This window comes from Enoplosus armatus, chromosome 10 (genome assembly GCF_043641665.1).
Source record: "Enoplosus armatus isolate fEnoArm2 chromosome 10, fEnoArm2.hap1, whole genome shotgun sequence".
In the NCBI taxonomy this organism is placed as follows: Eukaryota; Metazoa; Chordata; class Actinopteri; order Centrarchiformes; family Enoplosidae; genus Enoplosus; species Enoplosus armatus.
In genome coordinates, this window is record NC_092189.1 from 18,671,461 (window position 1) to 18,797,858 (window position 126,398).

At 40.1% G+C, this 126,398-nt stretch overlaps 9 protein-coding genes across 16 annotated transcripts in view; 5 read left to right on the forward strand and 4 right to left on the reverse strand.

Moving 5' to 3' along the window:
- fgfrl1a (fibroblast growth factor receptor like 1a) overlaps window positions 1-10,244 on the forward strand; it is a 57,940-nt gene extending 47,696 nt beyond the window's left edge. The window contains exons 3-7 of the mRNA XM_070913508.1: window positions 2,203-2,280; window positions 6,042-6,332; window positions 8,876-9,048; window positions 9,177-9,357; window positions 9,820-10,244. Of these exons, the coding sequence (XP_070769609.1) occupies window positions 2,203-2,280; window positions 6,042-6,332; window positions 8,876-9,048; window positions 9,177-9,357; window positions 9,820-10,244 (1,148 nt within the window). The remainder of the gene's footprint in view (window positions 1-2,202; window positions 2,281-6,041; window positions 6,333-8,875; window positions 9,049-9,176; window positions 9,358-9,819) is intronic.
- A 12,284-nt stretch (window positions 10,245-22,528) lies between these two features.
- rnf212 (ring finger protein 212) lies at window positions 22,529-31,209 on the reverse strand. Its single transcript, XM_070913974.1, has 12 exons — window positions 31,101-31,209; window positions 30,251-30,312; window positions 30,045-30,119; window positions 29,813-29,869; window positions 29,510-29,568; window positions 29,367-29,426; window positions 26,820-26,884; window positions 26,059-26,119; window positions 25,009-25,051; window positions 24,802-24,856; window positions 23,694-23,763; window positions 22,529-22,658 (listed from the first exon to the last, which is right to left on the reverse strand). The coding sequence occupies exons 1-12, from the start codon at window positions 31,207-31,209 to the stop codon at window positions 22,529-22,531; spliced, it is 846 nt and encodes a 281-aa protein (XP_070770075.1).
- Window positions 31,210-32,301: 1,092 nt separating this feature from the next.
- LOC139291562 (transmembrane emp24 domain-containing protein 11) lies at window positions 32,302-33,964 on the reverse strand. Its single transcript, XM_070913629.1, has 5 exons — window positions 33,835-33,964; window positions 33,240-33,331; window positions 32,867-32,992; window positions 32,560-32,706; window positions 32,302-32,451 (listed from the first exon to the last, which is right to left on the reverse strand). The coding sequence occupies exons 1-5, from the start codon at window positions 33,962-33,964 to the stop codon at window positions 32,302-32,304; spliced, it is 645 nt and encodes a 214-aa protein (XP_070769730.1).
- Window positions 33,965-36,865: 2,901 nt separating this feature from the next.
- spon2b (spondin 2b, extracellular matrix protein) lies at window positions 36,866-41,886 on the reverse strand. The gene is made up of 5 exons (XM_070913645.1): window positions 41,652-41,886; window positions 41,128-41,351; window positions 39,858-40,049; window positions 39,224-39,410; window positions 36,866-37,225 (listed from the first exon to the last, which is right to left on the reverse strand). Exons 1-5 carry the CDS (start codon window positions 41,884-41,886, stop codon window positions 37,047-37,049), a joined length of 1,017 nt encoding a protein of 338 aa, XP_070769746.1. The 3' UTR covers window positions 36,866-37,046.
- A 26,704-nt stretch (window positions 41,887-68,590) lies between these two features.
- On the reverse strand, window positions 68,591-90,189 carry LOC139291157 (C-terminal binding protein 1). Of its 2 annotated transcripts, none has more exons than XM_070913095.1 (11): window positions 90,024-90,189; window positions 79,257-79,411; window positions 77,371-77,515; window positions 75,982-76,085; window positions 75,476-75,578; window positions 74,345-74,469; window positions 73,316-73,405; window positions 72,606-72,736; window positions 72,150-72,277; window positions 71,256-71,370; window positions 68,591-69,644 (listed from the first exon to the last, which is right to left on the reverse strand). In XM_070913095.1, exons 1-11 carry the CDS (start codon window positions 90,061-90,063, stop codon window positions 69,449-69,451), a joined length of 1,332 nt encoding a protein of 443 aa, XP_070769196.1. In that variant the 5' UTR covers window positions 90,064-90,189; the 3' UTR covers window positions 68,591-69,448. The 2 variants fall into 2 exon arrangements, with proteins under 2 accessions (XP_070769196.1, XP_070769197.1); XM_070913096.1 differs by having other exon boundaries at window positions 69,511-69,644; window positions 71,220-71,370.
- Window positions 90,190-97,955: 7,766 nt separating this feature from the next.
- On the forward strand, window positions 97,956-108,325 carry maea (macrophage erythroblast attacher, E3 ubiquitin ligase). 3 transcript variants are annotated; one of them, XM_070913286.1, is made up of 9 exons: window positions 97,956-98,048; window positions 102,126-102,308; window positions 103,809-104,012; window positions 104,268-104,390; window positions 105,155-105,231; window positions 105,342-105,450; window positions 106,971-107,104; window positions 107,476-107,671; window positions 107,823-108,325. In XM_070913286.1, exons 1-9 carry the CDS (start codon window positions 97,980-97,982, stop codon window positions 107,916-107,918), a joined length of 1,191 nt encoding a protein of 396 aa, XP_070769387.1. In that variant the 5' UTR covers window positions 97,956-97,979; the 3' UTR covers window positions 107,919-108,325. The 3 variants fall into 3 exon arrangements, with proteins under 3 accessions (XP_070769387.1, XP_070769385.1, XP_070769386.1); XM_070913284.1 differs by lacking the exon at window positions 104,268-104,390 and having other exon boundaries at window positions 97,980-98,048; XM_070913285.1 differs by lacking the exon at window positions 103,809-104,012 and having other exon boundaries at window positions 97,980-98,048.
- Window positions 108,326-111,440: 3,115 nt separating this feature from the next.
- Window positions 111,441-116,354, forward strand: LOC139290976 (heterogeneous nuclear ribonucleoprotein A0-like). 5 transcript variants are annotated; one of them, XM_070912827.1, is made up of 4 exons: window positions 111,441-113,301; window positions 113,509-113,659; window positions 113,988-114,090; window positions 116,245-116,354. In XM_070912827.1, exon 1 carries the CDS (start codon window positions 111,489-111,491, stop codon window positions 112,395-112,397), a length of 909 nt encoding a protein of 302 aa, XP_070768928.1. In that variant the 5' UTR covers window positions 111,441-111,488; the 3' UTR covers window positions 112,398-113,301; window positions 113,509-113,659; window positions 113,988-114,090; window positions 116,245-116,354. The 5 variants fall into 5 exon arrangements, with proteins under 5 accessions (XP_070768928.1, XP_070768929.1, XP_070768930.1 ...); XM_070912828.1 differs by having other exon boundaries at window positions 111,441-112,578; XM_070912829.1 differs by having other exon boundaries at window positions 111,441-112,578; window positions 113,530-113,659.
- A 2,309-nt stretch (window positions 116,355-118,663) lies between these two features.
- On the forward strand, window positions 118,664-120,249 carry LOC139291254 (heterogeneous nuclear ribonucleoprotein A0-like). Its single transcript, XM_070913224.1, has one exon. The coding sequence runs from the start codon at window positions 118,704-118,706 to the stop codon at window positions 119,598-119,600; it is 897 nt and encodes a 298-aa protein (XP_070769325.1). The 5' UTR covers window positions 118,664-118,703; the 3' UTR covers window positions 119,601-120,249.
- A 4,449-nt stretch (window positions 120,250-124,698) lies between these two features.
- klhl3 (kelch-like family member 3) overlaps window positions 124,699-126,398 on the forward strand; it is an 11,182-nt gene continuing 9,482 nt past the window's right edge. Inside the window, exons 1-3 of the mRNA XM_070912800.1 lie at window positions 124,699-124,825; window positions 125,623-125,729; window positions 125,826-125,947. Of these exons, the coding sequence (XP_070768901.1) occupies window positions 124,764-124,825; window positions 125,623-125,729; window positions 125,826-125,947 (291 nt within the window). The 5' untranslated portion in view covers window positions 124,699-124,763. The remainder of the gene's footprint in view (window positions 124,826-125,622; window positions 125,730-125,825; window positions 125,948-126,398) is intronic.

The window sequence follows — 126,398 nt, forward strand, 5'->3', positions numbered from 1 at the left end:
CTCCACTGTTGGGCCAACTCTATATGATGTGTTTTATGTATTGTAATCTTTTTAAATACAGACACTTTATTTTACACAAGATAAATCACCACTAAACCGCTTCTGCCAGTACTGGTATCTAGAACATGTAACTTTTCATACTGTATGCATACTGCATGTTACTTCTATCTCAAATCTATTAGTGTACGTATAGTTTATATTGTTAATCAAAACACGTGTTTGTAGATTTTCTGTATATGTACTCTGTTTGTATATGTTTTGAATTTGGGAAAATACTTTGGTTGTATGGCTGCACAGTGTGGACAGTGGAAGCGGTCCGGCCCCCCTCTGTGAGTGGGTCTGTAGGAGGTCTGCCGAGTAAGGTTTACAGGCTCGCACCAGGGCTGGGGGAGGGTTTGCTAGCTGTTAAGAGTGCTAAACCATGTCCCCTCTTCAGACCCGACCCACATGCCGCTTGGCTTCAAACACGCTGCCCTTTCTCAGAACACGTCGTGCATGCAGCAGGAGGGAGGGATGAAGGGGGAGTCAGAGGGAAGGAGGAGTGAGGTGCAACGGGAATACCAGCACCTCAAGTTACCACTTAGTTAAATAACGCACGCCCCCACACATGCACTGACACACCCATATAGGAATCCATATCACACACACAAAGATACACACAAACAAACACATACAGGGTCTGCACCACACACCCTGCCAGTATGCTATTAATACCAGTCCCGAGGATGCCTAGATTTGCATTTTAAATGCGTTTTTCATTCCATCATCCAAATAGTGATTTAAAGACATTTGGCGCTGCATTTAAGACTCTGAGCTTTCAGGTGGTCTCCTAAAACCTACGCACAGATGCGTATATGTACCAACATGCACGATAAACATATCCATTTACAATTATACACACACACTCACGCAATTCCTACAGGTGGTCCAAGGCTGTTTGGTTCCTTTTTTTTCTTTCTTTCCATAACTACCATCAGGTTTATGTTGAAGTTTTAGGTTCAAGCCAAGTTAACCCCCCCCCCCGCGTGTATTTTGACAGACCTGATATTGCACTGTATCAGCCCTCCCCACCTCCTTGTTAAGGGGCCCCTCGGATACATTGGTTCCATCTTGAAGCGGTTCCTAGCGTGAAGGTCCAGACAGATGTTTGTATCTTTTTGATAATCAATGTGGGAAGACAAGCTGAGAGAGGGAATCTGATACACCAGCGTGAGAGTAAAAGCAATATGATACTGTAGAGTATGATACAGGCACATACAGCAAAAAATGCAATTTTCTTCCCTGAAAGGAAATTTTGGGAAAACTATTTTTCCCCATCAAATTAATGATTATGACTCAGATTATGGCATCAGTCAAGAATTAATCATTGTAGGGTTAAGGGCAGAGGCATGTTAGAGGATTTGTAGCATTAATTTCACAGCTTTCATCACCAATGAGTTGCAGAAGCAACAAGTCTCTGGCACAGTCACACTGATGGAATATCATATTATTTGTCATTTGGTTTTCTGGTTTGACAAGAAACGTGATGCTGGACCATTGCTGTGCAATTTGAAATGCATGGTGTGGTGTTGAGGGCAGAGTACTGGATGGAAAGTAAATGTTTTAAAGCTAGAAGTCTATATGTGGCTTCAGTCCTCTGAGCTGTAACACTTTCGGGGAATCGAATCGAACTAGTGTCCCTGTCATCAGCCTGCTTTTCTAACCACCTACGTTTTCCTACTTTTACTGTTTTACTGTGTGAGTTTTTATCTAAAAAATAACCTGTGCACTCAAGGTCTAAATATTTTAAAATGTTAAAGCGATAACAGTGATGCTTCTGCCTTCCACCTCCCTAACCTGTAACAATCTGCATCCAATTTGTGAGAGCAGACCAATGAATCACTTACATCTTGAATTCATGTTGAAGAAACAAAATCATACATCACGACGGCTGCATCATATAAAACAACTGTCAGATGCTGATAGAGAACAGAAAAAAACCTCTTTACTCCCTTACACTCACAAGGCTTCATGTCATAAATAATGTTTGACTGCAGTAACAAGTGGGTATTGAAATCCTGACTTCATCAGCTCTAGCAATTGAATATTCATTTGTCTGATGGTTGGAGTTTGCTGCATCATGTGTCTTTATAAAGTAAATTACTCATTCAGAAGTTGTCAAGTAACTAATGATGCTTCTCGTCTTTCTCTCTCACTCACCAGATGACTCCAGCTCAAGAGGTGGAGCAGGGACGGCCAACGGTGACTCCGAACATGCCCCAGAGCTGGCTGGGAAACTGGGTAACCACTCATAACTTCTCTGATCTTATCGCTACGGGCATATAAACATTTTGAAATGAGAAGGAAGCCTAGAGGTGACACTTAAAATAGCTGAGAGTGTGTAACATTTTTAAAAGTACAGTAGCAGAATGTAAAATAAACATCTTGCACCCTGTCAGAGGGGAGAAGGTGAGGCTATATGCCCACACACAGACACACTAATACACACAGGCACACATCAGGGTGGTTGTTTGCTCAGATAATTGGCTCTGACAGAGTGGAGAGCAGTCTATTTGTGTGAGGTGTGATTTGGTGGGACACATTCCTCCCTCCCTCCCTCCCAAGTCTTCCTGGTCCCCCTGTCATGTAACGTAACCCTTCTTTCTTTGCATGTTGTTATCCTTCTATCCAGCTCTCTCTCGTTCCCCGTCTCCCTCTCTTTCTCTCAGTCATAAACGTCCAACACTGAAATGTCGACAAACATTTACTCTTTTGCTGCTCTTTTTTTCACACACATTCTTTCTCTTTATCTATTTGCCTCGCACACAACCAAACATCCACACTCTCTGCTTTGGCTAAGGTCGCATTCAAACCGTCTTTTAGCCCTGCGTGAAAAACAGCCCCCTTACATATCTGAATGATGCCAGTCGGGCGACACAGCAGGGTTGCCAACGCTTGGTGCTCTGACAAAATAAATGCAGTTGCAAGTTCTAGAGAAGTAAAATCCTGGAAGTATTACATCGTACGGTGTTTGGGTGTTTGATAAGTCTTTAAACGCATTCATCAATTTGTCCAATCCTAATTCTAATGTTAATCCTAAACCCAAGTCACCCTCACCTAAACTACTCAAATCAAGATTAACAAAAATGACCTCCTCAATCTCAGAATACAAGTTCACTCCTCTCTCTCTCTCTCTCTCTCTCTGTCTCTCTCTCTCTCTCTCTCTCTGTCTGTCTGTCTGTCTGTCTCTGGCACACTGTCAGATCAAAGGCGGTCAGTCAGAGGGTCAGTTGTATTTTTACACTGTGAAGTGTGGCGTTGAAGTGGCCCCGGAGACCCAGAACAAGCCTGCCCTTTCTGCCCGTTCTGGCTCTCACCTTCTCCCCTCTTCCCCCTCTCTATCACCGCTTTCTCAGGTCGCCCTCGCTTCTCCTCTCTCTCTGTTTTTCTTTCTTTCTACCTCTTCGTGTGCCCTCTCTCTTACCTTTGCATTTTTATTGTTTTAACTCTCTCTCGTTCTCTTTGTTCTCAATTTATCTGCCGTCACCCCTGTTTTACTCATCTGTTTTTAGCAACCTGTCAGTCGCCTGTATGCGCTAACCTTAATTTGAACTTCACTCTCTCTCTTTCCATCTGTTTTCTCCTTAACTTCTGTTTGATTTGGTCCAGCTCAGACAATATAAATCAGTTCATTTGAATTGCACTTTGCTGTATTTTGTTCATTCTCTAGTTTCATCTTCATCCAGTTCAGCTGCACTGCTTTGGCTCTTCCCCCGCTGTTCAATTAATTTCAGTCTTTAGCCAGCGCAGTTGAATGTGTGGAATCATCAAAGAAGGTCTTTGCCAAAACATTAAACTATTAATCATTGTCTTCTACTTCTCCTCCGCTCTACTTTCCCCACTCTCTGTCAGATCTATTGACTCGGTCTGGTCACAGTTGAGCTGTAGTCCAGTAGCTTTTCTTAGACACAGAAGGGGGGGGGACAAAGGCGAGACTTAAAAGCCTTTCGAGTATGTTTGTTTTGTCACCCTGCCCAGCTTCCTGTCGGTCAGCAGAGAACTATATTCCGCTGAGTAATGCAGCCGTAGTGAAATCGCCGCATTTGAGCGCGCAAACCCGTCACATAACTCTCCCCCCTGTTTGTTTACCCAGAGCTAGAATAATAACTGTGTCCAAAGAAAGAGACACAACTGCAGTAGTTTGAGGGTGATTTATCGCCCCGGTTGATGGCTATCTGCTGTGGCTGGAACATGAGGGCTGTAAAATCAAGCGCTCCTGTGAATGATTTCCTCTACTCCCTCCCTACTGGATAGTGATTTTTCCTCTTTGATCTGTTCTCACTGCTCGCTGATTGTTGTGTTTTTAAAGAGGGATATGTGTGTGTGAATAGATGCATGGGTTTGGGTTAGGTTGGGTGACCGTCATAAGGAGGAATATGTATCTTTGAATGGCTGGATGGGGTTAAGTCATGCAACTGCATGGAGGAAGGGGATGTTTGAATAGGTGTATGGGGTTAACTGGCCATTTTATGTTTTGTAAGAAAGGATTTGCATGAATGAATGGATGTTTGATGTGATGCTAAGTCATTGTCTGGCTTTTTATGACTTGTGATTCATAACCTTATATTTACAGTGATGTTACATAGCTGTCTAGCGGGTTTCTGGGTTTTACGATGGGATGTCATGGATGCGTGATTTGAGGTAAAAACAAAACAAAAGTGGCTTTTTTAAGAGCCGCAGAGAGGTACAAACCTGGTGTGTGCATGTCAGTTTGTGTGTATGCATGTGTTGGTGTGTGTAGGTTCCCGGTCATATGAGTAAGTCTTTAGTTTCAGGGGAGAAGAGGAAGTGATTCAAGCATTTTTCTCAAACAAAACAATTAGGTTATTACAACAAATTGGGTTGTATATACCAAGAGGTATGCTGCCATATGTTTTTACAGCAGAGCATGGTAATCTTGGCGCTGCCTGTGGCGATGACTTCAGCCTGACGCTCCTTACACTGCAAAAAATGTCCATCTTAACAAGTTACCAAGTCCCAGGTTCAGTCCTTAAAAATCACTCAATCTAAAAAAGAAATTTCCGAGATGATTCAATTTGTTCCTAATTCCATTTTCTTGTTTTCTTGTATGTGGAAACACATGTCAGTGAGTTGTAATAATGAAAAACAGCCTTTTCACACCAGGCATGAATGTACTTGTGTGTAGTTATTATTGACTCCAAAGAAATTGATTTCACGGTGTGTGGTGGAAGGTTACGCACCAGTGCAGAATATTCATGGGGCACAAAAATGAATTTGCAATCATATTAGTTGCTGCAGATGTCTGTATGCATGAACAAGGGTTCAACCAACAAACATCGAACAGCTACAGAGACCCCTTTGGAGATTGTCGTCTCCATTCTGACATCTTGAATTTTTCTTAAATTCTTTTGCAGCTGCCTAATCTACTGCATACCCAAAGACTTATAATGGAGGAGGACAGTAGGTTAGCTATGAGGTTTTTAGAGCAAAAAAAACAAAGAAGAATACAGTAAAATCTTTAAATAAAATCAACGAAAGTTTGTCTTCAAAATTCTAATGTTTTTATTTCTTTAATAGCAAAAATAGTTACTTTTCTAGAGCTAATAAAAACTGTAGCTCATGAGGCTTAAAACATTTCTGAACCCTCCATCTGTGTCATAGCCTCTAACGTGGCTTTGATCGCCCTTTACGTCCTATAAAAGTTTTATATAAGACTGATGAATTCCACGATCTTTCCCAATCTGTTCTCTTTCCACTGGTCTGAAGAACAGAACACTGCTTGTAAATATAAAACTGCTCTGTAAACCGTTTATCTCTGCTAATAACTTCTTCTGTTCTCTCCTTTCCTTTCCTGCTTGTCTTTTTTCCCATCTGTAGCTGACTGAGAGGGAGAAAGAGAGTTTCTGTGTGTCATTTATCATAGAGTAACTCTACATTAAGGCCCGATGTTCTACAGGGAGCCAATAGCAATACAACTTGTTTTCCAATACTAGATCTCTTTCTAATCACTTTAAATTCTCCCTTTCACCCTCCCCTCGCAGTACGTCCACGATTCACCCAGCCGTCAAAGATGAGGAAGCGTGTCATCGCTCGTCCAGTGGGCAGCTCAGTGCGTCTGAAGTGTACAGCAAGCGGGAACCCTCGCCCCGACATTGTCTGGCTGAAGGACAGTCTGCCGCTGGTGGACGAGGACGGTGGAGGAGGGGAAGGGAAGAAGAAAAAGTGGACTCTGAGTCTGAAGAACCTGACGCCGGAGCACAGCGGGAAGTACACCTGCCACGTGTCCAACAGAGCAGGAGAGATCAATGCCACCTACAAAGTGGAAGTCATACGTGAGTCACCATCTAGAGAGAGAAACTGGATATAGATTAGTTATCAAAGCAGAAAAAGGTGATTTAGGTTATTCCACTTTTTTCAGCTTCGATACCATTAAGCATCTTTAGTGGTCGGAAGAATCTGCAACAGAGCAGGAGAGACTTTCAAAATGTACCAGCATCCTCCATAAAATAATTTCCACACAGAGATCAAATAAGTGGTAATATTATATAAAAAGGGCAAGGAAATAACTATTCACAAGACCTTTTCTTACTGTAATTAATTTCATCAATTCATCAGCTAATTGTTACTGTATTGCTACTTTTAAGAGATGTAGCATCCTAATAATGTGCCTGTAAAATGTTTAATCTATGTAAAAATATTGCTGCATTTCATGCCGAGAGAAATCAGAGAGCACATTTTTATAATTGTGATGTGTGAGTTGTTGAGCACTCCTGCTGGAATATGATACACTAGCAGGAATGTCTCTCACCAAAAACAATAATATACATTATGCTGTACAGTATGCGTATTATTGTTCGACTGAGAGGCCTGTCTAACTAAATAGTAGGGTTTGAAATGTGTTTCGTTTCCATTCTGACTCACAATACAGTGATTATATAGAACATCAAAGATCATATGATCAAGAACACCATAGTTAACTTTTCAACTATTTCAATGATTTGCTGGCAAAGAGTCTGATGCTTATTCTGCAGTGTAAAGGAGTACAGATTTCCATCTTGTTTTAAGAGAGAAAGACGTGAAGATGATCTGTCATCAGCAGGTTTCTGTTGTACCATTTAACATAGTATGTTGAAAGTATTAACCTACAGTCATAAGAATAAATTGAATGACATTGAATAAGATGTCGTTTTCATGGCAGATGTCTCATTCAGGTTGTTGTTACATAACACGTATAAACACTTACAACATAACAAATGTGTACCAGAGGGAGAGTTTCAGCCAAAATCTGAATGTCCAGTGTTGTGTTAATTAATTAAATGTAAGTTTTAGATATTGTGGTTGGTTGCAAAGTAGAGCCACAGTGCCCACATGCACCAGTGTGCTGGCTAATAAGTCGCACCACGAATATAAGTTTAAAATAGCTTCAGTGGCATTTATTGATCACCAGTCAAGCGAGCGAGGAATGCTCAGCAGGTTTGAGTGAGTCAGCTGCAGTTTTAGTCTAAAAAAAGGTCAAGTTTTACTGTTGAGAGCAGAATGTGTGTTATGATGAGTTGTGAGTGTTTTTTGATGTATTAGGTTGCGTGGGAAGGCTGCAAAAGCTGTTTTGGTGCTGGATGATTTAATGTTAAGCTGTTTGGTGGAGTTGTTTATGTGTGTGTCTGTGCACTGAACTGTATGTTACTGAATGTGATAGCTCTGTCGAGAGCCTCAGACGAGCTCCTCTCACTTCACTCGCCACATCTGTTGCACATTAAAGTACAGCTGTAGTCTTTCCTGAGAGACACTTGCACTCTCACACATGTGCGCGCACACACACAAGAGCAGAAAGGAAGTAAATCAAACTGCCGCTTGCTTATGTCAAATGTGACATTTTCTGAGATCCACTCAGCTGTCAGTCATTCACAGCTGTTAGAAAGAAAACTAGAAAAAAGGAGTTCAAGACGTACCCGCAAAGCTCTCACAAAACACATATAATCCATAAATAGAAATACTTGAGTTAATTCCTTATTGTGATATTAAATGTATCCATTTCAAGCATTACCTGATCACCTAAAAGAAAAATGAATTCACACAAAGCCTTTTTGTTTTTACTTTTCTTTTCATGTCAGCTGAATGAGTTCTGGCAGAGTTGTTTGCTTGTGTGGTTTCTTTGCATTTCATTGTAGGTAGCCAAGCTGACCAGATGCCTTTGGGACGTGCCTTGACTACATTAACACATTTAAAGTTTAAATAATTTAAGTTATAACCCCCCGAGCTCTTAATAAATCCTGTGCAGCACTGTCTGTAACTCTACACATGCACTGAAAACAACAAAGAAAATGAAGTTAGTACTGCAAGGTTAAACCTAAAGTAAAACTTGAGCCTCCCTGGAAGTCAGTGGAAGTTTGGAAACTATAGTACTTTCCAACTTCATGAATTAATCCAAAAACTGAGGATGCCTTTTAAATTCTGCTGAAGAATGGTTTCAAAACAGCTGATAAAAAAATCTAACTCATTTTCTCAGATTACATTCTCGTGAGATTACATTAACAGATACTAAAAAGGAGACTACTGAATGTCTCTGGCAGGTGTGTTTATTCTGCTGTATAAAAAGACAGGAGCTGAAGATAAGGGATCTGTTTGTGTATCTTCAACAGAGAGGGAGGATGTGAATACAGCAGATTCTGTGCAAATAATGCTTGCAAACCATATAATGTTCTCTCAGGGCTAATAAAAAGAGTACATACTCTTTCCTCACTGCTTTTCCCCTGATGTTAATTCTGATTACAGTTGAATTTGACAAGTTTACAAAATACAATTTCTTCTATTCACACTTTGTCAACTGAAAAGGAATTTAATATTAAATATACTTTCTCTTCCTATGTGTCTTCAGAGCGTACCAACTCGAAACCCATTCTGACTGGTACTCACCCTGTCAACACCACTGTGGACTACGGAGGAACCACGTCTTTCCAGTGTAAAGTCCGCAGTGATGTCAAGCCGGTTATTCAGTGGCTTAAAAGAGTTGAACCTGGTGACGAGAACAAATTTAACTCCACCATCGAGGTACAAACACACGTGCTGCCAAAACCATTTCTGTATATAAACACAATTCTCTGAGGAACATTATGGTGAATTAGTAATATTTGACAGAGTTGACCAATAAATTTGTACATTGTTGATTTTGTTCAAAGGTTGGAGACCACCGCTTTGTGGTCCTGCCTACAGGGGAGGTTTGGTCACGTCCTGACGGATCCTACCTCAACAAGCTGCTGATAACCAGAGCCAAGGAGGAGGATGCCGGCATGTACATCTGCCTGGGAGCCAATACTATGGGCTACAGCTTCAGGAGTGCCTACCTGACGGTGCTACCAGGTCAGAGGAAGAAAGAGAGAGAAACTGACATGCACACACAGAGAATTGTTTATGATCATGTGTAATTATCTCTCTGGTTTAACATACTGCAGAGGAAGATACTTGGCTGCTGATATCTACATTGTATCTACTTAGGCCAACCTACATTGCCTAGCCCCAGTGGCTTGACGAAGCATACACTTCTGTCTACAACATTACCAGCTAACAGCAGCCAGTTAACAGCACGTTAAGCTAACTAGCATGCTGCCTGAGCCCCCAAACAAACCAAACAATCTTCCTCAGCTACGTCGTCTTAGCAGGCAACAAAGTTAACGGCTCTGTCATTAATATCACCAGCTAACAACTGGCAGCCTGCTGCTCAACCCACCATACAAACCAACCAAGTGTGTTATTTTCACATCTAGACAGATGATTCTGGCATATTTTCTGTCCTTAATTTCCTCATTTGTTGCTCCTTTGCAGATCTGAAGCCCCAAGGCAACCCTGTCCCCACGGCAACGTCCCCGAGCCTCCCCTGGCCCGTCATTATTGGAATACCAGCAGGTGTAGCCTTCATCTTAGGCACAGCCCTCCTTTGGTTCTGCCAATCAAAGCGCACCTGCTCCTCTTCTTCTTCCTCCTCCTCTGCTCTTCCCACTCCCCAGCGCCTACCTGGGGCCAATCGTGACCGAGCCTGCCCAGCGCTGCCTCCTCAACCGGCCAACGGGGATAAAGATTGTCTTTCATATGAGGACTATATTGCCCATCAGCAGCTGCTCCTGGCTCAAGGAGGCGCTGGATTGGCTCCCAAGGTCTACCCGAAGATCTACACGGATATACACACACACACGCATTCACACGTGGACGGCAAAGTGCACCAGCACCAGCACATTCACTATCAGTGTTAGCAGCGAGGCTAACAGCAAGCTTTGGTGTTTCACATTCAACTCTTACATGAACACGTTCCTGTGCATGCAGATTCATTCACAACTGTCCATACTAACTGCTGACGTACAGAGCAAAGAACAAGGAAAGCCACATGCAAGAGACCATGCGGACTCATATACAGAAACGTGGGATCACGCACCTCTTCCTCATTCTGCTGCAGCCATGTTATTGTGTAAACACGGACTTATTCAAGACACAAACAATGAAGAATGTAAAGAAGATCCTTATTTTTAGCCAATCTGGAGGCGAATCCAGTACAATCTATGAGAGAAAAATCCCCAAATGTTTTATTCAAGCTTTTTTATACATGAAATATTTTCCGTAGATGTTTAAATCTCTCTTCTGAACTCTGCAGCTTCAAGGGAACTTTGGACCCAACTACAACCTCCTCAGTAACAATAGTAATACAGCTCGCCTACACTACAAGGCTCCAACGATAGCTACTCATGTATATAGTGGAATACAATTATATGGCATTTAGCATGCTAATTCATCCTGGGTAATCAATAAAGAACAATATAGCATGTATGTACTGTAATAGCTTAATTTCAGAGTATATCTCAGGCCTCAGCCCGAACTGAGCCATAAGAAACACAAATCAAGACAAACTCCCACTATAGGATGTAAGGATGAGGGCTGCTGGTTTTTGCTTCTGACAGCCGTTCTGATAAATGTCCAGCTGCTATCTGGGTACTGTGTGAAAAAGAGCTGATGTCAAACTAGTTTACTGAGTCCAGACAGCATGGATTTCTCTTAGTAGATTGATTTTAGCAGCAGCAACAGTGTGATTTACAACCAAGGAGCTTCTCCAGACGGCGAAGATGAAGCTGTCCCGACTCTGATAAGTACATCATCTACTGACAGTTTCTGCCTCTTTACTTCCTGGAGAAAGGTGGCATTTCGTGTTTCTCGTCTTCTCTTTTTCAGCTCTGTTTGACGCTCGCTGACTTTAGAAGAGAGTGATGAAGGATATCAGCTCACTTCATGTCATACGCTCAACCTCTTTAGCCGACAGCACAAAGGGATCATCAGCGATGCCTCCGTGTAAAATGGTGCCTTCTGACAGTTGTTTCCAGATTTCGTGGATCACTGCTGGATCATTGGATGTGTCACAGATTCTTGTTCATCTGTTATGAGATTTAGAGGGCTTTAAAGAGAGGAACTCTTCTTCTTAAAGCGCCTCACAATATGACCTAGAGTATAGTGGAGCAGGGTTTTCATGCGCTCTGTTCTCCGCACATGGTTCATTACAACGCAGAGGGTCTCATCTGTTGTCTCTTGTTTTCATCTAAAGAGGAAAGATTTTTGATAGAGGGCTTCCTTCTCACCTGCTTCAGAAAATGGAAGATAATAAGTTAAAACAATGGGATGCAGCTTAAAACTAAATCAAATATCAGTATGTTCATCACTAAAATTTTGAGCCATATATTCTGCAGAAAGTCATGTTAATTGCTATAGCAGTACCCACTGACTAGCTTCAAGTACATTAACTGCTCTTGGTGCTGTACAATGGAAATAAAATATATACTGACCACCTTAAAATAATGAGATCTACAAATGTGTTTTAAATGCATTTATGTGGGTTTTATGGATTTTCACGCTATTTGATTACAACTTGGTCTCATGTTAATGCCATTTGAAAGCCCCCACATACCCGTGGTGCACCTCCACAGATGTTTTCAATCCTTTTGGCTGTTTAGACCTGCTCTCGGGACAGTGTGGGTGTGTGCATTGATGCGTTGATTAATCTTTCCCTCACTCTCATGTAGTTTTGTTGCATCTTTTAGGGTGGGACAACTGAAACCTTTATCATTCTCATTCATACTCTGAGTTTGGTAAACGTAGGTCATTCCCAACATTGCTCCCCTGTGGCTTCATCCTGAGCGGAGGCCTAATCAGCCGGATTAACTGGAAACACCTGTGTTGGTGTTCGGGGGCCTTTAATTTGTAAACGAGGTCACCAACAGCTGTTATGAGTAAAGGAATTAGTACACTATATAAATGATCCTAGAATAAGCTGTTTTCAAAGCCAATGTAAGCTCAAGTTGGAGACCTTGGATATAAAGTTAAGGTCATAGTTTCCAGGTGATGATATTTTGTTTGGGATTATAAAACCCCATGAATCCCAATGATCATAATGAAAAAAGGTCCATAACATTTCTAAAAATCTAAAGATTACTTTTAAAACTGCAACTATTAAAGCATCAAAATCATCTGCAAAACTAGTAGCAGTAGATTATTGTTTTTTCACAGTGTTGGATTTCTTTCTTAGAGTTGAGACAAACTGTTACTTGGTTTGTTCATGTATTTGAATGACTGTTAGTTGTTCTTTTACTCTTATTGCATTTTTGCTTTCACTGCTCCTGGCAGCTGTTGGGAAGACAGCGTGATAAAAATCATTTAGATTGACCCCAAACCTCATTGGAAACCAGCCCCAACAAACTTTCTTCCTTTCTCTCTTTCTCAGGTGTCCATCTTGTTGTTCCTATGTGCGCTGATGAATCTGACCACTATGTAAAATCTTGTGTAAAATGATATACTGAGATAAGATTAAGATTTCAGCCGTTTTACATTACAGCACTCTGTGAAAGACACACTCAGCCATGTGTATGTGAGTGTAACAGTGGGGTGACTCTGTCCAGAGATGTTTAAACATAGAAAAATGCAGAAGTGTATATGCGAAATATGAAAGAGACTGTAGGCTTGCCATGTAGTTGATTGCATTTGCATTGAGTCAGTGTTTCTCTCTGCAGACATTCTTCAGGACAAAATCAAACAGTGAGAACTTTACAAGGGCGTGTCTAAACAGCCATGTGACAGGAAGTGATACATTGAAATCACCTGGTAACTTTAGTTACACATGTGGTCGTTGTTCAGCATGTATTTTTGCACATAAATCTTTAAACTCAAGTAGGAAAATGTCCAAATATATTCATATGGATAATTCATATATGCCCATTTTTGTGATACTCATTGGCCTGCAGACCAGAGCTTTGAAACCAACTACTTGTCAGGCCCCAGTTCTTTGTATATTTTGAATCCCTTTTAGAGATTCAGTTTTTTGGTATTGTTGTTGTATTGTAATTATAAGACTTTTAAGAAGGTGTTGCAGCCTTCAGATAAGATGCCACACCTGTATACCTGCACCAAGACGTGTTTAACGAAATTTATTAACAAAATGTGCATCTCATACCGCCAACAGAGACAGCTGGTGGTCATATTGTGCCCTCTCTCTTTTCCTGTACAAAACTTATAATACATCCAAAATTACAAAGTACAAATCAGAATTAAGTTGAAATTAAAGCACATCAGAACAGCAAGAATAAGCGTATATCAAAATGATTATGGTACAGTTCCAAATGGAGACACATGTTCATTTATTTTCCTCTAGAAACGGCTTTAACTGAAAAAAAATTATTGAAACATTGCATTAGTAGCTCTCCCTTTGACATGTTTTGAAACATCTGTTGATAGAGTCACCCTGAACAGCTGGAGTGTGTTCTTTTATTTTTAAATACTTCTTCCAATGTTGGAGGGATGGAAAAGTAAGTAACGGTAAAAGTTTCCTCAATCAGTGCTATGTTTTTCTGTGAAGACCGTCAACCCATTTACCTTTTTTCACTCATTTCACACGTTAAAAGTTTGGGGGGTTTTTGTCAAAGCTAATGGACTGCCAATAGAAATACTGTGTATATGTGCACTTACCACTAGCATGTACATGGAATGATATTAGTGTTGAAAGTATAGTAACTTTTAGATGATTTAGTGAGAATGCTTTGGACCGCACAGTAGCTCTAGCAACACATTGGCCCACTAAACATTGTAAATGCTAAATTGTCTCAAGATTCAAAAAGAAAGTGTGTTTCTAATTTATTTTGTTTTTTTTCTTCATATAATTGGGCATTATACTGCATGAGTGGATTTTGTGTTATAGTAGTAATGTAAGCTATGTAGCAAATACCATGCTCATGTCATTGTAAGATACTGTATTTATACACGCTGATGGAATATACAAAATTTTATTGATAATCTTTGAATCGACAATCTTGTACAGTCTATTGTCATTTAGGTTAAAAATGTGTTTTGTCTCATTGTAATCATTTTATTGGTGCCATTAAAAAAAGTGAAGTCTATGTATAATTGTCTTTGTTCTTAAATATTCAATCTAAGCATCTTACACCTGAGCAGTGCATTTGACAGTAGGAACAAGATACTTATTATCTATGAGTATCTATTAATTATCGATCAGATATTCTTTTTCGTTATTCTACCATGTCCATTCTGTCTCTCACTCCCTCCATTCTGCCTCTCTCCGTCACATCACAGGAAGAGATTCCAGTACAATACCTCACTGTACCATGGGACTGTCTTTAAGTGAATGTCCTTCTCTAAATAGTTGTAGCCCTTCAATTGTGAGAGCTGCAGCCGGCATTTCATCTGTCAACATGTCTGTCTGCAGAGATGACAGATGGACAAGCGGTGCGTGCGGATGGAGGGTGTGAAGGCCCAACATCTCTCTGACTCATTTAGGTGAAGATGATGATGAAAGAAAACACTGTTGAAAGGATGGGGCACTGCAACAGGATGGGACATGGGAACAGAATAATAATAATGAACAACTTTTTAGGTTTTTAGCTGCATGTTTGTGTTTTTGCGCTGCACTTCTGAGAGGCTGCTTGACTGTGAGACATGCTTTGACTTTGTGCTGATGAAGTTGAGTATCTGTAGGTGGCGCTCCTTAATTGGTCTGTTTAGTATCACCATCTTTTTTTTTGGTGTTGAGCAGGTAGTGTACAGCGGGTTTAGAGCCTTTTTGTTATAAACAGGGTTAATGAGAGCCGTGAGAGTGAACCAAAACAATAAAGTTACAGGAAGTAAAATCAAAACAATGAGCTGAAGGTGGCTAAAACGCTCCGTAGAGCTGAGGGTTACTGTTAGGAGCATAAAGCACATCACTTCCTGTGTGGCAGCCTATCAGACACCACATGTTTATAACAATATAGTTTCAATGAACTGGCTTTAACTTCAGTCAGTATCTTTAAGTTCAATGTATCAGTAAATTATGGTGAGTTAACAGGCATTTATTTTTATGACAATGTCATTATTACTTTGCTAGATTCCAAAGTTGAATTTGAACATAACGTTTCAACTATTAAACTATAGATAAACAATAAATAAGACACATTAAAATACATTCTGATAGACAGTCATACAGGAAAGGACAGCAAACATGTTCTGTAACTGCTTTGCTGTCCTTCTTTCCCCAAATGTCCTTTAAATTGGATCAGACGTCGCATATAAAATGGCCATGACTCATATGTATAGTTTCCTCTCATGTATTGGAGGTTTTGACCAAAATAGGATCATTAATACACATATACTGTTTCACAACTGATTGGATAGTGAGGTTGAAGATTGAGTAAGGGGTAGAGGGGCTCTGGAAAAGAAAAGAAGTTTGAGAAAATTAACAGTGAAAATATACAAAGAAGCAAAAGGAATCTGTGGTTTTGAAATTTTTTGCAAAGTCAACAGTTACTCATGACCATATGACCTAACCCAGGGATTTACAAATCCTGGCTCCCATGGATTTCAATACATCTGGTAGGCTTCACTGGTAATACATAAATAACAGAGGTAGTGATATGTAAGATTTAGAGCTATGGAAGACGTGTTACATTCTACATTTTTCTAAGTGTGAGATAAGAGCAACGGAAAACTAGCCTGATAAAAGATACTGTACAAGGCAAATATGTGACTTTCCCAGGTTGTTTTCATCCTTGACATTTTTCTTATCTCAGAGATTAGCCTTTTCCTGCTTTTTTTTGTGTTCCTGGTTATCTCCTGTGAATTTGATTGACTTGAAGAGTTGGGGGGAGGAAGACGGGGAGGACAGACAGAGGAGATAAAGAGAAGCGGGGAGGACGAGGATGACACGGAGCTGAGCTGCTGACAGATGTGTTGAGCTCACTGCTGCTCTGCACTGATGAGAGGAGATGAGAAAATGGAGAAGAGATCAGCGAAGAGAGTGGAAGTGTCGAATGAGAGGGGAAAGAAATGTGCAGAACAGGAAGGGAAGAGAAAACGTCACAGAGGCCCGATGCCTTCTGTCCCATCTGTCTTTACTTCTACTTACATTTGGATCAAATTCATTGTTTATTAATGTTGAAATTAAAAAGTTCTATAACTTTTCCAGGCATTAATAGTAATCTTAAAAAGAGTGACCTACACTTTCAAAGAATCTAACAGTGTAATAACTCTCAGTTTCTAAATATATAATTTAGTGTTATGATTCTGGTGCAGCACTCAGAAGTATCCACTGTGTACTTTTATTTAGCCTTTGCTTAACCAGGTGAAAGATGAGATTATAAGCTTTTCCAAGAGAGGTCAGGCCAAGAAGTCAACATACAGTAAAGGTTTCCCAACAATAAACACATAGAATATCAGGCCAAGGATCCTGTTACATAAAAGAGCCGAGATTATCCCGTTAAAACCTGCATGCAGGTATTTGAAGTCTCAAGTGACCATCCAAATCAATTAGAAACAATAACAAAAACATTGTTGACCAATCCACAATGTAATCAGTGTAACTAATGTGAACATTGTGAGCTGCCTTATTTTAAAGTCTACTGTGTGTAAGTTCACAAGGTGAACCAATTGTGAAAGAAAACATTCACAATTGGAACATTTATTTCATTGCTCAATATAAACCCTTTTTATGTAAACTGTCTCTATCGCAGATTATGAAATCCTTTTGCTGTGATTGAGATTTTCTTTGGACGGATGGTTGAATCCGTTTAGTGAAGTCTGCTGAAATTCTGTGAATCATGAAACTTTGTTACTTTGGCTTCTTATATCCTGATTATAAACAGTCCTGAGTGTACCATCCTTATTTATAAAGTTATGGAGGTTAGGTAGTAATTTGAGAAAAACATATAATAACTAACAAATTAAAAAAGGAAAACCATATACAGTTGGGTAGTAATATAAGGTACCTGTGAAGTATAAGAGATAAATACCAAGAGCAGTTAATAAAAGTATGTTTTTAAAGGAGTCTTGTATGAAGCTGACAGGTATCCTCAAACTGTTAAGTCTTGAAAGTGAATCTAGAGGCTCACATAAGTCCTGCTTTGTGAAAAGTTATTATCACAGTATTTACAGAGTTTACATGACAATTCAGAGTGTCTGTAGGTTAACCTGGATGAAACGTGTAGCCTTCATATGTTGTAATCTGATGAGTTCCAGTGGGCTGTTGTTGTTTAAGTAGACAAGCGTGAATCAACTGAAATCCACTGTCATAGAGATATTACGTAGTAATTTGAACATCCCTCACACAGAAAATATTTTGTTGTTTTACAGAGAGATAACTCAAAGGGGATACTTTAAAATATTGTTTATAAAGAAAAAATGACAACAGAAAAAAAGTCTGTGGCAGTGTTGTACATTTTCATTGAAACTTTTTGTGAATGAAACCTTCAGCCTTTTAGAGTTTGTGGTTTTTGCAGGCCTTTGGGCTCCCGTGTGTGTCACTGTATGGCTGGCTGAGCAGAAGGGTGTGAATTCACGGAGGACATTCCTGAGCTGGTGAGATGTAGGATGGGTCCTTTGTTGGGTTTCGATATTTTGACTTGAACCTTCAGTCAACATCAGTAGTTTCATATAGCAAAGTTTGTTTGTTTGTTTTTTACAATTGGTGGTGGTTTGACTCTATTTAAATAGTTTGACTTCAATCACCAGAAATAATGTGTCGTTGCCTCATACCAAAGAGACAGGAGGCCAAAAATGTAGGTTTTGCAAGTCCAGTTTCCTCTGGGTGTTGAGTATACTTTTACCAGACTTTATTTTTGAGAAAGTAAGTATCACAATTATGGATGAAGGTTTGTCCTTCTCTATTGCAGCCCCACTTCCTCTGGCCAATACGATGGCTGCATTTGGACTTTTAGACCTTGAGGTCTTGCAGGACTCACTCTCAGAGGGTTCTGGTGTGCGGTTGGCTGGTTTAAAAGGGTGTGAACCCATGGAGGAGATTCCTGGGCGCTTGAGTCAACAGCAGCTGTGGTTAGTGATGAAGAGAAGCTGTCCAAGGAGCTTTTTACCGGCAACTGTCTTTTCACGGTGAAAGGACGGCTCAGGTGAATGGAGTCAGTGACCATGAAGGACTCACACACAGACGCACAGCTGGGGGGAAAAAAAACACATCTACACATAGAAGCCAGAATGATACCTATACATACACACACTCACCTGGAAAAGAGACTGACACAGTTTAGTAAAATGCATATGCAACATGTGCACACAGCTACACATGGATGTTTGAACACACAAAAGCGCAGATGCATGCATCACACACACACACACACACTCACACTCATACATACACACAGACACCTGGCTGGCATTGAGGCGCTGTTCTGTTTGCATACCTCTCCCTCTCTCCACTCATCCTCCACACAGCCACAAAGCCGCCATTAAAACTAGGAAAACAAAAACACAAAAAGAGGCTAAAAGGGGGCAACAGGCGGCTTCCATCCTTCTTCCACCCATCCCTCCCTTCCACCCTTCCTCCCTCTCTGTGTCTCTCTGTACCAAATGTTTACCTTCCCCCCCCTGAAAAGAGAGGGATGTGGACAGACAGGGTGAGAAAAGAAAGAAATCTGGCAGAGGGGAAGGGAGCCAAGGCCTTTAAAGTCTGCCACAGAGCCGTGACAAAAGCCTCCTAATCTCGGTGTTGTCTTTCGGCCCCTTTTTCTCCCCGCACATCCTGCCAAGTGTGTGTCTCTGTGTGAGTGTGTGTGCGTAAGAGAGAAAAAGAGAGGAAGAAAGCCAGAGTCAGTGTGTGTTATGCAAGCAAACGTGTGTGTGTGTATATTTCTTAGAGAAAGTAGTAAAAAGGCAAGGCAAGTTGCTGTGCATTTGTGTGAAAAGATATTGTGTGTAATAATAATATTGTGTGCGTGTGTGTGTGTGTGTGTATGACAGGAAAGGAATCTTTCCACAGCCGTGCTGACATCACTCAAGCATGCATGGGACAGTTGGAGGAGGCCGGGCCCCTTCAAAGGCAACAGCCTGCCTGCCTTCACATGTGGGATGCCTGTTTAAGTGAGTGTGTGTGTATTGAAGAGAATACGAGTGGTCCAGGTCGCCCATCCTCACCTGTTCCTCTTTGATTCATAAACCACTCCTATTCAGCGCTCTTCTGCTAAAAGGTGTGTTTTCGTGTGTGTGTCCAACAGTTCCTCGATCTCATCCTTTACACCCTCTTCAAAACCAGCAGATGTGAACAGACGTGTGTGTGTGTGACCTCCTGAGCGTTCCTTCCTCATCCTGTCGATCTCTATCAGAGGCAGCTGTGGTCCAAAGGCCTTCACACACAGCAGAGGAATGCATACTGGAGCTATCGTGATATATACCAGACTGAGGTAGACTATAGTGCCATCTACAGACCGATCAATTTAACGTCAAGTCAGCGCAGCGTACAGTAACTCCAATTTACTTCCATATGTTCTATAAATGATTTCACTCAACCATTGGCAGAAGGAATGCAACATCACACATGATGAAACTGATCGTCAGAGCAATAAACCTTTTTGCATTAAATCAGAAACAATTTATTCAACAACTTTTGTTTGTTTTAAATGACAATTTTCACATTTTCATTGATGTAAAATTATGACACAATTTGATCATATCATCACAATGATAATGTTGAATTATTATCCAGTCCTACATGAAACCCACCAAAACAATTCAACTACTACCAGGGAAAGAACATTTTTGTGGGTCCTTAAAAGATGGATTTTGCTTTGTGTCGTTAGTTATGGAGATATGGAGGATTTTTGGAGGTATTCCACTATGTGATTGTTAATATTGGCAAAAAGAAAGGAAAGAGAAATACTTTGAAGCATGTTTAACAGTACATGCATTAAGAAAAATCCCAGCCAGGATGTCCCATGTAATGACGCACTAGGATGCTCAATCGTTTTGGCTTGTGACCCCTAAAAGGAAGACATACATACCTGCATACAAGATACATGATGAACCCTTCCCAGTTTCATCTTCATAGTTTTTTGATTCTTAAAACGTTTCTGCATGTCACAAGAAAATTATTTGAGAAAAAAAAACAATTTATAACCATCATTTTGTGCATCTTTCCTGCTTTGTTGATCATCTCATTACTCCTCAGATTTATCGTGCAAATCACTGAGGGGCACTGCTCTTGACCGTTAATTATAACTGATCTACATGAGGTAGACATGGTTTATGGTGGATCATCAAACAGCTGGACACTAAAAGTACAGAACCTTACATGCATACATTATAATAAAGGTTTGGTTTCAGAGAAAGGGTTAGGGTTAGGGTCTGAAATAAATCCTCCCTGGTGGCCTTTTGGGTATATTTTAAACAAAAACATCTTCATTAGATTATTTCCATTTTTTCAACCCCAATGTTAAACAGTAAAGACGATGGGGATCACAGATTATACACTGTAGGCTTAGACAGGAACACTTTCTGTTCACCTTAGAAAGACAAATAGCTTCAGTGTGAAATCATTTAGTTCATGTCGTGTCTTGCCTAGAGGGGATTACACGTACAGCACCAAAGGTACGAGACTGAAATACTGAGTGACAAAGTGTGAAATCTGGATCAGATTAAGAGAGAAGCTTCTCTCTCACACAGGAAGATGGAGATGGAGAGAGGGAGGGAGGGGTGGACAAGCTGTGGGAACACGCTGCTGAATAATTACCACTGACATCAGAATAGTTTTCTTTAGCTCTCTGAAGTGGCAGGGCTCATTTGTACTGCCTGGAGCCATGCAGAGGTGTGTGTGAGAGTGTGTATGCAGAGGAGAAAGTAGGAAGGGGAGAGAGATAAAGCGGTGAGACGGAGATGTCTTAAGTGCGTGAGAAAAGAATAATGTGACTTTAAAAGAAAAGTGCAATATTACTGTAATAGTGAGAGATACAGAGGTACAGAGATGACCCAATGTGTGTGTGCGTGTGTGCATAAGGGAGAGATTATTCTGATTTAGTCTTCTCCCTGTCAGTGTGTGACACCATGACAGCTTAGTCTGCCCCAGGGAGCCATTTCTCTCTAAGTGGACCTTAAAAAACAGGAAACGACTTCAATCCCAATGGAGCGCAGAGGAGGATCAGGCCTACTGACTCTGTACAATACCGTTTAACTTCACACGCACACGCACACACACACACACGCTAGTAAGTGCCTGAATATAGCGTGCACAAAAACCTGGAACACACACACACACACACACAGTCACACCTGAGCCCTCTTCAATAGACACCATTCACCACCCTGACAAGCAGGGACAATAGAGGCAAAAACGCAGGTCGACAAAGAGAGAATCGACCTGCCTGAACACATCTGGCCGCCCTTGCCACCCGCTTCAGTGCATCAGCTTTTCCTTGTTGTGATGACTTCAGGTGATATCATGTTTCTATTTGGCTACACTTTGCTTTGCCTTCACTTGCAGGTGTTTTGTAACAAGATTTGAGGGTGAAATCACGAGTCGAGTTACTGAACTTACATGCAGCAGGCCAAGAGTGCGGAAACTATTGTTGAGGGTGGTAGTTAACTATATAGCTGCCTGAAGGCTTTCTTGATGTTGCTGTAGCATTTGTCTGTCAGCCTTGAAGTTTAGTCTTGTAGAAACCAGTAAATGGACGTATTTTTTCGTGAAAATAATCCCGGTTTATCTTTGTAAATTGAGCAGGTGCTGGTGCAGCAGAGTGAGTGTCACGTCAAATTGTGCCTTCGGCTAGAGACTTGTAAGGCTCTGTGGGTTGAGGCCTGTAGGTCTCTCTGCTAGATTAGTGAAAGTAATTCACTTTCAAAACAACACGGCTAAACAACTCTTGGACCAAATCTTGGACCACATATCAGTCACCAACACAAAAACAAGCATTGTGTTTCATCTGGATAAATACAGTATGATGCCAGGATGATCAAAAGACAATACTGTATACCATATTTCATTCAACAGCAACAAGGCTCTGTTTAATTGATTGTGAGACAAAAAAACTTCAACAACAATTCGTACAGTACAGTACGACACATCCCGGCCCCGATTCAAGCCAAATACATTTAATTTCACCTGTCGATAAAACACGACACACAAACTGGCTGGTGACTCATTTCAGATTGTGAGAGACATAAATATGTCTATATACAGTACATATGTCATTGGCCAGGTGTATGTCCTCTAAAGGCTTCATGGCGTGTGTGTTTGTTAAGGAGGAGGGTAGACCAGGGAGGACATGGAGTGTCTGAAGGAGGAGAGAGGTTTGAAGATGGGAGACTTCCATCCAGAACTCTGGCCATATGAAATATCTGGCGTCACCGGTGATCCTTGAAAACGACTGGGAGGAGAGGAGAAGAGACGAGAGGAAAGGAGAGGAGAGGAGATGAGAGGAGAGGAGAGGAGACGAGATGAGAGGAGAGGAGAGGTAGTTGAAATAGAAACTGCCAGCCCATATTTACATGGCAAGCAACATGATCAACTAATGATAATTCCTTTTACTTCCTTTTGTTATTGTCAACAAATGCCATGAAATGACCAAAACCAACACTGCGTTAGTCTGTCTCCAAATACTTTCCAACTTTAAACATTTTATTTATTTAATTTTTATGTGTATAGGGACAAGTATGTAGCATAAATCAATGCCACACACCACAGCATTTATAGCCTAAGCTAATTTGCAATGCCCGTCCATAGATGGGCCTTTAAAATACATAAAACTCAACGACAAATACACAAGAGACAATACAAAACACAGATTGGTCAACAGTAGAGACAAAACAATACAAGACACAAACTAATAGAATAAAGCACCATAAAACAACATCTTTAAAATGATTATTTTTAAAAAGGAAATTCCTAAAACTAGAAAATGTCAATCAGGAATAAATAATGTATTTGTTGGAGACTATTTTCAGCCAAAGATTTGGTATGTTCTTGCATAGTGCCCATGTTCATGCTAATAAAGGTACATTTGACCCAGTGCAACAGTGTGGCTCACTGATGTGTTTTTAATAGTTGGAGCTCTACAGCGCAGAGGAATAAGCTCTATCAGGCTTTAGCCACACAGGCAATACTTGTTAGTGGGATCAATTCATTGTTAGTTTTGATATTTTCATGGGATTTGTTCACAATAAGAAAAATAGCAGGTTAATCAAGCTATTGAATGCAAAACTGATGCAGGTGGTTGGCTCAAAACTGTGTTGTTATTTAAGACAATTATATAGATGCATGTGCAGCCTCTTGTTAGACTCACAAACAGTCAAAAAAGTAGCTTACAGTGGAGTCGAAATAGCTTAACGTGTGAAAGTTAGGATATGTAAAATAATTAATCTGCATTGTTCTAATGTTATTAGGATAACATGAAATTAGTCACCTGACTGTGGCTGAGCGAGCTGAACGGTTGGCCAACGTGTTCTGATTGGACGATCTGTGAGGGACGGTTCCTAAACACCAGAGAGACCCAACGTTAATCCTTAATACAGGTCATACAGACTTCACACAACTCATAACGATTTTAAAAATTCATGAGATATTTCTGGGTCATTATAGGCTTATGTGTCTCTTCTTCCATCACATGGGTTTGCTGCAAGTTTCATTTGAAAAATCCTCCACGAAGATAAATGGGTGAGTCATCTCCCAGAGTAATTGGTATCTCACATTTTTTACTTCACACAGACTTAGATGTTGCTACCCAACCGGGTAAAACACCTACAGTGTGTACACAACCCTCAGCTACAGAGAGCTCTATAACAAATGGCACATGCCATCCTTATCCAGTAATAACAATAAATTAAATTGTCTGTTAAGCTTTTTGAATAGCCCAATAAATCTGCCACTGGTTAAATATTATGATTTCCTTCAATACAATATTGACTTAACCAAACACTCACAGAGACATAGTGAGGATCTAGACAATCCTAATAACATTTGAAGGCTGTCACTTGATTTATCTGCCACAATGGAGGTCAAATCCTTTAAGGGACTAAATTACGTAATCAAAGAGAAGGTGTAATCCTAAGCATAACAACAGCCCACATCTGTATTGGTTTAATCACTGTGGGTGGTAAACCGTAGAGTCCATAACCACCAAACAAGATTGGGTTGCAAGTTGGTGTTTGTCAGATGATTATGGTACAATTATGTCTGTGTCAATGTGACACCTTGTGTATAAATATGCAACTTTAGATGCATATCTTTGGCAGAGAGAGACACTGAGACTTAATTGTGTTTTATCCTAGGTAGCAAAACATTTTTCAAAGTGCCTTTAGTGCCATGCTTGAAATAAATTAAGCAAGGAGGGGTGTCAAACCACTAACCCTGAACTTACTGGTATAATGCTTTATGCATTCATGTAATGAAACAGATGCAGAGAGAAATCGCCCAAGCAGATCCAAAGTTATGAGCAAAAACCGACAACAGATCCTTCCTATGGTGAGTACCAAAAATCTAAAGTTTTATGAGAGGCAGAGGAAAGCACATACCCATTCGTCCATCTTGTGGAGGACTAATTAATGACAGTCTGGGGACAGTGTTAGGCTGAAAGACAGAGACACATCACAAATCTTGTCTTATCCTTAATGTACTAAAATCTTAAAGTGAATGTCAAGATGCTGTATAATCTTGACAGAGCTCATACATTATTACACAAACTGTGTAACACATACGGAAGGTGAAATAATAAAACTTACTTTCCTGAACAGATTCCTTTCATCTACCTCCATGTTTTCAGTGCTGCAAGACAAGAGAGCACACTTCATTAGTCTTGTAGAGTTCCTGAACTGTTTTTATTACAAGCCCAACATTTATGTAACAGCAACATTTATAGTTTTATTCAAATAAAGACAGATATTCACTATGTGAAATACTGACATTTACTTTTGAGGGGAATGTAAAACCAATTTCCCAACACACTTTTACAGCAGTAAATTACTAAAATTTTACAGAAAATGAAAAACAAAAAGACTTGTGTTACATAGTTGTTTATTCCATATTCAGTATTATACTTGTTTGTTTTTTACTGAAAACACTGAACCACTGCAAAATATCAAGAGGACTGGGGATTCTCTTTGCTTTACTGACTTTTTATTCAGATTTTTTATTCAATTCAGTGACAAAAATCTAAATATTTTGAAAAGCACTATATAATCTTTAAAATTATTTTAGCATTATATGTTCCAAATTAACTTTGCATGAGCAAACAAATCATCAATTTACTTTTAAAATCAAAACTGACCCTGCAGGCACCGCGGTAATACTGCAAATGGGGTTAATATCCGTCATCCATCATGTGTACTGCTTTCACTCAGTGGAAGAATCTAAAGTCTCAGTGGATAAAACAACATTTGTACTATTAAGCTCAAGCAGCCAATCAATCCTGTGTCAACGGTGTCTCGGAAACCCTATAGGGGATCCTGACTAAACCCAAGAGAAGCTTAGCTTATTCAGGTGTGTGTGTGTGTGTGTGTGTGTGTGTAGATAGCCGCAGGGCAGGGCAAAGCTATATAGCAGCTAAAGCTAACATAAGACATTGGGCTGAACCCAGGATATAATTTGTTTGCACTGTGAAATACCTCCTACATTCTCTCTCTTGCTTATATGGTGAGAGGTAATGAAGGGCAGAGTAAAAAGAAACAGGGATTGAGATGGGGTGAAAAGAGTGCAAATCAAAGATGAACGTAGAAGAAGGTTAAAGATGTTCAGAGATACAGTTAACGGTTAGAGAGAGAGACAACACTCACACATTAGTTGTCGAGGAGTGTCTTGAGAGGGACATGGGGGAGTTATATGGGATCTGTAGGACTGACACCAAACAAGAAACAGAAACACAACATTTACAACCACTGTATACTATTAATGATGATGAGACATTAGTGGTTAGGCAAGGAATGTATGAAAATACATGGTTCAGTGATATGACCACAAAGACGTGACTTGAGCCAGTATTATGGTCAGTCCTAATTGCAACCAGTGTCGCAAGAATTTCTGGTCTTGCTACATAAGCCTGCTAAGTGTGCCCTTTTCAGCCACTAGCCCATCCCACTTGGCTGAGAACTTTCTTATTAGTATTACTAAAAGAGTTTTGTGGAACACACATTACGCAACAATAAATACTCTTGACTGGTCAGCCTTTTTAAATAGATAAATTCTTAATGTTGAATCCTGATATGTACAATTTTGGGGATAATAATCATGATAATAATCTTTCTGTATCACTTAGTAATCGTTGTGAGTCTGGTCTGGTCCTTGAAAACACGGTCCTGACTTAGACTCAAGCCCATTTGGACTCAGTCAGACTTGGACTTAATGATATTAATGTTCATTATCTACATCATCACCATCAGCTTGGATCACGACACTGATGGCAGCAACAATGTACAGTATAATGATTGCATTGTATTTATGAAAATGTGAATGGCAGTTCAGGGTGTTTCAGATTAAATATGTGCCATACACAGAGACCAATACAATAGAGACATGAAATCATGAAATTGTTGTTTACCTGATTTATGTCCATGTGAAGTATGGGAACTGTGGCTCATCTGAGGCACTGATGAAACTTTGGCACTGCGTGAGAACAGTAAGAAAGAAGGTTAATCAGTTCCAACAAAACAGACATAGCTGCTTCCAAGCAGTATAAATTATAGGTGAAAAACTAAAACTAAATATGTTCTAACACTGTAGGCTGCAATATTTGTTGAAATTATTCTTCAGACACTTATTAATGTTTAATCCAGAACTTGCACTTGAATACAATAGGAAAGATAGCTTTTCTGGACTTTTCAAAGACCACGTCCCTTTAAACTAATTCAGTGTTGGTTGTGGTTGTAACAGGCCAGGAGCAGACGTGCCAGGAGTGACACCTACTGTAGCTGGAGGTGAGGCACAACAGCCAGCTGGTTGTAAATACCTTTATATGCTAAGATGCTGCCAAACTCAAAGAGCTACACACCACCACCATTTAATGCCAAATCATTACAGGTTTTACTACCTCCGTAGATCCTCATTTAGTCTTATATTTCATGAGAATCATGATGCATGACCATGCAGTGCAAAGACTTTTTTTGCGCAAATATTTTTCAGGATAGTCTGGTTTGTGGAACAGTTAAAGACTGGATAATTACACAACATAGTGGCTGTTAAAGTAGGCGAACTTACCAGCTGCAGATCAAATTTACGAGCATTAACAAACTGATTGCCCTATAAAAAATCTGAAGTTATATACAGTGCATCCGGAAAGTATTCACAGCGCTTCACTTTTTCCACATTTTGTTATGTTGCAGCCTTATACCAAAATGGATTAAATTCATTTTTTTCCTCAAAATTCTACACACAACACCCCATAATGACAACGTGAAAAAAGTTTTTTTGAGATTTTTGCAAATTTATTAAAAATAAAAAACCTGAGAAATCACATGTACATAAGTATTCACAGCCTTTGCTCAATACTTTGTTGATGCACCTTTGGCAGCAATTACAGCCTCAAGTCTTTTTGAATATGATGCCACAAGCTTGGCACACCTATCTTTGGGCAGTTTCACCCATTCCTCTTTGCAGCACCTCTCAAGCTCCATCAGGTTGGATGGGAAGCGTCGGTGCACAGCCATTTTCAGATCTCTCCAGAGATGTTCAATCGGATTCAAGTCTGGGCTCTGGCTGGGCCACTCAAGGACATTCACAGAGTTGTCCTGAAGCCACTCCTTTGATATCTTGGCTGTGTGCTTAGGGTCGTTGTCCTGCTGAAAGATAAACCGTTGCCCCAGTCTGAGGTCAAGAGCGCTCTGGAGCAGGTTTTCATCCAGGATGTCTCTGTACTTTGCTGCATTCATCTTTCCCTCTATCCTGACTAGTCTCCCAGTTCCTGCCGCTGAAAAACATCCCCACAGCATGATGCTGCCACCACCATGCTTCACTGTAGGGATGGTATTGGCCTGGTGATGAGCGGTACCTGGTTTCCTCCAAACGTGACGCCTGGCATTCACACCAAAGAGTTCAATCTTTGTCTCATCAGACCAGAGAATTTTGTTTCTCATGGTCTGAGAGTCCTTCAGGTGCCTTTTGGCAAACTCCAGGCGGGCTGCTATGTGCCTTTTACTAAGGAGTGGCTTCCGTCTGGCCACTCTACCATACAGGCCTGATTGGTGGATTGCTGCAGAGATGGTTGTCCTTCTGGAAGGTTCTCCTCTCTCCACAGAGGAACTCTGGAGCTCTGACAGAGTGACCATCGGGTTCTTGGTCACCTCCCTGACTAAGGCCCTTCTCCCCCGATTACTCAGTTTAGATGGCCGGCCAGCTCTAGGAAGAGTCCTGGTGGTTCCGAACTTCTTCCACTTACGGATGATGGAGGCCACTGTGCTCATTGGGACCTTCAAAGCAGCAGAAATTTTCCTGTAACCTTCCCCAGATTTGTGCCTCGAGACAATCCTGTCTCGGAGGTCTACAGACAATTCCTTTGACTTCATGCTTGGTTTGTGCTCTGACATGCACTGTCAACTGTGGGACCTTATATAGACAGGTGTGTGCCTTTCCAAATCATGTCCAATCAACTGAATTTACCACAGGTGGACTCCAATTAAGCTGCAGAAACATCTCAAGGATGATCAGTGGAAACAGGATGCACCTGAGCTCAATTTTGAGCTTCATGGCAAAGGCTGTGAATACTTATGTACATGTGATTTCTTAGTTTTTTATTTTTAATAAATTTGCAAAAATTTCAAAAAAACTTTTTTCACATTGTCAATATGGGGTGTTGTGTGTAGAATTTTGAGGAAAAAAATTAATTTAATCCATTTTGGAATAAGGGTGTAACATAACAAAATGTGGAAAAAGTGAAGCGCCGTGAATACTTTCCGGATGCACTGTATATTTAAGAGGTCTCGAATCTTGGAGAACGATAAAATTGTAACACATGAGCGATACTAGTAGTAAAAATGGCAGATGGGTTTTTAAGATGGATTACTCATCTTTTAATATCCCATCATCAGAACATCAGGGTGTATGTCTGAATCCAATATGATTATCTTCAATAAGTATCCACTTTATGCTGTACCTCTGATGCCGAAGAGAGTTTTCCAGCTTAGTAATGTAGTCGTTCTGTTCATGCAGCTTCCTTAAAGGGGAAAAAAATAAAAACTTTTCATAAACTTTAGAAATGTGTATGAAAATACATTTTAAACTTGTGGTTAAACTTACTTTGTCATCTGATGCATTTCTTGCTTCATCTTGACTAACATCTCTTCTAGTTTCTCATTCTGTAATAATGAGATAAAATTGTCAGTAATGCACTAGTACAGCAGGTGTGACTACATTATGCTGTAAGTAGTGTCTATATCTATTCTAGTAGGCAGCAAACAGGTTTTCTGCATAGCAAAATTAATGGAATGGAATAGGACTGAACCTCGAAAATATAGTCCATTACCAAATGAAGAAAAACAAACCCTCAAAGACATACACACACCAACAAATATCCACTGAAGCGACATAGATGTTTCTCACCCTTTGCTGGTAGTAAGTCAGTAGTCTCTTTTGATGTCTTGCCTGAAACATTAGGACCTGAGAAAAGGTAAGAAACAGTGCTATGTGAAGTCTACACAAATAAATAACATAAAAATAAACTTATGGCATAAATAACTCAACAAAACAGCTGTTTGAGTAAAGTATATTGAGTTGACTGAGACAGACTTAAATGGTGAACTGATATAGAGAAGATAAGAGAAAATGACCAAACCTTGCTGATTTCCGTGAAGTGTTTGGTTGCCACAACGTTGATATCGGAGAACAGGGCCTTCACCTCTGAGCTGCTCTGAAACAAAGAAATTTCACATCACTGCAATGACAGCAGAATTGTAAAATAATATCAGTCTGTTTCTAAAATTATAAAGTGGGATGTTATCCCAACCAAAGATGCCATCTAATAAGAAGAAAGATGCTTACTTTGTCAGAGAGAGGTGATATTTGGCATTTTGAGTTGCATATTAAACAATTGCTTTGTTTGCCTGAAAGAAAATGTTCAATTATAGAGACAAACAAGGAATGAATAAATTGCATAATCTTTCTAGGCTCATTCTGAATAGAGGACATGCAGACTCTAAATCCAATACAGGAACTGAACAAAAAGAGGTTCTCAAAATGCTTCCGCCTGAGACCCAGAATTAAGTGTAACCCATGGGTCTAACCCTGGAAACCAGAGCAAATTAAAATATAATCAAACTCTTGAGAGATTGAGATTAGACCCATCAGGAACAGACTAATTTCTTGTGAATATGATCAGTGGCTCCCAAAGTGGGACCAAGGGACCTCCAGGAGTACTTCAAGAGGTCCCAGATCCAATGTTGGATGGTGTAATTTCACACTTATTTAATTTGAGGATATGATGAGAAGCAACCACTGACATGCAAGACTGGATCAGAGACTTCACTGTCTGCTGTATCATAACAATGGCCAAGAACAATATAAAACTCAGTATGACAACAAATACTGTCTAAAATGTGGCTTCCTCGGGAAAAGTTTAGTTAATGGGGGACTCGTTTGTGTCCTTTGAGGGGGCGTAGGCATTTAAAAGTTTAGTTATAAGCTCCTGGTACACCTGCTTTAAAACTGAGTCATCAGCTCTGCAATGTCACTTGAAGTCCAACAGATGTCCCTGTCTAATCACGTTTTTACACGGCCTGGAGCAGCAGGCATGGTGCAACTGAAGTGAAGATTTACTTTACTTTGATTTGCTACATCTAAACAGACACAACGGCGATTGTTTTGACTGTTAGCATCATAAACCGTTTTCTACCTTTCTGATAACAGACACTACAGATGACATGGCCACAGGTTGTGACAGCCAGTTTACGGTCAGCACTGGGGGAAAGGAAGCAGGAGTTGCAGCACATCCAGTAAGACATTTGAACACCTGCAAGAAAATAAGACAAGCTAATTTATTTTACATAGTCATTGTTGCTAGGGGTTAGCTAGATTTGTTAACGCTATGTCAACAAACTAAGTTATATTACGGCTGTCACTTTCGTTAGGTTCTTTTCTGTACTTCTTTTAAGTTTAGGACAACTTTATAACACAGCTAGCCCCTTCTTACAGTTAAGTACATGTAGATAGATTACGTTACCTAGTTACGGCTAAATGCTAACTTGTAGCTAACCTAACTAGCGTTAACGGATCTATAGGAGCCAAGTTCAGAGGAGTAACGTTACCGTTGTGTTCCAACTGCGTAACGTTACGTACGTTACCCAGAGTCGTAACGTTTTGTCTGTGAATGAACCTTTACCTACTAACTGTCAGGCCAGCTTTACATTTCTTATATCGTTAACGTTACTACCACGTAACGTGTTTTTTTACACTAGCTAACTTAAAAGAATATCACCTCTAATATAACTAGCTAGCAAAGGTTAGCTAGCTAATTTAACGTCAGATGCCCATGTAAGGCTATCCTTGTTGGACGAAGTATTGAAACCTCTTTTCAAACTTTTTTATGAGGTAAGTTATGTATAAAAGCTATTGTTTAATTCATTTTGCTTATTGTTTTTAAAGGGAAATAATCACAAAACAATTCTGCGTCAAATAACTTTTATTATTTTTCCTTAGCATCCTGTGTTGTGTGTTCAGTCCTGATGAACATTAAGCATATTTGCTTTAAATGGGGCCAAACAGCATAAGGCCTGAGTTCACTGTAATCTTGGTTTGGGCTGATATCAACTGTTTATATTTCTGTTAAAATGATGATTATGGCAATGCAGAAGACAGAGTTTAAAGAGAGAGAGTTTACATCCATGTCTCACATCCATACACCTATTTTTCAAACATCATTATTTTAGCCAGACATAATTTTTAATCCTACATCCCATGTCACCAGCTGTTTGGCAGTAAGAGACCTTTTAATTTTTCAAAGTGTAAAGCAGCCTACAGTCTAGACGCTGGGACAGATATTGGCAGGAAACGCTATAAGGTCATCAGGCTTAGAGCTGACAGGTCAGAGGTCATCATCAGATGAGCTTCTTGGCGATGAAGAAGTCTTTGAGCCGTTTGATCTGCCAGAAACCGACCGACAGCAGAATAGAGGTCTGCACCACGGCCCACCATAGCACTTTACCGTTGGTGTCCTCACTGATCTGACGAAACGCCTCCTCTTTCTCCTGAATGAGAGAGGAGGCAATAAAAAAACATGGAGAAGAGAGACATGAAATCTGAAAGGTTTTTCAACAGCCAGATTATTTTTCAAATATAGTAAAATACTAATTTACCCTCTGGTACTCCTGCTGCCTGGTGATGTACATCATCTGATCTATGAGGTGGCTGAGGCTGTTCTCCAGAGCCTCCATGTTGTCTTTGGCCTTTTCAGTGTTGGGGTCAATCGAGTGCTCTCCCATCTGAACATCCAAATGTAGCTTCTGTGCAGCACAATGGAGGAAAGTCTATGATTAGTCTGCACACAACTGACAGACTTGACTCAGTGTGTGATATGATATTGTAATACTGCAAGACTGTATGTGTTGCTGCATTTTCCCCTCTGAGTTAAATTAATTTTGTGTTTGTGTCCATAGGTCTCACCAGCCTCTCTCCAGCAAAGACAGCAAACCTTGTGGAGTTGGTTTGGAAGCAAAGGTAGTGCTGACCAGAGGCGTGAGCTGTGAAGGTGAATTTACCAAATTTACCATAGCGTTTGGACATCAGAACCTAGAGAGCAGGAAAGACACTGTTAGGCCAAGTGGGCAAGCATATGAAAACGAGTCAAGTATAGCTGGTAGATTCTCTCATTGATGTTTGGTATTGCAAACATTTTCAAAAAGTTTAACTTGAAATGAAACGCTGAAGGATTTTTTTTTCTTATGTTGTCTTATGTAAAGTCTGTAAAGTCTTATGCTGTCAGACTTATTCATCAATAAAACCATGCAGTGCTAATCATCTCCTGTGAGTGCAGTACCTCATGGTTTGGGTCTCTGACTGTCACAGTGACGCCAAGGTGAGGGGAGTTGGTGAACGTCTTCAAATCCCAAGGCTCCAACAAGAAATAACCTGGAGGTAAGACACATGAGTGAATTCACATACACAATCACGTGCAGTAGTAGTCCAGGTCATTATCAAGCTTGTAACATTTGCAATAAGAATTAAAATTACATTAAAATTCATAATATTCAATGTTTGTACATAATAAAATATTTAATATATACATGCCTTGACATGTTACTGTTACAAATGTACACAAATGCTCTTATTTCTCTCATTGGACTAATTGTAGGAACTATTGAGTACTTCTGAGTACATTGTTGTTGAAGCACAGGAAAAATCAGTTTTTATGAAGTTGCTACTTAATGGGCAGTTTGGATGTAAAAATAAATGTTTTTTGCACTTGCTGAAATAAAAGACATACTATCATGGAAGTACATATAACAGTACTGTGTGATTCAACAATCACCTGGCAGTTCACAATACACTTTTCAAAATCTTATTCCACATTCATGATCTCTGTTGAGATTGTAAACGACACTCAGGAGGATTGTTCCCTCTCCAGGACTCACCGGTAACCAGCATGTCTTTAGGAATCTCCTCAATGATGCATTTTTCCTCCTGCTCTCCGAGATCAAAATACATGGCTGCTGCCAACATCAGGTAACACTGGAGGAGAAAGCCAATGCCTCGCAAACCCATTTTCAGTTAACAATAAGCTATTAAATTACAATACACTTGACAGTGACTAAATGTTTGGCCTGTAGCTCCAATTGACTTTTCTTTGGAGATCTGCAAATTTTAATTAAGATTGAGGTCTTTTTCAGCGACTATAGCCAAACACCCATGTCCTATAGTATATATTTAAAGTGGAGGGCTGTAAGGGAGACAGTTTGACTGTGGGAAACTCACAGGTGCTGCCTTGTGTGACGAGACATTGTGGTCATTTTGTGACTGGTTAACCTGGGAGCCAATAGCGAAGCTGGTAAGAATAGTGATTGACTGGGACTGACCACTTGCAACATACAAACATAATCCAACAGTGTGCTCATAATACACCAACATGAAAGTAGGAGTGGCACCATGACCGTTCAAACGCATCCCTGGCACATGCAATATTTTCTATTGCCATTACACAGAAAATATCTACCATTGAGTATAATAATATAAGTGCTTTGGGGCATGGTATTAAACATCTTAATGTTAATATTGCAGTAGACTTATTTCCACTGTCTGCTCTGCATTTACCACACATTTACCAAAAAGCTATGCCCTAAGGTATAAATCGCAAGCTATCAACAAGATGCAAGAAGGACAAGTTACATATCAAAGAAGGTGTTTATCTGCTTTGGTTGTCAATTTAGGGTACTATAGGGTGAGAATATGCATGAACACACTGTACTGTAGTATATAATGTTGACAAATTAGACAAATGCACTTTTCATTCTACTGATTTATTTCATATTTCTTGTGGATTTATAGTCTTTTTTTAAAATATGGTGTTCACCTTTCAACCTTTTAATCAGTAAGGATTACCACTGTCACCGCCTCTGTTACTACAGTATGACAGAGAGTGCCAATCTGTGAAAATTGTAATGCAAACCATTACATACAATAGTTGCCATATGTTTACGTTAGATGAGGTCACTTGTAGAGTAAACCCCCACACACAAAATAAACCCTTCTCATATTTAGCATCTGCAATAGTTGTTATTCCTCAAAGTAAGTAAAGAACCAGATTTCCTTCTCCCACTCTCATGTAGTTTTACAGAAAGTGTGAATACTGATACGTATCATAAATACTATCATTAATAATCTGCAATTCACTGTAAAACCACATAGTGCTGCTTATCACTCAGTTGGTTCATGCAGTGTTTCCTTCTGCCATTTTGAAAACATTTTAACAGACTTCTTGTAGACTTCCTGTAGCAACATTATTGATTTTGTTGTTTGTATATTATTACAGTATATGCTCATTTTCACTTTCTTCATGTATCCTGAGCATACCAAAACAAATTTACTAGAAACCTGGTTGGTATGGCAATAAAATCCCTTGTTGTGTATACACACCATAATGTATTTTTCATCATATACTGGATGTATACTTTATTCTTACCTCTCTCAGACTTAGCTGATGAAACTGCTGTTAAGAAAAGCAAGAAACTAGATCTGCTCCTCTCCTGTTTCTCCTGATTCTCTGTCTCAGTCATTTTCCTCTCCCACGTCATTCAAAACAGAAGGAGCTCCCTCATGCACCAGATATTTAGTTCTTATTGCTGTTCAATCTGTCATCTGCGGTTTCTATGTTGCTTAGTGAGAAAGTGGAGGTCACAAGTGATTTGATCTGTTTTACATATTTACGCCAATATCGTTCACTAAAGAAGCCATTTTTCGATCTGTTTCAAATTGAGATTTCTTCAACCTGCCCAGAAACCTCTTCTGAAAGAAAGAGCTCACTTTACGTGTAACTGGTGTCTGTTCTGCCTATTAAATGGGACTCCTGTTTCATACTGGGATGTGCCGCACTGGATGTCACAGTGAAGTGAGCTCTGAGAGGTTTCAGGCCTCGTGATCTAAATCAACATTTGGTGAACTGTTTTAAATAGTTGGTGAGCACATTCACTCGTTTTATGACCAACACTTCATCAGAGAGAATCCCAGCCAACACCGGGGCTTGAACTCAGGTCATCCAGTTAAAAGCATTTCTCTCTTCACTCAATTTGATCCTGCAGCCCCAGTGTTAGTAATATTACCTTGGGAGCCCAAATGTAAGTAAGCCCAAATGTGTGGTTGAGATTTAAAAGGTCAAACATTACACTGAGCAGAGGCACTAAAGAAGGATCTCAATCCATATCATGGAAAACAATTTTACTCACAATCGTTACTGTGATTATGTGATATGAAGTTAGGCAACCAGTCTACCAATGTACGTAATGCTGTATCATTCTTCAAAATAAACCATCCCTTTCTTGAAGAAGCAGTCACTGAGGACACAATATCTTAGATATATTTACATTTTATTGACCGTACGGAAAACATACATTTTTTTGTACATTTTTAGTATTATTCTTTTTTACAAAAAATGTATTTTCTTTATTGAACTAATATCTCAATAACATAAAGGAATACAAATTATTACTTTCAGATTTGATATACTGTACACTACAGGTTAAAATCCTGTCAATAAATATATTCTTTGTCTTCAGGAAAACAACCACAATGTCTCTGTAAACATTATGTTTTGAATGCGGCATAGGTTCGTACATTAATTTCTATGTCTGACTCACTTTTCTGCTAGTGCTACTTCTGCTAATGGAACTATTGTGGCATCGTGTTTTTCGCATTTTTCTGTTAAGTATTTCATAGACATAGGGATTTAAGTATCATATATATGGATTTGTTTCCAATTCTTGTTCTCTTCCCAGTCAATTTTGATAATCTGCCAAAACTGAACTGGTGTCTAATAGCTATTTTGCCAAACTACACCTCTCTAGTGCTATCAGATCTATCAATGTGACTTAAGGATGAGACTATTTTTGTGATGTGACTCTCCCAATTTAAGTGTCGGACAATCAATCAGTGCATTAGTTATTTCCACAGAAAGAGGGCACGGCCAGGGAGGAAAGAGGGGAGTTCGGTTCATCATATTTATGCCTTGTGACTACACCGCAGACCTTTTACTGTTGTTCCTCCGTCTTCTTCCTTTCCTCCCTTTCCTGGCTTTCTTCTCTTTCTTCTGTCTCCTCTCTTTCCTCTCTTTCTTCTCCCTCCTTTCCTGGCTTAGTCATAAACAGTTGTCTGGGAAGCACTTCCTCTCTTCCTCCAGCAGGGGGCAGGCTGCTCCGTTGTTGGCTGGGTGCATTAGGATGTAGCGTGTGCGGTGCTGCACGCCTGAGTCTCCACACTTGCCTTTGCACAAGCCCCAAGGAGACCACAGTGACACCTCGCAGTCCAGAGGGGTATCTGCAGTGAGAGGGGGGTATTATCATCACATTAACATTTAGGTTTGTAATTTGGCAGAGTTACTGCTGTCTAGCTCTTGCTCGGGAATGTCTTACCTCCTTTTTCAATATACTGTATTTATTGTGTGGAAGTGTCAAATGGTTGACTGGAAATTTGAGTTTACTTTTATAGGTTTGAATGGAAAGGAGAAGTATTAGTCATAATGGGGAAAATCACTGCTCTTTAACCCTTATTTGTCTTTAAAAAAGTGAATAAAATAATGAAAGGGAATTACTAGAAATGGTGGTGTGCTGTGCGTGTAGCTCTTTATGAACCCATAGCTTCTCGTTATGGATTCTTGGCAGTGGTTGTGCTGCTGGAGTTTTTTAACCCTCATTTATTGAGTGAGTTTTTGCTGACTGTGCTTATGCTTTGTCAGTATACCCCTTAATGAGTCAACTGCAGCAGATTTAGAGCCTTGCTAAAAGGCACCTCAACTGTAATGCAGGGAAAAGAGCTGCCTTTTTCATTCATTTCTTTCAGCTCCCTTTCTCCAACATTGTGAGCTTGCCAGGCTACCTCAGCCAACCTTGTTGTGAGCTTGCGTACAGCTGATATGTATCACAGACTTAGTTGTCAGTTAAAGAGTAGAAAAGCAGAAGGATGGGAGGCGGTACGGAAGCCACATGGATGGACGGTCAGATGGAGGGATGGAACAAGCAAGTCAAATCTCCCTTCATCTTGTGTGTCCATTATGGACAGAGGGAAGGGTAATGTGATAAAGAAGCAAAGCTGATTTCTCTCAGTTTACATCAGTGTTGTATTTCACAGATACAGCCTAGAGCAGATGATTGCTGAGCTGTAATGAAAGTTGTTGTTCAAGCCCTTGGGAGAAAGCATAAAAGAGTTGGGGGGATTAATGGAGGGAGGGAAACATAAACAGATGGAGTGGTAGGATGGAGCTTTGGGATCGAGGCAGGAAACCCCAACAGATTCTTGGAACCTCTCTGTTGTTTGTTGATGGGTTGTCAGGGGAACAGGCTTGTAGTGTGTGATGCTGAGTCAAACTTTTACAGTCACCCTGAAAACAGAATCTGATTACCGCACTGTCAGCTCTACTGCCAGGTTGACACGCTATCTGTTCCTTTTATACCTAAAAAAAACTGTACTGTTCCTGGTCAAGTCATCTGTTTAGTTTTTCTGTGGTGAATTGTGTGTTTATAAAAGGTTATTTTTCCTCTTTTTGTCATATTGGAGAACATCAGTCTCTTAGACAGGTTGTTTGACTTCTGCATTGTTGGCTTTACTTGTAGTTTGACACTCTCTTCATCTTTATTTTTCCAAGCTGTCTTCTATTCCTCCTTGCAGTTGGGCTTTTTTTTATTGTTACCACTAATCTGTACAACAGGGAGTCTTAAATTTTAACAGTCTGGGAACCAACATTAAGAAAATCCAGCTTCACCTTATGGATCCACATCTTGTTAAAACATGCGTGTCTACATCCTATTTTGGGTCACGACCCAAACGTTGCTGTAAATTATTTCTACGTAGTTTTCTTAAAATGCTTTTTCACTTTCTCAGTCTCTCATCTTTAGACTTTTCCACTGGCTGCCAGATGTGCCCCTGGCATTTTCTGATGCCCTGCCTTTACTTGGCTTCTCTGGTTTCTGGTTGGAAGTAATTGAGTTTGTGTGTGGCCTGTAATGGTTCCCAAATGCTTTCATCTGAGTCATCAATATAGTAAGGCCCAAGCTCCCAGTATTGTGTGAAATATGAAATCTTTGTTTTGTGCCTTTCCTGATGCATCGTTACGCTTCTCAAATGGGGACTCTTACTCTCACTCTAAAAACATTGCTCCATATCGCTACTAGTGGTCAACAACCCCACAGGATATCTTCAATTCTCAATAAAAAAGGTGGGAGATAACTTTGTTTGAACTGTGCAGCCCAACTCGTTCATTTGAATGGGGCCTCATCACTATACCACATTTTAGCCAGTATTTATGTTCCTCAGACTTACTTATGAGCGTGTCCTCAATCTCATTTCCTGTTGGCAGTTGGTTGGACTGGGTGGGCTCCACAGGCAGGCTGATGATTTGATTGGTCTTCTTTATCTTAGTCAGCATTACCTTGGCGATTGGTGGCAGATGCTTCAGGCGGGGGTAGAAAAAGGAGTTGGCAGGGTGGCTAGGGGTGGAAGAAGTGATCTATGGAGGGGAAATGGACAAGGAATAAAACTGAATATACGGTGATTCATTGGAGGTGAAAGGAGGCATCAACCTTTATAGCGACATCCTTTTAATTATGTCAAGGAAATAAGTGGTTTTTGGTAAATAATATCTTAGTGTGTTGAGTGTTGGGGGTGCTACAGTGCTTGTGCCCATGATGATAGTAATAGTTGTTTGCACTGTCCCCTATATACACAGTTTGCAAAAACATTGCATATCTAGGATGAAACAACATAGTAAACACAAAAGGTGAACAAAGCCTTCAAGGCATTCGTTTTATCTTCGGTTGTCAAATTGAGTTGATTGTGCATATTCTTTATACAACAAAAAGCTGATTTTATCAAGCAACTTTAAGCTCATGTCCCTGTTCACACGATTAGTGATTTTTGGCTTTGGTGGTGTTGCATTTGACTCAGGCTGACCCACCTGTGTGATTCTGTCTTGTGGGATGGTCTCAAAGTTGGGAGAAGAGAAGGTGAACCCGCTGTCAGTTCCTGCATCGTATGGGAAAAGCTCCAGAGACACGTTCTCTTTCCAGTGGTCGCCATCACACAGGTCAATGCTGTCCACGCCCACAAACCAGTCCGGGCTTGGAACGATACGCACGATAAACGACAGCTGCAGATAGAGAGGAGGAAGTAGGCCATGGAGAGGAGGTGGAGCGTAGAGAGAGAAAAAAGTGAAAGAGACGGAAATGAGGAGGTGGGAGATAGAGATAAGGAGAGAGAAGAGGAGAAAGATATGGGCGAGAAAGAGAAGAGTTAAATAAGAGAAATAATGCACAAAGGGCTCTATACAACTATTTTCACATATGATGTGTAAAATCGGCGGCGTTCCCCTTTAAATCAACCATTTGTGATATGTATACTATATGATAATGTATTTCACTGTGCTATAATGTGTTCGAATTTGAAGCATGTATCATCATAGTAGGGATTGGTAGTCCAATTGATGTTATTTCAGTACCAGAGTATAGTTTGTTTTGTTGGGAGAAGAAAAGGTGAAGGTGAACCCTTCTGTCTGAGCATCTTCTGTCTCCAACTGGCCCCTTTCCTTTTCTCACACCTCCAAGTCAAACCTTCCCTTCCTCCTCACACTGTCTCGTTTCTTTTCCAAGCCTAATATTGTGTTGGGTCAGATGTGTCCCCAAATTTATGACCTACCCAGAGACTCATCAATAGGAACAGCCAACTCTTGCAGAGCTTTACATAATTTGCAGAGACAAATTAGTGTTGCTACGTTTCGGAAGCTGGCAGCATTGGAAAAAAACAGTCTGCAGCTGGTTTTATTGTAGCTTTAACTGTTTTGCTGCATCAACCTAGTTAAAAAGGCATAATTTTATGATCAACAAGTACCAGGAGTATGGCAACTTATTACTTGGTTAAAAAGACACTTGGGGCATTCACTTAAATTGTTAGGTAATTTTAGTTTCTTTACAACCCTGGTGTAATTTTTATAGTTTTGGCTGTTGTTAATCACAATCGTAATGCTGGGACATGCAACAACCAGTTCACATGGGTAACCACACTCCTGCTTTAGTTTAACCCAGGTATGTTAAATACTTAGTTGGAAGTTAAACAACTGTGAATGCACGCAAAATGTCCATCGCACCACCTTGTCATTGACCCGTCAGAAAAAGGCCTCAGATATACTTAATGCCCAGACTCTGAAAGAAACCAGGTGCCGAGTGACTTACATAGGAGTGCCTGGCGAAGACCTCAAATTCAGTGTTCATCTGGCCTGTGCCTCCCACAACAGCGGGAGCAGAGAGGATTCCATAAACGCTCTGGATGCGTTCGCCGGCCGCCTCTACTTCCTTCATGAGCGTCCAGGCCTCGCCTTTCTCCGCAAACTCCCTCACTCCGTTGCTGGCAAACTCATTACGCTGCCAGATGTGGTAGTCGGAGCTGTGAGTCACCCCTAAGAGCAGAGAGAGAGGGAAAGGAAGTTAGTTGTTGAAACAGGTATTAGTCTGCAGTTAACAATCAGTGGCATTCAATGGGAAACATTTAATAGCATCCTTTCTTTCTTTTAACAAATAGGAGACATTTTTGCTATTTACTTCCTGTATACTGACCAATCAGGGCATTCTTCTCTGGATTTCTCTGTATGTCATTTTCTACATTAGCTTCCTGTTACTCATTCAATCAGTATACTGTTCCACATCTGCTGCCAAAACTGTGACCAATGAGAATACAGTTCAGCTTGCTGTGCGCTTACCAATAAGGTTTGACCACTGTGCAGGGGGACGGTAGACAGGATACTGTTTAGGGAAAGCCGCCTGTGTCCACTTGCCGGTAAACGTTAGCCTGTACTGGGCAGTTTCTGAGGCCGTGCACATGGGGACGTCAGTAGGAACAGGCATTGAATGAACGTCTCGGCCCAGAGTCAGCATCATGACGATTAGGTGGTAGAGGGCCTCAGACATGGAGAGGATGCTCCTTGTGGTGTCCATGATAATGAGGGCTGATGTGGGGGAGGATGAAGGACCTGGAGGGCAAAAGTCACCTTCAAAAATGTATGCAGGGGTGATCACCACATACTACACACTTTTTCATGCTTTCTGATCTGCTGTTGCTACACACCAAGAGGTAAATGTCTTTATTCTAAGGCTCAACTAATTTTATTCTGCCAAAGAGCATGTCTTCACTCTTTTTGTACACATGCACTGTCTCTGTTCCTGTGCATTTAAAGGCATTTGTCTTATTTATTTTGACATCTCTTCCTGTCAGATCTGGTACATGACAAGACTGACAAGGAGACTTGGTGAAAGGGTAACGCGTCTGGCTGCAGCATCAGTGTCGACTTTAACAAGTGGGGTCTGTGAGTCAGAGGGAAAGACTTTCACTTCAACTCCACTGTTTTTCCACTGTTTAGACTTGTAAACTCAGTTAAGCTGTGTAGGATTGGCAGAAGGAATTAATTTAGATGATAATACTGAATGTTTGGTCTTTTGTTGTTGCTGTGGTTACCGCCTGGTGAGCTCGACATTCCTGCCTCAAAGATATTCTTTAATAGAATAAAGCTATGTCAGATGACTGCAACATGGCGCTCATCCTGCCTGTCCTCCCTGAGCTCTTTCAGTGACTCTTGAATGGTATGGGTCTTTCTCAAGGCCTTCTCTTTTAACAGAATGATTTAAAACAATTTCATGAATATGTGTGGATAGTCCCTGATTAGTGAACAGTCCTGGTGCTAAGTGTTCTCCTGTGGGACAATCATACATTTTCTTTGAAGCACATCCTTGTTTCTAAGGGGATATATACATGAACAGCATGTTGTTTAATCAAATAGACTTAATATATCAAATGTTGCTTAATGCAGAGTTAATAAATGTGTAGACTTGCTATTCTTACAAAAAGTTGTTTTTAATTATTGTACATTTTGATGAAATATAATACGTTGCATCCATAACAAATCTATTGCATCCGCACTTCCTTGTCACGAGTTTGTTTACTCTATCTAAATTTGTTTAGGCTTTAATATGATTGCAAAATAATTGCCAGTAATTATGCATGCATTACTTGGTAGCATCCAATAATACAGCTGTCATTTCCATTAGTTTATGCTGACTGATGAATGCAGTCTTCCAGATGTAAGGATCTCTGTACTGTCATGTGGCGACAGGATGAAGATGCGTTGTAGAAACTACTCACAGGTTTTGCTCAGGGTTCCAGATGAATGGAGGGTTGCAGCAGATGAGTGGAGAGGAGGGCTGGAGGTGAGGAGAAGGGGAGAGGAGAGCGTTGGATGTGGCTGTCGGGAAGAGTGACTGCGAGGCTTCTAGTCCTCTTTCCTCTATTTATGTCTTCCAGGAGGTTCACCCCTCTCTCTCCTCTCCCTCTTTCCCTCCTTTCTCCCTTTCCTTCCCCCTCCTTCCCCCTCTTGCTCCACTCCCCTCTTCTACTTGATTTACTTTTCTTTCAATACTTTGTATCTGCTTGTCAATGACTTCCCTGCCCCCTCCATGCCCTTTGACTTTGGCTTTCCCTCCTCCACTGTCCTCCTCCTCTCTCTCCTACTCTTTTTAAGTAGCCCATTAACTGACTAATGTGTTCAGCAGTTCTGGATGCACAGCCAGGGGTTCTGTGCAGCTCCGTGGGTAGATTGTCATTTCACAGTGTGATACTGTAGGTCTCTATACCTACAGATATGACTAATGAGGCTAATAATGTATTTCTTGAATTCTCTAAATGTCTCTTGGTCAGGTTTTTATATTGCGGCTGAGCTGCTAGATCCAATCCCAGCACTGCTTTTTAACTCATGTAGGAAGCTATATTGCCTGTGTCACAGTCGATTTGCATAGCTCCTTTGATGTGTTTTTCAGGGCCTCATAAAGTCAAGCGAGTTTAGGTATCATACAGCAAGATGTTTAGGAACTATAGGCTTTAAGATACAAAGAGACGATGTGTTTGATGGCACTGGGTCAAGGTTTGCACCTTCCATTTTGTGTCAGGCTATTTCATGTGTGTATAGTACTAATAAATTTGGATTCATACAGGACCAGTATGTCATTATTCCATTTTCTTCAAATTGTGTATACGTCACTGCAGATGTTTTGATTTCCTGCCTTCCTGGCAGCAGTTCACTTTATTCAGTCAGTGTCTTACATTAGAATTACACAGCTGTCACATTGTAATGCAGTTAGTGACATCTTAAAATAGCTTGTTTTGTTTGACCAACAGTCCAAATCCCAAAGATTTCCAATTTCCAATTATATAAAACTCACGTTGGAGAAGCTGAAACAAGCAAATCTAGATGTCGATACATTTTCTGTTGTTGACCAATCAACTAATCACTCTACATCTTGCAGTTGAAGGAACAAATTTGGTGTTGATACAGTGGACACTCCCAACATTTGAGATTTGACAGTTGGTTCCCAAAAAGAGTTGTACTTATGAACTAAATTGTGAAAATCAAAAGTAAGATAAAGTTGCATATTGCAAAGTTGGATATTGTGAAAACATGAATGCGACTTTGGTCATTTCTTGTATTACAAAGGCTGCGTTCCAGCTTTGACTGTAAAGTATAACATTGAAGCTTCTGGTGAGTTCTGACTTGGATGGAGCGGTCTCTCACTGCTGTTTAGGAGACATTTTCACATTACTCTTTCAAGTTTTGATTTGTCACAATGGCAATACTTTGCAGTAATAGTATCATAATCCTTCATTTCGTGGAATTGAACACCTCTCTCTTTTGCAGCCCCACCTTGTGGCAGGTGTATTTTTACAAAATCTCTTTACTTTTTACAGCTGTTATCACAACAAAATGTCAGAGCCTCACTTTTAGATTCAAAGTAATGCATTCGATTATCATCACACAATCAACAGATTATCATTTTTTGGTTGTAATGTCTTGCAGTCTTCACGCAATTTCTACAAATAAACACAAGAAATACTGTAAACTAACTCACATAAACAAACATTGCTACAAAGTGTTTGTGGTCACATTTGAGGTAGAAAACTCTGGTTTAGACTGAACAGACGATGCTGTGTCTCTCAGAGTGTTTTACAGTGTGTGATGTGTGACTACCACACCTACAGGCAGCCATGATAACAGCTGCTGTTTTCTCCTGGATCCTGTGTTGTGTGTCTTTAGTCTCTCAGCCAGGTTATAGAGAGTGTGTGTGTGTGTGTGTGTGTGTGTGTGTGTGTGTGTGTGTGTGTGTGTGTGGAGGTCGGGGGTGTGGTGCTTGACTTTCTGAACCTGGAGGTGGCAGACAACACTCCACACACTCACTTGAAAACACACAAAAGTGCCAGCATGCTGAATCAGCCCACATCTAATCATTTCCATATGGTCACGTTTCTTACAAACAGAAACTAATACACCTACACACACACAGACTCACACACAGACCAGTTGCCCTCAATCAACCTCTCTCAATATCCAGGATTTATTGTTTGGACTTTAGAGTACAGTCTGCATTCAGGCAGTGGCATTTGAAAAGGGAAAGTTAACTCATCACCACCATCATAACTCTTGCACAGTGAACAGTGCTGTACTGTTTTATCGAAGTTAGTAGAGCAAAATGGGAGAAGAAAGAAGCACGAGCAACGTGACTGAAGTGGGTGGTTTTCAGTTTTGGTCCCTGGGAAATACTGCTGGCTTAACTCATGAGGTGGATTCACAGGTACCCCATGCACATGGTATGCACCTTAGCACATGCACTTGCGTCATCACTTCATTCCAACATGCATATGTATATTATCACACTTTAAGGCAGCAAGGTGCCATATTCATTGGAAAGACCATTCTTTATATCCCTATGTCTGAGACATCCACCCTGCTGCAGCGTCAAGCCCCTGAATCCCAACCAGCTCCTGCTTTGTTGCTCTGTTGCAGATCTCCGACCCTTGACCTCCCCAGAGAGCGGAATTGCCCCACAGGGATCAATAGAGTATCAAGTTATTATAAATGCTGATAGTAGGAGGTATTTTAATGACATATATATCGGTAAGTCTACTGGCAACCTGTTTGTAGGTTACTAGTAGACAAAACAGTCTCCACTCAAGGTCCATTTACACACTTCTGCTGGAACTTATAATTAGAATTAGAATGAAGTTTTGGCCTTAGCTTATGTTATGGCATTATTGCCTCCTCTGTTGCTGTGGTGATGGACAACCTCACAGGTGAACGGTGGCCTTTATGTTTTCAGCATATGAGTGATTGCTGGTCTTGATTTAAAAACACGCTGGCAACGGTCTGAGATGATAGTGTGTTTGTGTAGGAAAACGGCCAGACGTAGGTTGCTTGAAAGGAAGCTGTAAAAATCTAGGGAGAGGAGAGTCAAAGAGAATATAGGTCAGGAAACACCACGAGGGCCTGGAGCCAAAGAGGCGAGTCGGGCACGTGTCTGCTGCAGCCGTGGCGGGAGTTGAGGATGTGGGTACAAATTGTGGTGGGAAGGTGGGAGTACTGTCAGCATCTTAGATATTTCAGTGGTAATAACGATGATATGTCAGTAGAATAAGTCTCAAAGGAAAGGAAAGAGGTCAATATACACAACAGCTCACACATTTCTACATCTGGCTTTCAAACTGGCTTCCTTGTGATGCATAAAGGTTTTACCTCTTAGATGCTGTCATCATCACATTGTGGAAATTTGGTTACCAAGGGACAAAACTTACTTAACTAGCACAACTATAATCAATTTCTGACGCATACCTTCTGACATGACACGTTGATCAGTTCACATTTAATTCGTAAGGTAAATATGAAATTGATCTATTTATACAGTATAGTATTTAAACACACAATAAGACAGTTTGCTATAATGTTCAGTACGACACACACAAGCAATGATGCCATCGTGTTATAGTCCCAAGATGTCATTAAAACCCATAGTATTTGTCACAAGGAAACTGATGCATTTACAAAACAAGATTTTGTCATTTTCAGCCATTTTTGTCAGTTTGAGTTTTTGCAAGGGCAGAAAGGAATATAAAAATAAAAGTCATGGTGAGCAGCAGGCTCTTACTGCAGTTTGTGAGAACCAGCTCATCAGGGTAAAACTACTCGCGCTGTACACTTGCTTGCGATCGTGACTGCTAATGGAATGATGGAAAAAGGCCAATTATAATTGAAACAACATCACACGTTGTCGACACACGCGTCATTTCCAACAGAGCTCAGGGACCTGTGTTATTAAAACCCACTACGTTACCACCAGTGGCCACCGGTGCTGCCAGATCAACGAGAGCTGAAATCTCATTATAACTAACTAAATACAGTCCTGCTTACTGCTTTCTGTAGAAACATTTATGATGTAAACCAATCTGTCTAGATTTAGTTAGTTTATTAAAACATCTGTCAGTCTGGGAGCAGCTTCCGTGATGATGGGTTGGCAATGGGTTGAGATTTTGTTTACATTTGGATCACATATTGTGCCTTTATCAGTCATTACTAAATGTATACAAAGATCTAATCAGTGTTAACTTAAGTGTTAAGTTAAGTAATCTGCAATTACTACAGTTAATTGTGACACTATTGAGGCACTTGAAGGTTGAAAGCATGTCCTGAATTGGACATGCACTTTTGCAGAATGAAGGTCTGTGCACTGCCTTCCATTTGCAAGATTTGGAAAAGAAGGAACAAAATATTAGCTGCACTGGAGTCAACATAAACTAATCAAATTTGATTCGGTTCTGAGAAACTTTTAACACAATACAGGACAAACTGGACATAAGTTAAAAATGCAAATGCTGGTTGTAGTGTGCTGCTCATGGTTTTTCTTTGATGCTCAGAACCTGAATCAGCCGGTACAATATTTGCCCTTGGCTGCCCCCACTAGCCTCTCCGGTGTTTCGTATCAGCAAAGATTGTGGAACAGATTCAATCCTTTTTATATGCAGGCACAAACTTTCATTGCTAAGAAATATTATCCAAAACTAGTTTACAAGCTGGAATTGGCTTTGTTGCCAAGTAACATCATTGAACTTTCTAGCAGAAAGTAGGAAGTAAGGCTGAGCACATTGATTTCAGTGACCGGGTGAATGTCAAGATGCTGAAGGCCACCGAGAGGCCACCATATGTCAACCCAATGGACCGGATAGCCTGTAAACAAAACAACAGCGTTTGTTGATGTTAGGGCAATGGCTGGCATTGCTATGGTGACAGAAAGTGAGGTCATTGTTTTGACTGTCTGGCTTCGTTTAAGAATGGTTTAGCACTGACCACAGTGAATCTGGAAATACTGATAAACGGACATGCACACGTGGACCCAAAAAGAGGTTTAGTCATGTGTGTAAAGACACACACACATATGTATGCAGTGATTCACATAGGAGCTCACCCACAATAAATAAAACAAAAGACACACCAGTCACATGTCATTCATTACTCTGCTGGTCTTAACATTCAACTCTTTTCACACTGTTCTCTCCCCTGACCTCCACTCAGCGTCTCCCTGGGGCCTTGTTAGAGCAATAATCACCCCTGATTTCCGGGAATAATTTCCTCCACTGTGTGGGAGCAATCTGTGTGCATGTACATTCATTTGCACATTTCTGGATAAATTGTGTGTGTGTGTGTGTGTGTGTGTGTGTGTGTGTGTGCAGGGCCCCTCTAATGGAAGCTGCAGGCCGATGGTGATATTGTATATCCATGCAGCACATGACTCACTCTGGTTTGGCTGAAGCTTCACTCGTGTTTATGCTAGGATAGCGTTGCTGTGGTTGCTGTTGTTCAATGTTGAATGAATATTCTGTGCTGTGAAGATACTGTTGTTTTCACCCGTATAGGCTTTAATATTGGCTTCTTTTAATGTTGGCTGTACAGGAATTCAATCACATAAACTGTCTGACCTGCCTCAACCCTGTGATGATACGTTATCTGAGTCCTACTGTTTGATTCCACAAAAAACTGCTGGTATTGTAACAGACTTTGTTGAATGTTTGTGCCATCAATCATCAAAACCCACCACAGTCAGACAAGCCAATATTAGATGTCGAGACCGAAGCGATTTATATCTGAGAGTTATGGATGAACAGCTCAGGTCCAGGGTATTAGGTGACCGCAGATTATTAAAACAACGCATATAAATTCAACTTTATGAAATCACAGCTGCTGAGTCTGCTGTTCTCCCTCCCCCTCAATCGTTCTTGTGTCTGTCATGGCAAGTTTGCTGAGCAGTTGGCACCTGGATTGCATTGTTCAGTTTTAGTAGAAAGGCTTTTAAACGCAGCACAAAGCAGATTTGCACATGGGCAACTCCAAATGGCAGTGGGTCATGTGGAGAGGCAAAATATCTAATGGTGGTGACTGAGCCATAACTGCCATTCAGTTTTGAGTGGCCATAACCTTTGATTTCACTTTGGGAAAATAGGCTACTGGAGCAGAAAGGCTAATAGTTAGCGCATTTCTTATTTCTCAGGATCTAAGACTTCTTGGGAGGTTTTTCTTAGAGAGCTTGAGCTGGGTCAGGAACTGTTGCTAATATGGGCCTGTAAAGCTCATTGAGACATTACACTGTATGTGATTTTGGGCACTGCTCCTAACACTTGGGTTAAATGCAGAGAATGAATTTCCCTTCAGGGATCAAGAAAGGATGACGTTATTATTACCTGTGGAAAAGGGCATCAGCTAAATATATAAAGATGGTAGCGAGTTAAACTTCCAGGAGGGGAAGAAATATTGTGTACAGTACGTTTTTCAATAAAAATACTTGCAAAAGAAAAGGCATTCAATTGTCTTTAACAATCTATAAAATATCTGCAACTGCAGCCTTTCTCTTTTCTCTCCCTGTGCTAATAAGTGAAGGGGCCTGTCATTACTATCCTGTATTTATGTTTTTTTTATTACTGTTAATTCTGTTTTTATGCCCAATATGGAATTGGGTCTTAACCTTGCCGGTTACTTAAAAATGTTTTGGAATAGGGAGTCTTTTTTTATTGCTGTTACTGCGGTTTTATGTCTTCATATTCTTCTGTCTTTATTTCTTTTTCTCTGTCTGACCATATTTCACTATTTTACCCCCTGCTGTCTCTGTGTCTCTCGCTCATTCAGTGTAGACAGCTCCTCCTACCTCCTTCACAGCCCCTCACTTCTTCCTCTCTATGACCCACTAAAGCGAGATCCCATCATGTTTTTCCCATCATGCTCTCCTCCCACCCTGCGGTGAGGCGGTGAACCCCCGGCCGGAGGTATAAAGGACATGATTTACAGGGCCCCTTCGCAAACAGAAAAAGAAAGAAAAAAGCATTAAATGAGAGATCAGTTTTCCAGCACAGTAGTCTTGTGCTTCAGTGCAGGTTTCACTCTTCAAAGTTTTGACTTGAAATATGTTGCTCTGACCATGACACGGTGTGGTCCAATTTTGTCAGGTTGCTAAAGTGCCAAAATGTATTTCCACAGAAGGAGAAAACTGTGATAAAGCAGATTTCGGTTTTCTCCATGTGTGTGTTCCTTTGACATGTCTGGATGGAGCGACAGGGAGATCCAAATGAGGGAGGAAGTGGGAGCAACAGTTAAGCATTAAGGCACAAGGCTGCGGTATTGACACATTGTAATTCTCAGTTTTAAAAGAAAGCTTGGGATGTGAAGTCCCACTTAAATGAAGTCTGGCTTTTTCATCTTCTTAGCCAGTCGTTCATACAGTTTAAAGCTGAAACATGCAGCCTTCTGCATGTTGCTGCAGTGAGAAGTGCTTGAAGTGATATTTGATCTACAGAAAGATGGTGTTGTTGTTGTGGAAAGCTGCCTCTGCTGTTGATTTAAATTAGACTTCGCAGAGCTTGGAAGAGGCGACAGTTGGCAAAGTGTGATGCTGGTGGGCTGCTGTTGAATCTGCGAGAAAATCAGAAATATTTGGATTGCATCACTGCTAGTTTTGGGATGTTATTGGGACTGTCAACTTGAACAAGTGTGATGAGCATATCAACATTTCTCAAAGCAAGATTTACTGGACTGGATTTTACACAGATGGATGTTTTGACTGAAAAATATTGCACAATGGCTGCTCCAATCAAAAATGTTTTGACACCAGCAAATGTTTGATTTCTTATTACTCTTTTTTAACCGCTATTTTTTCTGAGAAAGGTTGGAAGCATGTCTGAATCTTTTTCAGAAACAGACTGCTTCATACTATTGACTAAGGCCAACAGAGCAGAGTCAAGTTGATTATACAAAACCACTAATTGCTATTAGTTTAGCTATTAATATGTAAGTTACTCAAAAGAATCAGTTAAGAGTTTGCCTAATGCAGCATTCACATGGATTCAGGCAAACGGTAGACGGACAACACCTGCTGGATGGCAAAACGAAACATACATGACAATATGTTGCTATGGTGATGTTGTATTGTTTACAAAGAATGTAATAATATAATTATTTTGTGTCTATTATCTTATGTAATTATTCTAGTAATGCATGTAGACATGAAATTCAGGTTTCTCTTAATATTCTATTGCAAACTTAAAATTAATGTTAAATTCCCTCCGAAGGTCATTCATTCATTTCCAACATGGATAGTGAAAGGAGACTTGTTGTATCCCTTGTTTATGAAAGATGTTTCTTTTCGTTGTCTAGATCTTTTTGTTGTTTTCTCCTTATGTGAGGGAGCTACGTAACATCCGGTTGTAAACTCTGTCACAGAAGACGGCAAAAAGTTACCATATTCTAACTTTGGACGGCAATGCCGTCTACCGTTACCGTTGCCAGTATTCTCTGCCGGCCTCACCTAATTTTACCATCCTGCTCTTGTCCACTAAAATGATATCCGGTTTGCCGTCTGTCTGAATCCATGTGAATGCAGCATAAGCCTCTCACTGATTCCACTAACTGCTATAAACCCAGTAGCCTGGAAGTTAGAGCATCAGACTTGTGGCTGGAAAGTCAGTAATTTACATCTTGGACAGAGTTAAGAAGTAAAATGAACAAATGTTTCCACTCCCTAAGCAATCGAGGTATTTTAGTCCCAACTGGTCTGGTGGAGCAGGTCCATAGTCAATATGAGATGACTGTGTTGACACTGGAAAGCTTTCAAGTATGAAGCAGGTTGTTTCTGGACATTTAAACGTTCCCTAGATTTTACTCTGTTATAACTAACTAATTGTAATATTGTGAAAATGATGTTGTATCGGGACTAAAATGAGGATCTAACCTCTAAATGCTGAATTTATTAAGTTTGGATATTTTGCCTGCTGCCACAAAACGGTGGCTGCACTTCATTGAGGCTTTTTACAAATGTTCCGTATCAAATTTACATCATCAAAACTGACCATCTGTCCTGCTGGGACAGCAGCTGCAGTGGTGACTGTTAAACTCGTCTTCAAATTAGGTGATTGATTCTGAGTAGGGAAGAGAAATAAGAAGTATTTGCATATCTGACTTTCCTCATGAAAATCTTTTTCATTGTCACTTTGGTACAAATCTGAAATGCTGCAAATGGCAACTGGTGTGTTCTTTGTCTCGTGTCTTTTTCTCTTTAGGAAGAGCATGTACTGTATGTGACTATGATGAAAATGGCACTATTGCTATTTTAAAATACCACAATATACATTTGAAGTAAACAAACCAGCAAGACTACATGTTTTTATTGCCAGCATTTCAAGCTCACCTACCACCTATAGTGTTGGTGTTGTAAATTCAGACTCATGTGCAGCTTATTGGGTACCAGTTGGTCTATCTGCCAGGCATGTCACCATGTGGCAACATAATCAGAAACACATTGAATCCTAGTCAACATCTCACCTCTCTTGTCAGTTGAAAACAACAGTGCCCAGACAGACACTCCTCCTGAACCAAAACACTGTTAGACAGAGACTAGCTAGGCCCATAAATTTCACCGCTGGATACACACCAGTACATCTGTGCTTCAGTGTCAAAACAAACCCCAAACACCCATAAAGAATTGTTATTACACTTGTGTAACCACAACTAAGAGTAAAGCTACAACAGTGTGCTCCTCTGAAGATATGCAGCACTGTCAAAATACTCCAGTTATTTTGAGAGTTTAGTTTGTGTTCTTTCCATGTTCATGCTCAGTTTTGACGTACAGGATTTCGATGAATAGGTGGCAACTTGACATCCTGTAATAAGTTCAGTTAATCTGACCTACTGTTGACATTGAGGATGGGTATGGATGCAGAGATGGACATTTTGATTCAAATGCTGTTCGACAACATACAGTCACCTTCAGTCACACCAAAAAAAAGAGGAATTTGAGGTTTGCATTCCTGAATTTGAAGTTTAGATTGTCATATATTTGCAAGAGCGCGATGACTGTTAAGTAACAGTCTAGCTGCTGTGTAATGCTGTACTTAAGCAGAGTGGTGAATGTCAGCATGCAGCAGGTGGTTGGTCACAAACCAACATATAAGATATTTGTCGACTTTTCAGTCTGGACCAACAATGTAACCCCCCATTTCGTTTTTTGCTATTTAAAAGCTCTGTTCAGTTATCAAATATTATAACATTTATATCCACCAATCTTGCAGAGAGTAAAGTGTTTTTTTCTGGCAACAACAAAACTGAACTAGTGGAGTGAAAGGAAGTTTGGTAAGTTTACAGATCAAGTAAACAGGCTCTCAGTTGGCACTGGACAGACTAAACAAATGCAAACCTGCCATTTTTAGTTTTACAACATTTTCTGGGTAATTTCTGTGTTTTTTTCTCATCAGTTCTGATTATGTAATCGAAGGATTACAGTTGGATGCTCCTTCTGAACATGATGTGGTAAAACAATCAGTGTGTGTATGTACTGTACACAGAGGCCTTGACTGGAGTTTGCCTCTACATGATGATTAAATGTTGGTTTGAGGATTGAGGCTAATTATTAACATCAAGGTCTGAACAAAACTATAAAGCAGAAGTTTGTGGCACCAAACAGGGAAGCTAATGGGTTAAACACTCAAACTCTGCACAGAGATTTCCATTCAGTATATTTAAAGATTTTCAATAAGCATCTCAATTATATCATCATATCGTTGTTTGGCTGTTGCAGTGTTTCCAGTGTGAGCTATTACAGATATTTGTCACCGCTGTGGACATACTAATAAATGTATGAGTCAATAACCTCTTGATGCTAACAGGCTAACAGAGTTAGTGAAAACTTGCCTGTCAGTTAGTTGTACTTGGATTGTCATCATACGGTTAGATAATGCTTACACTTTGTGATGGTGGATCCACTTATTCTATAGATGGATGGGAAGTTATGTTATATTTTGCTGTCATGTTCTCATGTACCTGTGTTGTCAAACCATCAGGGGTTACAAGTATAGACATCTGCAGGTCTTACCTTGTATTTGATGAGGACACAATATCAAGAGGCTTGAAGATTGTAATGAAACAGATCATAAAAATAATCTGTTGACTAAAGTAAGCCAATAGGGCTCAGGATAATCACAGGCCACTCTGTTATATAACTTCTTATTCACATAGTAACATAATAGACCAGATTTGTTTTCATCCAAGAAGAATATAAAACATGTTATTCCACACACAGGTCTTATTATATCAGCAATATGTCAGTTCACAGGAACTCCAGACTGGATCAAATCATCAGAGCTTGTGGGTTTAGTTTCCGTGCAAAAGGAAACCAAAATTAAATTGCCAAAGGCTAATAGCAGCTCACAATTTCCATGAAGTTGACTGGCTATAAGTTGACTGATATAATCATTAATATATTCATGTTGTGAAATATTTCACTGTATTTGGATGGGGCGCGTGCAGTGTAACAGTCTAACACAAGGAGAAAAAATGGAAGGTCATCCAAATAAATTGCTCTCACTTCCAGTTTTTATTCGGAAACATATCCAAAGGCTTTTACCACCTTTTTGGATGTTTGATAAGGAATTTGTAAGTGGTGGTCTGTCCTTGAAGTCCTTCCTTTTATGTATCTTGCTAACATGTAATACTTTGACATATATGCTTTGACAACAGCAGTTAAAACAGGGTTAAATTGTTAAATCCACATCAACAATGAAGGAGATTTAAAACATCTGTGATATTTATGCATTAACAATCTCCAAAACTGTGCAGCTCAATAACAGGAAGTTAATATTTTGAGTGGAGCCGCAGTATCAGACTGTAACAATGGCTTATGTTTAGACTCATCCATTTTTCTTCTTAAATATTAAATAAAAATTACATTTGTGTATTTTTACGAACAAGACATTTCACAAATAATCAGTGAAGTGCTATGAACATTTGTCCCTTAGTAATTCCACACATTAGAAAATGAAATGAAATACTTGATACTGAGGATACCCACAAGTGAAAAACAGGCCAATGTGAGGTCCTCTGTACGTGATTGTTGGAAGAGAAATCAGTTGGACACAAGTCTGTTAAGCTGTCAGGCTTCGATACAGATGAGTTACTAATAGTTTGGAAATGAAGAGACAGGGGAGGATATTAAATTATCACTGCAGTCAAAAGAAAACCTTGAATCTCTGAAGACGTATACTTTTCACCCCGCAAAAACATCCATCTTAAACTCCGGTCTTCCTGATGAAAATGTGCAAGATAATTTCACAGGTTCCTAATGCAGTTTTGAGAATTTTCTTCAAAAAAGCGATGACGTTGTGAAGTAGGGATAATATCGCTCCAGAGGTATCAAGATAACATCACTTGAAAATTGCTTAAACAAGCCGGTTTGCTTTAGTAAGAATGACCTCACCCCTCTGGCAGATTTTGACTCCCTCACTTTTGGAGAAATTAGATTTTGAGACTCGACACTACACTGAATGACTTGTCAAGATGGATCGTTTTTGCAGCACAGGAGAAAGTGAAAACAGATTCTCATTTTCCAGGTGACGCCAACAGATTTTTTAACTTTTATTTTTTTTATTCTACAATAGGCTTTGAATGGTTTCCACAGACATAAAGGTCACATCGCTCCTTCAGCATGTTGGAGGATGATGTCAGCTTTAAAGTCAAGGTGAAAATGAAGCAAAAGCCAAAAGTGAAAATGCAAGATTTCCACTCGACTGAGGCTTTACATAACGACACTTGGACAGTGATGCTTTGTCCTAAATCCCCTGGTGGCTCTGGTCAGTTCTGCAAATCAGTGCCTGATTGACGGGCTGTTGAAGTAACTGGGATACACACTCACACACACACACACACACACACACACTCTCAGATGACATTGGGCAAAGTACCATGCATGCAAAACAGTTTTCATGCACTCAAAGGGACACGACTCCGCTTATGAATAAAGAACAGGACAAATAAAAATGCAAGAACACATACAGAAACCTTCAGTGAAGATGTGGTTTGATATTAGACCAGATGGCTGCACAAAGAAGAATTTATAGACTTTCTGTTTTTGTTATTATGTGAAGGGAGAATTGCACTGCAGAAAAAGTTCAGACGCATTCACACACACTCATGAAGTCTCGTAAAAATACAGACAATTCTTCATGGCAATATTGCAGGACAAGACACAAGAGACTTTAATACACGCAACACATACATGCACACACCAGAAGTATACTGACACACGAGAAGCTGTCACACACACTCACACACCTTATCGGCTTTCAGTTAGCCAGCCAGGAAGATCATCTTGTGTTTCTGGTGACCTTCTCTGTTTGGGGATTTACTGTCCCTCTCTGAGGAACCATTAATGCTGCTCCGCTCGCCCAGAAAATCCTGTGATTCTTAAGAACACAGCCATACACCAAATACATAAAAAAAAACACAGCAGCACCTGCTGTTTCCATGAAACCGGCTGACCAGGTGAATCCAGGTGAAACCTCTGATTCCTCACTCAGCTCACCCAATAAATCGGCTTCTGCCGTAGAGGATTTGGACAGGTTAAAGCAGGTTGAGCCTTGAGACAATTGTGTCAAAGCAGGTGCAATTTAATATCACAGTCATCAAAACTACCAGGTGCAATGAATATGAGGGGATTTGTGTTGGTGATGTTTCTCGAGACATTCCAGTGTTTGTGGCATCACCTATAAGTATCTGAAGGAACCTTTTGAAGCCTCGACCATCATTTTTAAGGCGTGTTGTTCTTGACAGTTGTTTGGAAGATCAGAAATTTTGGCAACAGGGTGGCTTCTGGCAAAGAAGTGCCAGTGTTTGAGTGTGATAGGCTGAATCTTGTGAACAAACATACAGATCTTTGAGTCTTAATATTGATGCAATCTAAGCCCAAAATATGCCCATGAATGAACTGCACAAGAAAAGGTTTTATTCTATTGTTCTTGAGTTGTCATATACTGTAATTGCAGTGTGTGTGTGTGTGTGTGTGTGTGTGTTTGTGTGTGTGTGTTTGCTCCATTGATAGTTTTGAACTCTTGGCTCTTGGAACACTTTTTTTTTATCTAGATGGTGGTGGTGTCCCACCAGGATGAATTGTAATAACTTTGGTGATCCTCTAACTTTTCATCCAGTGCCATCATCAGGTCATTATTTTAAAGCGTCCTTTAATACTTTGGTTTATTCCCATCAGTCTTAGCTGTCCTTTAGTGCTTATTAGCAATGTCAGCACGCAAAACTAAAATAGTGAACATCGTAAACATTTTACCTGCTGAACATCATATTCATTGTGACCATGATGCCCGCTGGTGTTAGCATTTAGCTTAAGTACAGCCTCACAGAGCCCCTAGTGTGGCTGTAGACTCTTAGCCCTGTTACCTTATATCAAAAAAACTAGCATGCAGCCTAATGCTGAAATGTTTCTTGTTCATGTGAAAGGGGCAAAAAAGTCCACTGATAAACCTTAACTCCTTATTGGGGCTTACACTAACACATTAGTTCATTGTATTACATATTATAAATCTGTAATTCTTTGTGTCAGTGTAGATTAACAGGAGCACTGTGCAAGAAGCCACACAAGTAAGCCAGAGTGTGTTTGGGTGTCAAGGTTTGATCACTGATTTGATCACATGACCTTTTAGTAAAAAGGTTCTCCTCTTAACTCCAGAATGCCCCTGACAATTGAGGTAAATTTAATTTCTCATTTCAGTGCATGCAGCATTGCCAAAGTTGGTTCTGGCCAATTTCTTTTGTAACCTTTTTATGTATTACTGACACGTCGTTGTGCCAAAAATGCATTAGCCTTGATTCATGTTGACATTTGAGGAAAGTTCAAGGGAAAATGGAGATTAAATGTTTCTTTTCCCAAATGGAATACTTAATGTACTGTAAGACTTAACAACTCAGCTTTTGGTATATTTTAGAGCCACTTTGGTCAACAAATAAAATAGATTTGTTTGTTTTTCAACCTTTGCCCTACTCCATGCCTATCATGAAGTTTTGAGGCAATTATTTTGACTACATAGTGTGAGATTATATTGTATTTATGACACTGTACGCAAAATGAAGGTAACTCATTTCATTCAGTCCAAGTTACTGATGCAGTTATATACCTGGAATCTGTTCTTTTCCTCTTGTATCTGTGAAAGATTACAGTGAGATAAGCATTATTATTTTTTAATGAGATTACTGTAATACCTTAATCCGTTTCTTCCGACTCCTGATTTCCTGTGACGTCCTGACAGCGTAATAAGGTCCACACTTTGTTTTCATAGGTGTGAGTAGTTACTGCGCAATATTCGGTGTTAACGGCTTTTCCAGCCGATGTCTCTCAGGTTTCTCTTCTAATGAAATAATGATGATGGATGTGAGAACTGCTAACTAGAAATCTGACAGCTGAGAGGAGCGATTGAGAGGAAGACTCATTACCTGTGTTTCTGTACTTGTTTGCATCCTTGTCTGCCTGAGACATGCTGGGAGGTTAATGAAGGCAGAAATAAAAGATTTCACATTTAGGTGTATATGCACTAACTGTAGGTTTACTAAGATACAAATTTTGCTGGAGGATGCAGTTTGGATCTGACATATCTGACTGTCAATATCTTTGCAGACTTCCTCCAGATATCCTTAGTGTGTGTGTGTGTGTGTGTGTGTGTGTGTGTGTGTAGCAACATTTACAAACACTCATTTGAATATCATCCCCTGGAGCGCTCATTATCTGTATGATAGGAGGCCGAATGAATCACCGCTGTCTCTCCTTTCAAAGTACCTCATTATCTGCACATGACTCAATGCTGCAAATAACCTTGTCAAGGACAGTTGTGCTCTTTGCTGAGATGTTTTTAATTTTATTGTTATGGCGACAGAAAAATACTATAACTAAGTCTCATGACACACATGCGCATGATTTTTTACATCCCTATATGTGACAACAGTTGTTACTCTAAACATACCTCTAACTCAAGAAAACATTAGTCCTACCGTTATATGTACAAACCTTCACATAAAATGTGTAAAATGTCTGATAAATTGCACCACATAGTTTATCCTGATAAAGGACTATTTTCCTCAGCTCCCAGGCTTTCTCCAAGTAACTGGTTAACTAAAATGTTTTGCATATGAATATCCAACTCAAAAGCAAATTCACCCTCATACACAACACATGCAACGTATCTGCTGCATCGTTGCATCTGTGGATATTACAGCATCTCCCTGTTAGAGAAAATCAGAAACTTTTATTTCCATTTGATTCATTAAACCCTGAAGACTAAGCCAGATAGACACTTGGAAAAAGATGCCTTTTACACAGCGCTGTTGTACAAGAAGATGTGTACATCTGGCCTGCAGAGCAGCCGAGTAATTGGAAACCCTACATTAACTCAGAGGTTGTTGGTTTCATTCCCTGCAACAAGATTGCATCAATCTGTGCCCTTGTCTAAGCCAAATCATGCACTAGGTGAAATGTTGTCCTCTGCGACAGTGTTTTAATTACAGTCAACTCAAAAATAGTTCAAACGTAGCAGTTAGTGTTGACTTGAGGAATGAGACAGTCACAGCTCTTAATTTTAAATTGTGTTGACTCTGCAGTACAGTTGCAAGACAAATGCATAATCCTGGATCTCTATCTCTGTCTATCACTGACATGCTACCATTCATCCTGGCTTCATGCCTGTCTGTCTGTTTTGTATATCCTTGTGTCTATCGTATGTAACACTGTAAGTCAAGTGAAGCAGTCGTCTCTCAAAAAGCTTCCTGGATCAGCGTTCGGAAAACAGGCTGTTATTAATCTATGACGGAATGAAGCACTTTCATGTGATCTGGATTTATTCTCCACTCATTCCTAGAAAAATGCTCCTCTTGATTTGTTCAAACTAAATGTTTCTTGGAAATATCCCTGTTTGGATTAAGTTGAACAAGGCTGGTGTGGTTTTTACTCTGGAAAGACAATGCAAGGGAAACAAGATCCTGTTTTGAGGCATGGTTGCAAGTTGCAAGTCTGTAAAATGAGCCTCCAAAATGTCTTTGAATACATTTCTATACAGAAATGTAGTTTTAATAACCCCAGTCAGTGGCAGGAAGTTTGCTTTTACGAGTGGTTGGACTCCAGTTAACATATCTCTGCTCCAGAGTTTCAGAGTTATAGCTTATATTTCAGTTTGATCTACAAACAGAATTACATTGCTTTTAGACAAAACTTTGAACAAATCATCATAACATGTAAGAAGGCCACAGATTAGAAAACAACCTTACAGATCCCCTCTAGGAGGAGAAGTTTTTCCCAGTTGGATAAATCTTACTCCAATATATATTGTTATCGTTTCCAACATGTTGCTCCTGTTTTAGTTCAACTAGAACAACACAGAAAGGAAAAAAAAAACGTTCACAGATGACAATTTTCAACCAAATATTTCTGCAACCCTTTATGTATTTCAGTGCTACATCTGTGTTCAAAACAACTTTGTGTAGAATTTGTTTATGATTTTAACATCTTTCAAATTATTCTGATGGCATCAGATTTTGTTTGTAGAGAAATTAGACAATCATGGTGAAAACTGGCGCAGTCTGTAGGGGTCAGTTTGTTTCAAACAAAGTTGGATTGTCGAGGAGCACCTGAAAGCTGCTCCCCCACATCTTTCCATTGTAGGATTTTGGGGGGGCCTTATTGGGGAGTTTTGGTAACTTTCCTTAACCAACAATCCTACAAGCAAGCCCACTTCATGCAGCGTCAGGTGTGCTGAGGTGAGAAAGGGATTTGAACCTCTCTCTTGAGCTCGTCATTTGTCATTCTTCACACAGCTACACCATCTACAAACGAGTGCAACACCATGAATGCCTCTGAGAAGCGACTGACCGAAAGTGTGAGCTGTTTTCCCTGTTTGACCGATTATTACATCTCTGGCCCTCTCTATGATGGCAGGCTTTTCACACCTTTCTGTGTGGCAGTTCTAAACAGCTTTAAACACTTTTGCCGTCAGACGAGATTGGATGAGGCGTTGAACAGACCCCGGTCTTGTATGGGTTGATTTCAGCCCCCTCATCTCAGTGGGCTCTTGCCTACCACATTTGCTGAAGAACAAATTGATGTATGCAGCTATGTATTGAAATTGACGCGGTAGCTGTAATTAAGCATTGGTTTGTGTGTTTAAGCCCGTGCGGAGTGCCTTAAGATATAGTTCTACTCTTGACCCTGTTTCCATTTCTTCTCTCGCCTTTTCTTTGCATGCACACGGGTCCTTTTTATTTCTGAACTGGCAAAATACCAGAACCACCACAAGAAAAAGGATCTTACAGTACCTAGAAATACTAATAGTAATGAAAATAGTGCTTCTAGTATTTTGTTCACCACCCATCAATGTTTTATGTGTTCATGCATGTAGTCCTACGTCTCCATGTATGTGTTTATGTGAACCACATGGTTTCACATCTGTCAAGTGTCAGCTCCTCCCACCTCAGACACATGTGGTTCAGAAACCCCCCACAGAAAACCCCAGAAACCTGGCTGCAAAAAGTGGGTCACCTCCATCATAGACTTGATTGGGAAACACATGTAAACACACATACGACTCAACACGTTGAGGGAAAATCTGAAAACGTGACCAGGACTCCCGCTGAAAAATGTAAACAGAATGAAAAGTGTTTTTCTGCAATATTAGAACAAAAGACTTAAGTAGACAGGACTTTGTCTTTTCAACCATTCTCCATATTTTTCTCATTTTCATTCTTTTCTTTATCTGTCTTCTCTCCTTCCTATCTGTTTGTATCTTTAGCTGTCTTTCTCATAATCTTTTCCCTCTTATTCGATTCCTTGCGGTTTCTCCTGCAGCGCGATTTCTATCCAGCGGTCTATTTATTTTTCATATAAACTATTGCACAGTGTCTTCCAGCATTGTATGGGTCTTAATAAAACCCATTAGGCCAGAGATAACAATATAATCTGCTTTAACAGACCCAGTTCAGGAGTCAGAGCCAGTCTTCTTGACTTGTTAAAACCACAAGTATTGAATGGGGCATTCAGAGGCATAAAATCAACACGTTTAAATCTCTCTTCCAAATGAACAATCTCTTGCAGGAGCTTTCTGCTGTATCCCCATACCGTCATCCTGGTAACAGTTGCTGCAAAAACTAGTCAGTGCTGAAATGAAAGTGTATTTTCAAGCTAACCCCCATCTGTTGTTGACATTTTACAATCCATTTTAATGATGTAGCTTGGCTGTAATATCACATTTTCTGCATGTGTGACACAGTTGTGGCCAGTTATCATTGTAAGAATTTATTAATTGAGACAATATAGCAGACAATTTGGAAATGCACCATTTTTGCTTGCCACCAACAAAATAATGGTGACCTGCCAAAGCAGCCAATGAGGTTGGCACCTTTCAGGCAGCAGCCAACATTTACGAGCACGTGTCTGGTGTTTATTAACCACCAGACATTTTTCTTGGCAGGGTGGAAGGGCCCTATGAAACAGTATGTGGACCCATTGGACATTGAAACCCGCCATTGAAACAAATGCTAATGGAAATCCTGCATTTGGTGGGGAACTCATCTCAGCAGGGAGCCTCACCTTCTCAGTGTTAGGGCGGCCACTGTATTCCACCACATTCTTTAGGGATAATAATCCTCTGTTGGGCTTTATTTGGACTGCGCCCAGTCGAGGGGAGACGAGAACAGAATACATCAGGAGAAGCAACAACGGAGAGGTGAGAGGAGATGTTAGAGGAAAGGTGAGAAGAGCAGAGGGAGAGGAAAGGGAGATGCAAAGAGGAAGTGTGAAAGTCTACCCGTTTCCTCCATTTCAATCATCGACCAATTCATTTAAAGCCTGGACCCACCTCATGCAAACACACACTTAAGTCACTTAATGAATTAACATAAGTGATCTAAGTTAAAGCTGCTTTTTCATTATAGAACTTTGTATGAAACTCATTGAACTGGTAGCAGCTGCATTCAGAAGGCTGTGCTTAAAGAAATTCATCAGAGGTTGACAGGGAAATGTCAGACTGTCATTTTGCTTTATTGTTCCTTTTAAAAAGAAATCGAGGCATCTGCATCATTGTCACTCTTATCCATTGCACATAACAGCTTTGTCTAGGTCTATAAATAATAATAAAATATGTTATTGTCAATGTACTAATAGACAAGACATTTAGACTGCAGAATGATGTGAAAAATGAGATAAAACATTGAGAACATTTTTACTATAAAACGGTTACAAAATGTATCCTAAATGGCACTGACTTCATCATCGAGGCGACCTACTTTTAATAGACGTCAATGTATAAATTCATAAAAATGTAATAATGTTACTTTGAAGGAACGTCCATAGTTTAAGAGTCTGCCACAGGATGAATCTCATCGTATGCCACTCTTATGATAACTGTGCTGATTAAGGCTTCTGGTTGTATTTCCAACATTGATTTTATCACGAGGGCTGTTAAAAATGTAAATAAAAGGTGTAAAAGGTAATAGGCTCTAGGATGACAATAAATTAGTCTTAAAAGGATAAGGCTGGCAATATTCTGCATTTTTCTTATGGTCAAAAAATCTCATGAAAACACAGAAACCACCACATGTCTATGGCACAGACAGGACTTTTGTCTTTCATGGGATTTGATGACAATAATGAAATTATAGCATGACGCCAGCCTTTTCCTTTAACAAAGGTGTTGGGTACTGTGGCTGCAAGGGACGAAACCATAATTTATTAGGGTCAGCTGTGTCCGTCTGGGGTTGGGAGCAACATTAGCTTGCTTCTATCGTTGGGTCCTTGCCTGTAAATGAAGGGGATTTAAGGGGATAAAAGTGTTGCACAGATGTGATCTCCTGTCTCCTCTCCAATATAACTATTAATCCCAGTCTGCTAGTAGAAGTTGTAGGGGTCGTCGGACTGCTCATAAATGTGCTAATAGCCAACTTGCCTGTGTAATTAAGGCTTACTAATAATACATTGATGGTTAAAAATCATCTTTGTGTACAAAGCAGGCTTCTTCATCCTAGGTCCAGTTGCCTCCTCTGTTCCAAAGTACCTGTGAAATAACAAACTTACTTAACTTAAGTAATATGTGGCAGGTGTATGACGCATTTTGCATCATTGCAAGCATCTTGTAAGTCACATGCTGCAGAAAACGATTTACCGTCAGCCACTTTTTCCACCATCCATCAACTTTTCATATGTTTACTGTTTGGAAAAGGCCTCTCTTGTACTTGTCCATTTCTAAGACTAGACTATCTTGTCCAATATCCAAGGCATTAACAAGGAAAAAAAAGCCTCACTCTCCTACTTGAACCCTGTAAAACAGGATTATGCTTTAACATGGATTAATGTTAAGGACAGCTCGAAGGTATTTGCGGAAGCAGCGGAGAGCGTTAGTCATTCACCTGTCCTTTTCCCAAATTTTCCACAAATGTCAGCATCTCTTAAATCTTAAAGTTTAGTCAATATTCACAAACTGTTTAGAACATATTCAGGGTTTTGTCTCTAACCTTTGAATGTAAGTCTGATGGTGGTAAACACTTCTGGTCTTGAGGTTTAAGCAGACACTTATTTCCTCCCTAAACGTCCTGGCGGCCTCATGAAAATGTGACTTCCCCTTTGCACAGTGCCCGTTGGAGGTCCCCATGCTAGCTGAATAAAACGTGCCCTCTGCCTGTTTTCTGTTTTTTATTTTTTTTGCTACGTCTGGTTCCCATCCTGCTTCCTGAGGTTTAGATTAAACCATCTTGAGTTTCCAGCTGCTGGAGAGCCTGTTCCAGTGGCTGTAACCTTAAATTGGACGAACCAGAGAGGGAGAGAGGAAGAGAAAAAGAGAGTGTGATGGAGAGATTTGGGGTTATGTAGGGAGCAAAAGAGAGATAGATAAAGAGAAAAACAAAAGAAAAAGAGATGTAGTAGAGGTCTTCCCATGCTCCATGTCAGAAGTCAGCTATGGTCCGTTCAAGATGAGGCCACACATGATTGGCAGCTAACAACTATTTCTATTCCTCCAATAGACAAAGACAGCAGAAGAATGGATTTGGCCTCAAGTTTGAACTGTTGAATAGATTCTTGAATATTTATACTGTATCTTATTTTCTACAGAAAAACCTTTATTCCAATTTACTAATCCATAAAACGGTATAATCTAATCTATATTATTGATATCTCTCTCTAGTCTGTGTTGAATGGAAGTACATTTCATTATATAAGCAGGATACATCATTTTACTTCCTTTGTACAAGACATTTGCTTTTCTAACTAGAATCAGATCACTTCCAATTGATTTCCTGAAGAAGAAAACGTGAGTTCCAGTTGCTCTGTCCAACAATTTCCGTGTTTTGGATTTACATCTTGAAGCCTTAAAATCAGACAGTCAGTAAAATGCTGGTCATGTTGTTGATACCGAGCTCTCATCTAGATGATCCACAGTACAAACACAAGCAGTGTAAATGTATTTCATATATCATAATTTCATTTGACACCTTATTAATTAATATTCCATATTATGGATGATGTGCTTATTATATTATCTCTGATTTGATGACACTAGGCTTTATGTTTGACCAGTCAATAACTTAGAGAAGTGTTGACAACCACTGTAATGATGAGACGCAGGTGCACTGTATATGTCTTAAGGAACACACAAAGATCAATATAGATTTATTGCAGAAATAAATTAAACTGGAAAACAGATGCAAGCAGGAGAGCCATCGCAGATTCAGCTGTTACAGCTGGTTTGCACGTCTTTCTCCAGAATGTGACTGTTGCAGCTGTTCTAGTGACATCTATTGGATCCAGCTTGTAACTTTACATTCAGAGTTGATGGATGCAAACTCAAACTGTTCTTAGTAAAACACCACAACTTATTGCTCTTGTTTGTATAAAAGAGGAATTTATTGAAAAACATGTCTGTGATTTTTGAAGTTCGTCTAACCAGCTACATTTGAGCAACGTAGTAGTTTGCAGTCAGTATGCAACTAAATTTGCTGGATTTTTTGCAGTCTACAGGAGATGAGCTATTTTCTATTATCAATTATCTCAATAGTTGCTGATTCATTTTATGTCAATGGCCTAAGCAATATTAACTCGACTATTCACAGCTGGAAAATTTGTAAATAACTTGTGGTCCGAGGTGAGACAGCTCCAGAAACATCAGGAAAACCAAAACAAAGTATTAAATCTTCTGGTCTTTGTTAAACTGGCAGTCACAGTCATTGATATTTGTCCTTGTGTTCTTGTTTACTAAATAGATGAAGATCAATTTATACTTTTATTTATTTATTGTATACTTAAAGTAATTATTTTATAGTGTGTAATAGAGATGCAACACGCTCTGAAACTCTCATGTATACCTGCAGTTGGTTTGTAGCTTTGAAAGGACTCGAGTGCAGCTTTTGGTGATGAATTTTCTTATGAGTTCAAAATTCAGAGGAAGACATCGGCGAGGCTGTAGTATTAGAAACCAAAGGTCTAAAACAAACAAATCTAGATTAGAGATGACACAAACTTCACCTTTCCACAGTTTATTTCCTTTTAAAATAATTCATACAAATGCATACAGTCACAAACATATCTTTGTCAGGTTGTCAGGTTTTGACCAAAAATAATGATATTTACTGTAGAATATAGAATATGTATACTGTATATTGCTACGCCTACTACTTTACCATAAAGGGGACGAAGGTAGGCAACAGTGGACTGTGTGTTACTACCAGGGATGGAATTTCAAGGAGCACCTCAACACTTTAAAAGCGAGTCTGTTGTTTTTACTCGTGGCACCCATCGGTTTGAATGAGGAATGCTTGCAGTTTATATTAGGAAGTATTAGCAAGGAGTTTCTCCCCCACATAACGACAGGCATCTGGTGAGGAATTCAAAATATTCCAGCATTCATTTCAGGATTTTGGGGGCTCTAGTCTGACGGTGATATTTAAATGTCACCTCAGTACCTTCTGTGCTAGACACCCCCCTCAGATTCTGGCCAATAAGAACTCAGCCCTAGCCTGGGCTGTAAAACACTCATCAGTGGCTAGTGAAATTTCCATCCCTGATTGCTACTCTTACTACCTCACCATGAAGAAGACCAGGTAGGCAACAGTGAACTGTTTTTACTACTCAGCTGCTGGTAGAAGGGGATCCAAAAAGCACTGTCACTTAGCTGGCCTGCTAACATCAACAACACATGGACTCAGTAATAAATACTCCAGATAGGAAAAGTGGTTCAGATATTTTACTACTGACATAACAAGATTAGCATCTTGTTTACATTGTGGGAATGTAACCAGTAAAAGCATAGATTACTGGCTCAGTTTGCTAGCTTAGATTTGAAGTCTACTTCTAAGCTTCTCTTTTTAGTTTTTGACATAGTGTTTAGTTGTGTATTTAGATGGCAGTCTTTGTAATGATGCCTTGTGAAGAGTACTAGCCACCACCCCTCCTCCCAGTGCTGCTTTTTTAGACACAGATACAACCAAGTCACATTGACACAGGCAGGCAGAACACCATATGTACACATAGACACTGAGGCCACAGAGGGTGGCTAAACGGTACACTCAGGAAGGACCCATAATGAAATGTTAAAGGGATACTAGACTGGAGAAATCAGTACGTTCAGACATGCTTTACTTTGTTGTGCATATATGATGTTTCTCATGTTGTAAAACCATAGTTTGTTGAGCTCACAAGCAGGCCATTCCTCTCTTAGAAGGTTGGTTAAACTGACAAGCCATATAGTATTTTTTAAAGTCTTGACATGGCGATTTGGGAGCTGATCAAAAGAAAACAACTGTTCCTCATCAGTCCGTAACCATTAACTGTCCTCAACTGGATGTGATATCTGTACAAGTGAGTTAACTTCAAATAGGAACCAAAATGGTTTTTAGCAGAAAGCAGAACATAACGATATATTGAGTTTGTTGATGTAGTTTTTCACCAGTCTGTTGGCTGATTTGACAGGTCCGTAGCTAGAAGGGCAACTTCAGTAAAATACTGGTTTTGCGGCATGAAGCAACACACTGATTCACCAGTGTCGTGCATCATTTGTAAACCTTGGTGTGCTTGAACTGCTCATGCTGCATGACCTGGACAATTAATATGTGTAACAGTGGAAGTACTGGATCATTAGACATGAAGAAGACAAAGATAATAACCTTATATGAGACTGTTTCTCAAACTGTAAGCTGCTACAATTTCTCAGTGCATTGCTGCATCCACAACCTGCTTTGTCCTTCAAAGTAATTAACCCAACCGCTCTATTTTGTAAATTCACATCGCGACTTGGGATGAAGTCGTCCCAGCCAAGCATACCATTACGCCACCTCCCTACAGCCTTTCCTCCCAAAACCCCATTGATTTGGGTCAAACATTTACACAAGTCCCAAGAGCAAAGTCACATGCCCCTTAAACATAATAAACAAAAGCGAACATTAGATCAACTTTATCTCTTGTTAAAGTTATTTTTCTAATGTAGCGGGACACAAAAAGGCAAGCAGGTAGAAAAACAAAAGCACTAAGTGGCATAAAAAGGATTTTTTAAAATAATAATAAAAAAAATAACATACCAACTGCGGAAACTTAATTTCCTGAGATGGTGTGCAAAAAGCTGCCTCTTTTTTGGAGGGGGGGGGGGTAATTTGGGGACATTTAAAAAAGAAAACATTGTATTTTCAAACCAGTTTGGCTACATAGAGAGATCACATAACCCTTGTTTTTGTTAAGACTGGAATACAAATATCAGTATCTTCTTGCTGTAAGTTTAAAAACTGTACACAGACAGGTTACATTCATTTCATAACCTACTACTTTTGCTTGTACATCAAACTAAGGAAAGGACACAGAAAAAGAGAGAAAGACATGAAACAGGCCCCTCTTTGGACACACTACAGTCTAAGACAGCAGAATTGAATTCAGTATTTTTTCCCAAATCAACAGATAGTTATTGTGTTTTTTTTCTGGCAGAGAACTGGACTATACTGTAGATGTTATGTGAAGATAAACCTGTGGATCTTTACAGTCTTCAGAAGACCTCTGGTTGGAGCAGAGGACAATTGTCTTCCTCTTCGATCAGAGCATCTGACAGCTATCCACTCCTCCTCCTCATCTTCTTCTTTCTCTTCCTCTTTGGAGTGTGAACTGGCTGCTGGGAACCAGAGAGTTGTGGATGGATTGTTATTGGGACCTCAATCTGTCCATCTGACGCTCTGTGAACCTGTCTGATAACAACTTGTCACTAGGGAACTTATCGCTATGATCCCGGTTGCCATGCCTACCTCCTCCGGTCACCAGGGCAAGCGTGTGTGTGTGTATGTTTGTGTGTGTGTGTGTGTGTGTATGGCTACAGTTGGTCGTTGGGATGCTGCTCTCTGTCGCCCTCTGGTGGCTTGACTGTATTTTGTCCGGGGGATGGTGCATGAGGAGGGTGTGCGACAGCAGGCGGGAGGGTGTGTGTGATGGGCACGGCGCTGGGCACAATGCCTTCAACAGGAGGCGGGAGGCCGCCAGCTGGCAAGTTCACCACTCCTGGGGGATACCTGGAGAGGAGAGAAGGAGGTGGAGAGAGACGCAAAACTGAGTCATCAAAGCACAACTGAAACAACAATTACAAATATGTGACCTTGTTATGACCTCCACAATCAGTGCAGTAGACCTCCATTAAAATTAGACAAGCCTTTAAAGCTAAAAAGCTACATTAAGAGATTACTTTGGCGATGTAGTACTGTAGCACACATCAGTACCATAGAGTATTGCACCTCCATAAAGTTGGGCGACTCAGAACACAGACACATTTTTAAAAAATGAGCAGAGGGTACGATATTCTGACTTGTATTCCCAAGTATATAGCTCCAAAAATGTTTGATCCTACACTTCCCATAATGCAGCACAACAGTCTTTTCATAAAGACCGTCACTACTAAGTAAATGTTCACATCTCTCCAAGCCAATATCGAGATGACCTGATGACATTGTCCAGGGTTCTTTTCTCAGATTTTAGACGGCTCTCTCCAGAGCCGCAGAAAACATCACACAGCTGGCTTCCAATGTGTAAAGCCAGTGGAGTTCCCCTACATCACATGTGGCCATATTACTACAGTGGCCTGTAGTATTTTGTGTAATACTGGTGGGAAGAGAAGCAAAGTATTTTGGTAGGAAAGATGGGACTGGATTTGTGCAGCGTCACTTCATCCCCCACATCAACAAAGTAATGACGTTTAGGACAGAAAATAATGATTATTTTCATTGATGATTGATCTACCGATTCTTTTCTCAATCAATCAGTTAATCACTTGACTATTAAATCTCAGAAAACAGTGAACGATGGCTGTCACAAAGTCCCAGAGCCCACAGTGATGTTTTCAGACTGCTTATATTGTCCAATGACTATTCCATAACCCACAGACTTTCCATTTACTATCATATAAGATACAGGGAAAAGGCAAATCCTAACAGTTCACGAGATGGATTGAGTGAATGTTTGCCATTTCCCCTTGAAAAATGACAATTAATTAATTACCAATATAGCTGCATATTAACCATTAAATTGACTAATCATTTAAGCTGTACTGAAATTTAGAGAGTGGGGCTTTTTGACAGCTGGTTTACAAAGGGTTACAACAAACAAAGGATCAGCAATTAATCAAGCTTCATATTGCCAATACCAATCCATCAAAAAAGAAAAGCCTTGATCAGCCCTCATACAGGCCCTACAGATCAGCTGTGGACCGCCCTACTGACTGATTGACAGATGAAAGAACAAATGGTTAAATGTTAGACGGGGCTATATCACAGCCCGATGTGTTGTTGTAGCAGCTCTGTCGATTTCTGCGGGTTGTTGCTGCTAACAACACTAATCTGATGAACGCATTAGAGAAACAATGTCTACCCAACAGCGTAATTATAGACTGATGTGCTGCCTCTCTTATGCTGTGTAGTTCTGATGGCAGTAACATGCTCTATATATCAGTAATTACATTTAGGGAGAAATCTGCTGTCATTAGTACCTTTCTAACCGTGGCTGTTCACATTCTGTATTTTCAAAACATTTGGCAAACATTTTATCAATCAATCACTTTTCCAAGGTTTGGGGGGAAAAAATCAAACTGTACTGACCACTACAGGTTTCTTTATCCTGATGTCAGTTATTACCTATAAGCCCCGTTGAGCTCGGGGTGGACGGTAGCTGGGTCAACTCCTGCCCAGTGGTTGTTCTGGGAGAGGAACTCCTTATTCACACAGTTCTTCAGACTGTCTGGGATACGACCTGAAAAGTAGAGAGACGGAGGGCAAGAGAATTATGAAGTGCTAAAATATATTTAATAAAGGAAACAAATAAACAGTCCAATGTTCACACTGAACTTGTTTGTGTTCCTGCTCTACATTTCAAAGCAGGTGTGATTTTCCGCCGAGACACAAAAGTTAGAAGAGATTAAACAGGCCAATGGTAAAAAGACGCTGGGGAAACCACAAGACAACGGGAAAGAGAGAAAGAAGAAGAAAAAGAGGATAGAAAGAAGGCATTGATGTATAATAAGAGACATCTGTAAAACTGTTGACAGGACACCTCCAGCTATAAACATGGTTTATTACTCTTTGTATTGTGTATTTTTAAGCCATGGAGGTTTAATCGTCACACATCACCGCTGTGTACGAGCATGCTACGTGCATTTGGGTTGGTTCACATAGCCCGGCTGGGCCAGAGGCATGATGGGATCAATGCTATTGCGCATATTCAGTGGCTGAATACCATGAAAATAACCTGGAAGCTAAAAACTTTCTTGCTGTCAGGCGAGCAATTATTATTTGACTGAATAAGTGCCATCTTTGGGTCCAGTATCCAGCTCTTATAAAACAAAAACAAAGGCCTTAAAATCTCTGGGCTAAAAGAATAAGAAGGGCAGTTTATGCTGGACTGCAGCTGAACACCTGAAAATATCTCTTATTACACTTGTGTTTACTAGCAGAGGTCATGTTTTCCATAAATTCATATGTGTCTCCATTACTCTGTGTGTGTGTGTGTGTGTGTGTGTGTGTATATGCTACCTGTGATAGCCCTTCGGATCTCCCTGGCTGCCTCCTCTCTCATCTCCAGCGATGCCTGTTCACTGTACCAGGCAGCATGTGGGGTGCAGATCAGATTGGGAACGTCCTTCAGCGGGCCCTGACTGAAGCTGACACATGTACATACAGCGCAGTCAGTTACTGTCGACTAATTTCTAGATTATTTTTTCAAATTACATCTAATTCATCGCTGTCTGTAGAATAAATAATAAACGTTATGTCTTCAGATTGCTTGATTTGTGCGACCAACAGTCCAGTCAAAATTGTTGTACTACTAGAATTATACTAGTGAATTATACTAATTCACATTTTCTTGAGCTGAAAAGAATAAATGTATATATTATGTATATACATTTACAGATATATATTCACATGGAAATTATCCTTCAACAGCATTAATCTGAAATAAAAAGATTTAAAAAACAGAGAGTGTATTACCTGAAAGGCTCTGTCTCATGAACATCCAGAGCAGCTCCACGTATCCTCCCCTCCTTCAGGGCCTGAGCCAGGGCCTTCTCATCCACCAGACCCCCCCTGGCCGTGTTCACCAGGAACGCCCCCTGTCGCATCTTTAACACACACATACACACATATATTTACTTTGATCTAATAAGATAAAGCTATACACCTGATTTACATTTATATTTATATTGATCCAATTTGGTTTAAGGACATTAAACCAATTAGCCCATTAGCTAATTGTCTTTAAAATATGTGACAAAACAAATGTCAAGAAACATTACACACACATAAAAGCTTAGAAAGCACTTTTTTTCTCTGCTGTCGGTTCAGAGAGTCCTCGAGAAACCTAACCATAGTAATAAATATGTGATATTTAATTGATCCACGTGTTCTTGCCCTCCTCCAGCAAGGTCATAGTGTATCCTGTGTCAAGTTAGCTTTCGACTGTGCCGCACGACAAACATATTTCTTGAGTGTATCAGTCGTCGCATGTGATGCACACAGTAGAGAACATCATCTGTATGGAGGAAGAGGGTTCCCTGGGTATCCACGTCTTAAATATTCATGGCCATGGGATGAAGTTGTTGATGTAGGGATGAATAAATAATTCAAGTGTGTATATGTGTGTGTGTGTGTGTGTGTGTGTGTGTGTGTGTGTGTGTGTGTGCGTGCTGCTGTCCCTCTACCTGTTTGATGGTGAAGTCGTTGATCAGGTGGTGGTTGTGTTCGTTGAGGCTGCAGTGCAGAGAGACACAGTCGGAGTGGAAGAGCAGGTCCTGAGGAGAAATGCGGAAAAGATAAATCTTGATCCTCTGTTTACTTTATGCAGCTGCTCACTACTGCAGGGGCTTCACAGTCGCCATTTTATAAAACAGTAGATTTACACTGGAGTGAAAACTGTACTCACTGATTTTCAACCAGATCACACTTCACATCTTCCATAAACCAAATCAGTTTTACATTTCTGTTGTTATTCTGTTAGTCAGTAAATTGTACAACTGTTTATCTTTATAAGAAATACAAGAGTATATATTTGGTTTATTACTGATATTATCACAATTATAGTTAATGAACACAAGGGGGCGTCACTCCTTCCCCACATACAGAAGGCATGGCAACATAACCATAAATACACATTTGTCATGCTGTGTGGTGGAGAAAACAGTGTTTTGTCATCAAAAAGAAAAGGAGAAAATTGATTTTTTTCCTCAGTAAAAAGAAGATTTAGTCTGAATCGGTTTATATTCCATGCTAGTGCTGTGTCAGTCAGTTCTGTCGCTGTCATGGGGGACATACTTTGCTGATACTGGCTTTACATGCAGAGCAACTTAAAAAAACTGTCTGCATCCCCCTGAAACCAGTGAATGTCTGGAGCAAAAACAGGGCCTGGACTTCCCTCCCTGGTAGTAACACACAGTCCACTGTTGCTTTATAAAGTAGAAGGTGTAGCAATCCTTAATATCAGCATTTTTAAGTAAAACAGCTGTGGCAGTAAAGGTCATTGAAATGATCAGGACTTAAAGCTGTACAGCTGCAGGAAGGACCGCTTTTAAGTTAAATTTTCTTTCTTTTTTTTTTCATAATCTGAGTTCATATGAATATAACACAAGCGCTGGAAGTGGTTGGAAGGTTGCTGATTTCTCAGAAACAAAATGGCCCCACTCATACCCGAGTGTGTGTGTGCCTCTGTGTGTGTGTGTTAGCATGTGTGCTACCTGTAGTGTGGTGACTCTTTGTAGTCCCAGGGATCTCTCTACACCGTCAGCCAAATAAGGGTCATAGAAGATCACATTGAAGCCAAAGGCCTTTGCTCGCAGCGCGACAGCCTGGCCCACTCGACCTAGAAACACATGAATACACACAGGCATGGAGGTGCACACACATTAATACACACACAGGAGCATTTAGACAAATTACACACACATGAATTCACATTCAAATGGAACATAAAAAAACAAGTTAACATTTTTGTGCGTCTGATATTACCTTTTTTGACTTTTGCCTTTACAAATTAGATAATTCTCTCTCTACACACATCTGTTCATTATTACTGAAAAAGCTTCCAGACTGTACAGGGAAGAGATTTGCATTCTGCTTCTGGTTAATCCGCTTATATTTTATTGGCAGTAACTCCTTAGGAAGCCAATTTAGCTGAGCTAAGGACAAAACTTCCCAAAATGGAAAATAGACAAAAATCCTTTGATTAAAAACTTCAGCACTACTCCTCAGCAACAACCTCTTCAGTCTGACCACCCTGTATCAGACAAACTGAACAAGATAACAACCTTTTTATACGTAGCTCTATGGATGGTCTGTCGGTCGCTCAGTCCACCACTTTGGTCCAGACTGAAATATTTCAACTATTGTTGGTACAGACATTCATGGCCCCCAGAAGAGATGAATACTACTACTAATACGACTTTGGTGATCCCCTAATTTTTACTCTAGTGCCACCAGCTGGTTAAAATGTTTGTTTTAGAGTGAAATTTCTCAACCATGAAATTTAGTACAGACATAATCAGCAGGAGCAAAGTTTTTTTTTTTATGTCAAACTAAAACCATTTCTTTCAGCCTCAGCTGTACATTGTGTTTAGTGCTAAGTAACAAATGCTAGCATGCTAACAGGCTAAACTAAGATGGAATACAAGGTAAACATTATACCTGCTAAACATCAGCATGTTAGCATTCTCATTATGAGTACGTTAGCATGTTGATACGTTACAGGTTAGCTCAAAGCACTGCTGTGCCTACATAAAGCCTTACAGATGGCTGTAGACTCTCTTTTTCTCTTTACAGCTCTATGCTAAGTAGGTCTCACTGCAGAGGCTTTGTGCGTTGTTACTCACCAAGCCCTATAAGTCCCAGTGTCTCCCCCCTGATCCTCGCGGCTCCTGATGCCACCTCTCGGATCTGCTCCACGCTCTGAACCCGCGTGCCCTCCCGGAGAGCCTGATGTGAATTACAATTACTTATTACATGCAAATACCACACAGACAGCAAAAAACATTTACAGTTTAACACAATCCAGGTGTATTTCATAATGTCTGCACTTAAAGACCAAAGTCTAAATCCTTTTAGATATTGTGATCATAAAATATAAGTCTGTTACTTATAACTGATTTGAGGAACAAATCATTTTACTGTACCTTCTACATCTTACATCAACGTCTTTCAAATACAGCGACATTCTAAAGAAAATGAAATGTTTCAATTTTGCTGATTTGTCAGTAGACAATTATTAGTAATTGTCGAAACTAAAAAATTGTGATAACTGAGTGAACGCCTCCAATACATGTAGAATTAAATCCAATTTCATTTCAGTCCTTTTTATTGGCCACACAAGGATACAAACCTGGTGCAGCCAGGTGGTGCGTCGGTACAAGGTGAGGATGTGACACAGCGTGGAGTCCGCCGTCTCCTCCACTGAGGCTGCCGGCATATTACATACAGCTATGCCTGTTGGACCAGAGAGCAGATAAGGATTAGTAATAGCTTTTTTGTGGACATTTGAGGAGAGAGATGAAGTTCGGTGAAAGCTATTTTGGTGGAGAAGTGCAGACCCAAGATGTGGTGTCAGCAGTTTTCTCTACAAACGCTACTGGAAACTTGGTGGAGGAAGATAGGGGATGTTAGTAAAGGTCCAGGTGCTGCAGGACAGACATGAGCTTTAAGAAAAAGCTTTACTCACTCCACTTTCTTAATACAAATATTACTGACTTGTTGCAAACATGGCAACACCTATTGGCAGCAGAAAAAAAGTTTTTGGGAGATTGGCACTTTGGTCAAATTTGTTGCTGAGCAGTGGTGGAAGTTAACTAAGTACATTTACTCTCATTTCGTACATTTCATTCAGCACCTGAACACAGACGCACAAACAGTTTGAGTTATTTAAATAAAAGATAGATAGCAATGTGCGTTACCCAGCGATAACACAGTGGTGGAAAGTAACTAAGTACATATACTCAAGTACTGTACTTAAGTACAATTTTGAATTACTTGAACTTTACTTTTTTGCACTTTATACTTCTACTCTACTACATCTACTACAGTATTGTGCTTTTTACTTACATACATTTATTTGACAACATTAGTTACTTTGCAGATTAAATTATTATTTTTTAAATCCGAAATATAAATCGATTATCTTGTATTATTATTGATTAAGCTTCCTGGCAGTATGTAGAGTAGTTGAAATTAGCCCCACCTCTACCAGTTTCAACATTAATGATGCTTACATATTAATGTATCACTAATTATAATCTAGTGACATATGTTATTCTGAACGGCATAACAAGTTTATTTTGATGCTAATACTTGAGTAAGATTTGAATGCAGTTTTTATCAGTAGCTCTGGAGTTAAATGGTACTACTACTTTCCCTGTTTACATAGGAAGTAACTGTGGTGCAATAAGAGACTGGGTACAAGTTTGGGGGGAAATTATATACACACATATATATATACACACACACACACACACACAAACACACACATATATACATACATAACAATACATGGTTGTTCTCCTCTAAAGTACTGCCAAACATAAATATGGCTACAGTCTCTATGTTTTATTAATACTCGTGACCCATATTACCTAACACTGAGTAGGCTAAAGAAGTATGAGTGAATGGTGTTAATGGATGATGTTTATGTGCAGTAAGGATATTGATATTGGAACAGTTCAGCAGAACAGTGTGTGTGTGTGTGTGTGTGTGTGTGTGTGTGTGTGTTTGTTCTCACCCAGTTCCCCGGCAGATTTGATGTCAATGTTGTCATAACCGCTGCCGATGCGGACGATGATGCGCAGAGCTTTAAACTTTTCTAGGTCTTCTCTCATCAGAGTGATGGTGTGGTACATCAGAGCTCCTACAGCTTCATTCAGCACCTGCACACACAGACACAGAAACACTGTAGCTAGCAATATGTGTTTGTGTGTGTATATGTGAAATATGTAAATCTGTGCAGGGTTATTTAACCTCTGTGCCTACACACCCAGGTATAACACAGACAGTGGTGCAAACAATTTTGAATTACTTGTACTTTGAGTATTTTTCTGCTACTTTGTACTGCACTACATTTATATGACAACTTGTAGATTCAGATTAATGATACAAAACATAATCAACAAATACATTATGACTTCTCATTATTATTATAGGTGAAAATAAGACTTTATTGATCCCTGGAGGGAAATTCAAAAGCTACCCAGCAGTATATTAATTAATAAAAACTATCCACCTTTACCAGTTGCAACATTAAAGTGATGATAATGCATCAATAATTATAATCCAATAACATACAGTATTCTGAAATGGGCCATTCTGCATAAACAAATTGGACAAAGTGTACAGATCAAGGCATCAGCATGTGTTTGTGTGGGTGGCTTCGCAGAAATCACTTTGAATGTCAGCAACCAGAGTTCACCGAGTTCACCATGTTTCCATAAACTCAGTATCTTTTTTTCAGGATATGCTGTTTATATCGTTCTCATATCCTGTTATTTTAATATCCCTGCCTGCATGCAACGACTGCTTTTCCTGAATATTACCATGGAAACTAAGCTTGTATAAGCACAGGAATCGAGATAAGGTGTCTCTGCATCGAACACAACTGAGGAACTTGGGAACACATGGGACTCTCCCCGGCTCCTAATCAGGACGGCGGCTTATTGTCTTAATTGAAAGTGAAATATTACACCTCAAAAGCAGATAACTTGACAAGCATATAGAATGGGAATATACGGCTATGTGTGAAAACCAGTTCACTCACCTTTTAATTGGTTCTCAGTTAATCTTACAATCTCTTTCTAACGTTGCCAGCTCTTCTCTTCATGTGTGTGCGCGAGGATGAAAATGACATGCGGTTCAATTACAATAAAGAAGCCCTTTTAATTACACAATGAGGTGGCTGCTTACTCGAGAGCCAGAGAGGGAGAGAGAGAGAGAGCAGGAGATAGATAGTGAGCCATCTGTTTCTCCCACGCTGTGGCCTACTGAGCGCGCTCACAGAGAGAGTGTGCCTGGCAGACACCCAGAGCCAGACGTAACCCTGCCAGACATACAAACCCATTTACAATCCATAGTGGCTGTGGCAAGATCCGAGCCTGACCCACATTTTAAGTTTGCTCTCTGGACTCTTCTTTAATTTTATGTCCTTCTTTTCACTTTTTTCTTTTACTTCTCTTTTTTTTTGTCGTTTTTGTGTTCTTTTTTTTGATTTCTTTTTCATTTTTTGCACGTCCTTAACACACAGCCAAAACAGTTTTTATGTGCCAACTTCAGATTCTTCTTTTACGATGATATCTCAGGTGCTAATACTGCATTCACACGATGTAAGTGGACTGGCAAAAACAGGAAAAATTACTTGGGAGCATTCATGCATTATTGCAAGATGGTTACCCCCACTGTTGTTCTTGTAGCCATAATTTAAATCGCCGAAATTAGCTTTTTTATTGTGTTTTGCGATTTGATATTGTCGCAGTCATAAAGTTCCTGATATGTCCGACTCAGAGTTGCACTTGGAGGCTGACATGAACTGTTTTTTAAACTGTTCTAATTAATTATAATTTATACATCAGCAGGACCAGAGTCTATGATGTGTGTACATGATCTAGTTAAGTGTGTTACCTTCTCGTGGATCTCCTGCGTGGACTGGGCGTCACAGAAGGCCACGGTTGCTACGTCTTTCAGGATGGGCATCTCCACTGTGCAGTCACGCCCGTCCAGCAGCGCCACCAGGGGGCGTGGGTGCATAGGCCCGTTCATAATGGGTGGCCTGATGCCTACACACACACACAAACACACACAAAGAAAGAGAATGTGTCAGATGGGCAGAACAAAAGTGGCAACGAAGAGTAACCTGGAGAGAAAATCGTCTTTATTGTTTGAGGCGGTGTAGAATTACATTTAATCAGCATCATTTCTTATTGTTGTGATGAAACACCTACACAACTGCACTCGCCCTCAGAGAAATCAGAAGCTGTGAATTGGAAAAAAGGTCATTTTTTTCTCTGCTGTATATTATTGGAACTTCAGTCGTGCATTAATTTGTCGGGTCGTGTCTTCCAGCATTTCTTAAACGTGTCATTTATGAAATCTATAAGTGAAGATAAGCTGCTGTTCCTGGGCACAGATGAGGTCCTGCATCCCATAATGTTTCTGCTCCGAACTGATACAGTTGCTATGACAACTATGACAGTAAGCATGGGGGGGGGGGCTGTCCCGGAGCAGCTGTCTGTCTGCTGCAGAGCTAATTCCTGTTGTGAGAGGTCATGTTTCACAGCTGTTTTTCTCTTTATTACTTTTAAAGATTTTATTGTTTCTGATTAATTATTACTGACTTTTTAATGATAGTTATATAGTTTTATATATATTTATTTTAATGATAGTTATAATGATAGTTTGGTGACTCTTTGAAACAGGCAGTAATTGGGAGGATGGATGAGGTGGGTACTGTAGGTAGGCTGGTAGAAAATAGTACAGAGTTTAAAACAAATGCCCTCAAACATTCAGAATATCCCTGTAGCATAAAAATCCAGAGGCATAAAACACCATGATAATTAGGATCGTTTTGCATTTCATCCAGTTCACATCACTGAAGCTCTCATATATTGACAGTGCTCGCCCCTGCGGACCACTGAGAGTGACTCTTGGGAGCCACGGGGCGGTCTGGACCAGAAAACAGCTGAGCATGCAGCCTGAAACTCTAGATTATGTCTCTGTCTATTATCTAGCATATCTTGAATGTTAAGGTACAAATATGCAACAAAAAAATGTGATATTTCACAACTCAAAAAAACTCAAAATGTAACTGAAAATGATAAGGTGGGCTGAGAAGGTACAGCAGTTCATATGAGGTAGTGAGATATGTGTCATGAGAGACAGCCAGTTCTTGAAATCTGACTGTAATCTGTCAATAATGAGTAAGAGTGAGCCCCCGCTCCTTCAACCGTTCTACAGGATGTTTTATTAAATCATCTTTGCAGATTAAACCATTACCCTGAGAGTGCTGCCAGGCTTTTTGGGAGAATAATTGGCATTTTAAGGCAGACGTGGGCCGCTGTTCAGGTTTAATAGAAGCAGAGGTCGATGGGAGTTGCATTTCTTACTTTTCCTTAACTAGCTCCCCACTGCAATCTGCTTGGATCTCTTGGTTTGTCTCTCCTTTCAGGTAACTTAAGGGTTAATCATTCCAGACTGACTGAGGACCACGACATCTGAGAGACAGACAGATGTAGCTTCAGAGGAAAATCTAAGACAGTGTATGTAATTGGGTCTCTTTGACATGCAAAGTTTCGACAGCTCTCTAAAACACTGTAGATGAAATAAGTGCAGAGTTATGGCTGTTTCTGCTGATGCTGACTCTACCCGTCACTCATTCCTGACTTTTTTTCCCATCTGAGATGTGCAGGCTGACATCTCATATAAGCAGCCACCTCATTCATTCCACTCAAAATATTCCTACGAAAACTTTTTTGCGACCTCCAGATGGATACACAGTTGCAATTCACTCAGTTTGAGACTTTTTTCCAGTTGCATGGGCTAACATCATGAGAAAATAACCAAATCTTTAAACCATTCATTTCAAAAACAGCATTCTACAGTCTCTACAATGTTTTGAATGCCAAGGATCCCTGAGAATCAGATTTGTGGACAGAAGTTTGGCAGCTCCAAACCCACAAATTAGTTTGGAATATCTGGGCAGGGAAGCTGAGTAACCCTTCCCTCAGCACTTATCATGGCCTACGAGTGAAATGAATTAAAGGAAAAATCTCTGCCAGTAGGTATCATTCATCTCATCATTTCCAGTTGTGTTTTTTTTGTGTGATTCACCTGTTTTCTGGTACTTAAACTTGCTTCATATATTGTATATGTCGACTTCAGTTAGTGAGCTCACGTTTCCCAGAGTGCCTTATGACAATCTTCAGAAAAAAGGTGTGAACATGTTGCATTTTGGTTTTAGAATGATAGAAATGCAAAGTGACTTTCTGGTTTATTAAACCCCCAAACCCTTCTGTAAATACAACATGTCTTGTGGTTGCATTGCAGATGATCCTGTCGTTGGAGACATTTGTGTCTCTGTCTCTCCTGCAATCGATTGATTTCTTCTTGTATGACGGTTGCATGTGGCAAACATTTTTTTTACAGCTGATAAAACTCATTGTTGTGGCTTGGAAATGTGTTGTCATGGTGTCACATCATCCACATTTGGCCAGTTAGTAGTCGCTTGTATGTGCTCAGGCGGAGCAGCTCAATGACCAGAAGACGAGGACTGTGTTGTACTGGGCACCTCCCAGGAGTGAATAAGTATAACTGCATGAATAATATGAATAAGAAGCAGGGAGGTACTGGGAAAAAAATAAACCTGTAGTCCTGTAATGTAGTCGTGGTGTCAAATGCTGTCGTAGAATGCAAATATCTTATCTAAAAAGATCAAGTTCAGGTTTGCAAATGTGCTTTTCTATGACCGTTGAGTGAGCCAGTGTGCATGCACGAGGAAATAATGTATACAGTGCTTACATGCATTTCTGGTTCATGCTCCAGTGTGCTTCAGGGTTTGGCTATAACAGAAAACAAGTATTCATAATCTGTATTTAGAGAACAGAAATGATGAATCTGTCTTATGTCTGTCTTATGATGTTACATTTTAAAACATCAGTATTTAGTTCTGAGGTACATATTTTTAATACCTGACTGCTAATTTAATTTTTTTTCAAACAGCATGCTTATGAGCTATTTTTAAACCAGCACACTTCCTCCTGCATGTATCATGCAGCCGTAGAGCAGAGTGTGGGAGAGTATACCCAGAGCCATGTTACTGTAACCATAGAATACGTTTGAGCAAACGTATTAACTTCAGCAATTCAACACTGATATTTGCATTTACAGTAGCTTTTGTGGTTGGATGCAGTTGCATGTTGTTTTAGTTTTGGTTGCATGTGGTTTTAGGTTGCAGTGTGGCAAAAAAAAAGATTAGCAGTCCCGCAACCAGAAATGTACAACGTATCTGAAAATACTTATTGGTTGAGCTGAATGTCTAAAATCCCAGTTTCAGCCCTGGATTCGCTTACAGCATGCTGTAGCACTGACAACTTGTCTCAATTGAACCTTACTATAAGAAGATAAAAGCACTTCCTGTGTGCTTTGACTGTTAAAACAAAATTGAAGGATTGATTTTTCAGCACTTTGAAGCTGCAGAGAAGCAAAGGCAGCCCACAATTTAGCTCAATCCATCACTCAATATCTGTATTGTCTTCTTATCTGCATCGTCAGATTTCAGTATGAAACCTGATCTGGTGAAGCAGCTCCACAGCGCAGTAAGACCAATAAGGTGAAACTCAAATCCTGCTCACAATGCCTTATGTGAGCTGGTAAAACATTAGCTTTCCATAATAGGATTTGCCTGGAGGCCATTGCTCTTACACATCAATACAAAATCGATGGTGCATGGCTGAGAAATTGGAATTCAAAAACAGCAAAGAGTACTCTCAGGCTTCAACACAGCCTTCATTGTAACTCAGATGTAATCATAAGTAGCACACTTGCCTCTAGGCGCTCCACTCTACAGTATTTTGGCCTACAGTCGTCTTTTGTAGGATTTAATTTGAGCAGAAACACTTGGGAACAAAGCGTGATTCAGAGATGGCGAGTGTAATTAAGCAGGCATGATGTTCACTTGTACAAAATAATGAAAGCTGGCCAGTCTAATCAGTTGTGCAGCAGAGTGGCGTTTTTTGGAAAGTAACAAGAGATTCCAGACATTTCTCTGGCTCACACTTGGTCAGAGTGAGGGAGGAAATAGCTTTCATTCCAGCACCAAGCATGACCTTGGGAGGACCAGCACTACTGACTGCTGAGTAGTACTATACGATAAAACACCCGTCTATTCTCTCTCCGTCTCTCTCTCTCTCTCTCTCTCTCTCTCTCTCTCTCACACAGACCTCAGTACAACTGTAAATATTAATCCACTCTCTCTATGAATTCCTAAATCAAACAAACTCAAATGGCCAAATTATCTCCCGGTCGCTTTTATTTCATGTATTTTCTCGCTTTCTAGTGACATTAAACACTCATTAAATTCTTCATTTTATTAAATAATTGCACACTTTTCTAAACTTCAAAACCTCATCCATCTCTAACTCTTTCATTGTATTCAATACTCCAGTACACTCCGCTCTCTCTATGTCTCTCTACCCCCCATAGCCCCGGGGTTGGGTGACTGCTGGGAGCTTTCACAGTGCAAACAGGCCTCTTGACAGCCAATGGGGGCCACAGCTCCAGCTCTGCTCTTGCCATCTATCTGGGGTTTCTGTGCAACTATGGTTTGATTTAGATTCACTACTTGGTAAACACTGAATGAGGGAATGCAGTAGTAGTGATTTGCAGCCAAGGTAACATTAAAGATGGAAAAGAAGAAAGTTTTGTTGGTGGTAATTGCTCATTAGAATTAATGACCATCTGCATAGTAGCGACTCTGCTTTTGCAGTATGTGCTTAAGGGCCTGGGACACTAAATGACATCCCCCGATATGAAAATTGCGTCCCTTGGAAAATTTGTAATCAGACCAAAATGACGCTAAAACCGTCTGACTGACATTGAGAGATCGAAAAAGCATCTGCCAAAGACTGCTAGAACTGAATTATGTGAGCCAGTGGGAAAGCCATGCAGCCTCCCCATATTCAGCTGTCATTGACCAGCTCACAAGAACAGCTGGATTTTTGTCCCAGAGGAACGAGACATGTTTTTGGACTGTCAGTCAACAGAGACAATGTCAAAGATCAGCAATTTTCACATGTTTTTAAATGTGCAGGTCAACGGGAAGTCTGCCAGCCGTGATAGAGAGTGATCTGCCAAAACAAGCCGCAAGTCCCTGGTTCTGACCGACACCAAAGAACCACAGTGTGTCACAACACACACTCGTATTACAGAGGGTTTCATTTCCACAGCATCTGTGGGTCAGAACACAAATCTAGAGCTGAAATGATTCATTCATCGATTAGCCAATGGACATATAAATAATAATAATAAACTATTTTGGTAATCAGTTAAACGTTAAGTAATTTTTCAACCAAAAATGCTAAAAAAAAAAAGTTCCAGCTTCAGTTTTCAGAATTTGCCACTTTTCTCTGTTTTATATCATTGTGTACTGACTCTTTTTGGATTTTGGACGATTGGTTGGCCAAAACAAAAGATTTGAAATGTCACCATAGACTCTGAGAAATTGTAATGAATGAAAACAATAATTTTTTAAAACACTTATTAATCAATAATGAAAATAATTGTTAGTTGCAACTCTACATAAATCGTATTCAGTGTATGTTGTGTTGAATATGACACCCATAAACATCTCTCACTTTCACAGCCAACACATAGGCCTATCAGATATGTTAGGATCAAAGCGAGCGTCCATTCTCCTCATTTCAGTCGACTCAAACTACAAAACATTTTTGGTTTTTGCCGAATATACACAACAAGCTGCTGTTTTCTTTGGTTCTTCAGTTCTGAAACAAGCTTAGACTTCCTGAATTTAATTTCTTTTCAGTCCGACTGAACTGAAGGTGGACGCCGGGAAGATGGCACATTCACATTTCAGCTGCAGTGTTTGTGTGTTTCGCTGTGCACAGGGGAGAAGAGAGAGAAGACAGCAGATCTTTGCTGTCGGCACCTGTGATCAGTCAGCCGCCTGCGACTGTAGCAGCCAACCATTGAGCCTCAGCACGGCTGATTTATAACGTTACTGGCTCTTGTGGCATGCAGCAACATGGCGTGGTTAAAAAGCCCCTATATCCTCGTCTTTCAACCCCTCACTGTTGATCTCGCCATCCCTTCATCTCTTGTTGCCTCATTTTCAGATCTCCATCTCTCATTTCAGTCTCGTTTCCCCAGGCTTTCTTTATCTCCCTTGCCATTTCCTTTCTTCTCCTGTCCCAGCCATCTCTCTAGCAGTGAGAAAAGCCTCGCTTTATATCATCACTGTATTTATATGCTTATAAAACGCCTGAATATCCAGGTACAGAGTGTTCAGGCAGCTTGACATTTCTGCATGTCTTTCTTTCTTTCTTTCTTTCTTTTTGTCTTCTGTCTCTCTCTACCCACACTTCAGTTTCCAGGGAGGAAAGAGGAGAAGACAGACATATCCCTCGCCACCAGTCTCTCTTTCTCTTTCTCCCTCTCACACACAGTGTGTTTCCATCACTTCAGAGGACATTAAATTGAGTTATATCCATTTCCTGGAGACTTAACCTAACCCTAACCACTACTTGCTTAGCCCCAACCTATCGCTAACCTTAAACCACCTAAAATGTAATGATTTACCTTATGGGAACTTTTGGGCATTTTGTCCCCAAGAGGAAGGTCCCACAATTTGACTGTGTAAACAGATTTATGTCCCCACAACACGACTAACACACACACATTCTGCCCCCCCACATATACAGAAATACAGGTGCATACTCAGCACATCAATCCATGCAGGTTTACACGTCTAATATGCAGTGATATATGATACATACAACTGTTGACACATAGGAATCTCTCTCACACAAAGACTAGTTTACACACACACACACACACACACACACACACACACACATATGTAAGGTCTTAATTTGCAGGTACTGTATCAGCAAGCCAGTTCAGGTTTGTCAGCTTTTTGTTCCCATTACTAAAGACACCAGCAGCAAAACAGACAGACAGACATGGCGATACAACAATGTTTGGCTGCATCTTAGTTGTGGCAACTGATTCAGAGTCAAAGTTTGAATTTGTAGTTTTTAGTTCCAGTTGTACTGTTAGTTCACCTCTGTGAAAACCTCTAGTAAGCTTTCAATTTTATAGCAGTCCTACTTGCTTTTTTGTTAGCTAGAAGGTGAATAGGGACCAGCTATGGTTTGAAAGCACAATTCTCAGCTTTATAGTAACTACTGCATAGGTCTAGATCAAGTTATACAGTGATAGCCACAATATCAGTCCCCACACACCCCTGCACTGTATCAGAGACCAGAGGGTCACACAAACATTTTACAACATTAAAGGCTGGATATGCAGCCTTTCCATGTGATTAGAAAACGTAATTTAAATTGAAAAATGTGCTTATTTCATTAGATGTTGTAGCAACAAGTAATTTTCAACATTGTAAGCTTCTGAAGTCTGAAAAGAGGAAAATAGCTCTTCACCACTCTACATATCCAGTGTGATGGGTGTCACCTGTAGGCACTGCTGGTTTGTACGCCGTCATGAACCTAAAGGTTAAGAATTACTGGCTTAAGCAATACTTGTGCTACAGGAAATACTACATGTAAGTACAGGCTGTAACTGGATTATTGTATGGCCGTCGGCCTGTAATATTGGATTAAATGTTCATATGCAGAAGAAAGTCACAATCACTTTGAAGGTTCAATTGGATTGGGGTCAGTTTGGATACTCTGAAGCAAATGTGCCCCATTAATGGATTATTACGACTATGAGGCATTTATGTATTATAGATAAAGGGCTCACAAACTAACATCCAAGGACCCACAGGGGGTCTTTAAGTGGGTTCAAGGGTTTAACCAAAATGAAAAATACTTTAATTTCACGTATTTACTTTCTCCATTTATTAGTTGGTTTATTAGTCAGAATGGCTGTTTATTATGTCTAATTGAGAGCATTCAGTATGCCTAGATGAGTTCATACTCACGATATATTTGTGATCACAGTAGATTCACAGTTTGTCAGTAGCGGATGTACATACACATCAAGTCTACCACATTTCTATTTTTTCAGATCTTTTGATGAAAAAAAACAAGCTGCTGATTTTAAAAAATGAGATTACCAAAGTTACTGGGCGTTTGGCACTTTTTAAAATGAAAGTCACCTTATAAAATATTGGAGTACAAGCCTTTTAGTGCAGACAATATACATTTGTGTGTGATAACATCAAAAGCAAAACTGTGCCAGCTTGCAGGCTGCTATCTCTTTGAGTGTCTGCTGCACGGCTACCAGCTGAGTTCTTTCAGCTGCAGACTCACCTGACTCTGCTGACACATACATTTTTACCAACTGTTACACGTTTCTGAGTAATTTGTGCTTGTTGAGTTACAGCCTACCTACTAATTGTTGTTTTGGGCTGTTGCCTTGTTATCTTCTGTGTAAGTGATGGCATTGTTATTTAGCCACCTGTCTAGACTGTAACACTTCTCAATTACATTTCCCTTTTTGAATGGTGTTTCTAAATAAAATGCACAAGTTGTTTCCAAGTAGTTAAATGTAACTGGCAAGGATTATATTGGCTAACCACCACTACAAACTGCTCATGCCATAAAATGCCCACCTATTCAGTAACGGCAGGTAGATCTTTCACTGTCGCTTCCCTTTTATCTCAAGCACTTTCTTTGTATGCATTAGATATAATAGACTAAGCCTTTCAATGGTTGGTAGTGCACCCAGTCTCTTTGCAGAGCACTTCATGCTTTATAGATTTCTAAGTGCTGTCAATTATACCTACTTACTGTAGGTATCTTTTTTTTTTTTTACACTAAAAAAAAGTCCCTGCTTACATCAAATGCACAACTCAAAATACTCATTCCTGATGGTGGTGCAGTTAAAATTAAAGTTTGAATGCAATATGAAAGATGTATTTATTTACCATGTCTTTTGTGTGTAAAATGGTACAAATGAAATGGATATGTAAAGCTTAATAACGTATTAGTGGTAGTAAAGTTTTAATCTGGAATTTGTCTGTTCATTGCTGTTATAGCCTATATTTAGTCTGCGTCGTGCAGGTGTGTTTCATGACTTGTAAACTAATTGTACTTCCAAGTGACATCAGGTTGTGGTTTTTCTGTTAAGTTGGCAGCATGTCACAACATGAGCAGCTTGCTTGATTCTGTCCTTTGACTTAATCTATATGGGACCTCCTGGTGGGAAACTGCCTGGAGCTACAAAGCACATTCACGTCACTCTTCACCTTTTAATCAGCTTATGAGATCATTCTGTAAATTCAAATACAGTCAAGTCAAATTACCCAAACAGGTCTTCAACTTAACAATAAGATTACACTTAGTCTTTTGTGCTGTGACTGACGTGTGTCACTGATCGAGGCCTTTATAAATCAGATGAGACATGACTCAACACTCGTGGATCAGAGGACCCCTGCCTTCCAAATCATGAATCAACACATCCATCAGTCACCAGGCGACGACAAACTGATTATAAAGCAGCCCTCAAAGGTTCAGTGATCATCACCGTGGGCCGAAACAGATCCAATGACCGGATAAGTTTCACAATTATTGACTGATGGTGATTTGTGCACAAGCATCTTAAAAGGGAAATCCTCCCTGAACCATAATTCATAGTCGCTGTTCTTGTGACCTTGGATTCTCGAGCTTTTAGGGCGGATATGGAGATCTCTCCCAGAGCGAGGAGAAGAAGAAAAAAAAAAAAGGAAAAAGATCAGAGCTGCAACTTTAATCTTTGATGTCATCAAGAGACACTGCCCGCAGCGTGTTGATGACATCACAGATTACAATCTCTACGATCTATGTTTTCTTTTGGGAGAAACAGACTCACAAATTCAGATTTAGGTGACCACAAATACAATTATTCAGCTTTAGGGTGGATGATCATTTATCCTCACACCCTCCTCCTCCTGCTCCACACCCAGCCCTCCATCCACCCTCCACCTACCCTCCCACCCCCACCCCCCGACACCTTATTCTTTACCAATCTACCTTGATCCCATTTTCCAGAACAGTCTTTTCTAGCCCCTATCATGAGGTGCATCTGTCACCTGTGTGCGAAACCGGCTGTGTGCATGCATGTGTACACTTGAATGTGTGTGTGTCAGTTGAGTTCCCGAAATGTGTGTGTGTGTGTGTGTGTGTATGTGTGTGTGTGTGTGTGTGTGTGTGGGTGTGCATGTGTGTGATTTGTGTGTGCAAAGGCAACTGCTCTCCGTAAAAAAAAGAAGCACAATGAAAGGGAAATATGTGTCATGTCCTTGCTAGCCCTCGAAGGAGAGAGAGATCTATTTCTGTCGCCACAAATGGAGGTGTTCAAGCAGCCTTCAATAGCAGAGATTTGCCTCTTTACACACACACACACACACACACACACACACACACACACACACACACACACACACACACACACCGGGAGCTAGAGAAAAGGCTAACCATTCTTGTGTGGCAAGAGAGAGGCTGAGCGATAAAAAAAAAGATAATAGAGTGAGAGAGAGAGAATCAAGAAGAGAAGGAGGAGGACACGGAAAAAGGGAGAGGAAGAGAGAGAAGGGGGAGGGGAGGAGGAAGGCAGAATAATGTACACTGAGTTCATAAATATTGGCACACACACACATAGACACACACACTAACACACACACAGTTTCCACATTAAAGCAGAGTGCTAGTTGTTTACCTAGAGGCATGCCTTTGTTGAGGAGATGTGAGCTTCCCATGGTGTGTTCCCCAGCCGGCCAGCACACAACAGAAACCTACAGTCTTCACACAGCAGACATGAACAGGAATCCAGTCAGCATATGGCGGCTGTGGCCAGCTACCTCGCTTCCCTTAGTCCTCCTCCCAGCCCCTCAGTGACAAGCATACACATGTGCTCCCCCTCTTTTCTCTCTCTCTCTCTCCCTCCCCTCCCTTCCGTCCCCTTCGCTAGCCCGCTCTCTCTATCTGTCTTACCCCTCCCTCCTTCCCTCCCTGCCGTCTCTAGCTACCTCCCTCCCCTCCCTTTCTCACTTTCTATTACAGCAAGTCTTTCCGTCTCTCCCTCTGTCTCTGTCACCCAAAAAAAAAAAAATGTGCACACACACACACACACCGAATTCAAGCACTGCTGCATTTATGGGAACGGGAGGGCAAGAGGGTGTAAAAGAGATGGCGGGGGGAGACAGAGTGTGTGAGTGTGTGTTTGAGAGTGTGCGTGTGTGAGAGAGAGAGAGAGCAGGAATGGGGAGGAGCTAATGTTGGCCAAAATTCATCTTTTGTTTCCTGAAAGACGACAAGGAGAAAAAAAAAGAAAAGAAAGAAGAGTTATGCAATTACAAGGCTGTAGCAAGAGAGGAAAAACTTGTTCTTTCTCAGGGAAACAATTACAAAGCTCATAAAACATGTTATGACACTATAATCAGTGTGTGTTTTTAATAAATAATGACAAACCCTCCAAACCAAACTTAATTGCTGGTTTTGTTATTCTAATTTTACTTTATAAGTTTACTTGTGCCACTACACAAGTTCAGATCACAGTCCCAAGTGTGTCCGCGTTCATATTCAAACTTGAAAATAAGTCATTTCAATAACGTAAAGTTCCCACTTTTAATGACAGCGCTATATTGCCATGCATGAATACAGGTGTATTACTATTTTAAATTTAAAGTAAGGTGGGTGAATAATCTGATATTCTACTCCACCACCCAAGTAATTACGTAACATCTGCTTCTGATCACTTATTCTAGTTTGATGTTTAAATTCAACTCTTTGTGGTGCTTTGTGATATTATTGGAATGAAACGCAAAACTCTTATTACTAATGTTATTATTGTCACAGGACTGGACAAAACTGTTGCTGACTATACTGATTATTATTTGTGTGACAAACAACATGTGGAGTCCTTGATATGTCTTATCTTCTAGGAGCTTTTAAACACATTTAAAAAATCAGGCAATTCAAATTATTCAAAATACTGTTCCGGGTATTAAATATTTAAATATATTTTGAATGGTAAGGGATACATTTAAACTTAAGCCAGTTACAAATCATGGTACTACTGAAACTTTCATCAGTTAATTTGCCTCCATAAAACAAATGGACAAAATAGAATTAATTACATATTAAAAATTGTTATTAATTTCATTTTAGCATTTCTTCATTATTTACAGCAGTGTAAATAAAAAGTACGTTTATGAGGGATCCAACTAGTAAAAGCACACTCACACACCATCTCATTACTCCTGTACTTTGCAACAATTTATCTGTTTAATCTGCGACCCAAATTAATGTTTTATGATATGATATCCATGTCCTGTTGAATGTAGAACATGAACACCAGCCAACAGCATAGTGTTGTCTATGATGTCTTCTCCCCCGTTGTGGCTGTGTTGTTGTATAATTGTTCTTTTGATGCGCATGTAAATATGGCAGGCCGTGTTTTTAATCAGATACGTTTGCTCATGTAATCACTTCAATCTCTTAAACGTTCCATCTCTGTGCTTTGGTCTGGTTAACACCTATACACTTGCTCAGGCTCCTTCTGTTCCTGCAGTGGTGATTTTACAGTTACTCTCATCTATACTTGGCCATTTGATTACCACAATGATATAAGCAGCCTCAGACGCCCCCCCCTAACTGCCAGGGCCTAACCTAGTTTAACAGCAATGACGGTTGCATCACATCCTCACTATTGGTAAATGTCACAGACAGCCAGTGGGCGAGTTGTTCAAATCCAAAAAGAGGCAGAGGGTCAGAGAAACAGTTGTTTTCAACACTGTCGGTAGGCTGACTCATGACCTTTGTCATATGTTATCACTGCAACCATTCTCTTCAACCATTCCTGTCAGCTGCTGGCTTCATCCTAAACACAGTGATAAAACAGATTTAGCTTAAAAATTACTTTTCACCTTCAAAGGAAAATGAGCAATGTGCTCCTCGTTTTTTGCTTTATGTAGACGGTGGAGCAGGGCTCTACATTGGGATTCTGGCTCCTTTAAAAGGAGTAGATAGCTCCAAGGCCCTGTTTTTTCTTTGATAAAATAATCCAATTGGAATTTCACGGCCTCTCCTCTCCAGCTGTTCGTCACCATCTCTCACCCCACTGGGTCAGAGAGCAGAGACATTTGATGGGAATTATACCTAATCGAAAGTCAGCAAGGGTACATGTAGTGTAAGGTTCAAAGCAAAATTGCATTTGGCATGTTTTGTGACTGCTGCCTGCCAGGGTGCTGCAGGCAAATACCACCAACACCACGAGTCACTGTGACTGTAGGTGTGTTCATTTAATGACGTCCACACCAGATGGGGGAGTCATGGTGGGAGAAGAACATGACCCAATCATTCCTCAAAACAAGAAGTAAACATTGAAACTAATATAACTGTGGCAATAAAACAAAACATGTGGTCCAAAAAAACTATTGCATGACATTTTTGACCAGCTGCAGGTGACGGCATATTGGAGTTTCAGAGCCGACACACTTAAGATCAAAACCAAAGGATGTGCTTCTTTGTGGTCACAAACCCACCATTCTGTGTGCAAGAACATACCAAATTCAGCTTTGTATGGAGTTTACTGCTGGTCTGACCCATGACACCATCTCTAGAGACTCACCTTAATGCCCAGTTGACACTGCAGCACTGAACAGTGTCACAGTTTCAAATCCGTCTGTGGCAGCAGTGGAGTGGGTAAGTGGAAAACCCCTTATGTTTGTCATGCAAAAGTTGACTTGAATTGCATCTGACTATGGCAGCCACTCTAAATAGACCTAAGGCTGTCCCTGAGTTTCAGATGTGGCAGCTAGTTCCCCTTTTTTCACCTTAATACTATAAACAGTACAACAAAAAAAATCTGTTCCTGAAAAAGCTGATGTACTCAAGCGTAGATAATTTTCAAATCGCAACAGCTACTTTAATAGTTTGCTATGGGATTTAGGAGATTTGTGAGGCAGTAATACATCAAATTTTGCTCTACAAAGTATCAGCCACTTGCTGTTTGAAAAAGCAGCACTTGAGCTGTCTAATGTCTAACCATAATAACCATGATATATTAAACAGTGATCCATTTCTTAAATGACAAATATCTCTGTACTTGTCATCACACCCCACATGGATGGTATTACTATGGGGTCCTTGTCTTATAGCATTAAATGTAACAATGCCAGTTGCATGTATAACAAGGAATGTGCAGGTCCAGCTTCAGGTCTTATATCAAAGTCAAACTGAACTGAGTCAGTAACGTGAGAAGCTACAGACACATTTATCGTGTTGACAGGACCGATGGCAACTTCACTCCAACCACCTCTTACACGCAAGAGACAAATGTTCCCCGGGAGGTAGAGGAAACATGAAGCATACTCTAAATAAGGATGGATAGAGGAGAGGACAATGTCTGGACTCCTGTAGCTACACTGGGAAAAGGGATAGAGAGGATAGAAGAGAGTAAGACCAAATGCTCCTTAAATAGAGGAACAAGTAGTGATCAGCAGAATATTTAATGCTGCTCATGAGGAAATAGGAGGAATAATAGAAAGAAGTGAGAGGAGGAAAGAGGTGAAAGCACAGCTCAGTCTTTATTGTGTGCAAACCAAGCAGATATTCACACATATATTGTGTGAGGGTGGACATTAACAGTTACACCCTTTCCTCTCTTTATCACTCCACAAGCAACGTTTTCACTTCCTCCTCCTCTTTTTCCACTCCTCTCCTCCTCTGTCCCCTCTACCTCTCACTCCTCACCCTCTCTCCACTCTCCCTTTGCCATCTACCGTCCTCCCTCGCCTACCCCTCTGTCTGCCTTTCCCCTCCCTCCCTCTTCTCGATCTCTTTACCTCCTGCTATTCCATCTGTCCATCTTGCTTTCTATCTTTCATCCCTCCCAGTTTCTCTCTCGATTTCATTTGCACTCCATCACCCTCCACTCCTGAGTCCCACATCTTTTTCATTCTTTTTTCATCTCCGCCTTGCTCACCATACACCCCCCCCCCCACCTCCCACCCATTCTCTCTCTCTGTAGTCACTGCAGCGTGTCTAATGGTACAGCTCCTTCTCAGCAGATTCACCAAGCGGAGGCCAGGCGAGCAGCAGCCCCACTAACGCCTCCCAACCGCTGGCCTTATCAAGACTGACAGCCAGCTAGACCTAGAGCTATCGCTAACACACACATGTACACACAAACACAAATAATTACAAAGGTACATGCCCGCACGTGTACAAAGACACAGGCTTGTGCACAGAGAGACAAATGTACACTCGAACAAGCAGTTGCATGCAAAATAAATGCACTGACATACTGTGGCACAGGTTCAAACACAGATACACACGATGCAAAAAAAATGCAGCTGCAACCAAGCTTGTACACATACGCACACACACAAATGCATGACAAGAAATGTGGATGTATGTACACACACAGATGCACACTTACAGTATAGCTCTAAATGTGGCTTAAAAGAAACACAGTGGCCATCGTACTAGCTGTAAACCTACAGATGCAGGCACACACACACACAAACACACACACAATTTAGATTTATGCATACTGACAGCGAGCTGCAGAACAATGTGGGTGCCACTACAGAGGAGAGAGCAGATACCTGAGGAACTAGTAATCTTATCTACTATAGGAGGAGACGGGTACCGCAGGCATGAAGGATCTAACCCACGTGTAGAAGAGAAGGAGGGGAGGGAGGAAGAGGGAGGAACAGGTTGTCAGAAAGGAAGAGGGTTAGGAGGATGAACAGAAAAGAAAAGGGAAAGGATGACGGGTAAAGAAAGAGGAATCATAAATCTTACAGAAAGTTTGATGTAGAGAATTTACTGACAGGCTTAACTCCTCAATAAAATGTAACTGTACAAGATCTTAAGGTTAGAAATACTGTCTGATAGTTAGAAAGCTGTTACCTCCCACCACCAATGAAGAAAAGGAAAAAGTCTGTCAATATCTAATATCAACCATAGCCTGTGTTCCATTTATATAAAGTGTTCTTGAATTTTTACTTCAACATAAAAACATCATTTACCATGAAATATGATTCACTATCGCAGCAAATCTTCACATTTTAGAAGCTAAAACAAGGTCAATCAAAATAGTTGCCAATGGGGTGCTCCCGTAGCTTAGGGGTTGGGATGCCGGCAGCAACGCTGGTTCGGGTCTGACTGGAGACATTTGTTACGTGTCATTCCCCACCTCTTTCTCCCCTCATTTCCTGTTATCTCTCCACTGTTGTACTAATTGTTTCAGCTCTAGTATACTTATGTATTGGTTCTTAAAAAGTTGCTTAAGCTTGTTTAAAGAGGAATCACTGTATCTTAAACACCTGAATCTCAGATTGCCTTAACTTTTGACAGCATCTGTCTGTCATACATAATGAGTGAATTCATAGCATATCATTTAAATTTTTTAAATCCAAATCACTGTGTATTTGGCTCTTAATTGCTCACATCTTTAACAGATAATGTATGCTGATGAAGATGGTCATAAAAGGAGTGCACAGCCCACCTTGGGTCCAGAGGATGCAATATAAACAGCAGGAAATTGAAAGTCCAAAGTGTGTGATAAGATATGGTATTTCCACATCAGGGTAAGGTTTTACTTAAGAGGTAATTTGAGTCATTTTTAGTCCGCAGGTTTTGGTGTTGGTCCTTTAGAATTAAAGACTAATATCTTCTTTCTAGATTCAATGAATTGCACCAACATTCAGCAACCCCTCTGTGCGAAATCCGTCCCTAAAGAGGCAGAAGTATGCCTTTCTCTCCCAATTTATTCCTTGGATAATAATCTCCTTGTCACACATACTGCACACACACACACACAAACAAAAATAAATACTCGTATTCATATAGTCACAGAAAAGCAAGCCTTCATAGTGTAAGTATACACATGCACAGTAATTTCTCCCTTATGTGACTTGGCACGGAGTCATCTCTTCAAAACCTAAACACAGTGCTGAGCCAAGCTGTAAGCACAGCCACTACTATCACAAACGCACACATAGACACTGACACACATGCACACACAAGTTACACACAGGAAGCACTTGATGTGGGGCCAAAAATACATCACAAACCTTGCATCACCTTCCTCTCTGTGTGTCCACTGTTCCACTTTGTTCCAAAGCTGGGTGGGGGTGGGGCATGCAGCAGATAATGGGCCAATTGTAAGCGATTAGAGCTTGTGCCAGCCAATCAGCACAGCCTGGCACTGGACAGCGGCCAATGGCAATATGTTCACCGCGGCTGGGGGGAGGGTGCTCTCACTCACACAGGAAAAGAAATGTGGCCATGATATGGATCGAGTGCAGGCGGGATTCACTGGTTGTACTTATGGACTGTAACCTGTATTTTAAATATCTAAAAAGACCAGAAATTTCACAATATCTGTCCTAATGTGGTCTCTCTTTTTCAAGTTATTTCATTTCATCATTAGTGGAATAAAATATTGTGTTCACATCATAGGGTTTACACTTCACGTGGCTGTTTTGAACTATAACCCAGGCTGGGTTCCAAATGTACAAACATAATTCAGGATTCCTTAAAGGAAATTTGGGATTTCCCTCTCATGTTTGATCTTGAAAATATCTAATACCTTTTTTCGCTTTTCATTTGTAAATTCTAATAATGACTGTCAGCATGTCAAAAATGAGCCCTGCAATTTCCTCATATATTTCCTACTTAAAAAAAAAGAAAAAAGAAAGCAGCTCTTGCCATGCAACTGCCCATTTATTGACTTTAATCTCAACAGGATGTTTTTTTATGTTTGGATATGAATAATTGCACCTCTGGGCTACACTAGAACTGCAACTGTTATTTTCATTGTCAAGTGATATTTGATTACTCAATTATTATTATTTTTTTTAAATTTCATTTAAAAAAATTTAATGTCAAAATAATAAAAGAAAATACTGATCACAATTTCTTAGAGCCTGTGGTGATCTTCAGTTTCTTATTTTATCTTGATTTATACTTTAAATGTTTTTAATGAATTAAATGTTAAAATTTTTGTTTCATTTTTTGTGATTGATAAGGCTCAAACTCACCTCTGCTTGAGGTGGATGCTCAAATACAGCAGCCCTGAGGAATACAAGAACACATGATTAATGATGCTGTCTAATTCATTTTTTCATTATTTACTGCAGTCTTTGATTTAATTACAGAAACATTTTATCTGTGATTTTGGGTGCTCTCTCTCTCTCTCTGGACCATGTTGTGGATTGAAATGAGTTTGCAGGTAAAATTGCCCTCAGCTTATGTGCCAGTGTTGACGAGAGGTCCTTGAAGTTGTCAGAACAAATTGAAATTGGAAATTGGAACTACAATTCCTAGAAACTGACAACTGGGCAAACTGTTGGTGAAATCTGCTCATGCGATGTGAATGAGAGCTCCAGAACAGCTACTAAATGCTTCTTGTGGTGATATTGTTTTGTTGGCAACAGCATGACATTGGCTGTATGTAAATAACATGCTGTATTTCACCTCGAATCAACGAATACTTTCAGTTTGAGGCCACTGCAGATAAGAAAAGCCTCTAAAGAATCTTTAACAAAGCACAGTCAGTGCTGACACCGTCTCACCAGATGGCGGTAGTGAGCAGCCAAGGCCATTCTGAGTTGATAGAAAAAAAAAACACAAACAACCACAAGAAAACCACAAAACCAAGATGGCGGTGCAAGAGACAGCATCTCAACTGTCCATGGCTCTCAAAGTCCAAGAATATCCCACCCTGAAGGTAAACAAAAACTGAAACGGGTACATATTAATAGTATTATGATTCTGACGTGTCCACAATACACGATGTGTTTGATGCAATTCAGAAAATGGGGATTATTAGTTCATTTGATAGCGAGACCAGCGAACATGACAGGGAGGCTAACGTTAGCTGTACTAGCTTAGCCAGGTAGCAGCGTCCACTAACTACCTTTTGAAGAGCAATAGCAAAGATCAAGTAGCTCAATAAATAACATTAGCCAGTGGCTATAGTTACCTTGCTGTGTACCTTAATGAGTTCCTATTGTTGACGTCAAGAGTGTGGAGGGCCTCAGAGCTGCTAGCTTAACTTTAAGCCTGTTGTTTTTTACTAAATGGTGTTTTGACGTTAGTTATGACATGTCAGGGAACGCTAACGTACCTGCCTGTGTTAGCTAACGTTAACGTTGCATTAATTTAACGTTCGCTTGCTAACTTAATGTGGTATAACATTCATAAGTGTGCAGACGTTTAACGGCTAAGTTACGCTAGCCTGGGCACTTAACCGTTTGGCAGTTTAATTAAATTGGAGGATGATATAAACGTTATAATAAACACCACCACAGACAGAACATGTAACAACGTGGTTGCTCATCCCTTTAACAGCCAGACACGGCGTCAAAGAAATGGCTGGCAGGCCTGCTAGCTAGGTTACTGTGGCAAAACCAGTATTAGCCATCTTTTATCGTCGCAAAAGATGAATAGCCTACCAGATACGTAACGTCGAGCATTGAAATTCTAGCTGGAAGGATGGATCGGTTGAAATCACTAGGGGAGAGCCCGTAACGCTACGCTGTCAGACAGAGAATCAGTCCTGCGAGTTAGCGCAGTGTCATCAGATTGCTGCTGCCTCTCTGCACTTCAAAATGGCCAGCGAGAGAAATCACAGCCTGCTGCCGCACACACGCACCGTTCCTCCATTCCACATAACGTTACTGCGACACGACTGCTAAAAGACGAGCTGAAACAAGTCCGGGCTGCTTCCTCTGATCAGCCGTCTCACAGAGCAAGAAAGCGTCGTCATATAAAGCACGTTTGTGAGTAGCAATGTATTGACAGCTTTTGTGTGGTAACTAATGGCATGATGTTGTCATGATGAATATAACGTAGTGCTGTTGGCGATGTTAAGACTTAGGAAGCATGGCTGTGGTTTGGGGATATGTCTGTCTTTGCTTGGATGCTGCAGTAAGGATGATGGGCACCATTTTAAGACAGGAATGATAGTTATAATTGGCATCAAATGGGAGTCTACAGCTGGGGGAGAGCAGTGTTGATTACATTTAGAGCTATATTGAGCATAATTATAATGTCACAATGTTGCCTGACACAGACACTGAGAAATATGCAAATCTGCATCACCAACATAACACAGTATGTATTGGATATTGTGTCCTTGGGGATGTTTTTGGACATTTTCAGTCAGATCAGTCTAAGCCAAGCCTTTACCTCAAGCATTCTTAAAGGAAATAGAATCCCTAGTATATTTACTCATTTATGTGGGCAAATGGCTAGGCTTTGTGACCATGACCAAAACCCAATTTTAGTCAGTGGTTTGTTAGTTATTAACCTGAATGCTGAATTTACAGGCCCAATAGAGTCAAATGACATTGTAATGCTGCACGTTTAAGATGGTGTGTCTGCATCAAAGGCAAATCAAAATTATTATTCGGACTTGCTAAAATTACTTACGCCATTTAATTATTATATTATTCTGGTTATCATTAATGAGTACTTTTCACTGTTTGGAGTGGGCCTGTAGATGTCTCTTGCAATGAGCCACCTCCCAATAAATCATGAAATCATGAAAGACAACCACACACACACTGTCAGCCTAGCCATTATAATAGCTGTCTGGAATGTGATCTTGACAGAATTTCATCACTGTAAAAATAGTAGATTAATAGATTAATCAAAATAGTAAATAAAAGTTGAAAGAGTGATAAGATATAGTAGCCAGACATATTCAAAATGGGACTATTTCTATTTCCTTAAAATGCACAGAGGACTTAATCGTCAGAGAAACATCCGTTGCATTTGAAACAAACTATTTTGTGAACCAAATATATTTCTGGAAATTAATTTGAAAAATTTGTAGATAAAATATCCAGGTTTGAATCAGTTTTGACTTATCCTGTGAATTTAATACCTTAATATCAATCATCACATTCTGCCCATTGATTTATGACATTGCTTGCCATAGCCTTATACAAACAGAAACAATAAATGCATAGCTTCAGTAGGGAGTATAGCAAAATCTCTTCCAGTTGACATAATCTCTATGGGTCTTCGGTCTACAGCGTTATACTACTCAACCTTGCTTGTTTGCATACACTGGGGATTCATTTCATATTTTATGAATTGATGTGGCTTTCTCTACATCTCGCTGTAATCATCACCATCCACTGTATCTGGCTACAGAATCCTTCATTTCATGACCCAAGCTCAAGCCAAGTGTGTCACTAAAATCAAACACTGACCAATTGAATGTGTCAAACCCTGGTCTTGTTGAAGTCTTCAGGAGAAAAAAAAAAAGCTGGAGATCCAATGCTTTTTCCATCTTTTTCCTCTCATACAGCGGCCATACGCATTCCTGAGCAGAATAAGCCCTCTGTTTCTGTCAACGGGACACTAATGAATGTTTACCAGTGCATACAGAACTGTTCTGTGGTACAATTTAAATATCTGAATCATAGGGTCTCATTCTGGGCTTTATTTTGGCAAAATTGGAGCTGGATTCTAATTAATGACGATGATAATTCCAGGAGAGCAGCAACTTTCTCTATTCTATCATGTTTTGTTGCATGCTTGCGTATTTAATCTCTCCAATGTTAGTGATCTGTGAAATGAACTTGGCTCTAACTTAAAAGAGAAAAAACATTCTCTCAATGGATCAAAGCTCTCCTCTTGTTTTTTTACCCCAGAGAAGGAACCACAACGCTCATATTAATCTGGTTCACAGGTATCTGCAAAGCACAAGGGGAGAATCACTGTGCTGTTTAGTTTGAGCATATATAATGATCTGTAGATCTTTTTGAATACAGACCTTCTATCATACAGATATTGTAGTTCCAAGCTTCTCTGTGATGTTTTTTTTTTTTGAAAGTTCAACATGAATGTTTTGTTGCTCTTTTAAGATGTGTTTTCATTATACTTTATGTGCCACAACCACTGAACTATACTAACTGTCGCTATATGCCAGTGTTCTATAATAATTACTATTTAGCGTAAATCATAGAATTTCTAGCAGATGTTACAATCAAATATTATCAGTTTTTTCTACTTTACTAGAGTCAAATATACAAGCTTTGTCTGTGGATCATGTTCATTCAAGTTGGTACAGTACAAATTTGAGATGTACTGGAGATGCACGTTTTTACTAACATAATACTGTGTGAAATTAAATGTAGCAATGATCGAATATTCTGTAGATTGCAGTAGCAAAGGAGAAAGACAGGATTGTTTCAGTCCGCAAAAGTAAGCTGCAGTCATCTGCTTCCTGCTTTAATTTGTTTCCACTGAGGAGTTCATGGATTGCAGAAATGTCATGAAATTAGTCTGTTAGAAGGATGTCATAGAGCACACTGCCGATAGTGTTCATCTCATTCCAACTGGTGGTGACCTCAACATTAACAACAGGGGTAAAATTATATATAATAAGTATATTATTTTATACACTGGAAAGAAAAGTTTAAAAGTATTAATTTGGGTAGACTGTTCATTCCTACTTTTTATTTGATTGTTTGTGTGTGCTCCCGTCTCTTTAGTCGCTACAAGACAGGATATCTATGCAAACTACTTCTTTTTCTGCGGAGCAACTCAAACACTCAGTATGGCCGAACACATACAAGTTGTTTGTACAAGACCCATTATAGCTCAGCTATTTAAACAACCATTTACCCTTTTTCAAAATACAAATCTTAATCAGCTAAAGGTCATTTTCATCTGCGTTTGTTGGGCTGTTTGCTAATGATACTCCTGAGCTGCTTGCTTGCTCTTTGCCACTGCTAAACCTGAATACCTGATATACCGAGTTAAATGTCCCACGGCATTGTCGTTGCAGGTCCCCTACGAGACTCTGAACAAACGTTTCAGGGCGGCTCAGAAGAACATTGACCGGGAGACGAGTCACGTGACAATGGTTGTTGCAGAGCTGGAGAAGACGTTGAGCAGCTTCCCAGTGGTCGACTCCGTGGTGTCACTGCTGGATGGTGTGGTGGAGAAACTCAGCGCCCTGAAGAGGAAGGTGAGGGAAACAGATGCACACATACACACTTTTTGAAGCAGCAATTTCCTCTCTATCAACTTTCAAGAAGTATTTTATGAATAGATTTTGATTTGGTGTACAGTAAAAGCAGTAAAATATATTTTGGTACACACATAAAAACTACTGTATGTACAAACACACACAATCCCTGGTGAGTTTATTCCCTTCCAGACTGGCTAAGGACTTGCCACCATGGTAAGTTTTGTTCAAGGATTGCGATTTAAAACTTCAGCAGGCCACTTGTATACCAAACCAGTAGAATCCAGTCATTAGCAGTGTTTTTAGAAAGAAAACCCACAACACTTACATCCCCTCTTTTTATTTCTCTTATAGTTTAATTATGGTTGACAAACAAGTCAAATGGTTCATTACCACTACCTTTTGCTAAGAAATGTGGTTTGTTGTTAGGCACTTTTGACTAATGCAGCCAATTACCCGCTGCGCTTAATCACAGTTCTTTTGCCTCTGATTCTCTGAGTTTTATCACTTGTTTTGTGTTTCTTTAAAACTAATTTCATGATAGAGGTGTTGCCATTGTCATATATTGCCATTTTTGTTTTCAGAGGGCTGCTCTTACACAAAATAGTGATTACAGAGATAATCAGACGCAACAGAAAGTTGGCTTAACATAGCTTAGAAGTACAACTGAGGTTTATCACAACAATCATGTCTGTGTTTTAAGCTGTTTTCTCTCTTGATGCTACACTTCAAGACCATTTTTTTTCAATTGTAACAACCTTGGAGGTCATTTTTGAACTCTGTTTCTATTTAAAATCTATCCTCATAAAGCCAATACATCTCTATCTTGCTTGGCAGCCCATTGAGAAGCTCTAAGTAAGACAAAAACTTGTAATTTTTTCATATCATAATCACCAGATTACGTCAACTGGAAGTAATATACTGTAAATTTAGGAAAACCTTAGACATACCCATTCATTAGTAGTTAGAAAATACAAGCACTGCTATTGACCCTGGTACTTACACCACCAGCAGTAACTCATCTACAAATAAGATCTCCATTCAGCTAGAGCCAACTGTTAAAAGCCACGTTACCCCATCCTTTTGACAGAAGCACCGTATTGTGGCTGTGGTTTCTTTATAATGGTATAACTGTGGCCTTGGTGGGTTGTGTTTGTCAGCAGTGGAATGCGGCCTGGCTAGTTCTTCTATCAAGCCTTTCTAAAATGACAGAAAACAAGTGATCAAAACACACTTCTGCAGTTCTTTTGTCCTCTGTGCCAACTTGTTGTCCAGCAGGCACTTTGTGACATGTAAACCCTCAATCCATTGTGTTGAAGGTCATACTAAACACTACACTGACTTGCTAGGGGCATGGACCTGGATAACCAGTACGGTTACAACAAGTATGGATATTGACTGCTCATCAATTTGAACTTGTTCTGTTGTATACGATGCATGTTCAGCTTTTTTTAATATCTTGATTGCTCTTGGGTGTGTGTGTGTGTGTGTGTCCTGTAGGCTGCAGAGTCCATCCAAGCAGAAGACGAGAGTGCCAAGCTGTGTAAGCGTCGCATCGAGCACTTGAAGGAGCACAGCAGCGACCAGCTGGCCTCGGTCAACCTGTGGAAGAAGAAGCGCATGGACCGCATGATGGTGGAGCATCTGCTGCGCTGCGGCTACTACAACACAGCTGTTAAACTGGCCAGACAGAGCGGTATAGAGGTAATTGTCTGTGTTTTAATGATCTGTTTTGTCTCAAGGTCATTCAGAAGACTCTGGAGTTCTTTGAGGTTATAAAGTATTATGTATTTAAGAACACTGGGACAGAAATAAAAGACTCACTGACTGTTTGAAACACAAACTATCAGTTTAACTTAATACACACACACTACTGAATCTAAATGCTTTGTTCACCAATGTGCTTAACTTTTGTTTTTTTCTTTTCTATTCATACATCCACTCTCCCTGTATTTTTAGGATCTGGTGAACATTGAGATGTTCCTCACAGCTAAAGAGGTGGAGGAGTCTCTGGAGAGGCAGGAGACGGCCACTTGCCTAGCCTGGTGCCATGACAATAAGTCCCGCCTCCGCAAGATGAAGGTAGTTTATTTGTGGGTGTATATTTAAGAGTCGAATTTTACCTGATGAATCCAAGAGGGTTGAGTTAACGCCCGACAAATACTTAAAACACCTGCCCACGACAAACGAAAAATATTATTTTATAAGTCAAGCGAGCAGAAGTATATGGACAAATGCCTATTGGGTTTGTATTCCGAACAAGAATCAGCTCTGTAATGGTGCCCAGAAAGAGACTTGTTAAGATTTAATTACTCTTCCTGAGTGTTTTGCCCTTCTGGCAGTGGCAGCAAGTTAAAGTGTTAATCCTAAGATTATTGTATTAAACCAGAAAGTACTCAGTAGAGCACAGACCTCCGCCAAGGCATGATAATCTTCCCAGTTGTTACTTTGAGAGTCAACCTTGTACTGCATAGATGACCAAATATTCATATGGTTAGCCCGAGTTTGGGAAGCTGGTGCTATGAAAAATCATTTTGATTTTCTATCTCACGAGAGCATTTGTGAAATTTAGTTTGGTTTAGCTCCAGCTCAATGCTAAATGCAGGTACATTTGAGCTCCAGCTGGTATTATTTTAAGCTTGGCCAGCCACAGTGGTAGGATATGTGGGGGTTTTTTTCTGTTCCAAAAATCCATTTGGGTGGTAAAATATTGAAAGGCAGCACTGCAGCAGTTGTATTAAAGAGATCAGTTTCTTGCCTGAAGGTTCACGAAGGGCAAAATAGAAGATTTTGCAGCACTTCAGTGGTTTAAACTTACTGCCATCTTTTGTTTGTTTCTTTGGCAGAGTTGTCTTGAGTTCAGTCTGAGAATCCAGGAGTTCATTGAGCTCATCAGACAAAACAAACGCATGGATGCAGTCAGGTACTGGACAACCTCATCTAATTCCTTATTTTAACCATAATTGACGGCACTAAAACAAAAATATCATATCAACCACTGATCTTGTTTGCATGTGTCTCTGTGTATCTCAGACATGCAAGGAAGCACTTCAGCCAAGCAGAGGGTGGACAGCTGGATGAAGTTCGACAAGTGATGGGCATGCTGGCCTTCCCATCAGATACGCATATCTCCCCATACAAGGTAAAACCTGAGGTATTTGCTAGTGTAAATATGTACATGTATGAAATTGTATTTGGTCAGACCCAATTCACACAAATACAACCACACAATATTATGCTTATTAGTCATCTGGGTTTCTACCATTCTGAAAGTATTTCACACAAAACTTCACACATGGGAATGCCAATACCATCAATGACAGAGCCGAGACAGATCACTCTACTACTCTCTATCACTTTGCCTTATCATGTCATTAAATGCAGCTGTGTTTATATGCCTGTGCAAACTGTGGATACACCATAAACATAACAGATACTTGTTCACTTGCATCAACTATTTTTTCTTAATGAGAATATTCCACTAGAATTATATTATATATTCAAGTGTGGAACTTTATAGAGATCAAGCAGAGAACGTGCTATAGCAGTATATCAGCCACTAGAGGGCCCCTGTTGTCTTCTATAAAAAAAACAAACTCAATTCCCTCTTGTGCTACTTGTCCCTGGGTATTTGCTTTTAGTAGCAGTGTTGTTATTTTTAATTTTCACTTCCACTTAAAAGTCCTCTGAGAGACAGAGTTGTTCAATGGCACCAGAACAACAACGCTTAATCTCAAAAGGCATTTAGCTTTTTCTGCAAGCAAAGAAGATGGACCAAGCCAAACTAGTGTGACGACGTTTCTGCCAGCTTCTTGTGCCAGTGTGACAGAAGCACAACTGAGAATCTCTGTCCTCTGCCAATGTGTTTCTAGAGCTCCACATTTATATCTAAATTATCATCACAATTGTTTTCCTCAATGTTGAAACCACGATCAGTTATCAATCCATCTTTGGAAACAAATATAGAAAACTGCCCTTTCTTTCCTTTATATGATGTAAAATACATATTAATTAAATCAGGCTCATTAATAATGTTGCCACCATAGCTTACAGCAGAATCAAAAAGGTCGAGAAAATGCATTTACATTACTCTTGTAGAATATCTTTATAGTGAAATCACTAGTACTGCCTACAGCCTCAACTGTGTTTGGGAATCAGAGAGCCCTTAATCACAGTATGCTCAAAAAGAAACAAACAACACAAAGCCTTGGTATTCTTACTAATCACTTTTAATTAAAGAGTTTGAAATCATGCTCTACCCTGATGGTGTTGTTTCCGAAGGAATGGTGAAACAACTTCTTAAGGGCAAAATACACCGGCAGCATACGCCAGGTGTCAGTTTGCTCCTGGGGTTGGAACGTCCTGGCTACAGCACATTGATTACTTGACTGCTGTCTGTATGTCGTGTCCGGTGTGCTACAGATGATGCAACACTATGCGACAGGCCTGGTTTGTGTTGCAGTTTACACTACCTCAGTGAACGCAGTGTAGTCAAAAATGTCTGGAGAATAAAAAGCATGTTGCAGAGGAGTTGTGTGACACTGATCTGCACCTCGCTGTATGTGCATTCTCATAAGTAGTAATTACTGGGTCTGAAGTCTGTCTTGAAGTGGCTGTTAGTGTAAAACTCTCTTCTGTCTCTTGTTCTTTCTGTTCCATCAGGATCTTTTGGATCCAGCCCGCTGGAAGATGCTGATCCAGCAGTTCCGATATGACAACTACAGACTGCACCAGCTGGGAAACAACTCTGTGTTCACTATCACCCTACAGGCTGGTCTGTCTGCCATCAAGACACCGTATCCTACCATACCAGTAATAAGTTGCTTCTGCCCTTTTGATTTGATCCCCACAGCCAAACTTTCTAAGGATGCAAAAACATTTGTTAATTTATTTTCATTGTGAATAAAACAAAATGGTAAAAACTGACGTGAGCTTTTAAAAAAACAGCAAAATGAAGGGAGTGTTCCTGTAGCTCGGTGGTATGTGTATGTGGCTAGTGGTTAGTCACACGTAACTTTCTCATCTTTCTTCTCTTTGCACTTACTGTCTAATGACACTGGAATGTTACCCAATGAGCTTAATAAAACTTAAAGTGAGAGGATTCTCATGTCTGCTATGAGACCCATATAGAATTATATTTGGTCCTTAACCTCCATGCCCATTCCAGTCAGTGCTACAAGGAGGATGGTACCTCTAAGAACCCAGACTGCCCAGTGTGCAGTAAATCCCTCAACAAGTTGGCCCAACCGCTACCCATGGCCCACTGCGCCAACTCCAGACTAGTGTGTAAGATCTCCGGCGAGGTCATGAATGAAAACAACCCTCCAATGATGCTGCCTAATGGATATGTCTACGGCTATAACGTGAGTATGCAGCAAGATGAGCTACAGGGAGCTATTTCTGCCTGTGTTAAAGCACTTTAAAATGTTGTATGAAAGCAAGAAAGAGTCATACACAACTGTAATGTTTGTTTCTCTGTCTAATTGATTATCCTCTGCTTATTATCTCTTCCAGTCCCTTCTGTCCATCCGCCAAGATGACAAAGTGGTGTGTCCCAGAACCAAAGAAGTCTTCAACTTCTCTCAAGCTGAGAAGGTCTATATCATGTGATCACTCAGATAACCCATCTGAGTATTAACATGATTGAATAAGGCCAGTTATTCATCACCTGTGACCTGGCCTACTCAGAGAGCCACCCGTGGAGCTGTGATCCAGTGCCCTTCTACCCCCCACAGACACGCCCAACATTTATCACAAACCACCCCACCCAATACGTGATCAGCTCAAGTTTGCCCCCCCCCCCCCCACCCATTTTATCACATAGAAACTGGACTCCTCTCCTTTCAGACTCTGTTTTAGATGTGGCTAGATAACAAGAAGTTGTTTGATCTGATCCATTCAAGCACATGGACTATCAACATTGTTATTATTTTACACACCCTCACGCTGAGGATTAGAGACTACAGAAAAGGACTGAGGGGGTGAAAAACTGCTAGGTAGATATATGATTTTACTACAACAAATAAAAAACTTGTTGAGGTTACTTTGACTTTTTCCTTTCACTAGTGGTGTTCCTTTGTTACTTAAATAACGTGTGGAAGGACAGTGTTAACTTGCTCCACTAACCAGATTAACACATGAGATTTGGGCCTTTTTCAAACCAAACATGGCTGGCTTCCTGGTCACGTGGTAGCATCTCATTCTGTGATGCATGCTGTTGACATCCTTTTGCCTTCTAGCCATGTTTTTTTAGTGGGTTGTTTGGGGGGGGCGGGGGTGTATATGTTAAATGCCTCCTTTTAAACTGCCTACCTTTGTGCATTTCATCCCACCTTGGCTGTGAAACCAGAGCCGGATTTGGGCCGCAGCAGGCTCTTTTTCAAATGTAAATATTAGGTAGGAATTGATCATCCTCATGTATAAATTCAGTGGTTTTGGGGACAAGTAACGACAACGAAGAAGAACCTTCTACGAAGATTGCTGTGTGAACTGAACAAGTCTTTTCTTGAGTGTTGTTAAACTGATATAGCCCACAGTATCCTCAAGTTAACTGGTTCTTCAGTATAACTTCTCATTTCTGAGGATGCTGTTAGTTTCATAAACTTGATAATATTGATTATGGTTTATTTACTACCATAATGACATTTGGCAATATTGAAACAAAACAACCATCTCTGATGTTTTTTATTACAATTATTAAACAAATTGTCTTCCTTTTCTGTGTGAGGTTTGCCATTTTCAGGTCTCTTCATCTAATTTCTCTTTTTTCTTCAGCTTAAAGTAAGAGTACAGTTCAGTGAACTTAATAATTATTATTTATTCTGTTTAAAGATGAAACCCTGGGTGATTTTAGTTTGTAACACTGCCCAAATAGTTTTAATTTCATAGCTATTTTTCCAACAATGACTGATATTTTTCCTCAGTCTAATACTCTGCTTGTTAAAGCTGCTTGCGGTACCAACTCTACAAGGTTTCGGTATCATTAAAGTACTCCAGCTGCTTCAACGTTACATGTAGTTCCATGCACATGCCTGCCTTTATTTGAAAAATGCATTATGAGGCAGGATCAAAACCTTGACTAGGCTGTTGATTGAACAATCCTGCCTTTTCTTACAAAACTTTTGGTCATCTGACAACATGACTCATCCTCTATGACTTTGAAAACCTACTGTAAATGAAGGATGGACTGGGAATGTGATCAGAACAAGATATACACAAATCTGGAACGCTGACTTCAATGACAACTAGTGCACAAATAACCCTTAAATTGTGAAAATTTAAACACCCATGCTAAGCAATCCAAAAATGCAGTTTTATGTTAAACACATCAGTCTTGGGGTCAATAATTTCTTCAATTTGTTGTTTATTGACAAACCAAAAGTTGCCTCATGTGTCCATAAATGATTTGGAACTGTATCTGTAAATACACAGACCTGTCCTGTGTGTTTGTGTTGGTAGAATAGATAAAGGGATTGTTTCATGAGCAATATGCCTCATAAAGATTTCAGTGAACTTTGATTTCAGTGTTTCTTTATTTGCAATGTCTGCTTTCCTCTGTGGGCTCTAAAATCAACATTACCATAAGCTCTGGTAGGTGTGACAAGGTTAACGATTCACTGCAAGTCTGTTGTCATGGAAATGCAAACCAAGTTTTGTGTCTTTCACCTGAAACGACATCTCCATGGCCTGAGGAGGTCAGCAGTCTGTGTTGCCGATTTTTGGTCTAGCCGTGAAAAGCATGCTTACAGATGGTAATATACTGTAGTGTTGATCACTTATTTACAATGTGAATCTCATGGAAATACATGAGCAAGATAAAAACTAGGTAAATTTGACTAGATTTGGCAGTGCTATTGGCTTTGTGTTCTTTCATTGCTCTTTCCAAAAGCCAAACTCTGTAAAACAAAACCTTGATTTTGTGACATCACCAAGGTGCAAATTAAATTTGGCTCCAAAGACAATGACTGGGCCACCAGCAAGACTTATGTGTGTAAGTTTTGTTGAGGGAGCTCCAAGCAACTAACAATTATATTCATTTTTCGATTCAACCATTAATTGCTCAGTCCATAAAATGGCAGAAAATGCCCGTTAGATCCTAAAATTGTTTTGTTTGACTCAACTACCCCAAAATATTCAAATTACAGTGAAATAAAACAGAGAAAAGCAGCAAATCCTCAAATTGGAAAGCTGGAACCAATGAATGGTTGCCAAAAATTACTTAAACCACTGGTCAATTATCACATTTTTTGGCAATTAATTATCAATCGATTGACTACTCGATTAATTGTTTGGGCTCTAGATTTTTAAAAATAAATGAGAATAGACATCATTTAAAACACCAAAGTAAGTGGTGTTCTGCAAATGAAATGTTGAATTGTTACATTGCCTTTTCACTCACTGCCATAAACTTTTAATCTACTTAAATTGAAACATTTGAACCCAGTCCACTTATAGCCTGTATGGTACTAAACTTCCTGCACACTAACCACGCTGCTGTTTACTAGCATTATGATTTGAAGTTTCCCTTTTGTCTGATAAACTGGTATCAGCACCCATGTCTCAATGCCTTATGTGCAATCCTTGTGTTCCTTAGTGTGTGCCAGATTTCATTACATTTTTGGTTGAGAATGTGGTTTTGGTTTAAACCCCTGTATAACCCAACTCAGTAGCCAACGCACATTTTATTAACTCGGCCTTATGGACTTGTAAGCTTCATATCAGGACATATTAGAAGAATACAGCGTGAGTATCAGTAAAGTCAGTCATATAGCAATCACAAAATGTAGCTTTAGCGTTTATTTTTTTCGGATTCCATATGTATAAATATAAGAACATCTGCATTTGATCGATGCATTTTGTTACCATGGGATACAAAACCTGCAATTTCGGTAGCAACGATACTGCAGGTCATAACACAGAAACGTATTCTGTTAATATATTTTCTTATTTTATATTTATCTATGTGGTTTTATAGGGTCGTTTTATAAATTTTAAGCGTTATATGTTTTGTCTTTTGTACCACAAAAGAAAGAATAATGGACCGGAAGAGGTGTTACCGATATTGAAGCTGTCGTCACACCATTCCGGTATAAATACAGCTGCGTTCGTCACCCTCCGCCATCTTGAGGTTAGTGTACTGTTGAAGTTGTTGAGTGACTATCAGCTCGCCGTTGTTCAAAAATGAGTGATCAGCTTTGCAAACTTTTCGTCGGTGGACTCAACGTAGACACCGACGACGATGGCGTGCGCAAGCATTTCGAGCAGTACGGTACCCTCACCGACTGCGTCGTCGTCGTGAACAAGCAGCTGCAGCGGTCCCGCTGTTTCGGCTTTGTAACCTACTCTACACCAGAGGAGGCCGACGCAGCCATGGCGGCTAGGCCGCACAGCGTCGACGGCAACACGGTCGAGGTGAAGCGGGCCGTGGCGAGAGAAGACGCCAACAAGCCAGAGGCCCTTGCGAAAGTGAAGAAAATCTTCGTTGGTGGCCTGAAAGACGACATTGAAGAGGACCATCTGACCGAATACTTCTCCCACTACGGTGAAATCGAGAAGGCCGAAGTCATCTCCGAGAAGGAGACTGGGAAGAAGAGGGGCTTTGGCTTTGTTTACTTCACCGATCACGACGCAGCCGACAAGGCGGTTGTGGTGAAATTCCACACAGTCAATGGACACAAAGTTGAGGTAAAGAAAGCCCTGACTAAGCAGGAGATGCAGGCGGCTAACAGAACCGGTATGTCGCCGAGAGGAAGACCTGGTAGGGGCATGAGGGGAAATCAAAATGGCTACGGCAGCAGGGACTACGGCGGAAACTACAACTACGGAAATGGCGGAGGCTACAACTGTGGTGGCTATGGAGGAGGAGGGTACGGCGGACCTTATGGGGGAGGCTACGGAGACCAGGGAAGTGGCTATGGCGGTGGAAACGGCTACAACGAGTTTGGCAGCGGCTATGGCCAGCATTCTTCTGGTTATGGCCCCATGAAAGGGCCACCCTTTGGTGGTCAGAGGAGCGCTGCTCCCTACACCAGAGGCGGCGGCGGTGGCGGCGGCGGCTACCCAAGGGGGGGCTATGGCGGCGGCTACTAAATGAGACTGCACAATGGAAAACCAACCACCCCCACCCCCTACCATAAATTACCTCCTGCCAGGATTTGGACGCTCAACTCAAATTCAGTAACGGGGCGTCTGCCGTGAAATCCAACAACGGCAGAGATACGGACACAGAGACCCCCCCTAATCATAATGAAGACCTCAAAAACCCAAACAGGTAGGAAGGTCACTTCCCAGAAAACCTGATAATAACGGGCAGCGGTTGTTGCCCTTCATCTAGGACACGTAAATGAAGAATAAAACAGTGATCCCTTTTTATTATGTACCCACGCCAACGGCGTGTAGCTGTCGTTTAGAGTTCAGTATTTTTTTATTTGCGTTAACTCGTTTCAATTTCGATGTAGGATTGTTTTGCTGACAAGTTCTGATTATCCTAATATTTGCATTTTAAGCAATTAGATTTTGTTTTCTGGAGTAAACTTAGTGTGATTTCAATGTATGAGGATGAGAAAAGCATGTTTTGTGGTCTTGGATTTCATAGCTGTCTGATAACATCAATTTGTATAATTATTTACTTGGGTCATTCAGCAAAGGCGGCACGTGATACTGCAGGATCCAGTTTCCTTGTTTCCTCCTTCCCACATTGTACTCAAACTCTCCTCACGCATAGTAATAGTTTATAAATATTGTTCATTTTTCATTACCTGTAGCAATATCTAATGTATATTGTATACTTTCATGTCTGGAGAACAAAACCTACTGTTAAAACACCTTGGTATGCTTATGTATGTTCATTTTAAATAAAACGTTATACCACTTAGCTTAGTTATTTTACTTATTTAACCAGGCTTCCTCAAGTTCATCCACAGGTTTTATAAGTGACATCATCTTGCCTTTAGTTACATGGCATCTTCCCCACAGTTTATTCCCTTACACTCAGGTGGGTGAAATGGTTACAGAATGGTTGTAGTCTACCCACAGCCAATGCATGTAGGCTTTGTAGGGTTTGACCTTGTTTTTAAAATTATGTGGTTTTTAGACACTGCTAATATGACTTTTTTACATTTTTCTTTTTTACATATTTGAATACATATCAATATGTGGGCATGAGGGCTCTGATATTTAACTTTGATTATTCCTAATTTAGGTGTTCTTACTCGTATTCCAGTAGGCTATCCCAGCCAAAATAGCCGTAGCAGTTTGTTTGTAGGCTACATCAGGACCCTGTTGATTACCTGGGGTCGATTGTGATAGGAGTCTGAAATATCTCTTTAGGATATCCACATCCAGCAAACTAGGTATGTAAATCAACCTGTCTTCACTCTGTGTTGGTCAACCATGTATGGAATATCTTCATGAGATGGTGCACAAGTGTGCCATTATTTAATCTTAAACAACTTACTACAACTTATAACTCATAGCTCAATGCGTCTTATGTAGCTAATCTTAAAATAAAAAGGGGGGGGGTTTACTTAATTTGGTCTTTAATGGACTTTAAGTGGGTGGAAGGGGACCCAAATGTTGTTCCACCGTAAATCACATAATGGAACGAGTAAATTGGTGTCTCGTCAAGAAAACCTTGTTTTCGCCCAGTTTCTCACTCTGTTTCTCTCCCATCTCCTCCAGGTTGCTTCGGTAACCTGGGTTGCATCACCCTGAAAACGATGGGGTGTGTGTGTCTCCACGCCGACGGGGGGACCGGAGAGTGGTTGTGCCTTCTCCCCCTCAGGTGAAGTCAGTTTTCACAAAGGATGGTGTGGGCTAAATGCATTTCAACATGGTTTTAATCTGAAAGGTTTTATTGAAGATTTGATGGGTTTTTAAAGTTTAACTGAATTTTGATAACACAGTGCCCAAGTGTTCTTTTCCCAATGGCCAGCACTGACTGTTGATGATGGACCTGTGATATGATATATTGGACCAAACGATGCTAGTGGTTTCCAACCTTTTTGGTCTTTTTAAAAGTCTACTAATCTACTTGTTACCCTTCATCACAGGTTTAGGGTCTTTTGTGTGGACATGAGTTGTGAGTGATTGCTTCCTCTAGGGTTGTTTGACTTTTACAGGCCTGAAGAGGTAAAGTAGTAATGAAGGGAGATCTTCAGTATTAAACAAGAAGAAAAACACTTGGGAGAAAGAGTTTGCATTTTGGGCACTGTGGGTTTCAAAATATAATAAATCTTTGACTATAATATTTGTCTTGTGTTTTTAATAGTCTACAGGTTTTTTTAAATATAAATTCAGGCCATGTGTGAGCTTGGCCACAGTATGGTTGTATTTTTCCAATTTAGCAATACCTGAAATAAAATAGGTGGATAAAATGTGAACACAACTTTGGTAGTAATGTTTTTTTTTTTTTTCCTTCTCCTGTGGTACGTGTCAGTGAAATTATTTCTCCATAGGCCCCAAAAACCCAATACAATTGCAGTTGGAGTCTTAAGACACACCTGTATTGATTAACATTTGGCTGCAGACTTTCAAGATGAGGCACGCAGATGATGAAGTCATACAGGGTGATGCGATTCCCTTTTTTTACAATGTACTTCACCATTTGAAGACAATACGAGGTGTCACAGAATATCATACGTAAACAATAGGTTGGATCATACTGGTCAGAAGTTGATGTGGCATGAATCTGTAATACTAATCTGTTAATGCACCTGCTATATGTATTGTACAGGCTATGGAGGTATAAGTTAAGGCCCTGGCCTGAAATCTTTTAATGACTTGAGAAATTTGACAGTTCCAGAAGAGGTGCGTTGTTTTTTTGTTTTTTTTCCCCAGTTTAAAATTCAGAAGCCGATGGAAGCACAGTAGGCAGCATCCTTGAAGCAAATGTATGGTGCTATTGTGGTGTTTTAGGTCTTCAAGTCTGCTGACCAAAGTGATTTTTATTTTATTGGTAAATTGAAATGCTATGAATCGAGCAGCAAAGATCAATGCTTTAAGTGCTCTCAGTCATACTCTCACATCAGTTTTAAAAAATGAGCTGGAGTAACCAGAGAGCTTGAACTCTAGATGAGCAAACAATACATCTGACAATATAAACTGGACTTGCTTCTTTCATTTAGCAGTGGTGCCTTTTATTGCAGTGGTGGAATGTAACTACGTACATTTATTCAAGTACTGTTCTGAAGTAAAAATTTGAGGTACTTAAGCTTTGAGTGTTTTCCATTTTATTCAACTTTATATTTCTTCTCCACTACATCTCAGAGGTGAATATTGTACTTTTTACCCCACTACATTTGTCTGACAGCTTCAGTTACAATGTTTGGATACTTTGAATTAGAAACTGATGGATTAAGTGTTCGTTTGTGTTGAGAAACTACTTCACTATTACGATCTTATAGAATGTCTTGCATGGCTGTACCCAACAATATATGGAGTAGTTAAAATTAGCTCAACCATAAACTGCTACAGCAGTAAAGTGCAACATACACATTAATGCAGCAGTAATATTAATCCAAACACTGTAAATTTAGCTGATACTTACACACTCAAGTAAGGTTTTGAATTCAGGACTTGTACTACTTGTAGTGGTGAAGCTACACAACTTGGTATTAGAACCTTTAAGTAGATTATTTAGATCATTTTAAGTAAAGGATCTGAACACTTCCTCCACCACTGCAGTTAGAGAATATCTGAAAATAAAACTGCCATTGACGTGAGTAAAACAAGCTCCACTTCAACAGAGGAACGTTAAAGAAGTATTCCCTGTTTTATGAAGTTGGAGGAAAGGGCATTCCTAGAACTAAACCCCCGGAGACCTATCGTGACACATAAGTTGCAACGTTGTGTGTGACAAAAGTGCTGTGTGTTTTAAGTGATGCTTGACACAGTGATGGGAGTGTACATTTTACTTTTGTTCTCTCACCTTTTATAGGATAATGGTGCTTGACGATTTCTGACCATCCCATAGGAAAAGGAAACATCTGTTATGTTGGCCGTACTTTTTATGAATATACAATAAATCTATATATTTTTATACACCAAGAGACTTGTTATGTTACTTTTTGACATTGAGGATAGTTTGGTTGCATGTGTCCCTGGGAGTGAAACATGTCAAAGGGGTCAAAATAAGGTTGTGAACTCATTGTCGCACTGATTATTTCAATTCCGTTGGACAGATATGTTTTGCAGAGGTGTTGAGGCCAAAGATGAAAAGTTGGTGGATGCATTTGTGTTTCATTCAACCAGGTTGGAATCAAGTTCTGATCTGAGTACATTATCAGGTCTTAGGAGTACTATAACGTGTCCAATTCAATGCATTACATTTTTGGAGCTGGCAACAGGCTTGGCTGGGCTGTGGTAATGTCATAGTTTTTGCCTGAGTGAAACCAAAGGATCTACAAAGATACTTTTGTGACAGGTATCGCCTCAATGTGTGTCTCCCATTTACAGCCTAAATTACATGGTTTCTGCATCTTTAGATATAATTTTAAAGGTGCCATGTGGAGTTTTCATGTAAACAAACATTCAGTGTTACTCACCAAAATGCATTGTGTTTAACCTTGAGGTCTAACGAATGCATTTCCTTCCTCAAATAACATTTTCACAGCTGATATAAGTATTTTAAATCCTGCATTGTTTATATCTGTGTTAACCGGCTTGCCACTGCCTTCTTTGCCTTTGGGGGTGCATTACAGCCACCTGTATGTTAGTGGAATAGTTTGAAATCAATGGCAGGAGTGTGTATTGCATCATCTGTGTGTGCACAAGACTGACAAAACAGCGACCCACACAGAGAAAAAAAACTGCTCCATAGTGGTACTAGAAGTCAGAAACTCCACAGGGTGCCTTTAAAAGAATGTAGCATTTGATTTGGGGGTCAGACAAATCAAAAATAAAGAGCTGAGTGTAGCGCTAGTGCTAAATTTGAAAGAAATTACAAGAGAAAAACCTGGTTTAACAGTTGAATGGTTTCCCAAAACTGATACTGCAGTTTTCCTGGTGACAAGTCTGTGTCAAAAAAAAGCTGGTACTGGAACAAAACGTGTACATGTTGCAACATGCATTAATGCCCTTCAAATTCTTTTGAACTAGGTTGGAAAAACACCTTGAATAGTCTTTCAAGGGGGCTGAGACAAGTCTCACTTACTGTGAAAAGACTGACTCAGAAAAATGGCATAGATCTCAACGGTTTAGGCCGACACTAAGCCCCTTAAGGAAAAAAATCCCATAAATGGGTCAGCACTGTTAATCAAAAAAACTAAAATTGTGTTATGTGTAATTTGTAGTTGACTGAGTGTGTTGGCGCTTCAGTCTATGTCTTGGCCATGGGTTAAAGACCAGTGTGACCAGTTCTCCCTGTTTGAAGTCAAAAATAAATAGCTAGAAGACGACATTAACGTTGACACGTGATGTGCACATTTAGTTTGTCCGTACAGTAAGAGCGAAGAGAGACAGCCGTTATGTCCACAGCCATGATAGCACATATCAAAAATACAGTAGTATGAAGACGTAGAATTTTGTAAAGGAAAATCAAATATCTAAGTGAGTCAGCACTGTTCATCAAAAAGAAACCAAAACTGTTAAGCACAATCACAACAATTTGTTGTTTGCTCAGTGTGTTGATGCTTCTTTGTATTACAATAAGGCTGATGCACAGTGAAATGTTTGTTATGCAAGATAACTGGCATTTCAATAAAACAAGGCAAATATGTTTCTGCTCAAGCCCTCAATCAGTTAGATTATGCCACTTTCTAGGCAACACACTGTTCTCCATGTAGCCTATTGGAGATTCTGTTTGGATACCCTTCAAATTGGTGGTCTGCATATAAAAAGGTCATGATTAATTTAGCTTTAGACCAGGACTTTGTAACTGTCTTTCCTGGTCTAGAATTATTTGTAGTCATCTGTAGTTCTAGTAAAAAATCTAGTAATCTAGTAAAATGTCGATTTCCGGTGTATTTAAAGAACGCAAGGGCTTTACAGCGATGAAAGGCTGAAGTCTGGTATATTAAAATAGGCAGTATCTGTGCTGTCTAGCTTTGTTTGGTGGTTTTACAGTACCAATTATATACGCTAAGGGAATTAATTGGGACATAGCTTTATTAATGTGCTTTGTACGGTACTAGAACAAAACGAACGATCACAAAAGGTAGAAATCCACGCTTCCCTTTCTCCTCAGCAATTGAACGTAAGATTTCCGATATCACTTGAAGGCAGCAACAACGTGATTCGCCAGCGAGCCAATGGGGGTGATGATTTTTTCAAGATGACCAATCAGCGCCAAATACGTCTTACGAAGGCAAGTGACTCAAACGGCCCGCCCTGACGTTGTTCATTGAAGAAGAAGAAGAGGGACGGTCTCTGCATACCATCCTCACAAGAAATTCGATCATGTCGACCAAACTTTGCAAGCTTTTTGTCGGCGGTTTGAAGGTGGATACCACAGAAGATGGCGTCCGCAGTCATTTCGAACAGTTCGGTACGCTCAACGACTGCGTAGTGGTTATGAACCAGCAACTCGGACGGTCCCGCTGTTTCGGCTTTATCACCTACTCGACACCGGAGGAGGCCGGCGCAGCAATGGCGGCTAACCCACATGTCGTCGAAGGCCAAGACGTGGAAGTGAAAAGGGCCATAGCACGAGAGGATGCTAACAACCCAGACATCCTCGCTAATGTAAAGAAGATCTTCGTCGGCGGTGTGAAAGACCACATAGAGCCGGACAACTTGACCGAGTACTTCTCCCAGTTCGGCGTGGTGGAGAAGGCCGAGATCATCTCTGACAAGCAGACCGGCAGGAAGAGAGGCTTCGGCTTTGTCTTCTTTGAGGACACCGACTCCGCCACCAAAGCGGTGCTGACCAAATATCACACCATCAACGGGAACAAGGTGGAGGTGAAGAAAGCTTTGACCAAGCAGGAAATGTCCACCGGCGGCCGAGGGGGAAGAGGTCGGGGAAGAGGAATGCATAACTATGGCGGCGGAAGAGCAGGTGGCGGCTACGCAGGAGGCTACGGCGGCAACTACGGAGGCGGCTACGGCTGTGGCGGGGGTTACAACGGCGGCGGTGGAGGAGGAGGTTACGGGGGATATGGCGGGGGATACGACGATTACGACAACCAGATGGGGGGTGGATACAGTAATGGTGACTTTGGGGACGGCTATGGACAGCAGCACTCAAATTATGGTGCAGTGAAGGGGGGCAACTATTCCTACAGGAGCGGGGCTCCTTACAACAGAGGCGGCGGTGGCTACGGCAGGGGTGGTGGATTCAGCGGTGGTTATTAGTGGCCCCCTCAAGTTTTGAGATGTTCATGGGGAAAATTGATTACAACGAACTTGAATTTACATACACACACACATAACACAAGCCCAGTTGGAGTGAGGGGTCAGTTAAAGGGAGCAGTGCCCATCACCCACACGGAATGAATGAGACTGTCCTCTGAGTCCTGGCTCCCCCCACCCGGACCCCATCTGTCCTCTTATTCCACACATTATGTACTTTACTACTAAGAATTGTGAATTATTGAATTGTACTTTTGTTATGTTGGGGAAGGACTTGTTTTGAACCATTTGTAAAGCCGTAATCAATGTCAGTCACTGCTTCTCAACTCAGAATTGAGTTTGTTTGTCTTGCAAACCAGCCAGATGTGTGTTATTTTTGCATCATGAACTCAGGGTTTTAAGTAAAGTTGGTGGCAGTGTCGGGCAGCATGGGACTCGATTGCTTGAGTTTCTTGATCTTAAACGCACGTGGCAGAGTATTTCTTTTGGAGAAATGTCACGGACTGTTTCGTCATTTGTAAATTACTTTTTCCACTTTTCCCGTCCCATTACAGGCTTTTGTTTAGATTAAAACTGTTTTGAAACCCATGTGTTCAGTTCACCCCTATGTTTATTCTGCTTTTATTAAAGTTTTTAATGTTTTGAAAATCGATCTAATCTCGCAGTCTTGATTCAAGCCGCGTGGGCTACGTTTCAGGTGAGGCAATCTCCCTCTTAATGCCTTTTGTAACCTTGTGAAGCGACTTCATAAAGCTACCACCAGGAGGGAGTATTGCTTGTAAATTCCTGCATTTCCAGTCCATCGGCCATTTTATACCGGCAAAGATTTATCTGATCAGTAAAAGCAGCACCTTTGTAGCTGACTTGGTCCCGCAGTTAATTGACTTTAATTTATATGGCAGCTTTCAATAAAATGAACAAATAAGCATCAACTTTTAAGGATTGGCTCTATTCACTATTACCTACATGGATGCAGAGTGGAATACACGGATTTGTGTTTTTTGTTAAACCAGGTATTGCAGTCAATGTTTTTAAGCTTGCAGAGTGTTAAGTTACAGTTTGTAAACTGGTTTCACTTTCAGTTAATGTGAAAAAATGTTTGCCACTTTTTCCAGGCACGGGTTTGTTTACCTTCATAAACCCACACGTGCAGCCAGTTGATTGTAAATTACATCACTTTTCTTGTGGGATCCAATGTTCAATCTAAATTTTTAAGAAAAATCACAAAATATGCACCATCTTTCCAAATCTCAGCTAATACATTTATTTTTGGCGTTGTTGGGATGTCTAACTGCAGATCGTGAATGGAATTAAGGTCCGGAATTTTTGACGAATGCACCATCTTTAAGGGGAGATTGATTTTAAGGGTACGCCTTCAAGAATTGTTTTTGTAGAAAACAGTAGGACTCACTGGCAGCAGAGAGAGGGGAAAAAAGGACGAGCTGTCACTCTGACCCTATTTCTGGGTATGAAAACATCCAGAGCCAAGACTCTTCTGGAGCAAATCTTTCTCTTATCACACAGAAACTTTTACTACATGTTCTGATAAGTCTTCATTTTTGAAGTAAACTTCCGCTGCAGTATGTCATCACACTGTCAGTTTATGAATTTATCAGTTATGTTTTTCGTCTGAGAATCAGAATCAGAAACTGTTTATTGCCAAGTAACATACATTACAAGGAATTTGCTGTGGTCTGAAGGTGCTATTGTTTCGATAACAAATAAGTAGAATATAAAAGGTAAAATAAGAATAAAAAAAATAAATAAAAATAAGATAAATAACAAACAGTGCAGTGACCAGAATAAAGTAAAGTGTCCAGATAAAGTGTCCAGTAGGGGGTGGGTGCGTTAATGTAACGCAGGGGGGACAGGGGTGATGTACGTTAATATAACGTATAACTTGTGTTTGTGTTGGGGGGGGGGTCAGTGTGAGTTTGTCAGGTTGACTGCAGGTTTATTGCCCAATAGGTTTTGACATACAAGGAATTGGCTTTTATTTTGGTGCATAACGATCACAATAAACGTAAGAGAAAAGAAAAATAAACAACTACTGCAAGTCAAGAGTTAAATGTAAAATTGTTTGAAATTGAAATTAGCTGTACAGTGTGCAAAATATTGCGTGTGTGCAGTTATACTGAATCTTACCAAACATTCATTGGTTACAGATTCTTAATTGTGAGCATTTTCTGTGTTAAATCATTGTAAACTGAATATCTGTGGTTTTTGAACTGTTGGACAAAACAAATATCTTGAGCTTTAGTCGTTTTTCACTATTTTCATACATTTTATAGACCAAACGATTGATCTAAATCATAAAATAATCAGTAGTTGCAGGCCTATTTTGTATGTAACTTGGAAAATTCAACAAGGATAATCATTAAAAATATATATACATATAAATGAATACTCATTAAATAGACGAGATATTGCACCGAGTCAGACACAACAGAACAATTAACTGCATGTGTCTGTACACTTTTTTAAACTACGGAGTGATTCCTCTTGTTAATACACCATCTTTGTGCGGCTGTACAGCGCTCATGCCTGCTGTGGTGTCTGACTCCGTGAGGATGGACGGTGTGTCGTTGGGGTGAGTTGGCTCAGCGGTAGGGATTATTTGGTAAAGCTGTGATTCACGCTGCTTCTACATCTGTTGGATAACATTTTACCCCACATGATCCACCGGCCATAAATCCAACACAGACAGTCCAAGAGCTTTCTCCTAGCACACGAACTCAAGCTAGCCTTGTTGACTAGTTAGCTTCGGCAAGTTAGCTAGCATCGTTGGCTGCCCAGCTGATGCAGTTAAGTTGCTAACAAAACTCCCAAGTTAACATGTAGACATTTGAAACTGTTATCATGTCGTTGCTTACGGACAGTGAACTGAGTGTAGACTGGCTCCCAGAAGTGGTTCTTACTACGCAATGATTTATGGCAGTTAACGGTAGCTATCATAAGCTTATGTTAGCAATGAAGTTAAATGATTAGCAATGCTAAAAGCTAGCCAGCTTGCCAACTTGACGCTCAACAAACTCAAAACAAACATAATTTTCTAGTTAACTCTTTGATATTTGGACAAAAAAGACGATTTTTCTGTAATCTGTCAGAGTCATGACTTGTGCTACCTTGAGTTGACACAATGAGCCTGTGGCTTGTAAATGCTGTATCATTATTTCTTCAATCTGTTGAAGACGAGTCATTATGTATGTTATCTTGAGAGTCAAGATAAGATACAGTACATGCACAGTGGATAGTCATTAATTTTGTTACTAACAATGTGAAACATGAAAACAAATGCTCCGTTAGATCAGTTCTGGTTGATGTCACATATCTTGTTTTCTTCCTGCCACCTGCTCTCAGGTAAGTGCAGGTCACCTTTGGTGAAACGTTGAATTTAAAACTTAATTTACATGTTGTCAAAGGTGTTACCTCGGGTCAGTATTCCACATGGCTTCTTCTGTGTGGCCAGGCTGCTTTATGAAGCATTGGGTTAAGAAATATTTTTGTTTTTCCTCTTTTCTTTGTGTACCTTTTCTTGAGGAGGTCTAGGATAAGGCTGGCAATAATATGTATATTTCTTATTGTCAGCAAATCCAATGGGAAGACTAAAAACAAAAAAACAAAACTAAAAAAACAATAAATGTATCCCAGTTAAATATTTTCTGTGTAGTGTAAGCCTGATGTGGTGTATTCCTCTGTACCATGGACACCAGAGTTGAACTGGCATGTCATGTTCCTTCATTGTTATAAACACAACTACTGTAGTTTATTTTCAGTCCCATATACACCATCCTGTTGCTGTAAATACTCACTACTGTACCAAATGGGACACATGTATGCAATCTACTCCTGAGTAACATTTGTTAAAAACTGCAGTTTTTGGAAATTGTTTAAACTTTAAAAAAAATTTAATCTCATATTTGTGACTAGATTTCAATTATTTACAGTATAAATACATTTAGACAGGGTAGGGAAGTTAGAACATTTTCGCTTTTGTCTTTTCATGGTATTTGTTGGCCACAAGAAAAATATATAATACCAACAGCCTCATCCTTTACGTCACTATGACTTAAGAATACGATTGAAGGATATGGATCAAGGACTACTGTCATACCATTATGCTGAATACAACAGGGATCATCCGTCAAATACGCATGCTTGAATGGTTATTTAGTGCAGTTAGCACGTCAGGAAAATGACATCCATCAATTTAATACATTAGCTTTAAAAATAATTGATCTGGAGTTGGGCGATATGGATAAAATCTTGTATTTGTCTTATATAAGTATGAAGCAATAAAAACCGTCAGTGGTCTGCTGTGACTGAATAAACGTGACTGATTGAGAAAACAATGAATTTTACAATGACATTGACAAAGAAACTGCATTTGATTTAGATAGGACATGTCAGGGCTGATTCCTTGATTTGCTTCATAAGGTCAGTATCAGCACAGACACCAATATCGATCCAGCGTATTGGATTGGTGCATGGCCAACAACAATATATATATATTGTGATGTAGTAGATTTTCTGGGAATTCAGTTGAGACACTGTTAATAATTAAAATGGGAATATGTTTTTGTGAAATCTTGTGAACTAACCCAATCAGTCCTGTGCAACCAGAGATGTTAAAAGGATAGATATCTTGGTACAAACAGTACATTGAAATCTCTGGTTCTGTTGTATGTATAGCCCGACCCTATTTGCATCATCAAAAATAGCTACATTGAATCCCACAATTCAAGTTTGTTGAACATTTCCAAGGTTTCATGTACTGTCTTTTTTTAAGCTTTTTAAGCTTTTTGAGAAAGTTGTTTAGTATTTCAAAAAATTGCAGTTTGATGCTTTGTGCGCAATTGTCAGACATTACTGTATATCTGAAACAGTTACTTGAAGGACAGAAAATGAATCTGCAACAACATAATTAATTATTAAGCAATTTTCTGTGGTAAAGCACAATAATGACAAAACAAGTATATTTAAAGAACTTTAAATTTTCATTTAAAGATTCATTTTACCACAGTTATCCAGTCTAACTGTTGGGTCACCATCTATCTCCAATGATCCAGACACTGCCTCTCATGTCTTACCAGTCTGGTGGCCACACCGGCCTCACCACGTCCAAACTGTACCACGGATTCAGAGGAGGACACGGTGAATGGAGGGATGCACACCTTCAACCATACGCACATGAGGAAGGCTTTCCAGCTGATGAATGACCTGAGGAGGTGTGTTGCTGACAGTGTTGTTTGCTACAGTTATTGCTTTCACTTAAAACGCTGGAAAAACACATGCGATGTACTGAAGCTCATAGGTTGGTGATCGATATTTGTAGGTAGATTAATAGATATATTTGACAATAACAAAGGTACATGCAAGACTGCAATCACCCAGTCTTGCATACAACTACATTGTAGAGGATAAAGACACAATAAAGCTAAAGGCTTATTTTGTTTGTGGTCCTCGTTCGAAAGGGAAAAGGTTAAGTATAAAGTATAAGTAAGAAATAATGTATAATCTCTTAACCTTTATTTCTTTATTTCTGTGAATTTTTACATTTGTAAATTTTAGTTTTTTAGTTTTAGTAGCTTTTTTATAACAGTCTTTATTGTTTTTATTTATTGTATCTTGATTCTCTACTTATGTCTTAATTGCACTATCCTGTGTGCTGCAGCAACAATGCAAATCTCCCCACTGAGGGATTAATAAAGGATTATCTTATTTTGTCTTATTTTATGACTCTACATCCTACTCTTTCCTGATAATGATCTTAAAACATGGAACCTCCAACTGCATCAAACTCATATATTCCATATGATTTTTTGAGTAAACCCATGAAGATTTAACACCTTAACTGGCACATTTGCTGGCCGCCATCCTACCCATACTTGGCTTTAAAGATGCCCACTTTTCCTGGCTCCTGTATGCATATTTATTTTTTACACAGCAGTTATCACAAACACTTGAATAAACAAGATAAAAATTAGCACCTTCTTCTCTCTCTCTGTTGCTCCTCATACTTCAGTAAAAAGATGCTGTGTGACGTCCAGCTGGTGGCGGGCAGCGTTGAAGTGCCAGCTCACAGGGTGGTCCTGGCGTCCTGTAGCCCCTACTTCTGTGCCATGTTCACAGGTACACACACACTGTTGAGTTTGCTTGGCATTATATCTGTTGTGTGTGTTTGTGTGTGTGTGTGCTGGCATGTACTTAACTGTGTGTGTTTTGTAGGTGACATGAGTGAGAGCAAAGCCCATCAGGTGGAGATCAGAGAGGTGGATGGACAGACGCTAAGAAAACTGGTCGACTACATCTACACAGCTGAGATCGAGGTCACAGAGGACAACGTCCAGGTGAGAGTGTGTTGATGAAGAGGAGAGCGAGGAGGAAGGCAGTGAAAAAGTGTTTTCCTGTTTTTACTTGATGTTTTTTCTTTTCTCTTTTCTTCTGTTATGGTGGCTTTTACCTTGTTCCCAACTCTATATATTAGCAGCAGTAATAGAATTAGCGGGATATTAGCGACGTCTTCTCATCGTATATCCTGCAAGGCTTTTTGTGTGTTGGGTCCATGTATCCCTCTCAGCTCCTCTCCTCTGTTGAAGGATTCAGTTTTGAAGAAGTAATCATGTAGCTGCCCGGGGACCAGCGTTTTAAAACACTAGCTCAGTTCATTTTTCATAGTTTTATAGTTTCGGTAATTAAATCAAAGAGGCGCTGCTGCTCCCAGCAGAAAGATTACATGACAGATGACAGCATTAGACACACAGTTATAAAACTTCCTTTGGAGAAGAAGGCTTGTCTTGT

Excerpts from the sequence above, each read along its gene's own strand:
- LOC139290976 (XM_070912827.1), top strand. The coding sequence starts at position 111,489 with ATGAGTGATCAGCTTTGCAAACTTTTCGTCGGTGGACTCAACGTAGAC.
- LOC139291254 (XM_070913224.1), top strand. The coding sequence starts at position 118,704 with ATGTCGACCAAACTTTGCAAGCTTTTTGTCGGCGGTTTGAAGGTGGAT.
- maea (XM_070913286.1), top strand. The coding sequence starts at position 97,980 with ATGGCGGTGCAAGAGACAGCATCTCAACTGTCCATGGCTCTCAAAGTC. Across the intron at positions 98,049-102,125 it reads AAGAATATCCCACCCTGAAG|GTCCCCTACGAGACTCTGAA; the intron begins GTAAACAAAAAC and ends TTGTCGTTGCAG. Across the intron at positions 107,672-107,822 it reads GATATGTCTACGGCTATAAC|TCCCTTCTGTCCATCCGCCA; the intron begins GTGAGTATGCAG and ends TATCTCTTCCAG.
- LOC139291157 (XM_070913095.1), bottom strand. The coding sequence starts at position 90,063 with ATGGGAAGCTCACATCTCCTCAACAAAGGCATGCCTCTAG. Across the intron at positions 77,516-79,256 it reads CGCAGGAGATCCACGAGAAG|GTGCTGAATGAAGCTGTAGG; the intron begins GTAACACACTTA and ends CTGTGTGTGCAG. Across the intron at positions 72,737-73,315 it reads ACGACTTCACCATCAAACAG|ATGCGACAGGGGGCGTTCCT; the intron begins GTAGAGGGACAG and ends TGTGTGTTAAAG.
- spon2b (XM_070913645.1), bottom strand. The coding sequence starts at position 41,886 with ATGGACACCACAAGGAGCATCCTCTCCATGTCTGAGGCCCTCTACCAC. Across the intron at positions 40,050-41,127 it reads TCTTCGCCAGGCACTCCTAT|CTGTCGTTTATCGTGCGTAT; the intron begins GTAAGTCACTCG and ends CTCTATCTGCAG. Across the intron at positions 39,411-39,857 it reads CACAAGACAGAATCACACAG|ATCACTTCTTCCACCCCTAG; the intron begins GTGGGTCAGCCT and ends TCCCCTCCATAG.
- LOC139291562 (XM_070913629.1), bottom strand. The coding sequence starts at position 33,964 with ATGGGTTTGCGAGGCATTGGCTTTCTCCTCCAGTGTTACCTGATGTTG. Across the intron at positions 32,707-32,866 it reads TCTTTGCTGGAGAGAGGCTG|AAGCTACATTTGGATGTTCA; the intron begins GTGAGACCTATG and ends TGTGCTGCACAG. Across the intron at positions 32,452-32,559 it reads GGCAGCAGGAGTACCAGAGG|GAGAAAGAGGAGGCGTTTCG; the intron begins GTAAATTAGTAT and ends TCTCTCATTCAG.
- rnf212 (XM_070913974.1), bottom strand. The coding sequence starts at position 31,209 with ATGTCTTACTGGATGTGCTGCAACTCCTGCTTCCTTTCCCCCAGTGCT. Across the intron at positions 29,427-29,509 it reads GAAATGCATCAGATGACAAA|GAAGCTGCATGAACAGAACG; the intron begins GTAAGTTTAACC and ends TTCCCCTTTAAG. Across the intron at positions 25,052-26,058 it reads CACTCCTCGACAACTAATGT|CACTGAAAACATGGAGGTAG; the intron begins GTGAGTGTTGTC and ends CTTGTCTTGCAG.